The following is a 121,896-nucleotide window of genomic DNA, read 5'->3' as shown; positions in this document are numbered from 1 at the left end:
GGTTAGAAACTCCCACTGGAAGTGGCCCAGCCCTTTTTAGACATGTGAACAAAACACTGTTACAACTTTCTATATAGTCAAACATAAGCAGAAGAGAATACTTACTTCTTTTTCAAGGCTTAATGTAGGGATCTGAACAAAATGTCTGTGCAAAAGGCTACCAATGAGATTTTGATTGAACATAAGTAATGTATTCATTAAGAACTGTAGGTACTACTTTACTATCCAATTGGAACACAAGCTCTAGGAGTGTAGGGATTTTTGTTTCCCACTAATATAACCTCAGTGCCAGAACAGTACTTGGAGCAGAGCAAGCATTTAATACATATCTTTTTTGCGTGTATGAATGAATCCCATAGCTACATATGTAATAAGTTTTCTTTTATAAATCTCAGTGAGTTACTTTTTTTAGACAGTCACACAAGAAAATTTTACACTGTAAATGTTAATAATGATATTTAAAAATAACTTTTCAAGCCAAGATATTATTCTCACTTAAAATATATTTCTCTTCTATTGTAGCTCAGGATCTCCATTTTCTACTGTATCATGTTTTTAAGTGTTCCTAAAAATACCACAAGGTGGCATACAAAACCTCATAGAGACATTTCTGGAATTCTGTCAAAATTTTATTATAGACTTACAGAAAAACCACCCTGAAATCCAGGCAAGAGGGATTTGCTTGAGGGCTAGGATCTGTTCCACTCTAGCATATGTCTCTCCCTACAGGGTGAGAAGACGAAAGAGCCCAGGGACATGCCCCTCTTCACCTGGAGAACCCCTTCCAAGGCCTTCCTGGTCCGTCCCAGAAGGGCAGGTGAAGCTGGAGAGCACATACCAAAGGTCAGGACTACTCAAGTAGTGCATCTGCAGGAGCTAGGTGGGTTGTCCTTAGGAGAAGACGGCACTGGGACAGAGGGCTCTCTGAGTTCATCTCTCCCTGTTCTGCCACACATTAGTGCAGGGCTTGAGGAGTCCAAGAATTCTGGGAACCTTAAGAAGGCATGTTTGACAAGGTAGGAACAGTTTGTTAGTGTGATTTGTAACTTCTGATTATTTAGGTAAACGGTATGTGGACCTCCATTTTCACTGACAGAGCCCTGCAAACATTAGAGACAAGACTGCGTGTATACATAACTTGTTGATTGTTGTGTGTGTATATTTGCTTACTTATAATCTGTACTTGGAATTCCTACTTTAGAATCCCAAGATTTCAATAACAAAATCAGCAGCTTATTTGAATAGCTTGTATTGGCTATCAGGATTTAAAAATTACTCATCAAAATGGCCTACAATAGAATTTGTAAACAAAACTAAGTACAGCAGCTATTATATTTATCTGTCACTATTTCGGTTTTTCTCCTTCCAGGAATATAGGAGGACTGTACTTAACCTATCCTTTGGTGTTAGGTGTGGCTATGTGACATTTATTTTAAATTCTGGTTTAGACTCTTTATAATAATTTTATTGAGATGTAACTCTCATATCATAAAATTCACCCTTTTATAGTGCACAATTCAGTGGATTTTAGTATCTTCAGTTATACAACTAACATCACTAACTTTTGTACCATTGCCACCTGTACCCGTTAGCAGAGTATGACCAGATTTGACCACTGCAATTTGAGTAGGAAGGTTGTATATACCGTGACAGCAAGTCTTTTCCAGAGCTAGTGCTGCGTTCACCACCTTGTCCCCTTGCCACGGTGGCTGGTGTATTCCACAGGTGAGGCTCTATCAGCCTGCATCTTGAAGGATACAAATGGAACCAACCATTAAGAATGTGGCTAAGAAATAAAAGTTTCATTATGTTTAGTTACTAAGAGTCTACCATGATCCATGCACACAGGATAAAGATCTGTTTCATCAGAAACTACTTGAAGCGGAATTTTTTTACAGTGCTTAGAAATTGTAATTATAAAATGACTCATTACTAATCACCCCCTTATAATGAAAAAGAGGCTGATTTTGAATGAGATGACTATTGAAGGAAAGTTACTTCATTTGAGCTAAGGACACTTAACCAATTACATTTACCATAGAAGGTCCAATATGACTCCATCATGAACTTTGATCTGTTAATGGGAACATGACAGGTATCACTATTTGGGACAACTATGCTTTAAGGTTTCCTTCTAGAATCCTACCTGGAATTTACTTGGTCTATGGTATAAGATAAAGCTCCAGATTGGTATTTTTTTCCTCCAATCTTTTACCCTCTAGCCTATATTAAACATAATCTTTCTTCTTAAATGAGTAATTGCAGTATCTCAGGTCTCCATTTTCGGTATCCTATCACTATTCAGTATGGTTGATACATAAAATGTGAGATATTCTATAGATCTTAAGCTATGCTCTATTCATGAATAATGAATGCTACCAGCATAGCTTAGGTTCCCATTACTTATCATCACTGCAAAATCGTTATCAATGACGAATGCCCATTCTTTTCTTCTCTCTTCCTCTAACGTACTAGCTGCCAGATTAAACTCCCTAAAATGTAGTTCTGATCGTGACACTTCCCTATACAAAAACCTTCAACAGAGTCTCAGTTGGAGGAGCATTGGACTCTCTTCATTTGGGGTACTGAGTTTAATTAAGCCTTATGTTGTGTGTAGAGTTTACATTAAACAAAACAAAACAAAACAAGAAGTAAAAAACCAACTCAAAATCCAAATACAAACTTTAAAAAATCCTCAGAAAATTAAAAAAAAAAACAAAAGGTAGCTAGGTATTGTATTATTTTGCTAGGGCTGCCAAAACAAAGTACCACAAACTTGGTTGCTTATAAAAAAGGTTATTTATTGCCTTACCAGTTCTGGAAGCTACAAATCTGATATAAAGATGTTGACAGGGATGATTCCTTCTGAGGGCTGTAGGAAGAATCTCTTTCTATGCCTCTTCCTTAGTTCTAGGTGATTTAATGGTAATCTTTGGCATTCCTTGGCTTATAGAAGAATCACCCAAATCTCTGCCTTCTTCACATGGCACTATCCTTGAGTCTATGCCTAAACTCCTTCCTTTTATAAGGACATCAGTCATATTAGATTAAGACCTCATTCTACTGCAATATGACCTCATCTTAACTAATGTTTACATCTGCAATAACTCTATTTCCAAATGAAGTTACATTCTGAAGTACCAGAGTATAGGACTTCAACACAGGAATTTGGAGGTATACAACTCAATTCTTACCAGTATTCAAAGCCCTCCACTAGCTTTCCTACTTCCCTTTTCAGCTTTATTTTCCCATACCTTATTATGTCACCTTACACCTGAGGCACTGCAGACAACAAAAAGCTTTCTGTGAATCACTACAATACTTGTTCTGTCTGTTCATTTTTCTTCAATTCTTTTGGACCCTCTCATCACATCCTGTGTATTCTTCAAGGTCAAACTCAAATGATCCTTCTCATCCTTCTAAGCATAAACCCAAGATTTCTATCTAGAAATAACTTCTCTCTTTTTTGACTCCCTAGGTGTATTATTTGTACTTCTCTAATGGAATTTAGCATGTAATTTGTAACTTGTGTTATACATGGCTTATATTGGCCTATAATCCTTACCAGACTGTAAGCCTCTTATGAAGATAAGACACACATCTAACTCATCCTTTAATTTTCTCACAGTATTCTTCAAAGTGCTTTCTAACAAATATTTGTTGAATAAAGTTATAAATATCATAGAGCTTATAGTTTAAAACCTCTAATACTATCTTATCATTAGTATTTACTTAAGACTGGCAGAAAAAATTTTATTAATGGGTACTTTTGACTTTAGTATGTTTTATGGAAATACACAAATGTTTTCAAACCAATATATGGATTCAGATGCAAATTCTGGGCCTAAAAGGTGAAATTATCAATATCCTATAAGAGCCCATTAAACAACTCTAAATTCTTTCCTACAATATTATTTTTGAAAGTCCCAATGACACAGAAACAAACTTCACTTAATTCACTGTTACAGTTGAATAAATATTTATTAAGCCCATTCTAGGTAGTTCAAACTTGTTTTTTAAAGGGGAGAAATAATCCAAAAAAACCTGTAAACTGAAAACATGGTACCAACACCAGAGAAAGATCTGACAGTCTTGAGCTGGAATTTAGTTTCCCTCATAAGAAGCAATCATACTTTGCTTATTCTATTCTCATAAGAAAAAGTGGGTTTCATATATTATATGCTTCCTTTGCCTTTATATATATGTACTGACACTTAAACATGACACAAGTTTAGATAAATTAATAGTTATAAAATAAACCTTCAGGATTTAGTCATTCAGAGAATGGCAAGACACTTCTATACAACTTTTTTTAAGTGGAAAAGATAAAGATTCAAGGAGTTATACTTTTTAAACAATCACTTTACGTGAGTTTTGGTATTTACTAACTTAAGTACTCAAGGACTTGGTTTGAAGAGTCCAACAGACTGAAAGTCTGCTTTTCAAGAGTACTATGATCTTCTATCAATGGAGAGATTTTGGCATTTCTAAACTCTAACAGTTCACGATCTTTGCTTGATGTGAGTAATTCATTATCAACTACACCAATAGCTGCATCTTCTACCAGAATATTTGCTTGGTATGCTCCAACTGGAATTTCAGGCAATCCAATGTAGTCATGATCTGCCACGACTGAACCTTGTAAGAGATAAAGACTGTCTGAAAGAAGAAACATTGTAAGTTCACCTTTTAGAATTACAATTAAACATCATTTAAAAATTAAACAGTGTTAAATGAGGACGAAATCCCAAGTAATAAAAATTAACTATAAGATTAACTTCTGGTGGGTTCTCCTATCTGCTAAATAAATATACATGTCAAAGGGCGAATAAAATCATACATACATTTGACAGTTCATATATATAGAATTTGGGAAAGAGCAAAGATTTTAAAAGAGCCAACTTTTCCCATTCTCTTGATTTGTCTTTGGCAGGTATGTGTGATGTGGTAGAAGTGGCTGAAGATTATGGTGAAGATTACAAGCAAAGTTATAAAACTCTGCTTTTGATGATAGGCTTTACATAACTATTGCGAGGCACCTCTGAGTCAATTAATGGGATACTGAAAGATATTTAACAAATTAAATTGTTACATTTGTAACTTTGATCTTCAAATAATCCATATTAGAACAATAATGTCAAGTTGTTTATAATTAGGACAATAATATTGAGTTGTTTATAATATGAAATTTATTTATAAACTATGATGAAGTTCCTAGCATCAGGCTTATATGACAGTTACTAGTGTCAGACTGATACAATATAGGTAAGTAAGCAGACTTATATGTAAGTAGGCAGTTTAAAATGCTTAGCTTATTTGGGGCACTTGGGTAGCTCAATGGGTTAAAGCCTCTGCCTTCGGTTCAGGTCATGATCCCGGGGTTCTGGGATCGAGCCCTGCATCGGGTTTTCTGCTCGACAGGGAGCTTGCTTCCCTTCCTCTCTCTCTGCCTGCCTCTCTGCCTACTTGTGATCTCTCTCTGTCAAATAAATAAATAAAATCTTAAAAAAAAATGCTTAGCTAATTTAAGCCCAATGTTCAAAATGTTCATGAACTTTTCAGGTGGAGCTAAAATCATACCAAAAATACTGCCAAAGAATTCCCCTTGTCAGCATTCAGTTCTGTTTTGAGCAAACTTATCATTACTATCAGGAAAAAAAAAAAATGCTTCATAAGAATGTTAGACTGACAGCAAAACAGGAGCAACTATTAAAAAAAAGGTTAATGTATATAAAACGATTCCTCCCTACCTGATATTTTAATTTATTACAACAAGGAATTCTTCCACCATAGATGATTAACTTCCTGGACCCCGCCTTCTCTTTCTGGATTTTCTCCCCAAACATTAATGATTCTCTTTAAGATTTTAATAGCTTAAAGAACCCTCAAATTTTAGGTTCAAGAAATAGCAAGAGGAAGATTAATTGTCCATTAGATTAGAAGTCAAGGGAAGTTTCTCAGAGCAGATAAATTTCCTAATAAACCCAGGAACACAATCTTATTCTACCCATTCTCGTACTAGTATGCGAAAAGCTCAATGAACCTATTCCAATCCTGTAGATTTACACACTTAAGAACTTTTTATTTAAAAACTTAAAAAGGTCAAAGACATGCTGCTTTCTACCCAAAGATGGCCTAAGTGGACTTGGGGATGTATGGACATTTAGTTTTGCACATTTTGTTCTTCATTAGGCAGAGTATACTTGGAATTTTAGTTTTGAGAGATTTTCCAAGTCTTACCCCACCAATTCTTATTTATGCAAAAGTAGAAATTAGACTAAAAAAGATGTAAGATACACATACTATGATGAAAACAAAAGCGTGGATAAATAAAGAACTAAGATTTGTTTTGTTTCATGAAAGCAGACCATAACTGCAGTAGAGAGAATAATGGGCCCCAAAAGATGTTAATGTACTAAAACTCCCTGGAACCTGTAAATGCATTACCTTACATGACAAAGGAGAATTAGAGAAGTGATGGAATTAAGGTTGAGAGCCAGCTGACACGAAAGTAGGGAGATTATCCTGCATTATCCAGGTGGGCCCAAGGACAAGGGTCCTTAACTGTGGAACAGGGAAGAGAGAAGGCTGCAGTAACTGATGTGGGGAGGACTCAACCTGTTATTGCTGGCTTTGAAGACAGAGGCAAGAGACCACAAGCCAAGCAGTGTGGGCAGCCCCTAAAAGGTGGAAAAGGCAAGGAAATAGGTTCTTTTTGGGGCCTCCAAAGAGAACACAGCCCCAGCAATGCCTGATTTTAGCTCCTGATTTATTGGAATTCTAAGCTATAGAACTGTAGGATGTCTTAACCAATTAAATTTATGTTAATTTGCTATAGTATCAATAGGAGACTTATGAAATATGAAAACCATCTCAGAAACTGTGAAGGGCAATCAGTAGATGGAAATCTATAAAAACTCTTTGCCAAAACAAAACAATAAAACTGCTCAAAATCTATATTGGGTAGAATAATGAATCAGTAATATTTTCCTTTTCAGAACATTAAGATTGCAAAGAGATACAATAGTATGTCCTAAAACTTACTAAAATAATTAGTCTTAAAAAAGTACCTAGCATTGAACTGGACAAAATGACATATGCCTGCTTAAAATAGCAGAGAGAAATACTGTAGACCGAGTACTGAATGTGCTCCCTCTACATTATGTTCTAGATAAGAATGGATAAATAGTTGGCAACAGAAGCTTATCTGCTTTGGAGAGTGAGTCTTTAAACAGCTAAAGATATCCCAGCTGGTAGTAGCAATGACAAGTACAGACAGATAAATTCATAGTTCTTTTGGCTATACCACTTCCAAATTTATGTCAAATGAAAGAGTAGGATTTAAGACATTCAAAGGCATCTAGTTCGCTTTACATTCAGTTCAAAGACTCTTTAAAATCAGCTTTTGAGGTAAAGATTTTCAGGACAATAGGTGATACTGAAGAAAAAGACGGCAGAAATCATATTTATTTTGAATTTCTACAAAGAAAAGAAACACAAAATAAGGAACAAATCAAGAACCAGATTCCAGGATGGCCAGATCACACTTCCTTTGGTTAACAAGAAAAAACAATTTTACCCATCTCAGTTTCTTGTATGTACACTAGTACTAATATTGTAATTTCCTTTATACTACTGGAAGAAATATCTACATAGAATTCAAGCATGAGGGAAAAATTAGACTGCCTCTGTTTAGAAACTGTTCTACTCAATTGGATTCTGAAATATGCAGCAGTAGCAAAATGTTTGGCCTCCTTTCTGAGAAAGTCTTTGGCAAGAGCAAACTGCAAAATGTTGAAGCAGATCCTGATATAGCAACATTTAAAATGTAAATTTTGTATTAAGTAAGGAAGGCTAACACATTAGAAGGCAGTGAGTCCTGAATGCTGAGGTTAAGGAGAAAATCTTGCTAGAAAGGAAAGGATAACATGTATCTATATAATCTTTTTTTTTTTTTTTCCCCTGCTTAACTTACATAAGGCAGAAATCATAAAGGGCAGCTCAGTACTGAGAAGAAGTACAAGGAATGAAAGTGCTGATCTTCCAACAAAGAGAACACAGGTGCTATGAGGTTTCAGAATTACAACAGTCCAAGGTAAGTTTATTAATATAGAAAACAGGCTGTCACAAGGAGAAGGAAAGGTACTAAGAGTTTTTAACTTGAGAGTTTTCATACAGATCAGTACAGATCAGAAGCAAAGTTGAGCTATTTACTGAGCAACCCCCTTGAGGGGGGGCTTTATCCTAAAAAAATAAGGTAAGATTAAATACTGTTACTTTTCTTGTAATATTCACTTACGCCTATTAAATAACTCAGTTGTTTAAAAATGTACTAAATTCACCTTCCATTAATTGTTACTCATATTTAAGGGATATCAATGCTTTATTTTTCTTTATAGGAAAAATTAGCTGGCTGAGGTACCAATTCACTTCCTCTCAGCTAACTGCCCCAGAGAAACTCTAGGGAGAGGTTACCATAGGACAAAATAAAACAGTCTCCATTAAATGGGATTTAATCTGAAAGCCATAGCAAAATATAATTTGTCTCTTAATTTCTGAAAGAAAGGGTTAACAAAATCAGGATATCCTTCTGACTGTTCAAAACCAACATCTGGGGTCAAGTTCAACCTTGTTCAGGCTATCACCTCTTCTTAAAGCACCTTACAGCATTTTGGTTACACCCGACCTTACAGCCTCCCCTGCATCTATCATGACCTGACTATAGCATAACATATAAAAATTAATCACTTTTTAAAAAAAGTATATTTATCTCAAAACAGAATTCTGGATGGTATGTTTGGTTTTGGTAACATTTATCTTAGTTGATATTTTCTCATGTTAAACCGAGACACAAAGTGACAAAATATTGTGAAAGTGAAAATTAAGAAGACGTAATTCTTCCTTCTGTGAAACAGGTCTAGTGTCTCCTATGTGAACTATGGGTAAATGTGTGAAAAGTACACTAGAAGTCAGAATAAGATCTCTTACAACCCTGACAGTTTCAGAAGAGTTATTCTAATAAAAGAGAATACCTGAGATCTAAAACTATACCACATCTTATAAAAATGAGAAGGGAAAAGAAAACCTAACCAAGAGAAGGGGTTTGGGCTAGGTTGGGGGTGGATTCTTATATTATTTTTAACTTCCGTCCTCATTCACAGGAAGTAAAAATGTAAAGAATTGACAGATGCTTACCTTGTTCACTGGACTCTCTTATATAGGGCTTAAGATGAGACATTTTGATAGGTCTTTTAAGTCTAGTCCCAGTGTTGTCTCTCAGAACAGCACATCCACTTTCTGTAATATAGTCTATGACACAAGGACCAACCCATTCAGACTGGAACCGACCATCCTTCCACCAATTTTTCCTTTGTCTTAAAACTTCATGACCCACTTTCAAATGAAATGGATTTAATTGCTTTGGTTTCTTTTTAACAATGATCTTGCTTTTATTTAGTTCATCAGGATTGCTGTTCTCCAACTACAAGAGCAAAATAAAAGAGAAAACAAAGGGATGAAAGAGCTGTAGTTTCTTGAAGGTAAATGTAGATAACAACAAGATGGTCACTGCTAATACAAAGCAGGCATGAATCCCATTTATTTTATTTTAATTTTTAAAGATTTTGGTTATTTATTTGACAGAGACGAGTGAGAGAAGGAACACAAGCAAGGGGAGTGGGGGAGGGAGAAGCAGGTTCCCCACTGAACAGGGAGCCAATGCAGGGCTCGATCCCAGTTCCCTGGGATCATGACCTGAGCCGAAGGCAGCTGTTTAATGACTGAGCCACCCAGGCGCCCCACCATTTAATTCATAAAGTCAAATTTCAAAACCAGTATCATTACCCCAACTTTACAAAGAAGTTAAACAGACAGGTTAAGTAATCTGCCCAAATTAAACTGGAAAGCAACAAGACCAGGAATATGAATTCAGCTCTACTGGATTCCAAAGAATAAAGCTTTCCCATTACTGCCTCTCAAAATTTTATAGCTAATAAACATACTGCGTAATCAAGACAAAAGCAGAATTTAACAGAAAACAAAATCTGGCTTAATATATCATATGTATGCCATATGTGTGTGTGTGCATGCTGAAATTTTTAAAATTACTTCATGAATTTTTAGACTATAGAGTTTTCTATTAAATAGAATCACCTGTCTTGCTGAAGTTGTCTTATTCTCTGTTATTTTATCAGCTTCTTTAATTGCACCTTGAATTTTGGCAAACATACTTGTATCATCACCATCCACTTCATGAAGAGCATCTGAAGTCTCAGGCATATAAGGATTGCGATTAAACATTTGAAAATATGGTGTATTTTTAGGAGGCTCCTATTTTAAGGAAAACGGACAAGGATTTGTAATAAAATATTTAAGTAGCCAAACAACAGTCATAACTCAAAAGTACAGAATCATAAAAAGACACATACCAAGTGAGTTACATTGAACGCAAATGAAATGGCTGATAGGTGATCATCCCAGTTGTTTGGGTGGTCAGCACAGTGTTTAGAAAGAAATGCTTTGATTGTGCTAGGTGTACTTTCAGTCGGATTAATGGTTTGGGAGGTATGAGAAATTACAATTTGCTTTGTGCCGAATAATCCACACAGTTCAACATTGATCTGAAAAATATATAAAACAAAGTTGACTTTAAAATTCGTATTTTACTTTTCCCTTGACTGAATGGCTTCAAAACAATCTGAATCTTGCCATTTTCACTGAACCATACCCACTCTATATAAAAACATACATACTGTATTTAAAACAGCAGTTACCATTTAGTGAGTCCTTACCATCTACTGGTAAATACACTAGATGCTTTACATGACTGTCATTATACCTTACAACAATCACGAGTTCTCATTAACCCCCTTTTAAATATAAGAAGTTTTGGGAGGCTAAATTCCTTGCCAAACATACATGTACAGCAAGGAAATGGAAGTACAGAATTTAACACTAACTCTGAGTTCATATAACATTTTAATTCAGCAGACAATTTTTCAAACAAACACTATATCACAAATCTAGTTAATAGTTACGTGACTTTGGCAAGTAACTAAGCTTCTGTGTACTCAGTTTCCTCATCTGTAAAATGAGGAAAATCCTACCCAGGACCCTTTTGAGAATTATATGAGTACATGTTTGTAAAGTACCTAAAACAGTTATTGGCAAGGATTAAGCACTTTATAAATTGTAATGTTACTATTATTGTTGTGGATTTATTATCTGCAGAGCCTAAAAAAAAGTCAAAATGAGTTGAGAAAACTAACAATAAGCAGTAAAACAAGAGTAAAATAGTCTATTTTTCCTACCTTATGCCTCAGAGTATTTTTTCTTATTATTTTTTATTGGGTAAACTTTTGGTTAATAAACTTGTCTTTTAAAAGATTGTATTCTTGTTGCCTAATTGTAAGAAGACAAGTAGTACCACAGTAACAAAAGAGGTAAAGCTAGTAAACGCACCAAAACCAAAATCACATTTCCCATGCTTCCTTGTAAGGAAGGAATAGTCATGTGATATAGTTTTGGTAAAAAAGATGTAAGTGGGAAGTTATTGGGCTTTTAGAAGTTGTTGGGTAGATTCAGCTGCTACTAGGTATTTTTGTCTATTGTCCTCCCCATTCTTTCTGTCTGAAATACAGATTTTTGTGGCATGGCCTCTGGCAGCCATATTGTGATCCTAAGACTGAGTCACATCTCAAAGATGGTAGAAGAGAAAACTAGAAGCATGGGTTCCCAAAGACATTCAGGTTAGCCTTCCAACACTGGACCATCTGGTCTTCTTTTACTTTTTGGAGTTTATATATTAGGCACAAGAGGAGTTCTCTCACTTGCAGGTGATACATTTCCTAGCTGATATTTGTAATAATTTAGGCTACTTCCTTTTAATCTTCTTTTTTTTTTTTAAGATTCATTTATTTATTTGAGAGAAAGCATGAGTTGGAGGGGGGAGGAGGAGGAAGCAGAGGAAGAGGGAGAGAATCCCAAGCGGACTCCACGTTCTGAGTGCAGAAGCTGATACTGGACTAATCCTATGACTATGAGATCAAGACCTGAATGAAACCACAAGTGGGATGCTAAACTGACTGTGTCACCCAGGAACTCCTCCTTTTAATCTTTTAATTCAGGAGTAGTTAAAAAGATATCCTAGAAAAAAAAAAATCCTAGAGGGGCGCCTGGCTGGTTCAGGAGATTGAACATGCAACTCTTGATCTTTGGGCTGTAAATTCAAGCCCCACATTGGGTGTAGAGATTATTCAAAAATTAAATCCTTAAAAACAAAAGAGAGGGAGACAAATCTCAGAGAACTGGTGTCATTTGGGTCAGCCTCAATCTGAGGTCATAATCAGTGGTTTTAAATGACTGAGCTCTGGAAGAGGGTCAAACCACTTCTTAGTTTCAAGAGGCTGTTGCCTAAGAATGATCCAGTGAATTCATTTGTGGGATGCCAGCCCGATATCCTAACCCCAGAGCCTTTTTTCTCCCATCAAACCAGACATTCTATTAGTTGTTACAATTTTGGTTTTCCACAGACATATTTTTAAAATCAAAGAAGTAGATTTTCCTTTGGAAAGTGTATTTTCTTTCCTTCAGAGATTTACAAAAAGTTCATGCAGTTTATTGAAACATCTGTATTTCCATCCAATTGTGTGTGTAATACACACACACTGTATGCATCCACAGTGTAATATTCTAATCTTATTTCAACACTTGAGCAGTGTTTGGTATGTGTTTGCTGACAAAAGAAACCATTTCATTTTGTCACCATTATGCTAATATTTAAGCCAAAAAGAACACATTTTCTCAATCTTCAGTGATTTTTAGTTTTTTGCTATTAAACTTTACAAAAGAGGCTTATAAACATTTATTGCTACCTTTGTTAAAATTTCCAAAGACCTGGATTATCACATGACTTTAAACATAACCAGAAAAAGTGGTGACTCATAATAGCTTCATACAGTCATTATTTTTATGTCTGAGCACTTCATGCACTAAGGGTGAAGCTTTTCATTAGATATGGTGGAAGCAAATCAGTATTTCAAATCAGTTTCTTGATATTTTGAATTTAGGTGACCAATTTCCTATCATATTTGTTTTCATCTCATTAATATGTCTATAAAAGAACTAGTACCAGAGGTTAAGTAGAAGTGTCAGCTCCATCATTTTCTTATGGCTGACAGGTGATTGCATTATTGTATTATCTTGTTTTCACTGTAAGAAACTTAAGCCACCTGGCTATTCTATGAGGAGTAGTTTGGTGGAAACCAGATGATGTTCAGAAATGCAACTACTACTGAAAACAAAGAATGAGCTAGGAAACTAATGAAGACCTCTTACATGTTGTGGATTCTTATTCTTTTCTCAAGATAACTTTATATATCATGTGTGATATACAATCCTTTTTTTTTGTTTTTAAAGCCTTCTTTTTTTTGTTTTTAAAGATTTTATTTATTTAATAGAGAGATACACAGTGAGAGAAGGAAGACCAGCAGGAGGAATGGGAGAGGGAGAAGCAGGCTTCCCGCCAAGCAGGGAGCCCGATGTTGGGCTCAATCCCAGGACCCTGGGATCACGATCTGAGCCAAAGGCAAATGCTTATCGACTGAGCCACCCAGAAGCCCCCAATCATCTGCCTTCTTACATGTTGTGGATTCTTACTCTTTTCTCAAGATAACTTTATATAACATGTGTGATGTACAACCACCTGCCTTGTTGATCTGGGATGCTCTTAATCATCTATACATACCATTAGCAAAACTTCTTTTCTTTCTTATTTATTACGTATCTGAGAGAGAGAGAAGGAGTGCGCATACTCGCAGATGCATAGGAGCTGAAGGGATCAATAAAAAGAGGGACAAGGAGACTCCATGCTGACTGCAGAGCCAACATGGGGCTCAAATCCAGGATCCTGAGATCATGACCTGAGTGAAATTAAGAGCCAAACACTTAACCAACTGGACCACCCAGGGCTAGGAACGGGATTTGGGGTGGGTTTCCACCATTCCCTAATTGATATAGGTTGCTCACAGCATTTAAACTATACAAACAAGGGGTGCCTGCGTGGCTCAGTGGGTTAAGCCTTTGCCTTCGGCTCAGGTCATGATCTCAGCGTCCTGGGATTGAGCCCTGCATTGGGCTCTCTGCTCAGCAGGGAGCCTGCTTCCCCTTCTCTCTCTACCTGCCTCTCTGCCTGCTTGTCATCTCTCTCTGTCAAATAAATTAAAAAAAACAAAAAACGAAACAAAACAAAAAACTATACAAACAAGGTGGTTTATGCCAAACACCATTTTTCCTTTAGAATCTAGAATTTTGGTACGAGCCAGGCAGTGGGCACCTTCGTGACTAGCTACCAAAAAAAAAATCGTAGGCACTGAGGGGCACCTATGTGGCTGTTGGTTAAGCATCTGCCTTAGGCTCAGGTCATAATCTCGGGGTCCTGGGATTGAGCCCCACATTGGGTTCTCTGCTCAGTGAGGAGTCTGCTTTTCCATCTTACTCTCCCTCTGTACTCTCCCTCTCTCTCTTTCTCTCTCAAATAATAATTAAAAAAAAAAAAAAAACGATTAATCTTAAAAAAAAAAGTCCTAGGCACTGTGTCTCTAATGAGCTTCCCTGGTAGCACATTTTACATGTGCTTGCTTTAATTCCTTGTTGACAGAATTAAACATGTCTGGCTGTAATTTTTGTTTATATCAGTACTCTGTTTAATTATGAAAATTTTAAAATACGCCTTAAGTGTCATAGTCACTATTCCTTTTTTAGAATTTTCATATATATTCTTGCCTGTATATTCTTTCAAGTTTACTTTAATCTGTAAAAAGGTGAGAGCAAGAAATAAGCTCCCTCCTTATTAATGCTGATTAGAAATTAATTATATAAATTACTGTGATTTGGGAAAAATCAATACCTTTCAATACTGAATATTCTCATTCATAAACATGATATATTGTCAACTCTCCCTCTATATGTCAATCATATAATTTTTTTTTAACGATTTTATTTTTAAGTAATCTCTATGCCCCATATGGGTCTTGAACTTGCAACCCTGAGATCAGGAGTCATATGCTCTATCCACTGAGCCAGCCAGGGACCCCCAATCATGGAATTTTTAAGCTAGAAGTAAACAAGGATTATTTGGTCCAGTTTCTTCATTTTTAGTTTTAGGAAACCTAAAGACAGATTTATAATTATTTACTTGCACAATCAACATAAAAATCCTGGTCTCTTAACTGCCAGTCCAGCTACCTTTGTGCTATGCAATATTAAACTTCAATTATCTGTACCATTTTATATAAACTTACTAAGAACCCTATAATGCACAGGTGTGCGTGGCACTGAAAGTTTAGTAAAATATGCTCTTAGACCTAACTAATTATTTGTCTTACCTCATGAATGAACTCTTCTCTTTGGTCCATTATTATTTTCTGAGGCGGTCCATATAAGAAAAATATATTGATAATAGCTTTAGAAATTTCTGATGCTGAAACATCACAGAGAGGCAAAATCACAACCCATTTTGTGAACAAATCTGTCATGATTATAGTATAAACATGACTTCTGTTGCTTGCATGAAATGGGCCCATCAGATCAACAGTAACTATACTCCATGGATTTTCCACCTTCAGAAGGTGCTGTTTCGGTGCTAGAATAACTGTATTTTTTGCCACTTGGCAATGCTGACAGGCATATACCTATAAAACAGGCACACAATAAGTAAAAGGATATACAGATGTTTATATAGTCAACATAATAAAAGCAGTCTTATTAGGTATGAAGTTTTTATTAAAATGGCTAATAGTTACTTTCTGTTTTGAAGGAGAAACCGTTAGACGAATCTCAGAATAGAATAAAACCTTCTGTTCAGAATAATAAGCAAGTAATTACTTGCTATTACAATCCAGTGACTACTTTAAGGGGTCTTATTAACATAGAACATCACTCTAGTTTACATTCAACAAATATTTTTTATGTAAATATTAAAACAAATTTATTATATCAAATTTATTATATTTTTAAGTCAATATCTGAATATATAATAATTTCTATAAGCAAAAGATTTTTGATCTATTCCAATGGTATTTACTAAAACATAATTTTATTCAAAAAATACTTAGAGATGCCAGAAATTCCTCAAGGTCCCAGGAAAATAGAAAGAACAAAAGCAAAGCCCATGCTGCCATGGAGCTTTTAATGTGAGTGGGATGAGAACTGATTAACATATGGATGGTGCCAATGCTCAGCATATTTCGAGAATTCCACTTTGGAAACCACTTTCAGACCAACTTGTGAACAAAATTTTATAAACTCTCTTTGCATAGTTACTTTTAATCAGAAGTTTTATTGTCCAAATTATATACTAGCTTTCATCATAAGTAACCTCTATTTCTAAAAACCATATCCATTCTCAAATGATAAAGATCTGACAAAGATCAAAGAAATGTGTGGTAGGTTCTAAAAGCAAATACAAATATTGAGGTCTACCTGCACAGACAACAAACTGATATTACAAACAATATTTAAACGTTGCTTTAATTCTTTACACCTGAAGTGACAATCTTCTGATGTACTATTATAATTATTAAAAGGATCTCACATAGATACCAAGTCATATAGAGTACACTAGAAGGAGTAGGGATCAGATGACCTACCAGTAAAAACATCAGAATTCCTAGGGGAATATACTTTAAGAAGCTGAAGGTTGTAGTAAGTTATAAAGTTACAAAACTCAGACTAATGTCATCATTTTCACAACTTGATTTTGACTTTAGTTGGTTTTGGGTCTCTGCCATATTTGACATTTTCTACATCAAGATGAGATATGCACAAAAGATGACAGAACACACTGGACCTGACTTACAAACAGATTCTCCTTTTGAGAAGAGATTAAATGATGGCCATTAAAGAGATAATCATTTAGTCAAAGGAATTTCACCCCCATTTGAATTCTGCCAATATAAGAGTTCAATGATGAAAATCTGGTTCTAAATAATCTATCTTAATATGCTATTTTTCAAAATTTTAAATACTGTTTTAGTTCAAATTATGCTTTAGTGATTCTAAAGGAGAATTTGAAAACCTGATTTCTTTTTTTTTTTGAGGGGGGGTAGGGAGGGGAAGCGGGAGAGAGAGAATCTTAAGCAGGTTTCATTCCCAGTGCAGACCAGAGCCTGAAGTGGGGCTCTGTCTCACAACCCTGAGATCATGACCTCAGGTGAAATCAAGAGCCAGGCACCCTGAAGGAGAATTTTGATGGGAAATAAAACTCCTTTTAAATGTTTTTTGTACAAACACTACCCATAGAAAAAATACTTAACAAGCGGTAATCTCCAGAGTAAATCTGAAGCAATAATGAATTCTGGATATCTACTACAAAGATACTATTTAAAATATTCTTAATATGTAAGCCATACCCACTGTTTGACATCATTGGTCACAGAAGTCCAATAATAATTGGATTCCACTAGAGTAAGGGTTCTGGATATGCCATGATGAGCTCCAGTGTCATTTTCATGGCATTCTCTTAGGACTTTCTTTTTTTCTTCTTCTGAAACAATTACCAAACGGTTTTGTTTTCTGTCTTTTCCAACATAAAAGAGCTTTTTTTCTGGAATAAATCATAACAAAAAGATACTATTGCAATTTTTAGAGATCAATATAGTTTTAAGATAATCTAATCATGGCCTTATCATCAAACCACTATGGTTTTTAAAAATCTTTTTCCCTCTGAGATAGAATACTTATTTGTAATGATGCATACATACAACCTGAGAGGGTCTCAGCTGTTATGTTTGCTTGTTATATAAGAGGATCACTAGTTGCTATAATTTTGTAGCTATCCATACCAGTGGAGCTAGTTTGTTCACCAAAACATGTGATAACTACAGGAGTATGAAATTATCTTTTTATGGGAGTACTCAAACTGGAAAAATACTTGCAGGCACCCCTTAAAAATGGCATGAATTAGCAGATGAATTATGTATAGATAAGCAACTTCTAGAACAGAATTTTCCAAATCATATTTCAACATAACTTACATTTTTATAAGCAATCACACTGTTAAGTTTTTCTAGATTTGAACAGGAGGTGGGATGTGCAAAGCAGGAAAGCAAGAGAACCTTTATCCTTAAGATAGTTCTCTGCTTTCTTCTGGAGGGTACCTGAGAAGAATCCATAGCTGGAAAGCAATTGAGGTGGGGAAAGAATCCTCTCTCTCTCCAGGGTGAGTACATACTCCAGTATGAGCACATACTCCAAAATACAGCACTAAGTTACTAGTGTTTAATTAAGCATATGCTGAGTGAAACATTCCTTCCTTGAATTAGAAGGTAAGCAACCTAAGGGCAGGAACCTTATCTACCTTATTCATCCATGTATTATCCCTAAGGCCTAAAATGTGACTGACACACAGTAGGAACTTGGTAAACATTTGCTGCATGAATGTTTAAATAAATAAATGAATGAATGAATCATGACTTTACTAAGAGCTAAGAGGTGTACTTATGAAGTATAAAGGAGTTACAGGACTGGATATACACAGAGATATGAGGAAGTATTTATATATTATTTTAAAGTCCCCTGATTTTGTACCTAGAGGAAAAGCTTCCATTAATTAATAGCACCAACATTCATTTAGTCCTCTGGCAACCTAACTTCTGGCTTATTTCATTGCAAACGTCTCTTCCCTTTGAAGGAAGAGAAGAAGGAAAAATTACCATAATCTTTCAACATAAATTTCCTACTGCCTTTCAAATATTTAATCCATTCAGGGGGATTAGGTATCCAAAAATGAATGTGATCCTGAAAATATCTGATGGCAGAGGGACCACAGAAATAAATACAGTAAAAAGTCAATATTTTCATATCAGCATCAAATAAGCTCTTCATCAATAGTGACATAAGTGCTAGAAAATGCCATTAAAGTAGGAACTACCTGAGCATGAGATGTTAATTCAAATGAGTGTTTTTTAATTTTTTTTTTTTTTTTGCCATGGTTATCATTTTCTATGATTTAAAGTCCTTTTCATGCTTACTTGTATTCAGTTAGCTTCACTGGAATTTTTATTTTGCTTTTGACTGAGAGTCATCATCAACTGCGCTGGTAATTGTTAAGCAACAACCAGTTACTGCAGAAAATTCTCTGAATTCCACAAAGTACACATGGAAAATCATCTATATTAACTCTACACTTAAGATTTGGGGCATACATGTTACCTTTGTTTCTTTTCTTTTTCTTTCTTTCTTTTTTAGAGACAGAGAGAAAGAGAGTGTGTACGAGCGGGGGTGAGGTACCAGGGAGGGGGGAGACAGAGAGGGAGAAAGAATCTTAAAGAGGCTCCATACCCAGCACAGAGCCCCACACTGGGCTCCACCTCAGGACCCTGAGATCATGACCTGAGTCAAAATCAAGAGTTGGATGCTTAACCAACTCAGCCATCCAGGTGCCCCAGTGTTACCTTTGAAGATAAATTTTTTTGCTGCTCTTCTTATGCCACTTCTTTCACTTGGTAGTGTAGTTGGATGGTATTCACCAGTTCGTTTATAATATGCAATCTGTTTAAGATGAAGGTCACCATTTTTTCCACTACGGACCATGATGAACCTAGGTAAAGGTATTTAAAGATATAATTTGAATGGTAAGTTCATTCAGTTGCTATTTTGGTTCATGCTTCTGTCACATTTCTGCTTACATATGATTGAACATTCCCGGAATATTATCTGTGATGGAGATAAATATAGTACAGAAAAGGAACTGTGTGGTGTATACGAACTAAAATATTCAAAAGCTATTTTTGAGATACATCATAACACATTATCTTGTCTCCTTCCATGTGAAAAGAAATGCTGAAAATTTTCCACATACTGGGAAAAAACAAAGTAAATGATTACACTTCAAAAAGTTTTGCATAAAGTCTCTCACTACCATCAATCGAAATCTTAGTTACATAGAATGGTTCTGTTGTATGACATTTAAATACGTGATAGGTTATAAAGGGGAAAAATGGTTTCTTTCCCCCTTCTTTTTTTTTTTTTTTAAAGATTTTATTTGTTTATTTGACAGAGAGAAATCACAAGTAGATGGAGAGGCAGGCAGAGAGAGAGAGGGAAGCAGGCTCCCTGCCGAGCAGAGAGCCCGATGCGGGACTCGATCCCAGGACCCTGAGATCATGACCCGAGCCGAAGGCAGCGGCTTAACCCACTGAGCCACCCAGGCGCCCCTTTTTTCCCCCTTCTAAATATATTCATGGTCATTGCAAAATGCAAAAAAAAAAAAAAAAAAAGTCCACTCAGGTAATTTATGAAAAAGATCTATTTTGGAAATGTTTAAATGATAAATGACAGAGAAGATATTTAGTTATGCCAGATCTCATATACTCTTCTGAACTACATATAAGCTGCTTTTTCTTGAACAGAACTGATTTTTGGTCCTGTACATACTTTATCTATGTTATAAAGAAAACTCTGGCCGTACCAGCAAAAACAAAACAAAATAAAATTTGTCTATTTTAGACCATAAATTATATGGGAAACCATTAAGTTTAAAAAAAAAAAAAAAGCCCCTTTCAGATTTTTAGGTGAAAGAAACTATTCTATGCAGATTATTCTGTTTGCCACCACTCCCACCCTTCCAGATCAATCTTTTGGCCTTTCTTTCCCTGCTACTGTGCCCTAAGAGACTGACCCTTGGAAACCACACTTACAGTTTTCTGATTAGGCTTGCTCAGTGGGAGGTGCCAGGAGGCAAATCAGAATGCAGAAGCAGTCAGGATATTTATTTATTGGTTTAGACTGCAACCCTCTGCAACTACTGCTTCTGTAGAATAGCCCATCTTCCATGTTTCTAATTCTCACTGCAAGTCTATAACATCATTTCTTCTTTTCGCTAACGCAGGAGCACTAGTCTATCATCATGCCCTGCTGTTACTAATCTCAGGGTACCATGTGGATTTCTTTGACCCTGTTCTTTGGTCTTTTAAATAGGAGCTTCATTATATTTTCTTCAGATTTCCAGGAGAATGTATCTTCTGTTTCTTCCCCCCTTCCCCAGATTTTATTTATTTGACAGAGAGAGAGAGCGTGAGCATGCATGGGGGGGGGAGGGGGATGGGTAGGGAAGGAGAAGGAGAAGTAGGCTCCCTTGCCTAGCAGGGAGCCCAACATAGGGTTGGATCCCAGGAGCCTGGGAACATGACCTGAGCCCGGAATCATGACCTAAGGCAGACGCTTAAGGACTGAGCCACCCAGGTGCCCCATCCCCCATCTTCTGTTTCCTACTAGGACTATAACACAGAAGCTTAAAATTTTTAATTCTGAAAACAATACTGATATTTTCTGATTACTAGAAGATCTAGTGATGAGTGTACAAGAGAGTATTACTGCAGAAAGAATGTTAGAATAAAAAAGAATAGACTGCCCAGGAACCTATGGCTTTAACAGTCTATTAAGTCTCTTCTCCTATGATATAGTATATGATATAACCATCTTTTTGATCTTTTCATAACTTCACTGAGGATATCAGTACATTTATAATATCTCTTAGTCTTGGGTTAGCATAAAGTGTAACCTATTTTATGGTCTATATAAAGATTTCTTCAACATGACACAAAAAACCACTATTCTTAATTAGGAGGAAAAAATTATAACAAATTGTACTTCATCGAAATCACAACCCATTCAAGAGACATCTTTAAGGAAAGGAAAAGGTAATCCACAAACTGGCAGAAGATATCTTTAATATGTATATCTAACAAGGGACTCATACTCAGCATACATAAACAACTGCAAATCAAAAAGAAATGGATAAAAACCCAACTCAAAAAATAAAAGTAAAATCTTACATGGCACTTTAAAAAAGAAGATATCCAAATGGTTAACAAGCAAGTGAAAATGTGCTCAACATCACTACTCCAAAAGAAAATTAAGAAGTCATGATTTCTGTTAACTACACACTATCAAAAGGGGTAAAATTAAAAACATAGACAATGCCACCTATAAGAACAGGTAACAAATGAACACTTAGACATGATGGCAGTGCAAAACGCTACAGCTACCTTGGAAAAACTGAGTCTTCTAACTTGTCTACAGTAAGGACTTGACCAATCTACTTTTGAATTTATACCCCAGTGAAATGAATACATGACTATCAAAAGACGTGTAAGAAAATGTTCACAGACTTTTTGTAGTCAGAATAACCCCTAATTGGAAACAGTAAAGGCATGGAAAGATTTTACTATGTATATACTTAGCCCTTGTCCTGTGGCTCTGTCTTCAAATTCCATCATGCTCTAAATCTTAGTTCTTTTCAAACTCTCTTAGGTGAAGTACCATTCCCCCTGACCCCTACCACCCACTCCACCTGTCAAAGAAGACCTTGATGCCTTTACTTTAATGTCACCCTCACTACAGTTTTTCCCCTGCCAAATGATTCTGGCAAACTTCCACTGTTCATCAATTTTCATTTTAGGGAAACTGGTGAATCAAGTAGGGAATACAGACTATGCTGGCCTACCTATCCATTTGCCTGCCTGTCACTCTAGCTCTGTATTAAACCTCCTCAACTCTTAAACCAACAAGCAAAAATCATTTATCCTATTTTCAACTCCAGGGTACACTGACACAAGCTCTTCCATGTCCAAGGGAGAGAAAGAACTGCCCTGTCTCATTTTACTTCTTAAAGATTTTATCTTTAAGTAATCGCTACATCCAACATGGGACTCAAACCCACAACTCTCAGATCAAAAGTCACATGCTCTGCTCATAGAGCCAGCTAGGCATCCCTGCCATTTCTCATTTTAGATTAAATCATTAGGGTCTATATTGTATAAAATATATGACCACCCCCAAATTATGGTTTTCTATGAGTGGCTTTTGGAATCAACAATGTTCTAAATCATCTAAAACAGAACCTTGAAACATCCCATCCTAGCCAGCTTCTGAGCATGTTATCTGGAAGAAGACATGATTTATACAAATAAGATAAAATCCTTTAGTGCCTTCCTTTCAGAGATCAGTAAAGGTTGCAAAACCTGAAGGACCTTAAAAAGAAAAGGGAAGAAGCATTTTCAGGCCTATTAAAAAGCCTCCAGGAGCAAAACCAAACTCTCACACCTTATGAGAAAATACAGGTCCCATAACACAGAGGGATATGGGTAATTGTAACTGGTAGAAAAAAAAAAAAAACTGGCTATTGGACAACATGAATGTCTCCATAAACTACAGTGATATCCATTATTTTCCCCTTATACTTAAAAACTTCTACCTTTTAAGTTCCCCCAACTGTCCCCTACAATTCTCCAGGGTGTCTTAGTCCACTTGGGTTGCTCTAACAATATACCATAGACTGGGTGTCTTATTAACAACAAACATTTATTTTTCACAGTTCTAGAGGCTGAAAAGTCAAAGCACAAGCTGGCAGATTCAGTGTCTGGTAAAAGCTTGCTTCTTGCTTCATAGATTACATCTTTGCTTTGTCTTCACATAACAGAAGGTGCTGGGGAGCTCTCTGACATCACTTTTAAAAGAGCACTAATTCCAGGGTGTCTGGGGGCTCTGTCGGTTAAGTGCCAACTCTTGATCTCAGCTAAGGTCTTGATCTCAGGGCTATGAGTTCAAGCCTTGCACTGGGCTCTACACTAGGCATGGAGACTACTTAAAACAACAGCAGCAGCAGCAGCAGCAAAAATGAAAGGCACTAATTCCATTCTTGAGGGCTCCATCCTCATGACCTAATCACGTTTCAAACGCATCACCTCTTAATATTGTAACACTGGTGGTTAGGATTTCAACATACAGATTTGCAGGAGCCGGGGTATGGGGGAGAGAACACACATCCAGAAAATCTTTACTCTAATTACTCAATATAAGATAAAGCCCTTAGTACATTTAAGCATCTATGCTATTAGGATACTCCTGGCTGTCCTACCTAAAATACATGAGCAAAGATTCATGTTCAGAAAGTCTATTCACTAAAATTAATCTTTCCACTTTCAAACCCTTAACTTTTGAAGAACTGAAAATACATCAACATAGAACTTTTGCTCCTCAGAGCAAGCGCATAGTACAAAAGTTCAAGGAATAGAAGAAATCAATAAACAAAATTTTGAAAACTGAGTTCTCTGAGGTTTTTGGCTTTGTTGTTTGTTTGTTTGTTTGTTGTCAACATTAAGGTAGAGTGGACTCTTCTAATGGTGGAAGACATAAAAATCAGAAAATTTCCACATATTTTTGTATTTCAAAAGTGTGTTATATAAGGGTTGGCTGTCTTAGTAAAGAAAAGAACACTAAAGGGGTGATTATTTGACAGTTACCTTGAAACTTAAAAACTATTCATTGTCCTAAGCATATTTTTATCTTCCAAATGAATTATTAGACAGAGTAGACACTATTAAAGACTGCCCTTGGCCATCTCCACTGCTTACTGACAAAGTCTGAACTATTTAGCCAAGCCTCTACAACCTGGCACAAAACAAGCTCAGTTTCTCCTCTCGCCTTCTTTATATACCTTTGCCCACATCCCAACCACTCTCTGTACCTTGGTTTATGTCACCATTTCCCCTGTGAATGGTTTATCCTTCCAATTTTATCTGAGTAAATCTTTTTTTTTTTGTTCCTAAGATTTTATTTATTAGAGAGAGAGAAAAAAGCAGAATTCCCAGCTTGGGAAGCAAGAAGCCCAGCCTGGGCTTGATTCCAGGACTCAGCTATCATGACCTGAGTCCAGGGCAGATGCTTAACTAACTGAGCCACATAGGTGCCCCTACCTGATTAAGTCTTAACCATTTTTCAAAATAAATCTCTTAGCACCTCACTGAAGCAAGCCTTTCATGATGTCTGAATCTGAAGCGATCTCAACCTCTCCTGACCTTTCTACCACTGAAGAGCTTCTTATGTTTTACTCACTACTGCAGTTGTCAGGCCTTTCATCCACGTAACTTTTTATTTGTTCATTCATTTATCAAGTCCTTAAATCCTTATATGCACTAGGTTATGGGAATACAAAGCTAAAAAAAAACCAAAAACCTTTTGTTCTTTTATTTTTTTTTAAAGATTTATTTATTTATTTATTTGAGAGAGAGAGAGAGAGAGCGAGAGAGCGAGAGGAGAGAGAAGTTGAGCAGGAGCAGGAGGGAAGGGGCAGAGGGAGAGAATCTCAAGCAGAAACCACCACAGCACGAAGCTCATTGCAGGGGCTTGATCTCATGACTCTGAGATCATGACCAGAGCTGAAATGAAGAGTCAGATGCTTAATTAACTGCACCACCCAGGCGCCCCAAAAAACTTTTGTTCTTTTAAGGGCAATGTTAAGAAAGTGAAAAGAATAATAACAGCTGGAAGAAAATATTTGCAGTATACAAATATAATAAAAAACTTGTATTCAGAACTTATAAATAACTCTTATTTCTTTCAAGTTTTCATTTAAATTCTAGTTAGTTAACATATATGGTAAATTTGGTTTCAGGTGTAGAATTTAGTAGTTCATCACTACATAGAACACCCAGCGCTCATCACAAGTGCCCTCCTTAATACCCATCACCTACCCTCCTCCCTCCATCAACTCTCTGTTCTCTATAGTTAAAGAGTCTCTTACGGTTTGCTTCTCTCTCTTTTTTTTCTTTCCCTATGTTCATCTGTTTTGTTCTTAGATTCCACATATAAGTGAAATATGGTATTTGTCTTTCTCTGACTTATTTTGCCTTGTTTAAATCTCTAGCTCCATCCTCATCATGGCAAAGAAATTGTAAAGAATTCTTAAATCTCAATAAGGTACAAACAATCCAACTTAGAAAATGGGCAAAAGATGTGAACAGACCTTTCATCAAAGAAAATATGACTTGCGAATAAACACATGAAAATATGCTCAACACAATTAGACATTTAAAAAAACAAAAAGTGTTAAAATACTGCTATACATCTATCAAAAAGGCCAAAAAAGAAAAGAAAAGAAAAGGAAAAAAAGCTAACAATACTAAGTACTACCAAGGATACAGAACATCGCTGGTGAGAATACAAAATGTTACAAACATGCTGGAAAACAGTTTTAAGTCAAGAGAAATTAAAGTATATGACCATACAAATGTGTATGGGACTGTTTCTAGAAGCTTTATTCCTAACTGCTGAAATCTGAAGACAAACCAAATGTTCAGCAACTGGTGAGTGGATAAGTAAATCATGGTAGATCCATATGGTGAAATAATACTCAGCACTGATAATGAGCGAACTAAAAAGATACTTAATAGGGATAAATCTAAAAACCATAATGTTTTTATGCTAAATGAAAAAAGTCAGACACAAAAGGCTCCCTACTATATGCTATTATTTAAATGACATCTGAAAAAGCCAAAACTACGGGGGCAAGGAATAATTATTTTTAATTAAAGGAGAATTTTTGGGCGCCTGGGTGGCTCAGTGGGTTAAGCCTCTGCCTTCGGCTCAGGTCATGATCTCAGGGTCCTGGGATCAAGGCCCACATCAGGCTCTCTGCTCAGTGGGGAGCCTGCTTCCCCCCCCCCCCCCCGCCTACTTGTGACCTCTCTCTCTCTGTCAAATAAATAAATATTTTAAAAAAGGAGAATTTTTAATTAACTGCAAAGGCAATTTTTAAGAATTGCAAAACATTTATACAATGCTTTACTGTGATGATCCTCACAACATCCTATGAAGTAGGCACTAGCTGTATATCCACTTTATAGATAAGAAAATAGAGTTTCAGAGAGATTATCCAATTTGCTCAAAGCAACACAGTGAGTGGGGGCACTGACATCTGAGCCTTGTTTTCTGTTGTTTCAAATTTTGTTGGCTTTTTCTCCGCTATGCTAATAACATCATTACTGTCAATCTCAGATTTCATAATACTTGGTTCAGGCCTCTTCTAGTGAAGTTGTAAAATTATTTTGTAATTAATAATTCAGATTACATATAAAAAGTGACAGAAGTCTTATTCACTTTTTAAAAATTTTTTATTTTCATAAACATAGGGTATATTTTTATCCCCAGGGGTACAGGTCTGTGAATCGCCAGGTTTACACACTTCACAGCACTCACCATAACGTCTTATTAATTTTTGATGTTTATATCATTTCACATAGTTTGGGACACAGTGGACACTCACGTATTTGCGAATGAGCAAAGAATTATTTGCCACTCCTCATAGGAAAGATAGCAGTGAATTAAAAAAAAAGAGCACATGTTCCAAACGTAATTGTTATTGCACTTAGGAAAACACTACTTCTCTTACATATATATGGCAATATAAGTAGGGTGTGTCTACGAAGTCATGGCTTTCAGGAGTCAAAATTTGTGGTGTATGAGCTACCTAAGCTTCAGTAATCACATATGAAAAAAGAAAATAATACTTATTCCTCCTTTTTCATAAATATCAGGATCAGTGATATTAAGCACTTGCAAAGTCCCTTGCAAATGGTAATTCAACATATAATTATTGTTAGAGTATTTATTATCATTTATATCAAACTGTTCAAAATAATAGAAAACTCTTTTCTCAAAACCTCTATCTACATGGAAAAAGATTTTAAAATCTCGTTTTCACTAATGGTGATTAATGTTTTATGGTAATGTTTATGTTTTAATGCTAACAAGGAAAGCCAGAAGACTGAAGAGTTGCACACTTTGTAATAATTATAGTCTAATGTGGTTCACAAGCTTAAATACATAAGAAAAATCAGTTCACAAAAATGAAAATCATCTAAATAGGTTAAAATTTGCTAATATTTGGCATTAATATACAGAAATAATGCAGGCTTTAAGTTGTAAGAGTAGAACAAACATAAATCAAGTAGTTTCCCATATCCAAATATTAAACAAAAGTATCATTTACAAGGGAGAATTAGTGGTTTAATTTATAAAAATAAATATTAAGCCTTCTTTAAATAGCCCTTATTTTTAAGAATTTGTGTTAAATAAGTACTTGTGTATTAAAATATGTAGGGATGACAAGAGGAGGTGAAGGTGGCTGATTACAAGTTCTGATTTTGCAAGAGGAACTGTCAGGGTCAAATTTGGTTAAGCTTTAACGCTAGGTCCCTAAGACAACGTCAAATAAAATCAGTAAGTAGTTGCGTAAATATTTGTTACTTAATTCCTTTGGTTTTTATCTTGCGTATGCAAAAACTAAAGCAGTTAAGTATCACTTTAAGTAAGAACTGGACAAAACCCATCAAGGGCAACAACTTAAGTCTCCAAAGAGTTGTCACATGCATGTGTTCCAGCTTAAAAACTTAAATTTTGCAGTATTTCAACATATTCAACATACTGACTTGTGATCAGAGTTTTTACTTCTGATTTAGTCTAATCTTTGAGAAAAAGAGGAACACGATTTTTTTGGGTCAGGTCTAAGAATGGGAAAACTAATGACACCGGAACACTTGTAATCGGCTTCGCTTCAGCCTACAAGTTCGTTGAACCAACATGCCCTCACTTCCAGAAGCAGACCCACAAAAGTCACGCGGGATACATGAATTTCCATTTTGGAACACGATTTCTCTACTTTGGCCCAGAAACGCTCATTTGAGGAAAACTCACACTGAGGGTGGTGTTCTTTTCCTTTTAAACTACACTACCGGACTAGATTCTCCCCCGAACTCGGCGATTTTCCCCCGCCAAAGGAAATTTTAATTTGGGGGCACGAGGGCAATATTCCAGATCAAACGACAACGATGGTCAGGGCAAGTGGGGAGAATTCTCCAGAGTCCGCCAACTGCGGCAGGTCAACCTGCTCGCGGTCTCGGACGCTACTTTGACTATCGGAGAGCATTTCCAGCGCGTCTGAACGACTCGTTCATCAATTCTTAAGGGCAAGGTCCAGCTACACTTGGCCTGACCAGCCAAACGATCTAAAGCCAACCTCGGTCCCACAGACGAAGCACCACCCCACGCCCAACTCCAGAACTCGCCCCTTTTCAAGTCAGCTGGCGCGGGACACCGCAACGCCCAAGCAAGGCCCTCTCTCCCCAAGAGCGCCTGCGCAATCTCCGCGGTCAATTAAACCCTTCCTTAAACTAGTCGATGCAAGTGGTTTCGAAATTACTGTCAGGGGATGCCTCACTTAAAAAAAAAAAAACAAACAACAACAACAATACCTCTAACAAAGAATACCGGAACGACCACTCACCGAAAGTGGTCCTACACACAAACGACAGGATTTAAGCTTCCTCTCGCGACTTATCTGGTGCTGCCGGAAACGGAACTACCGTGCCTTTAAGAGGGGGTGTGCTTATGGGGGCCGGGCAGGCCGTTTGGCACTTGCCGGAAAGCGTTCCGCCCGGTGAGGTTTCTGTGTGAGACCCGAGGCGGGCAGGGAGAGGCGTGACCCACCGAGATAAGGGAGGTGGTGTAGTGCCTTGCAGTACCTCTGTGTGGCCCTACAGCTGCTACTGGAGTGAAAGACCTGCGTCCAAGCTAACAGCTGGAGTCCTTCGCGGACCGCTTGCCTTCTGTCTCTGGGATTAAAGGGGAAGCCGAAAGCTGGGAAGGGCGCGGCTCTCTTCTGCAGCTTGCGTGGCTGCTGCAGCGGTAGCAGGTGAGGACTCAGCCCTGAGGAGAACCGAGGTGCCGAGCTCGGTCACCCGAGGCCGCTGCTGGGCAGTTAGTTGCTTTGTCTTCTGCGCTTTGCGGAGCTTAGACACGCGCTCTTCCCAGGGGCGTGTGCCAGGGCGAAAGGCGGCGTGGGCGCGGAGGCGTGACCCTCCAGCCCCGAGGGTCTTTTCGCGTCTCATTTTTTCTCCTCCGCGGTTGCCTCGCTTCTGTATTCCTTGGGCTGGAGGGACCCGACATTTCTGAAGAAACCGAAGGAAACTGCCGAGCGGACTCCGTGGCTGGTACTCCAGGCTGTGGGCTCGCTCCTCCAGAGTAGGCAGCCTCGAGTCTGGGGACTGAGGTGGGTAGGGTAGCGACGGCTGTTTTGATTTCCCTCCCTCAGTCTTGACCCCTCTTCTCCTCGCCGCCCGCACCCCCCCACCCCCCACTTCAGAAGAACCGAAAGGCCCTCGCGTTGCAGCTTTTCCAGAGTAAAAACGGAGACGGCAGGTCACCGCCTCACCTGATCAGTTCGAGTGGGCTGCAGCTCGCGCGCTTCGAGGGAGAAGGACCGAGGGTGGGGACCTCAGGATCGCATGGACTAGGTTCTGGACGACTTCTGGGAGTTGGCGACCTTTGGATTCCTGTGGGTGATACTTGTTTTGCTTCAGTGTGCTGGAAGCCTTAGATGGGGGAAGTAGGAGGAAGCGTGGCTGGCTTTAGTACCCAGCATCTTTTTGCCTGGGATAGGGTATTGTTTTGCTATTGAAAAGACTTCAGTGAAAAATACAGTTTTTGTTTCAGGCGGTTGTCAGTAACTGAATTTTTTTTCTTTTCTTTTTTTTTTTTTCGATTTTATTTACTTATTTGACAGAGATCACAAGTAGGCAGAGAGGCAGGCAGAGAGAGGGAGAGATAGGGGGCAAGCAGGCTCCCTGCTGAGCAGAGAGCTCGTCGCACGGGACTCAGGGCTGGGATCAGGACCTGAGCCGAAGGCAGAGGCTCTAACCCAGTGAACCACCCATGCGCCCCAGTAACTGAATTCTTAATTGTGCCAAGTGCTTTACGTATTTTCTCATATACTTCTCTCAACAATTCCATGAGTTATATTAGAGTATTATTTTCACTTTACTGAGCTAGGTTCTGAGACTGAGAGAGGCCACTTAACTTGTCCTAACTAAAACCACTTTTGTTACTAGTAAACATTTAAACTTATTATTAAATGTGTATTAGAAACCACATTTATTAGATTCCATAATCTGTATTCTTAATTATACTATTTTTTATTTTTGGTGGGGAAGATTTTATTTATTTATCTGACAGATGGAGATCACAAGTAGGCAGAGAAGCAGGCAGAGAGAGAGGAGGAAGCAGGCTCCCTGCAGAGCAGAGAGCCCCATGTGGGGGGCTCGGTCCCAGGACCCTGGGACCATGACCCAAGCCAAAGGCAGAGGCCGCAACCCACTGAGCCACCCAGACACCCCTATCCTACTCTTGTCTTACCATTATGCTTCTTTGCTTCCAGTTTCTTCACTAATATTTTCAGTGGTTGAAAGTATTCATTAAAAAAAAGAAGATAGTTTTCCTTAAAAAAAAAAAAAAGAATTCAATATGCCTATTTATGTGTCTTATGAAATGATCTCTGTCCTCATGCAGCTTCCATATTGTGAGGCAGAAATAAATAGTTCAGAAACCAACTGCAGCATGGGTTTTTTTTGAAAAACGACGAAGCTAATGTGCAGAACCTTCAGAGTTGCATGGTCAGATCTTGCTGTTTTAGGTTTTAAACTCGTATGACTTTTGTGGTGGTTGTGGTGAGGTTATTACACTTAACAGTTGGTGGGACGTTTATTGATCACCCACATAAGTGCTCTGCACCAATTAAGTACTAGGAATATACAGATAAGGTCCTTGTTCTCTAAAAGCCCTGGCACAGCTACGTATACATAGTATTAGGGAACTACTAATTTCCTAAGTGGAAATCATAATTGGTTATATAGGAGGATGTCCTTATTTTTAGGAGATGCATACTGAAGTATATAGAAATGAAGTAAATTGATGTCTATAACTTTCAAATGATAGAGCAAGTATATGTGTATATAAATAGAAAGTAAATATGGTGAAATGTTAGCAATTGTTGGAATCTAGTGGTAAGTATATGAATGTATGTGTGTAGTGAATCATTCTCTCAACTTTTCAGAATATTTCAAATCTTTCACAATAAAAATTTGTGGAGGAAAAACCTTAACTCTAATGGAAACAGGTAATTGGGGAGATACATCTCAAATGCTGTGGATCATGAAAGATGGGAAAGATGCTGATGTGTATTTAGGGGTTGTCAGAAGCATGACAGTTGTCAGAAAAGCGTTTGTTGAAGACTTTGCAGTTGTTTATTCAAGGAGGAATTGGAACTTTCAGGGGCAATAGTGAATTATAAGTAGAAGGACAGACAGGCTCAGCAAAAAGATAGTGTATGAATGTTTGAAGAAGGAAAAAAAAAATCAATGTGAGGGTTTTGTGAAACTTGGCATGGGCTTTCTTGTATACACTTCTAAATGATGCTTGGCTGCCTTTGCCAGCATGCAGAAGCCTATTTAATAACCTATTATGTAGCTGCATTAATAGCGCCTTGGAACTGGAGCTACCATTTACAACAGTACTTGCATTGGAAACTGCTTTTAGGGTTTCAGGAAAATCAGGCTTTTCAAGAAAGGTGGGTTTATGAATACTAGGTATTACTGAGGCTTGATCAGTGGTATCATTTTAAGAATTAAGCAGCTTTGACTGTGGTAGATCTGTTAAAGAGAGGAGTGTTTTTTTTCAGGCAGTAGTGTTCGTGGTAGTCTCAAGCAGTGTGGTAAGACTGGAAAACATGTCATGAAGTCTCCAGTGTCAGCCGCAGCAGCAAAAAGGAGTTTCTGTGGCTTCATTACATGGGTGCTAAGTAGGTACCTTCTAAACTGAATTGTTTGTATTTGTTCTGAGCCAATTAAGATAGGTCAGGAATCTAGGTCTTAATTATAAGAGCCCGCAAGATAAATAAATAGCTAACATTTACTAAATGCTTACCTTGTGCTAAATGCCATTGTATCTTCATTTTCATTTAATTTGCATAATAATTAATGAGATTTATCCCATTTTACAGATGGTGGCTGGAGTTTCAGTAACTTAGTTAAGAACACAGAACTAAGGACAACTTAACTAAGTTAAGGACAGTTATCAGCAAAAGCTATCTACCCAATTTTGTCAAAGTCTAGAGCAGTGCGTCCCAATGTGTGATTTCCAGGCCAGCAGCATGAGCATCACCTTGGAATTTTTAGAGTATTGGGTCCTACTTTGAGACTTTTTTTTAGTTTAATATTTTAACAAGTCCTCTGGTGATTCTGATATGTGAAGTTTGAGAACCACTTCTTTGAGTGTGGATACTTAGTAGCATGGTAGTTTCCAATACAAAAATCAGAGTTGAGCAGTATTTGGTATTCATGAGCAAGTATTTTACTTTAATTTTTTAATCACCAACTGTTTCAAATTTTGTAACACTGTGAAATTTTAATTTAAAGTTTCATAAAGTGAAGCCTGGCTAGGTACTCTAGGGTTTTAATATTTAATAGGGAGTCACCAATTAAACTAGAATTAGATTTTTAGGAAAAAGAGTTTTGGGGTTAGTCTTTGTGGTTTTAACATATAATCCAGCTTCTAAGAATATTTGATCAAATAATTTACTATATTACCAATAAGCAAATGAATTATTTGATATATCGTTTCATCTTGGTAGGTTATTAGTTTTAATATGACTAAGGGAACAGTAATACAAACAGCTTTGGTAAAGATGTTTTGAGATATCACTGTTATATGAGAGTTTTTAAACTGATGTTCATAGGCTTCAGTTTATATAGAAAAGCTTGGATGTCAGTCATATAAAATTGTTTGCAGAATTTTTTACTCATGTATATGTTTTTCTGAGGAGAAGATCTATAGATTTTATTAGGCTAGCCAAGGAATTTCTGATTTTTAAAAGTTTAAGATCTGCTGTTATAATGAAATCTTGTTTTTATTCTAACTTTATTTTGTTGATTTTTTGAGATTAGAATGCAAAACGGTTTTGTTTCCTGAACTTTCTAGTTAGTCTTTTAAAAATTGTTTTAATCAAATTTCAGATTGATTTATAGATGCCAGTGGGTTTTAAACCCACATTACACTTTATGGTTTTTTTTTTGTTTTGTTTTTTCTCATTCTATTCAGGTATTCTTAAGTGCATTGCAGAGGTATTTAGCTTTTAATGGAATTTTGTTATAATTTGAATAATTTTCTCATTTGTTAGATATTTTTGGACTTGAAGAATTTAGTGTGTATTTTTGTTATTGTTACTTTGTTATTTTGTTACTATGCTTTTATTTATTTATTTATTTATTTATTTTTTTTTTTTTTTAAAGATTTTATTTATTTATTTGACAGAGAGAAATTACAAGTACACTGAGAGGCAGGCAGAGAGAGAGAGAGAAGGAAGCAGGCTCCCTGCTGAGCAGAGAGCCTGATGCGGGACTCGATCCCAGGACCCTGAGATCATGACCCGAGCCGAAGGCAGCAGCTTAACCCACTGAGCCACCCAGGCGCCCTACTATGCTTTTATTTTGAATCAGTTTGTCAAATTGCTGAAATGTAGATTATTGAAGATTAGAGCTTAATTTTTTATATTTTATGGAAGCAAATGTCATTTCATTTGAAGGTATGCATCAAGTTACTGATCAGGATTTTACAAGTGTCATTTAAATAAATATTTTTGAAGTACAGTCTCCAAAATTAATTTTTTTATTCCATTTTAGGTAGAAAGATTACTGCATCAACTCACTGAAGCAATAACCTCACTCTTTGTCTTTTAAACTTCATCAACAATGAAGCAATGATATCTGAGAACAGAAGAGCATTTGCCAACTAACTGTCATCACAATTCCAAGTGATTGTATAAGCAGAAACAAGCTGCGACAGAACTCTGTCTGCTAGTATAGAGAGAATGGTTTATTTAGAAGCAGTTTTAGTATAGTGCTTTATATCTGTATCAAATGAAATAAAAATGAGTGAGGCCCCCAGATTCTTTGTTGGGCCTGAAGATACAGAAATAAACTCAGGAAATTACCGACATTTCTTCCACCATGCAGATGAAGATGAGGAGGAAGAAGATGAGTCTGTAAGTTGTTTTTTTGGAGAAAGAAGACCAGTACAATATAGGCTTCTTGCTAATCAGTGTCAGGGTGAATTAATAGCATCTAAATTGTGAAGACATTTTTGCACATAGAAATTTGTTGGAAATCTTCTGCACTGAAAAAGCACATTATGTTTCACTAGTAACATTATTGAATCTGTGGTACGGCAAGAAATCCATTAGGGATCAGATTTCTAAGTTGCTTAATGATGCTAACTTTAGTGTCTTTCATGATATGTTCACTGATATGCCTAGCGTAACACAGGATTCAGTTGAAAACATGGCAAGGAGAAAATAATCAGGGCCATAAACCAAAAGGGTTTCTTGTATACAGAAGTACCTAAAAAGTACATGAAGATAAAGAAATAAGTTGAAGGAGATAATTTTAAAAGTACTAAAAACAGACTTAGCCAGCTTCTTTTAAGTTTGTCATGTTGTCAATAAAGTCGTGGTTGACCCAAGATAGCCTTATATATTAACTATTCAGGAGTCTGTACTGTGTGACTAGATGGAGAGCTACATCAAGTATCCAGAGAGGTGTATAGGAACATGAGTCTTGTTTTCTTTTTGATCTGATCTACGAGGATGTATAGCTGTACCAAATCTTTGGGAATAACATATATTTATTATGTTCATTTTACTATAGTTACATCGGCTCATATTTTTCTTTTTTTTGCCATTTTATTTTATTTTTAAACATATAATGTATTGTCTGTTCAGGGGTACATGTTTGTGATTCATCAGTCCTTACACAATTCACAGTGGTCACCATAGCACAGTTGAATACTATAGAGCCATAAAAAACACAAATCTTGCCATTTGCAATGACATGGATGAAACTACAGGGGATTATGCTAAGCAAAAATAAAGTCAGTCAGAGAAAGGACAAATTTCATATGATCTCATTGATATGAGGAATTCGAGAAGCAAGACAGAGGATCATAGGGGAAGGCAGGGAAAAATGAAATAAGTTGAAACCAGAGAGGGAGACAAACCATAAGAGACTCTTAATTTCAGGAAACAAACTGAGGACTGTTGGAGTGGAGGGGAGTAGGAGGGATGAGGGGATGGAGTGGTTGGGTGATGTGCTATGGTGAGAGCTCAACATTTTCTTACTTGTTTTTCCCTTTAGAAGTAGATTGCTTTACTGTGAAAACTGATTTAAGATACAACTTTACGTTTGTTTTTTCTTATATTTCCAGTTGAAAAGATAATTTTTTAAAGATTTATTTATTATTTGAGAGACAGAGAGAGAGATTGGTGGGGAGGGACAGAAGGAGAGTGAGGGAGATTCCCAAGCAGACTCCATGCTGAGTGCAGACACCAAAACAGGGCTTGATCTCAGGACTCTGACTGATACCAGGAGTATGTCTCTTAACCAACTGCACCATGCAGGCGCCCTCATAATTTTGTTTTCAAATCAAAACCCGTTATACTTTGTAAGAGTAGAAGAAAACCCAAAAGACAAAAATAGCTATTGGATGATTCTTAACATCCATTTTCATCAACCATTTTCACAGTGTTGTAACACATCTGAAATGCCAATGAGACTGTCATTCACTTAAAACCTATTCCACCCCCATCTTACCCCAGAAAAAAATGATTTTCAGGCTTCCCTTACCAGCAAAATATTTCGTCATCTAAAGTTGTTATGCAGAAATCCAATGAATAAAACATATTTTTTTCTGTCTGCCTTAAGCTAGAAAGTACTATTGACTCAGCCTCTGCTAGCCTACCCCTTTTCGCCTGAGTTCTTCTGAGTTCATCTGTGAACATCACTGACAGATCAAGTCCATTTCTTACAAATATTGTCTGTCCCTTATATCTAGAACTGTGCTAGTCTCTCCTCCCTTCTCCTTTTTATGTTTAAACAATATCAATTTTTTTTCACATATTATTCAATGTTGTACTATGCCTCTTCGCTCTTGTATGTATTTCTTCATCTCTGTAAAATGCCCCCCCCCTTTTTTAGATTTTATTTATTTGACAGAGAGATCACAAGCAGGCAGAGAGGCAGGCAGAGAAAGAGGGGGAAGCAGGCTCCCCACCGAGCAGAGAGCCCAATGTGGGGCTCGATCCCAGGACCTTGAGATCATGACCCCGAGCCAAAGGCAGAGGCCCAATCCACTGAGCCACCCAGCTGCCCCTGAAATGCCCTTTTCTGACGGGTACCTTATGAATTGTTTTTCATTCTTCAAAACCTTGCTCATATTCCCTATACATTCTTCCCCTTCTCCTTGTAGATTTGAATACTTCTTCCTCAGTACTTTTTTTTTTAAGATTTTATTATTATTATTATTTTAATTTTTTATAAACATATAATATATTTTTATCCCCAGGGGTACAGGTCTGTGAATCTCCAGGTTTACACACTTCACAGCACTCACCAAAGCACATACTCTCCCCAGTGTCCATAATCCCACCCCCTTCTCCCAACCCCCCTCCCCCCAGCAACCCTCATTTTGTTTTGTGAGATTAAGAGTCACTTATGGTTTGTCTCCCTCCCAATCCCATCTTGTTTCATTGATTCTTCTCTTACCCACTTAACCCCCCATGTTGCATCATCACTTCCTCATATCAGGGAGATCATATGACAGTTGTCTTTCTCCGCTTCACTTATTTCGCTAAGCATGATACGCTCTAGTTCCATCCACGTTTTCACAAATGGCAAGATTTCGTTTCTTTTGATGGCTGCATAGTATTCCATTGTGTTATTTTTTTTTTTTTAAGATTTTATTTACTTGAGAGAAAGAGCACACACAAGCAGGGGGAGGGGTGGAGGGAGAGGGAGAAGCAGACTTGCTGAGCCTGACATGGCGCTCTATTCTCGGACCCTCTGGGATTATGATCTGAGCCAAAGGCAGATGCTTAACCAACTGAGCCACCTGGGTGCCCTCACAGTACTATTTCTGTACCTTGACACATATACTTGTATTCCACATAGCATGAAGTACTACATTATTACTGTGATCTGTTCGATTCATAGCACTTTGAGGATAGGTAGTTTCTGCTTATCTAACTTTAGCATTTAGTGTAATTCTTAGACTATTGGTACTAATTAAATTGAGTTCACATTTATGTTGCATAGTTGACACTTTAGAGGAACTTGATTTGGTTCATTTGGCCTGCAGTTTGATAAAATAATTTGTTCCAGATCATTCTCCTATTTTTAAGATTAAAGAAAAGAATTTCAGAAAAATAAAATAAAAGTATGGATTTCATTTTAGACATTAAATCTATCAAAATAACTAAGATCTGGGGCGCCTGGGTAGCTCAGTGGGTTAAGCCTCTGCCTTTGGCTCAGGTCATGGTCTCAGGATCCTGGGATCGAGCCCCACATTGGGCTCTCTGCTCAGCGGGGAGCCTGTTTCCCCCTTTCTCTCTGCCTGCCTCTCTGCCTACTTGTGATCTCTCTCTCTAAATAAATAAATAAATAAATAAGATATGTTTTAAAGTTATTTTCATGCTTCCAAGGTTCTACCTAATAAAATCCTATAATTTTGCCTTAATAATGCAAGTTTATTTGTGCATTTTAACTTGGAAGTTTCTAGATCATTTTAATTAATGAATAGATAACTAAATAGATCTGTAATAAATAAAATTTAACTTAGTAGCCTTTTTATAAATTATAGAACAATAGGGAATGTTAGGTTGAGTGCTTTTTTTTACTGAAGTATAATCGACATAATAGTTTCATGTGTACAACATGGTGATTCTGCAATTATATACATTATGAAATGCTCATCATGATAAATATAGTCATCACCTGGCACCATACAAAGTTACTCTTATTGACTGTATTCCTTCTGCTATATTTTTCATCTCCACGATTTTATAACTAAAAGTCTGTACCTCTTAATCCCCTTCGCCATTTTTATCCATCCCACCTCCCCCCTTCCCTCTGGCAGCCACCAGTCTGTTTTCTGTATTTGAGTCTATTTGCTTTTTGTTGATGTTGTTTTGTTTTGGTTTTTAGATTTCACATGTTAAGTGAAATCATAGTGTATTTGTCATTCTGACCGACTTATTTCACTTAGCACAATACCCTGTAGGTCCATCCATGTTGTGAGTAACAAGATTTTTTTCTTTTTTATGGCTGACTAATATATATACTACACCTTCCTTATCCATTCATTTATTGAGGGACACTTAGATTGCTTCCATATCTTGGCTTTTGTGAATAAGGATGTAGTCAGCATATCTTTTTGAATTAGTGTTTTTGTTTTCTTGGTAATACCCAGAAGTAGAATTAATGGGTCACATGGCATTTTAATTAATTAAATTAATTAATAAATATTAATTTAATCAAGTATTTATTTAGCCAATAATGATTAATTATATACTATCACTATTAATTATTAAATTAATATTAATTATATAATAATAACAGGGACCTCCATACTATCTTCCACAGTGGCCATACCATTTTACATTCCCAGCAACAATACAGGATAGCGCTTGCTATTTTTTGTCTTTTTGATACTAGCTATTCTTACTGGTGTGAGGTGATAGATATCTCATTGTGGTTTTGATTTGCATTTTCCTGATGATTAGTGATTTTGAGCGTCTTTTCATGAATCTTTTTCCCATCTGTATGTCTTCCTGGGAGAACTGTCTGTTAAGGTCCTCTCTCCATTTTTTAATTGCATTATTGGATTTTTTTGGTATTGAGTTGTATGAGTTCTTCATATATTTTAAAAATTGACCCCTTAAAAAAATAAAAATAAATAAAAATTGACCCCTTAATGGATATATCATTTGCAAATATATTTTGTTGGTGGGGAATTACTCATTAGGAACATCATAAGCTATATAGAGGCTTTTAATCAGGAAAGAATTGAATAACGGTACATAAAAGTGGATGATCAAGGGGGTAAAACAGCAGATCCCAGGGAGATTAGGCTTTACAGTCAAATTCAATACCAGTTTAATCTCTAAATTTCATGAGTTAGAAGAGGGAATGAAGAAATCTAATTTTAGACATAAGAAGAATAGTAATTTAAATCTGATGTTACCCAATTTTATTTTTAGATATACAATAAGAGAAAGGTTAGTAAAACACTTTCGAGCTCAGATTACAATATTATGTGAAACATAAAATATGGAGGAGGGAAAACTAAAAAAAAAAACAAACAAACTGGGCACAGCTTTATTTATTTGATAAAACTCTTCATTACTTGAATGCAAAGATCTCAGAATGAATCTTGAGTCATTTTGTAAACCTCTGAGTTACTTAAAAGTATTTCTGTATCTTGGTTTTTTAATTTTTTTAGTTTTAGGACGAGCCGTGGCCTTTGAGCTGTAGCAAGGGCATTAGGAGATGAGCAATACCATTAAATAGGAATATTTAGTATGTAGATTGGAGTTCAAAGAACATTGACACCTCTGTTAGCAGTTTGGCTTTCTCCAAAATTTTCTTCCAAGTTGTTGACCAACTCCTATTCAAGCTCAAACTACAAAAACAGTTTAACACTTACAGCTTTGCAGTCAGAATATCTTATTTTAGGCAAAAGAATGTTTTATCCCACTCTCATTGGTCTTTTTACTTGGATTAGATAGGTTTTGGCCCTCATTTTTCCCTTCCTATTGTGGCAAAGGTAAATAAATACTAGAGATAGTTAAGGAAGGAGTATTTTTTAAGTTTAAAATCAGAACAAAAATAGTAACAATGTCCTGAAAGTGAAAGTTTTTCAGACTTTTGTATTATTTTTTATTATTTGTTATTTATTGTAACAAAAATGTAATTTAAAAAAATGCCTTTTTTGGTTAATGTATCATTTATATTGATTACATCCTATATCTACTTCTGAAAAGATTTAATATAGCTCTACTTTGGAGTTTGTATTAAGTCAACTTGATTTTTTGTTGTTGTTTTCTTTCTGTTTTAGCCACCAGAAAGACAGATTGTGGTTGGAATATGTTCCATGGCAAAGAAATCCAAATCCAAACCAATGAAGGAAATTCTTGAACGGATCTCCTTATTTAAATATATCACAGTAGTAGTATTTGAAGAAGATGTTATTTTGAATGAACCAGTAGAAAACTGGCCTTTATGTGATTGTCTTATTTCGTTCCATTCTAAAGGTATTAAAGAATGGGGTGGGAACTCCCTTTATCGTCTTATAATAAACCTAATACATATTAATTGTAGAATATTAGATAAAACAGGAGAATAAAATTAAATTCATCCATCTCACAGATCAGTGATGTTAACATTTTTATGTATTTCTTTTCAGGCATTTTTTTCTCTGTGCATTTTTCTAAACAAATTTACTGTGGTTGTGTATATGTAATTTTATATTTAAGTTTTTCATTAGTTATGTCAAGGAGTTTTTTTTTTTTTCCGCCTCTATTACATTCTTCAAAGACCTAATTTTTTTTTTAAGATTTTATTTATTTATTTGACAGACAAGGATCACAAGTAGGCAGAGAGGCAGTCAGAGAGAGAGAAAGGAGGAAGCAGGCTCCCTGCGGAGCAGAGAGCCTGATGCGGGGCTCGATCCCAGGACTCTGGGATCATGACCTGAGCCGAAGGCAGAGGCTTTAACCCACTGAACCACCCAGGCGCCCCAAAGACCTAATTTTTAACGACATCATAGGGTGTCATCATGAGATTGTCCTATGACATAGTTAATTATTATCCTAACAGTTAGTCTCCAGTTTTCACTATTAGAAATATGGTTGTTATGAACTCTTCTAATGCATATCTTTGTTGGAGCTACTCTAAGTTACTTAGAATAAATTCTCGGATTATTGGATATTTTTAGCCATATGCTTTTGCCATACAGAAAATGATCTATCTTTCCACATATACATATTCATATTTTATTTCTAAAGAGCTTAATATTTGAATTTTCAATTTTACTTGGTTTCTTCTATAAATGAAACAGAAGTATTAATTAAACTTAAGTATTACTTGATGGTAAATTATGCCTTCATAGTAAAACCCACAAATCAAAATTATTAGTGAATATTTGAAAATTTGTAACCCAAGAATCTGTGAATTAAGTGAATTTCTAAGAACTATAATTTAAAAGATGCATGCTCAGTTATAAATGTATTCATATTAAATCACCTTGTTACCAAAACACGTAATCTCCAGTTATGTTAAAGTTTTACTTTAGTTAGGTGTTCAAGAAATTTCTCCTTCAGCAAGAAGGAGATGGAACAGGGTTGAGATTTTTTGTGCTCCTATATCCTATAGATAAGCCAAGGCCCTGGTCTTTATAAATTGAAGTCCTTTACTTCAGAGAATTTTTAAATTGGCTTATCCTTCAGGGTAAGGTGGTCTTCCCTTACTACCACATGATTTTTCCTACCATTTTCCTACCTTTCCTATTTGTTTTTGTCTGTAAAAACTAGCTGCTATCTAAGGTCATATCCCATATGCTGTCTCTTGGTAAGGAAAAAGTTCCTCTTTAACAGCAGTAACAGAACCAGAAAACTGTTACAGCGGTTCCTATATGCTGAATTCGGTTAAGATGCTTTAAATCATAGACACTGAGCTATCCTGATGACAAGTGATGAATTCTTCTCAGAGTCTTTACAAAACGAGAAGGGTTTTTAGTTTGTGGAAGTCATTCTTGGTATAGAGTACTTTCATTAAATTTTAAAAACTAAGAGGAATTTAGGAATGTCTTTTTTAAACTGACCATAGTTGTTTGTTTAGTTTTGTTAACTTCAGTATGCCTTTGTACTTACTTCCCCTCCAACTGTTCTGATAATAGTACAAAATACAGTGTCTTCACAGTAATACTGTAGTACCCAACGTTAAATTCTAAAGTTATGCATGCTTAACTGATTTTTACGCTTTTCCATAGATAAGATATTCACTAAAATATTGTCACTTAAGGAATATTAAATATTTATTGGGCGCCTACTCTGTCAAGGACTATACTGTTTGATATATACTCCTTTATCGAGTTCCTCAAAAACTCTACTAGATAAGACTAGTATAATACCCATTTACAGCTGAGAATCAGGGGCTTAGCGATGTTAAATAAACTTACCCAGGATCACAAAGCTAATGAAAGATGGAGCCAGGATTTTGAACCCTGTTTTATTAGACTCTATGGTATACTGCCACAACATCTCTTTTTTTTTTTTTTTTTAAAAGATTTTATTTATTTATTTGACAGAGAGAGATCACAAGTAGGCAGAGAGGCAGGCAGAGAGAGAGAGAGGAGGAAGCAGACTCCCTGCTGAGCAGAGAGCCCGATGTGGTACTCGATCCCAGGACCCTGAGATCATGACCTGAGCCGAAGGCAGCGGCTTAACCCACTGAGCCACCCAGGCGCCCAACATCTCTTAATAATATATATTGATAGATAAAATTGGAGACTTTTAGTGTCAATACAGAGAGTGCAGTATAATTATTAAATGCTTTAGATTTTTTTTTGGACCTCTTACTATATCTGCTATTTGATTTGTTTTCCATGTAATTAGTAGTTTTATCAAAGTCTAGAAATTTTAGGGAGTTAATTTCTAATACCTTAACAGTGACCTAGTAGCAGCAAGTATGATTCTATGCATAAATTTTATATTTAGAGCATATCTATTGTATGTGAATTAACTTTTGTTTTTGCTATTTTTAAAGGTGCATAAGTTCTTTGAATAATTGGCAATTTCTATGTATAAATATCAAACTAAAGTGAGAAGAAGTTATATTTGTTTTCTTTTAAACACCAAGTGATTGTGATACACTTAATTATATTTAGATTTCTCTTTTGTATATGAAGTAATCTTAACTTGTTATTAGGTGACTTTGAATAATCAGGCATTGACTAACATGTCAGTGCTTTATATTTGGCTATATAGCCACTGGCTTGTTATGCCTTATCAATCAAATTAACTAGGAAAAAATAAGACTTATTATTAATATATGTCAAGTTTTATGTGTTTTTCCTTTGTATGGAAAGCAATTATATGCATAATTAAATTTACCTTTTATGGGAAGTGATACAGAATCAAATTGATATAGTTATAGATGTCAACTTATCTTGAGATTATACAGAATATGTTAATAATATGTGTTCTTAGGATTTCCACTGGACAAAGCAGTTGCCTATGCAAAACTCAGGAATCCATTTGTAATCAATGACTTGAATATGCAGTATCTCATACAAGATAGGTGAGTGATGGAGATGGCTGAATTAAGGGAAGGAAAAATAACATTTATTTAATGCCTACTGTAAGCTGACATCAGGTGTTTTCATATATATTAATTTGTGGTATCCTCTAAATAATACTTAGAAATAGGAAATTATACCTAGTTTTATAGATGAAGAAACTTGAGACTCAGGGAGATGAATAAATTTGCCCAGAGTCACAAGTAGTTCAGTCAATAGTGGAACAAGGACTTAAACTAGGTTTGTTTAATTTCCAGAGCCTACCGAACCATTGAAAATTTAGTTTCAATTTGAAATTATGAACAGTTTCTCTCTCATTTGACTAAAGATGAAATTAGGGTTGTACTCATTGAACTAGACTTTTTTTTTAATGGAATAGTCCAACTGTTTTGAAAAATATCTCATGATATATCTTAGCATTCATTTTACAGGCTAAAAGCATGGATTTCTAAGAAAAACTGTAGAATACAAATATATTTATTTATTTTGTTTGAGTGCTGTTTCACTCTGATGGCTACCATATAATTCCGCCAACATTTACTTTTCTTTTGTGTTAGGATTATTGTACGAGATTATATGTGTGAAAATGCATTATAAAGTTTAAGGCCCTATAGTTTTCTGGTTTTGTTTTTTTTTTTCTGTTCTTCCAAATAGTACAATATCTAACATTTTAAAACATTTTCCCTAGGTTTACATATTAATACATACTTCTTTGTTATAAATATATACATAAATATGTAAATGTATATTTACTTTAAGAAATTTGGAAAATAAAAGCAGAAAGAAAGGCATTTAACCCTACTACCGTCTATCCTATTTTTTCATGTGGAAAGCAATACATATATCCACTCACATTTTATACAATGAGGGTCACTTTTCTTTTAAAATACCATGAACATTTTCCCATGTCATTAAATATTCTTTGAGTATAAAGTTTTTAATAGATAATATGCTGTCATGTCATATCACAACTTTGCATTTAACCATTTCTTTTTATACATTTTTATTCTCACTTTGAAATATTAGTGTTTTAATATGTCACATAAAGTATTGTGCATACATTTTTGCTCTAATGAGGCTGAATATTTCCTTAGAAATGTTTAATATTTTTAAATGATTTATTTGTTTATTTAAAAAATAAGAAGACTGGATACCCATGCCTTTTTAATTAATACAATAGTAATAATGTACTCTTCAAATAGAGCAATAAAATTAAAAAAAATGTTTTCCTTTTTCTTCAGGAGAGAAGTATATAGTATTCTTCAAGCCGAAGGTATTTTACTTCCTCGTTATGCAATTTTGAACCGTGACCCAAATAATCCCAAAGGTAAGAATTATGAGATTTTGAGAAAGCTACCTTTTGTCATTCAACATACTTTTGAGTTATTTCCTTTCTAATTAAGTAGAAGGAATTCAGAGAACTCATACTATTCTATTTACTTTTTTTTTAATGAGCATTTTGCTCAGTTAAAGTGTGCCACTATAAGCTAAAAGGCCCGCTAATAATTTAAGAATTATACATCCTACTTTTCTTTGTTCTACATTTAACATATGGAATCATAAAGATTTTTGAATTACATGCTTAATAAATTTGTATTGATTACGGGTGATTGGTAATCAGGTGATTTATCTGTGGTTGTTGAATTCAGGATTAGAAACTTCATGCTAAGATACCATAATTTCTGATGACTGGGAATTCAGAAATATTACTACTTATTAATATCCTAAAGCACCCTTTGCTTCATTTTTCTGGTTATCTAAAACATAACATGTAAGTTATATGTAACATTCTAAAAAGCCAAGATAAATGTTTATCTGCTTTAAGAGTTAATATTCTGACAAGGGTATTTTGGGGAATTTTGTTGATTTTATTGTAGTTTAAAGCAACTTTTGTTAAAAAACTAGATATAGCATTTATTATCAGTAACAGGGAACTTCTCTTATTTCTAGAGCAAAAAATTAACTTCCTGATTGGTTTGCTTGCTTACTTTATATAGGTTACTTTAATAAGTTAAATAATTTCATGTTTTGTGGTATCTGTGATACAAATAATTCCATATAATTTTCAGAAGATGATAGCAATCTAGAAAGTTTTCTCAGTCTTTCTTGTTGGCATCATTTCATATCTAATATTGAATTCTGTGGGATGACAAGGTAAGATGTCAGGTTCATAAGATTTTGAAGAATAACTGTAGGTTTTAATGTCATATATCATAAATCTTGATGTATATTTTTTGTGTAAATATTATTTTAAAGATGATTTTTTTTTTTAGCAAGAGAGGTTGGGGAGGGGCAGTGTAGAGAATCTTGAAGCAGACTTCCTGCTGAGTGTGGAGCCAAGACTGAGCTCCATCTTCAGACCCATGAGATCATGACCTGAGCTGAAACCAAGAGTGGGACGCTTAACCAACTGAACCATCCAGGCACTTCCGCATGACTTTTTAATTAAAATAAAATCATACATTATCCACAGTTACTTTTCTTTGTAAACTCTATTCTAGTAAAAACTTAAACAATAATGTTAAATGTAGCTAATATACAATATGTAATTTTTCCTGCTGTTATGTTTGATTTTTAGAATGCAGTCTGATTGAAGGGGAAGATCATGTAGAAGTAAATGGTGAAGTTTTTCAAAAGCCATTTGTGGAAAAGCCAGTCAGTGCAGAGGATCACAATGTTTACATTTACTATCCCACATCTGCAGGTGGTGGAAGTCAAAGACTTTTTCGAAAGGTAAACCTTTGTTATCCTAAGGGATACTGTTACTCATACTTCATAGAAATTCTATTAAAAGTAACCAAGTATTCAGTAGAATTAAGATTAAATAAAAATGTACCATTCAGGTATAAATTCAAACATATCCTTCTTTGTTAGAAAAGCAAGATGTTACTTTAGTTATTTAATGTTGTTTATGCAAAATTTCTACATACAAAATACCAAGAAAATTACTTGATTTTCTTTCTATCTTCCATTTATGTATCTGGCATCTGAGAAATACAAGCAAAGATCAGTAGTTTGTAAGAAAAATGGCCTCCAAGATAGATAATTCATAGACACAAGTAATATCTATAACATTTACATTCATGAAAGTATGCTCAAATCTGTACCCATAATAAAATAAATGCAAATGAAGTCTAAAAGGTAATGACATTGAATTACTTTTTTGTTGACACAAAATCAAAAAGATCGAGATAGTTGCAAAACAGGCATAAGCCCAAATGTTGTTAGCAGAAATGTACATTAATATAGCCTTTATCCTCTTAGCAACATAATTTAACAGTGTATTAAGATCAAAGATGCCCGTATACTTATAAGCAATTATGGAAATACAAAGTAAAACACAGTGAAGTACTATTTTATATCCATTAGAGTGGCAAATATTAAGTTTAACAATACCAATTATAGATGAGGATGTGGAGCAGTGGGAGTTCACATACATTGCTAGAAGACTAAAAATTGTTAAAATAGTTCATAAAATATTTTAGATTTATCTTTGTAAGTTGAATATGAGCACCTAGTAATTCTATCACCTAGTAATTCTACTTGTAGTATGTACCTTAGAAATGCCCTTGCACCTGGGACACTTACAAGAATATTGAAAGCAATACTCTTCTACTGGCTAAAGCTTAGAAAACAACCTAAATATTCATTAATAAAATGATTGAATTATGGTGTACCTATACAGTGGAAAATTCTGTCGTGTAAAAAGTAAACAAAAGAGGGTTACATGCAAGAACATGGCTGAATCGTAGGAGCATTATTCTTACTGTTCGTTGTATTCTTATGCTACTTAATTTACACGTAAGTTACATTACAACAGAAAATAATGCACTGTCAACTCTATAGTAAGTGTTAAATATTTGTTCACCAATAAAAGTTTTTGGAAATGTCTAAGATGGAAATAGATGATTAAGAGGTTATATTATAAAAATGAGATGAATAGCTTAGCTTTTATATTTGTGGACATCTTTTGTTTCAGATTGGCAGTAGAAGTAGTGTTTATTCCCCAGAAAGCAATGTACGAAAAACAGGCTCATATATATATGAAGAGTTTATGCCCACAGATGGTACTGATGTAAAGGTAGGATTGATTACAATATATTTTAATTTTGCTTTTAGTTTATCAGTGATACAGAAAAAGGGATTACCCCAAGGATAGACTCTATTCTGGATCTCTTTCTTTTTATGACTAGGGATTCTTTATCTATTTTGTATTATGAATGCCTTTGGCAGTCTGAAACCCGTGGACCCTTGTTTTAGAATCATGTTTTTTGATGCCCAAAACAAGATTGCCAGGGAGACAAATTTTTTTGAAATGTAGTTATAAAAATATTTAAAAACCAACTTTGTGATACAATAATATGTGTGCTTCTTTAAAAGGACATTAAATAATAAAATATAGTGGGTTAAGGGTCTAATAGCCACTAGTTTCTAAGCACTGATTAGTGTAAATGATGCTCTGAGATCTGTGACAACTGTAGTGTAATATAACAATATGTTTGAAATTTCCTTGGGTGACAGATAAGGTCTTAATTGCTTTATCTTCAACTAATCTCTGTCTCATGAGAGTATCTTTTTTTCTAAGGTATAAACCTGATTGTGAACCTCTCCTTTAAAATTCTCTTATGGATTTTGTTGACTGTAGGGTAATAATCAAATTCATAAGGGTGGCATACAGAATATTTCCCAGTCTGTTCTATGAACCTTATTTCTTACTGTATAAATGGCACCAAATAACTTACTCTTACCTTAATACATCGTGCTTTTTAATGCTTCTGGCCTCTGTGTTTACTTAGGGTGCTGTTCCCTTTCTTTTCTGCCTTTCAGCATATGCTGCTCCTCACCACCACCATCACAATCTTTCTTTTGGCTATTACTTCCTTCTATAACGTTTCTATAATTATTTGTACTTCTCCTTTGGTTAAGCTAAAAAAAATTTGGGAAAGATCACATCCTATTCAACCTTGTGTTCCCTCATCTCGCTCAGAATAATCATTCTCTGTAGAGAACAGAACTTCATGTTACCAGTTTTGCCATGTAATTAATTATTTATAATCTTTTCCAGTGTGTTGAAAATTTTGGCATGTGAAATAGAAAGAAGTGTGAAAAGAACAGTCTGGAGACTGAAGTATTTTTTTATTGATTTTTTTTTCTTTTGATTTGTTGTCTTGCTTTTTAAAATTTAGTACATTTTATATAATATATACATTTTTAATGTATATATTTTAACATTTATTAAAGGTTTATACAGTGGGTCCAGATTATGCGCATGCTGAAGCTCGAAAATCTCCAGCACTTGATGGCAAGGTGGAACGAGACAGTGAGGGAAAAGAAGTTAGATACCCTGTAATTCTTAATGCACGAGAGAAATTAATTGCCTGGAAAGTCTGCCTTGCTTTTAAGGTAAGATGTTTTACAGGCCACATAGACCCTTGTAAAAGAAATTCTAATTTTCTCTCTTGAGTAAAAGAAATGTTACATGGGCATTTAATAGGAAAAATCAGCTCAGAAGATTAAAAATGATATATTTGAACTGTTTATATGCTTCTCAGGAGATTCTTGTAGTGCCATTAATAAAAATATACAGTAAATGAAGGCCTTTGTTTTTCTGTATTCTTTCTGTGTTATGTAAAAGGGAATTTTGCCTATTTGTTCAGAAATTAAAGTTTGATGGACTTAACTAAAGCAGTAGCATTAACCAGTGTTTAGAGGTATTGTTTAACATGGTAAAAACAACTGGTTAAAAGTACTGTTTACTCAGAATTGATAAATGATTGCTTTGTTGAATAAAAAAGGTCCTTAGCAGTCTTTCAGCTTTGGCAATACATCCTATAGCCCATTTATTGTATATGTTAAAATGTGTTTATGAAAGCAATATGAATACATTTCTTAAAGAAAACTTTTTATTTCTAGCATTTGACTAATTCCCTCAGTCTAGATCATTAGGCTTCCAATAATGTATGTTAAAGATATAAACAGAGGTAGTACAACCTGATCTTTTAAAGGATAAACTTTACCTTTTGAAGTCTTGTCTTGGGTATATAATGTAAAGACTAGTGTATTACTGGTTATTAAATAATCCTTTATGTCTTAATATATTGAAGTCACTTTTGTGAAACGAATATTTGTCTATAAATACATTTTAATAGCTTTATATAAATTGTTTTAATTTTGTAATACCAGGATTCCAAAAGACATGATTTAAAATCCCATTATACTGGTATGTGATAATTTGAATATAAGATGCAGAACATAGAAAATTTCAGAAGCCTGAGCAGGAGCCTTGCAACTGTTTCCTTCTCCCGAATAAAATAAATGTATTTCAGGTGCTCACAAGGATATAGTTGTCAGGGTGTAAAATATTCAGAGGGCAGAGCACCTGACTGGCTCAGTTGGTAGAGCCTGCAACTCTGGATTTCGGGGTTGGAGTTTGAACCCCCCATTGGGTGTAGAGATTGCTTAAAAATAAAATCTCATTAAAAAAAAAAAGATTCATAGGGGTAATTGGATGTTTCCTCTGGAACATATCTTCAAAACTGTTTTCCTTTATGCATTTTTGGATTAAAGCAGTAGAATTTCTACTATGACAAAATTTAACAAAGCCTTGAAAAACTGTTACTCTTGTTTTTTAATTAAATGTTACTTGAAGAACGTCTTACAATAGTATGTTATTTTTTGGCCTCTAATCTCTTATACATTTTGGTTTTATATTTATTTCATGGGGAAACTCAAATGGTCATATGGTATGTTTTATGTATTTTCAGAGTACTCAAGTTAGAGATGGGTAATTTCATTTATTACTTACTATGAAATCAACTAATAATCAGTAGTAAATTTTTAGGCATTTATAAAATTTGATACATTGTAAGACTGAAAAACTGAATCCTAATTCAAATGTAACTTTAAATATAATTTATTTTAAATAGCAAACAGTTTGTGGTTTTGATTTGTTACGGGCCAATGGACAGTCCTATGTCTGTGATGTCAATGGCTTCAGTTTTGTGAAAAATTCCATGAAGTATTATGATGATTGTGCAAAAATACTTGGGTAAGAATTTTTCTTTACATTTCTCCTCTTTACCTTTGTTACAGCTAATGCATACTAGCTATTCAGAAACGAAATAATTGCAAACATCAAATGATCAGGGTCCTGAAAGCACTCTATAATAAAAATCAGTGTTCATAAAATGACATTCCCCAAAGAACTACACCAAATCCTGAGTTATATTTCGGGTTATCAAAGGCGGAGTAATTTATGGCCAGTATAGATGATGGCTTAAAGATACTTTAACTTAAAGATTTAGAAGTGCTATGCAGTGATTTTTTTTCTTAAGATTTTTTTTTTTTTTTTAATTTGACAGAGAGATCACAAGTAGGCAGAGAGGCAGGCAGAGAGAGAGGGGGGGAGCGGGCTCCCCGCTGAGCAGAGAGTCCAATGCGGGGCTCAATCCCAGGACCCCGGGATCATGACCTGAGCTGAAGGCAGAGGCTTAACCCACTGAGCCACCCAGGTGCCCCATGCAGTGATTATTACAGCTAATTTATTAGGTTACTTTGTTTTGCAAGTTTTTGGTATATGATTACAGTTGAAAAGGTTTCATTTTCTTACTTGGAGTTCTAAAATGAATATTCATGAAATAAGTAACTGGAATAGAATAGAAATATTTGGAATTCAGAGTTCTTTTGAATGATACTGTTTTCTATCATTACATGTCACTTAAAGATAGTCGCAAGAGATTATCAAGTGAACCCAAAAGAAATTACTACATGTAGAAATGCGATTTTTATTTTCTTTGAACTATTTTCTTATACCTTGATTTAGAAGATTCACAAGACATATTTTTAAACCGTTTCAAAGTATATATGACAAAGGCTTAAGAAACTTACATTTTAAAATGTATTGTCATAATTATCATATGATCTCTCTGATATGAGGAATTTGAGAGGCAGGACAAGGGGGTCATGGGGGGAAGGGAGAGAAAAAAATGAAACACGATGGGACCAGGGAGGGAGACAAACCATAAGAGACTGTTAATTTCAGGAAACAAACTGAGGGTTGCTGGGGGGCGGGATAGGGTGGCTGGATTATGGACATTGGGGAGGATATGTGCTATGGTGAGTGCTGTGAATTTTTTAAGACTGATGACTCACAGACCTGTACCCCTGAAGCAAATAATACATTATATGTTAATAAAAATAAATTTAAAAAATGTATTGTCATAATTGGAGTCTGCTTTTATAATATATTTTAAAGATTGGAGAACTGACCCTTAAGGTGAAATTTGGGGGAGCTTACTAAATTTTAGCATGAATGCTGAATTGAAACAAAACAAAAAATGTTTTATAATTACTTAACATGTAATTATAAAATTATTGTTAACCCTATTAGTAAAATATAATGGATATTTGTTTAAAAAGAGACATGGTATTTAGAGTAATTTCAAAAGTGATTAACAGGTAAGAAAGGACCCTTGGGGCACCTGTGTGGCTCAGTTGTTGGAGCTTCCAATTCTTGGTTTTGGCCCAGGTCAGGTCTCAGGGTCCTAGGATTGAGCTCCATGTAGGGCTCCATGCTCAGTGGGGAGCCTGTTGGGGATTCTCTCCTCCCTCTGCCCCTTCCCCCTTCTTTCACAAACACTCTCTAAATAAATAAATAAAATCTAAAAAAAAAAAAAAAGAAACTACCTGTGGCCATAAAGAAGAGACAATCTTTGTTTTCAGAATTTATCTTTGAGTGGATGTAATGCAATTATAGTGATTTGACTCCAGTGTGATTTATACTTTGAAACTAATGTAAGTAATAAATAATTCCAATTTTTTTTTAAGATTTTATTTATTTGACAGAGAGATAGCAAAAGAGGGAACACAAGCAGTGGGAGTGGGAGAGGGAGAAGCAGGCTTCTCGCTGAGCAGAGAGCCCGAAGCGGGGCTCAATCCTAGTACCCTGAGATCATGACCTGAGCAGAAGGCAGACCCTTAATAATTGAGCCACCCAGGTGTCCAGTAATTCCAAATTTATAGCGTTTCTTCAGTGTGTTCTAATGTACCAGTTTAGAACTGCTTATATTTGTTTTAATCAGGATTGATACTTTGAGTTACTTTTTATGTGCTATAATCACAGAATCACTAGTTTGACCTTAACTTTTATGATTCTATATTCTGTATTATTAATCATTAAATACTGAGTTTTGTCTTAAAATGAACTAATTTCTAGTTTGTTTGTTTTTTTTTAATCAAAGCAATATTGTAATGAGAGAGCTTGCTCCGCAATTTCATATCCCCTGGTCAATACCCTTAGAAGCTGAAGATATCCCAATTGTACCAACTACATCTGGAACTATGTAAGTTTGAATATTTTCTTTTAGAAATTTGTGTCGTTTTGTATATCGGTCTCTGCTGTTACAATAGAGATTAAATTTCTGATGGTTATTGGACACTTTGCTGTGTATGTTTTCATATGATTCACTTGTCAGATGGAGAAATAGATTACATGCTTTTGCGGGGTCCACCTAGACTAAAAATCTTTTATATTGTTAAAAATAAAATTCTGTGGGGAAAAAATTCTGAAAAATGCTTAGATAGTTATACAACTATTGAATTAAGTCATAAAAATAAATGGGGTGCCAACAGGTATGTCACTTAAAGGTTCATAGTTGATGGTTTTACAACTTCTGAGTGTGTACAGAAAAAATATACAGGTATGTCTTGAAGTAAATTAATTAGACCAGTATTGCCAGAGTGTCTCATAACATTCTCCTAGTGAAAATTACTGCTTGAAACTCACCTGCTACTCAGGTGAGTTGACCAAATGCTTCATATTTACAGCTTAGACATTTACATTAGCATGTTAAAAATTGAGAAGTCCTGATTGGGTGGGGGGGACAAAAAAACATTTATAATGTTTTAAAACCAGTATTCTCAAACTATTTAGCATAACATTTTTTAGGTAACTTATTAAAATCCTGCAGGGTTGTATTCTGTGGCTTACAGTTCGGCACACGCTAAAGTATACCCTAGCGTTCTTTCTAAGACTGTGTTATCTTCTAGTAATTTGAGTTTGAATACCTGTTCTGTTCTTACAAGGGCAAAATAAATATAGTAGCTATAAAGTAAAGCATTATTTTGCTTTGATTTAATGAAATCTCAGTCCATAACGATCTATGCTACAGAACAAGTATTTCATGAAGTTCCAGGATTGCCATTCGTTTACTTTTATCCCAGTGTGAGCATAACCATCTCTAGAGAGGAAGCTAATAATATTACTCCCCCTCCAGCTTCTAAAAATCTTAAGATTGAATTTGATAAAATCATCTGGTTGTTACGAATACTGTTCTTCATAGGAAAGCTCTCAAATGTAAAAGGTAGCTCTAAACAAATAATGAGATGTATTAGTTTGAATTATTTAACAGAAAACTTTGTTAGAAAATTGAAAGCATTTTTTTTTTTAAATTTTAGGATGGAACTTAGATGTGTCATAGCTGTGATACGTCATGGGGATCGAACACCAAAACAAAAAATGAAAATGGAAGTGAGGCATCAAAAGTATGTTTTAGGAGGAATAATTTAAGATTTCTGATAGGTGATTAGCTGATTTGATTAACACATCTTATAGAAAATCTGTTTTCCCATTTCTTGGCCATTAATTTAAACTGCTAGATGCAGTGAAAATCCATGTAAAATAACTGTGTGTATCAGCATCTGAAAATTATTATGTTAATATCCATCAATCATCGTCCATCTGGTCTGACTTTTGTTTACTGCTGGAAAGGCGTAAACATCCTAAGGTATTCTGTTTAATCTTGGTTTGTTACTCTCTTCATTGGTTTCTATGAGTCTTTAATCTCTCAACCTTCTAGAAGAAAATTAGTAGAATGGAAGTTTATCTTATTTCTCTTCAGTATTTGATTTGGGAATAATAAAATTTGAAAACTTGAGCCAATAAATATGTGTTGAAACATTTTTAATATGTATGGGTATGCAATCACTTCAGAGAATGTAATACTTAGTATTGCAATCATATACTCAGTTTCCATCATGAGAAAACTTTAAAAAATAATCTAGTGATTGTGAGTTTGATGTGCTCAGGAGAATAGTAAAGTTTTATTGCCCAGGGTGGAGGAGCAACCTTCTATAGTGAAAGAGAACACACAATATTTGAAATCCATAGACCTGAGTCCCATATCTTCATTATAAGTGGTTTGTGTAACCACAAACCACTTATTATATGATATTAATACTAATTATTGCAAAGGACTAACTGTGCTGTCTTTTTTTTATAAGATTTTTTGATCTTTTTGAAAAGTGTGATGGATACAAATCGGGGAAATTAAAACTCAAAAAGCCAAAACAATTACAGGCAAGTGCATTTTATTTCTTGTTGGTTTTAAATTGCTAATGGCAATGTTACATAAAAATTCAGTTCTTTATTATTTTATAGGAAGTGCTGGACATTGCCCGACAACTTCTTATGGAGCTGGGGCAAAATAATGATTCTGAAATTGAAGAAAACAAGTCAAAACTTGAACAACTTAAGACTGTATTAGAAATGTGAGAATCTTTCTCAAACCCTTAACTTTGATAATTACTTGCTGTGTTCTTTTTTTAATGTATGAGTTTGTTAAATTTCCTTTACAGTTTAATCTTTTTGTAATTTATTGCTGAATCTGAAGAGAAATTAGTGAAGGTCTAGTGAGATTTTTATTTGTACCAGTGAGAAAATAGATGATTGTTTTGAAGGTTATTATTTTAGTTTTACTTTTCATTTTGATGAGAAGAATTTGGATATTTTATGAAGTACTACTTAGGATGAAAGCCAGATTGCTAACATGACCACTGATTAAATGTTGTTTAATTAAAAAACAATTTTGAGCTGTTTTAGTCAAGTGAAATTGATAACAACGGTATGCCTATTATAAGCTTTACATATTTGACCACTTAGAATTTTATTTCCTTTAGATACCCATACATTTATTTTTTTATATTTCTATACTTCTTCATCTCTTCAAAATTGTCTGAGTTTTGTAGAGAAACTCTTTTGTATTTTCATTTTTAATGTGATTAAAATGAGTATCTATTTTATGGAGATTTTCTGGTAGGATATGTTAGAGAATTCAGCAATTAATTACAAATAGAAAGGTACATTAATATGTATTTTTAGTTTTTCTCTAGGTGGGTTTAATTTTTCTTTAGGAGATTGCATTGAATACTTACTAAATGTTATTTGTTTTGCTTGTCGTTTGTTTTTCAGGTATGGCCATTTTTCTGGAATAAATCGTAAAGTCCAATTAACTTATCTCCCTCATGGTTGTCCTAAAACATCTAGTGAAGAAGAAGGTATATCACTATTAATGTCTATTGTGTTTTAATTATGTGTAGGGACTTAACTACTCATTTGACGACCTTCGGGCCCTCTTGAGTGTAATAATTTAGAGACTGACATGCTGAATAAAGGAAAAAATAAAGTAGAGTTTTGTTAACTTTCCCTCTTACTTTCCCTAACTATATTTTAAGTAAAGGATAGATTTTGTTCTTGATCCTTTAAGGATAGATTTTATTGTTTTGGAAACTGCTTCGGACTTCCTTTTTACTCTGGGATTGTTTCAGAAAGTTTATTTATGACTAGATGTTACTTAATGGATTCCTTTCTTCCTCTTTTGGTAAAAGAGGACAGAGTATACAGGAAGAAAGCTCAAAAAGTACAAGAAAACTATAAAAGTACATAATGAAAGTGTTTCTGATATAGCTGTTTTCCTCCACTGAAAAAGTCAGAATAAGCATTTAAAGAAGGTCAGTCTCTAAAAGTAGTCAGCATAAATCTCCATAAATTCATTTACCTTTTAAAAGAAAAATGGGCAGGGGTTAGAGAAGCCATTTCATAGAGGAGTATAGATGCCCAATAAAATAATGATAATAATAGTAGTAACTACTTTTGCGTATCACACTAGCAAAGTGTTTTCTTATTCTTTGTGAAATCGGTGATAAAGGATGTTAATGAGAAGTGTGAGTATATTTCAGTCTAATTGATTGGAGTATAAATTCACATAACTCTTTGAAAAGTTATTTGGCAGTATATATTAGAAACTTCAGAAAATGTCCATATGAATTGATCTTAATTCTGCTTAGAAGAATCTTAGGCACCTGGGTGGCTCGGTTGATTAAGCAACTGCCTTTGGCTCAACTCATGATTCCAGAGTGTCTGGATCCAGTCCTACATCGGGTTCCCAGCTCCACGGGGAGTCAGCTTCTCCCTCTGACCTTCTCCTGTCTCATGCTCTCTCTCTCAAATAAATAAATAAAATCTTGGGGGGAAAAAAAGAAGAATCGATCCCAAGGAAGTTGTTAGATATTTAGGGAAAGATTGATCTTTGGGAATATTCTCAATGTTATTATTTATAGTAGCATAAATTGAAGTAATGATTATCTTAAATGAAAGCACAAGTTTGATTATGTTGATCTTTAATAAATTTATTTTTAAAATTTGACATGTTGCTGTTTTGTCACACTTGTGATTAATAGCAGTACAGATTAATTTCTTTTATTTAATGTTTGTGATAAAAAACATTCAGTAAATAACTGAAAAAGTCTGTTAATTAATTTTCTTTCCATAAATTAATATTGGCCTGTGTAATAAACACAACTACTATCTAATCCCAAGACAAAGGTTGATTTCTATCACTTTTAATGAATCAACATTAAGTTTTTTAGCACTTCTATTGCTTATTTTTATTTTTAAAATTTATTTATTCTAATTAATTTATTTTTTTAAAGATTTTATTCATTTATTTGAGAGAGAGAGACAGAGAGAGAGACAGAGAAAAAGTGTAAGAGCCAGGGAGGTGGCAGAGGGAGAGGAAGAAGCAGGCTCTCCACTGAGCAGAGAGCCCAATGAGGGGCCTGGATCCCAGAACCCTGGGATCATGACCTGAGCTGAAGGCGGATGCCAAACTGACTGAGCCAACGAGGTGCCCCCTATTGCTTATTTTAAAATTATCTTTGTTTCTGTAGCCCAGTACAGATTTTAGGACATGATAAAGGGCAGATGAATTAAGTACAGAAACTCATTTGCTTGTGGAACTTCCCCTAATATCTGAGAAAAATCTATTGTACAATTCCAAATTTAAAAAGTTGCTCTTGGCTACATTTTATTATATATATCATTCATAAACTTAAATTATAATAAATTTTAGGTTTTCTCATCTCATGTCTTCCTAAAATTATGCAGATCATTAATTTCTCATGATAAAAATGTATACATCTTCACTTCAGGTAGCATTACCTTTTATGTGAGACTTTTGGTATAAAGACAAGATCTTGATCCTGTGGTCAGGGAGCTCTTAATCTAACATTGCTAGCACAACTAAATTAAATATATTGGGCAAATCTTATTGGTGTCCTGTCACTGTGATAGCAGGGAAGGTAGAAGCAATACTTCTTTCAGAAAACTAAGAGCCTTCTTCGTAAAGTATGGAAGAGATTTTGAAATTTGAGTAAGATTTTAACTGAAGGAGCAAAGAGTATTCCTGAAAGAAAGAAAAGCCTACAGATAGGTATATGTTCCAAGGAACAAGATAATTTAGATAAAAGTTTTATTTCACTGCAGAAGGGAGAACAAAGAAAAAATTAATCTTGTAATATGTCTCTTTAAAAGAAACAAACTTGACATTTGCCTCTATCTATTCACGTGTGTCTTAGACAGCCGAAGAGAAGAACCATCCTTACTTTTGGTTCTAAAATGGGGAGGAGAACTAACTCCTGCAGGCAGGGTCCAGGCTGAAGAACTTGGAAGAGCTTTCAGGTGTATGTATCCTGGAGGTCAAGGTAAATCTTGTCATTTCTTTAAGTTGGTTAAATCTGTGCATTATGTTTCCAAATCTTCACTTATTTTGTGATGTTACTAAATATTTGTAGAAATATAGTGAGACAAAAATATAGCTTAAGTGATTTGAGTATTTATTTTCAGGAGATTATGCAGGATTTCCTGGTTGTGGTTTACTTAGATTACATAGTACCTACCGACATGACCTCAAAATATATGCTTCTGATGAGGGACGAGTACAGATGACTGCAGCTGCTTTTGCAAAGGTATAAATGTTTTTTAGAATTACTAGGAATGTCATCTAGTATTACATTTTAAAAGATTTTTGCTAAGGCAATGTTTAAAAATTCTAAATTTGAAATTTCAAACTCATGCCCTGAAATGGTGATGGGCTATATTATTAACAGTTTATTTATTGCACATAGCTTATGCCTTGTGAAATTCAGCATGTAACAAAATAATTATTAAAATGCTTTCTATTAATTTGTATACTAATTTTAAAATCTGTATTGGCTTTATTCAATATATTTAGGGGCTCTTAGCTCTAGAAGGAGAGCTTACACCCATTCTTGTTCAGATGGTAAAAAGTGCAAATATGAATGGTCTTTTGGATAGTGACAGTGACTCTTTGAGCAGTTGTCAGCAACGTGTGAAGGCAAGACTTCATGAAATACTTCAGAAAGATAGAGATTTTACGGCTGAAGACTATGAAAAGGTGGGTCTAAACAAACTCTTTTACATTGTGAAATATCATGCATGTACAGAAAAGTATATAAAACATAAACTTACAGCCTGTTGTATTAGAAAGCAAATACTCATATAGCCACCATCCAGATACAGAAATAGAACATTGGGACACCTCTGACCCCTGTGTGCCCCTCCTCAATTGTAGCTCCTTCCCAATCTCCTAGAAATAATTACTATCCTTTCTTTCTTTCTTTTTATTTTTAATATTTTATTTATTTATTTGATAGAGAGATCACAGGTAGGCAGAGAGGCAGGCAGAAAGAGAGGAGGAAGGAGGCTCCCTGCTGAGCAGAGAGCCCAATGTGGGGCTCTGTCCCAGGACACTGGGATCATGACCTGAGCTGAAAGCAGAGGCTTCAACCCACTGAGCCATCTAGGTGCCCCCTATCCTTACTTTCTATTGCTCTTTTTTATAGTCTTCTCATATCAAGAAACTTATCTGGATAAGTATGTATCCCTAATTGCTATGGTCTCCGTTTTGGCCGTTTTCTAAGCTTCATACAATAGAGTAGGTTTTCTTTTATGTTTGGCTTCTTTTGCTCAATACCGTGTTTATGACGTTCATCCATATTTTTGAGAATTTCCACAGTTAACCAGTAGTCACTTCTATGTAGTATTTTATTTTAGGGATTGGCAAACTTTTTCTGTGAGAGACCAGATAGTAAATTTTAGGCTTTGTGGGTCACTTTGGTCTCTTGTTGCATATTCTTTTTGTTTTTTAACCCCCTTTAAAAAATGTAAAAACCATTCTTTGCTCATGGGCTATGCCATAGGCCACATTTGGCCTGTAGGCCGTAGTTTGATGACCCGTGTTCTATTCTATGAGTATACTATAACTTATATATACTTTGTATCATCGTTACAGTCTTGTGCTCTTACGATTAATACTGCTGAGCTTGTCATTGTGCATCTCCTAGTGCATATGAGCATACATTCTCTTGGTGTATTCTAAGACTGGAATTGTGACCCACCTTACGCTTCTGTTTCAATATTAGTAGATAATGTCAAACTGTTTTCCAAAGCCGTTATTGAGCCAATTTACGCTCCACCAGAAGTCCATGAAAATAATCATTATTCTACATAGTCTCTATTCTTGGTATTCTCAGACTGTTCAGTTTTGACCGTCCTGAAGGTGGATGTGTAATAGTAGCTCAGTGTGGTTTTAGTATCTTTTGACCGTTTAGCTATCCTTTCCTGAGGCCTTTTCTTCAAGTCACTTGTCCTTTTTTTCTGCTGCTTGTCTGCTTTATTCTTAGTGCGTGGTAGAAGTTCTTACGTTATTTTGAATATGAGCTCTTTTTTATATGTATTCTAAATCCTGCCACCTACTCTGAGCCTTTATGATGTCTTTCAGTAAGCAGAGGTTCTCATTTTTCATGAATTCCAAGTTTAATTTTTTCCTTTATGGTCAGTCCATTTTTTTAGTGTAGTCTACTATCTTTTTTTAAAATTATTGAGGTATAATGACACACATTGTTTCATTAGTATCAGGTATACAACACATAATTAGTTAATTAGTTGATTAGTGAATAGACGGACAAGAGTGTTTGTTGTGCCATGCCCGCCACAAGTGTAGCCACCATCTGTCACTGTACAACACTATTAAATTATCATTGACTATATTCCCTGTGCTCTGCCGTTTATCCTCATGACTTGCTCATTCAAAAACTGGATGCTGGTATCTCCCATTCCCCTTTGTGGTCAATGCATTTTAATGTATTGCTTCTAATATCTTTTTCTCATTGGAGGTCATAAAATAGTCTTATGTATGATCTTCTGTAAGCTTTACTGTTTTGCTCTTCACATTTATCTATAATCTGACTAAAATTGATGTTTCTTTGTGCTATAGGATGTCGAAATTGATTTTTACCCAGCTGTTTATACATCCCAGATATTTCAGTACCACATCCTGAAAGACTGTCCTTTCCCCTCTACTTTGTAGTACCATCTTTATAATATATATACATGATCTTTTTCTATACTATATTCTTCTATTGATCTCTCAAGTCCTACAAGGTCCCTTCTTCACGTTGGTTTGTTTTTTTTTTTTTTTTTTTGGCTTTTCTTACATTTCCATGTAAATTTAAAAATAACCTGTCAAAAATCCTGTTGCAGTATTGGATTACATGGATCACATCTGTAGTTTCTGAAAATGTATTTCTTTTAATACATTTTTAATGCTGTTGTAAATAGTACCTCTAAAAATTTTATTCTCTGTTGTTACGTAAAAATAGCTAATGTTGACTTTATATGCCTCAACCTTATTGAACTCATTTATTACTTTAATAATTTATTGGTAGATTTTTCTTTATCCTTTAAAAGCATATAGGGTTTTTTTCTTCCTTTCTGATTTTGTTTATTTATTTTGTTTTCTTATCTTCAGTAACTAGCTTAAAAGCAGTATTAAATAGAAGTGGTATATCTTGTCCATGTTCTCAAAGATACTTTTTAACACTTGTCCATTAAACATGTTTTCTATAGATTTTAAAAGAGCTATTCTTTCTCAAAATAAGGAAATTCCATTTTGTTCCTGTTTTGTTAAATGAAAAGTTGGTGAATTTTATCATAATTTCCTTTTTATCTCTTGTATTGTTTGATTTTGGGGAGATATCAAGCTATCTTGGTTCCTAGAATAAACTCAACTTTTATATGTATATGTGTATGTATGTATTTTGTTATTGTTGTTGTTAATATATATCCCTAGTTTGGGTTTTCTATTTTTGGGTAAGAGTTTTACATCTGTGTTCAAGTTAGACTGACCTTCACATTTTTGTTCTTATGTCTTGGTCTGCTTTCAATATCAGAATTATGTTAATCTCCTAAAATTTGTTAGGGTGTCCTATTTTGGGGAAAGAGTTTGTGTACATATCTTTAATTAAATATTTGGTAAAATTTACTAGTAAATCCTATGGAGATTTTCTTTGTGGGAAATCATGTAATCATTGTAATTATGGATTCCAGAGTACTTACTAATTTTTAGTTACTGTATTTTGTGTCAGTATTAAATTACATTCTTATAGAAGTTTATTTTTCATATCCTTTTTAAATTCTTTGTGATGTCTGCAGGATCTGTAGAGATGTCCTTTTCTGTTTCATAACATTGTACGGTCTTTTTTCTCTTGATCAGTTGGACTGGTTGATATACTTTACTAGTCCTTTCAAAGAAATATCTTTGATTTGTTGGTCCTCTTTATTATGTACTTGTTTTCCATTTGATTAATTTTTGTTTAATATTATATTCCTTCTATTTCTGTAAACTCATGTCACTAGCTGTGTGCTTATTAACTCATGAATGTTCGGTCTTTTCTAAAATACAGACTTTGGGCTATAAATTTCTCTTTTATCACTGCATGCATAAATTTTGAGATTTGTGTGGTTTAGGATATTTTCTAATTTCCTTTGATTTTTCTTCTTTGATCATAGATTATTCAGAGGGTTTTTTTGTTTGTTTTTCAAAATTTCCAAACCTATGGCATTTTGAGTTAAACTTTATACCATTTTAGTAAAAACAAGAATTCTTTCTGAATTTGTTGTTGTTGTTGTTGTTGTGTGTGAACATTTCCCTAACTGTGGATTTTCCTTGTCTTTGTAGTTTTCTTAATCTTTGCTTTATATATTTGATGACATGTTGTTGGACAGACACAAAGTTAGAAATGATACATCTCTACCAGTACTTTTTGCCTCAACATTTGAGGTTAACATAAGCAACAACAGTTTTTCCCCTCTTACTTGGTCTTGAATTGTGTATCTCTTTTATCTTTTCACTTTAAGTCTTTGTGAAATTATTTTTTTAAATTACGTTTTTAGATATATCTATTGTAATCTGCATATAGCTGGATTTTAAAAAATGTGTTATGAAAATATTTAGGGGATTTTTATTTACAGTATAAATTATTGGCAAATTTAGGTATGAATCCACTATATTTTCAAGGGCTTCACATTTATACTGCCTTAATTTTTCTCTCTTTGTTGAAATTGGTACTTTTTACTTACTTATTTCTGTTAGCTTAAAAATTATATTTGATTTTATATTTTGTTTTGTCATTACCCCAGAGATAACAGTAGGCTTCTATGACTTTTTTTTTTTTCTTTAAGATTTTATTTATTTATTTGACAGAGAGATCAAGTGTCGCTTGGTGTGGAGGGGCTTGAACTCAAGACCCTGAGATCAAGAACAGAGCTGAAATTGAGTTGGGGGCTTAACTGACTGAACCATCCAGGCGCCTCTCATTTGCCCTTTAAATTACCTTTTATTCTTTCGGAAGTCCATAGTTTCCATTTAAGACCATTTTCCCTCTGTCTGAACAACTATATTAATTCTGTTAGTATCAGTCTACTGGTGGTGAATTCTTTTCTGTTTGAAGATGTTTTTATTTCAACTTTACTATTTTTTTTTTTTTTTTAAAGGGAGGGTAAGGGAAGGGCAGAGGAAGAGGAAGAATCCTTAGCAGGCTCCATGCCCAGCAGCAGGGTCTGACATGAGTCTCAATCTCACAATCCTGAGATCATGACCTGAGCCGAAATCAAGAGTTGAATGCTTAACCAGCTGAGGCACCCAGGCACCCCTCAACTTGACTCTATAGGATATTTTCAGTGGGTATAGAGTTCCGGGATAACGTTTATTTTCTTTCATTGCACTGAAGATACTGTTAGACCATCTTGTAGCTTCTAGTATTTCCCTTAAGAAGTCAGTTGTTGATCTTACTGTTAGACCTTTGAAGATAATCTTTTAAAAAATTAATTAATTAGTTAATTTTTATTCTTCAGTAACTCCTTCTGGCCACTTTTAACATTTTTGCCTTTGATTTTCAGCAGTTATTCTGTTACATGTTTAGATGTAGATTGCTTTTTTTTTTTTTTAAGATTTTTAAAAAATTTTTATTTATTTGATAGACAGAGATCAGAGGTAGGCAAAGAGCAGGCAGAGCGAGAAGGAAAAGTAGGCTCCCAGCTGAGCAGAGAGCCGGATGTGGGGCTCAGCCCCAGGACCCTGAGATCATGAAGCTGGAGCTGAAGGCAGAGGCTTTAACCCACTGAGCCACCCAGGCGCCCCTAGATTGTGTTTTTTTTTTTTTTTTTTTTTTTAACTTATCCTGCTAGTAGTCGATTAGGATTCTTGTATCTATGGCTTCAGTTTTGGGAAGTTGTTTTTCTGGTTTTGATTTTTGTCTTTTAATGTAGCATTTCTTACCTTCTTCTGGGTCTCTAAATACATGTTTGTTAGAAATTTCTCTTCTCTTGTCCTTTAAAAAAAAGTTTTTTGTTTTTTTTTTTAATCCTTTGGTCTCTATGCTTTATTATGGATAAAATTTTCTCACCAGTCTTCCAATTTACTAAATCTGCCTTTGGCTGTATTTTATGTGCTTTTAATTTAACCAGCGTATTTTTCAATTCTAAAACTTCTTTTTGCTCTTTTAATATTGAATTTGTCATTTTTCAGTCATTTGCAGTTTTTTATTTTTAGTGTTTTGTTTTCTCTTTTTGAACACAGGAAGTTTCCTCATTTTTCAGGTGTTTAATTTTTTACTCTTTGTTTTCTTTCTTAATTCCAATACAGTTAACAGTGTTTTATTAGTTTCAGGTTTACAGTATAGAGAGTCAACCATTCTACACATTACTCAGTACTCCTCATGATTAAGTGTCGTCTTAGTCCCCATCACTGTTTCACCCATCTTCCACCTACCTTCCCTCTGGTAACCATCAATTTGTTCTCTTCAGTTAAGAGTGGTTGTTTTGGTTGTCCCTTTTTTCTTCATTTGTTTTGTTTCTTAAATTTCACATAGAAGTGAAATCATATGGTGTTTGTCTTTCTCTGACTTATTTCACTTAACACTATACTCCTTACATCTATCCATGTTGCAAATGGCAAGATCTTATTCTTTTTCATGTTGAATAATATTCCTGTGTGTGTGTGTGTGTTTGTACACACCATACCTTTATCTGGTCATCTATATGTATACGCTTGGACTGCTTCCATTATTTGGCTATTTTAAATAATGCTGTGGTAGACATAAGGTGCATGTATCTTTACAAATTAGTGTTTTCCTCATTTTTTAGTTTTTAATAAATCTAATACCTAGAGTCTCTTTGGTTCTGTTTCTGTTGTGTATTATGCTTATTGGCATTCATACTGTCCTGAGTTATCTTTTTTTTTTGGTGCCTGAGTATCTTGAGTAATGGATGCATATTTATTTGTGGAAATAAAGTTAGCTTAAGATTATATAATCATCTTCTTATATGGCTTTCTTAATTTGTTCCTACCATGTACCTGTCGGTACAACAATCTAGGATTGCCTTAATCCAATTTCAGAACAGGTCTTTCAGAGCCAATAGTTCACTTGAACCTGGTCTGCATTTTGTTCATGGATTGGTTTGCTTCTGATACGTCTTTACTTTTTCAAACCTTAAATATATAGTTTGCCAGAGTTCTACTTTTGGGAACACTGTACTTCACTTTGGTCCCCTTAACCTAATAAGACTATTAAACCTCTATTCCACCTCTGTGCTATCTATTCAGACTCAATAAATGTCTCTGGTACAAAAATAGACCTAAATGCCAGGATCATTCTCTGGATCTCTGACCTATGAGTTCTGCTGCCACAATTTCTTACGAAGTTAGCCCAGAATTCTTACTTTTCTTCAATGATTGGATTGATCCAAACTAACTAGTTTATAATAAAAAGAAGTGAAATTCAATTTACATACTTTAAAGAAACTTTCTTTTATCTTAATGATAAAATAACTTGCCATGCTAAATATCAAAACTGATTTGAAACTATGTTGTCACTAACGGATTTTGTTGACTTAGGAAAATCTCATCACGATAGCATTAGCATGGTCATTAAGAGGACAAGCTCTATAGCCAGACCACCTACTTTTTTTTCTCACTCTTTTTTTTTTTTTTTTTAAAGATTTATTTATTTATTTATTTATTTATTTGACAAACAGAGATCACAAGTAGGCAGAGAGGCAGGCGGGGGGGGCGGGGAGCAAGTTCCCCACCAAGCAGAGAGCCCGATGCGGGGCTCGATCCCAGGATCCTGGGATCATGACCCAAGCTGAAGGCAGAGACTAACCCACTGAGCCACCCAGGCTCCCATTTTTCTCTCACTCTTGACCTACTATTGGTTTGATCTTAAGCATGTCATGTAACCTCTGTTAAGAAACTCATCTGGAAAAAAGATAATGATAGTGATAGAGTCTTAGGGTTATTGCATGTAAATCTTGAATGGTTAAAACCATACTGAGTCAGCAATTTGTCACTGTAAGTTAGAATAAAATTTCATTGTAAGTTAGAGTACTTCTGCTAAATTTTTTCTTTGAGTAATATTATGATACCTGATCTTTACTATTTTTTTAACATAAAATTCCTAAATTTTTACTTCCTTCTTGATCTTATTACTATATTTTGGGGGTCATCTTAATTTATGATATAGAATTATTCTCCAGCTATTGGAAAATTTTGTGTATTATTCTCTTGGATAATTAGGCTTAACTAGATGTAAAATTTTTACTTTCTTCATTTGTAGCTTACTCCATCTGGAAGCATTTCTTTAATTAAATCAATGCATTTAATTAAAAATCCTGTGAAAACCTGTGACAAAGTTTATTCCTTGATACAAAGTTTGACTTCTCAAATCAGACATCGAATGGAAGATCCCAAATCATCAGGTAAATATTACGTATTCCTTGGGACATGAAACAAATGAAAATTATTATCCAGTTAAATAAACATTTTAAAACAAGATACATCAATCTTAAATTAAGCCTCATACTGTTCTAGGTCTGAGTGAACATACATCCAGCAAAAGAATAATAGCTAGGTTACAGTTTCTTTTCTCTATGATAACATGAAAAAGATAATAAAATACTATTATTTGATAAATCCCATAGAACTGTTAAAAAGTTAATGGGCAAGTAGGCAGCTTATCAGAAACAAACATGGGAAGATGATCTGGGCTCTAAATCTAATATTAGCTTTGTTATAACTTGAGCAATTTTGAAATCTAGAGTTCTTCCCGGTAAAAATAAATCCTTTGAACTGTTTAATTTCTAAGGTTCCTTTCTGCTAAAGAGTGTCTATTCTGTTGTTAGTTCTGTGAATCTAGTAAGAAAGAATGGTACTTAAAATTTAGAATTGTAAATAGTCTTAAAGAGGCCTGGTTATAATTGTTGTTCTTTTTCTTCTGATTATTGAAGTGTGTAACATGAAGTTCTTTTCTTTAACCCAAGTCCTAAGCCAATTATTTACTCTTTGAAAGTCTACAAAATAAATACTTGCAAATGGTATATAACTATGATAACATTCCCTACTTTCTTAATAGTTTTACCTCTGACACTAAAAGAAGTTTCTAATTATCAATTTTTAAAAGTTTCTAATTATCAGCTTTTTTAGTATATTCCCTTAATCTGATTCTAAGTTTAATAATACTAAATCTGTTATGTTGTTTTAGATATTCAGCTTTACCACAGTGAAACATTAGAGCTTATGCTACGTAGATGGTCCAAGTTGGAGAAAGACTTTAAGACTAAGAATGGAAGATACGACATTAGTAAAATCCCTGACATATATGACTGTATAAAATATGATGTCCAGCATAATGGTTCCTTGAAATTAGAAAATACAATGGAATTATACAGGCTTTCGAAAGCATTAGCAGATATTGTTATCCCTCAGGTAAGTAAATCTAGGAATCAGTTTTCTTAGAGTGTTCTTTAGATTCTTTTAAAAAATTTCTGTCACTGGAAAAAAGATAGTTGGTTTTTATCTCTCTATAAAATCCATAACTTTTAAAAGGAAAGTTAAGTAATTATGGACTTATATTTTAAGCTTTTTATTGTATTAAATCATTACTTGGTTTTCTAATAATTTAATTACAATGATAGTTTAATAGTTTAATTACTACTTATTATGCAATAAAAAAGTTTTCTTTTTTTTTTCAAAATACTTGCACATAATTAAATAGACTTGCAAAATTTACATGGGGCCACAACTACCTTTTTCTCCCACTCCCCATATACTTCCATATTACGTACTATATGCAAGTATTTTGAAAAAAAAAATATGTGCAAGTAGTTTGAAAAAAAAATTATTTTTTTTGAGAGAATGGGGGAGGGGCAGAGGGAGAGAGAATCTTAAGCAGGCTTCACACCCAATGCAGAGCTGGACATGGGGCTCCATCTCATGACCCTGAGATCATGACCCGAGCGAAAATCAAGAGTTTACGCTTAATTGCCACCCAGGTGCCCCTTGAAAAAATTATTTGAAGGTCAAGGTGTAAGTTATTATTGGAAGGGTGCAAGTCATGGGTCTTTTCATTTATAGGAGAATAAAAATAAAGGTGTAACCAGAATTCAAATAATTGAAATGTAATTAGGCAGAGAATCAAATTGATAAATAAAGAGGCAAATGACAAGACAAGTGAAATACAGAACATGATAAAGAAAAATGGTTCCAGATTCCCTGAGCTGAAATCCAGAGTCAGACCCCTGACTGAGTCACCCTGGTACTCCTAAATTCTTCTTAAATTTGGGACCTGTTTTCTACTCAATGACAAAAGATTATTTGGATATTATAAAGAAGAGATTGGAGTAGATCACATATTCTACCTATGAATCAAAGTTAAATAGAAGGAAAAAATGGGATACCTGAAAAATATGAAGATGCTGAACAGAAGTAGTAGCCTTACTTAAAAATATATGTGAAAATGGTTCAAATAGTATCAGTGTCCCTTAATTTTCACAGAAAGTTCAGGAAAAACTACAAACTTTGAAAACTGGGAATTCAGACAGTACACAACCTACCTATAATTATTTGTGTACCTGCTAAAGATTAGCTTATTCTTTCAGCCTGAGAGAACACTGCTTACTTGTTTGGTCAGATGTATAATATAGACAATCTTAAGTATATTGTATGATCCAGTGATGTGCAAAATGAATTCTTAAAAAAGAAGATAAAAATACGTCACATATCAAGAATATACTTTGGGCCTTTTAGGAAACTTAAAGTTTGACTTAGCAAACAAGGAATTGTTATCTGATGATCTGTTTTACTAAATGGAAGAGAGTTTTTATTCTGCAAAAGAGAAATTTAAGGGCACCTGGGTGGCTCAGTCTTTGAAGCATTCAGCTGTGGATTTAACTCAGGTCATGCCCTCAGGGTTCTGGGATCAAGTTCCGTGTTGGACTCTTGGATTCTTGGACTCTTGGATCCGTCAGTGGGGAGTTGGTTTGTCTCCTCCCCCTGCCCCTCCCTGCAGGCATAGGTACTCTCTCTCTCTCTTTGAAATAGATTTAAAAATCTTAAAAAAAAATGCAAAAGAGAAATTTAATTTTACAGAATAAAGAGTTTTATGACAGGTAAGATGCTTTAAGATTATCATCAGAGTGAACACACTAAATTCTGCATAACTCCGTTTTAGCTGCAATGTATAGACAGTCATTGAGCTAACACTGGTTTGATTATAACGAAGTTACTGAGTCAGAGCCATCTTTGTTTTGAAATTCAAGAAAGAAAGTTGATTCAAATTTTTATCAACTATGCCAAGAATGATTGCTGGCTTGTTTTGTTTTATTTTAAAATATTTTATTTATTCATTTAAGAGAAAGAGAGCACATGAGCAAGGGAGGAGAGGGAGAAGGAAAGAAAGAAACATACTCCCCACTAAGCAGGGACCCCAAGGTGGGGCTCAATCCTAGGACCCTGAGATCATGACCTGAGCTGAAGGCAGATGATTAACTGAATGAGCCACCCAGGCGCCCCGGAATGGTTGCTGTTGATTCTGCTAACCATATAAGTAGTTTGCACTGGAAGTTTTCATCCACTGGAAGTTTTGGATTGCTTTGACATTAGTCCAGGCTCAGTGCGTATTAGTTATACTCATTTCATCAGTGAAGATTATTTAAAAGTATGCTTTTTAACAGGTAAACTGTTAATATAAGGCAGTCTTAAATATTTAGGGTGGCTATATGCATTCTTCAGAGTAGGCTTTCAGTATATCTAAACTTAGCTCCTCGGTGGCTAACTACACAAGTGATTTGTTAGCATAATCATGTCTATTTTGTTACATGACTTATGTAACCTCGTGCCTCTCAGTTCTGTATACTAAACATTCTAGAATTTGGGCATGAAAGCCTGGTTTCTCAGAGTTGGGCTTAAAAAGATACTCAAGTGTTAGTAGGGTTTTAGATGTTAATTTCTCCTATGTATCTATGTATTTTAGGTGTATTGCTTAAATCACTGAAGAAACTTCTTACCATCTCCTTGTAGCTTAAATATTTATAACGAATTTTTCATAGTACTAAGAATCAGTAAAAATGAGAATGGGTTGGGGATTTGAAGCATCATATATATCTTTTAAAATAATTTGTCATGCTCAACTGTTCTCGGTCTTTATTACAGTAATTGTCTTCAGATGCAGGTAGGTTAGATCTCAGCAGTCTGAGAATTTACTTGAAGACATCTCCAAAATTTCTTTCTTGGATAAATTACTTATCCAAATCTTTGGATTCTTCAGATAACATTTTGCCTGTTTACAAGAATCTGTTTTATTTTTGGTAAATTTATAATTACATTTTGGAAAAGTTGTAACTTTGAAAGCAGAGGTTTTTTTTAAAATATGCTTTTCTGTAGTTCTGAGATTATAACTTGAGTAGAGGTCAGCTTTGGGTTTACCTCCCTAACTTTTTGATTTGATATTCCTTATTGTGGCAGAAACTTGGGATTTCTTCTTTTTTAATGGAGTATTGAATTCAGTCCAGTAAATATTATTTTGCTTTGTTAGCCTTCCTAAATCCACAACTATGGATGAAATGCATGCATTTCCAGTCACTTAACAAACTAAAAGTTATTAATGTATTTATGGTAATTATGATGAAACTGTAGTTTATAATGGAAAAAAATGAAAATTTTGTCTACTTATTTCTCAAGGAAATTAAGACTATTTCAAGCTTAGAGACTTGATTATTCAGTCAAATAACGTAGAATTTTGACTAGTTTAGAATATGCTAATTTAGATTGAGGATATCACTATCTGCAAGAAAGATGGGTATAGGCACTGGTATCCCTCAAAGTGTTATGCCTCTAAAAATGTATTTCTGTGCTTACATTGAATTGATTAATTCTTAAATGTACGCTGTGTGAATTATGTAATTCTAATCACAACTAAGCTTAAATATGCAGTTTATTGCTTTTATTTATTTTAAATTAAACTAATTTAATTATTATAAATATTTTTCTTTTGATAGAATTAACTTTCCACTTTTTAACTAGTCTCAATTTTCATCAAATAGAGGCCGTGTCTTAAAAATGATGCTTAAAAATAGTCATGATGTTATGGCAGCAGATAAGAACCTCTCAAGACTAAATTTGGTATTAAGGTTCTCTTAACTGGGATCACATTTATGAACGTTTGAAGACAATTTGTTTAGTTATTTATGGATTATGAAGTGGAGAGAATTGTTTATAATAGCATTTACTATATAAAGTCCATTGATACTCTCATTAAATATAACCACATAATAAGCTTTCAGATAGCCTCATCTGGTATTTTAATTAGTTCTATCTATGGCAGAAATGTTGTAATTACACGTGAGAACTGGGATATCTAACAATTAATTATTTGATCCTACTTGGTGGTGGCAGATGAACAAAACATGTATGTTGGTTAAAGGGGAAAATTTCTTTATTACAAAATTAATATGTTTGTGTAAAATTAGAAAATGTACAAGTCACTGTGATATTACCAACTAGAAAATGTACAAGTCACTGTGAAAACATTTTAATGTTTTAGAAAATTCTTAAAGGATTTTTCTCTTAAATTCATGAAGATACAATTTTTCTCATACATATAACAAACGTATTCTTTGCACAAATGGAACCAGAAAAAGCATACTCTTTTACTACCTGATTTTTTCCCCTTCACTTAGCACCAAGAACTTCTTTCCATATCATTAAAGCTATATGTACATCATTATTTCTAATGGGTAATGGTGTGATATTTATTTATTTGACCAATTTTTCGTATTTGGGAATCTGGACTCTTCATTTCTTTCATTCTCTTTTCACATGTCTTTACATATACTCAGGACTGTTTTTGTAGCTGCAGAAATCTTTCACTAGTTTTTTTTCCAGGTAAACACAGTGTGAAAGCATCTGTCTCTTCATACCTTGCTAACAACACAAAAAAATTTCACCTAATGGTTTTTAGTTCCAGTATTTTCCTTTTATTTACACTTACACAATTACATATATATCTTTTTTACATACTCTGTTCACAGTCATCTATATTGGCAAGACTGCTGAACCAACCAAATTTAAAGGGACCCAAGAAGTTTCTATTTTCATGGGCCTTCCATCTGTAATCAGTCAGCCTTTTCTTTACTTGACAGTTCTCAGTTTTATTATCCATATAGAGTTTTTGCTATTTGGGAAGTATCTGATAGCAGGAAGTAGTCTTTAAATTCAGGATATCTTAGAATAAACTTGGAGAGAGAGGGTATGCCTGTTTATTCCCACCTCCTCTCTGCACCCTCCTTTCTGTCTCTGTCCCTCCCTTTCCCACTTTCGGCTTTTCTTCCTCTCCCTCTTTTCCATCTACACACATATCACAGCTTTTTCTCTTTATACATCAGGTCATTTTCTAACCTGTTTCTTTGAACTGTAGTTTTTATTAGAATTATGATTATGTTTTCTTAACACTTCATATTGTAAAACCTCATTGTAAGTTTGATTAACTCATTATTGAAGTCATTAAATATAATTAAATTACATTTTTTGCTCACCACTTTCAAAGCATTAGCAAAAGGCTTTTAAGTGATTTGTTAGCCTTTTTAATCTTTGGCATTTGAATAAACAAAATCTCATGGTTTCATTTGTATTTCTTTTCATAGGTTTATTGACTGTTCTGTGCTCTAGTGTTTGTGTCCTTAGTCCATCTTTCTTTTAGGATTGTTTCTACATTTAAAACCTTATGATTGAGTCAAACTACTGTCAATTAAGATTACATTCATTCATTCATCCTCCCTTCTTCAGAAATTACTTGCTTTTTCCATTCTACCAAAAAAAAAGTCTTTCCAATTATACTTAGAAGTTTTAGGATGGTATACTTGCAGTTGCAAAAAATGTAAACTCAGAAATTTGTAATGTTCAAAAAAAGAAGCTTAATAAAGGTAGTTGTCTCTTACCTAGGATGTTTTAAATAAGCAGTGCATTTGCTAGAGTGCTTTGTCATTATACCCTTTTTCTAATAATGATATTATTTTCTGCTCAGGAATATGGTATAACTAAAGCTGAAAAACTGGAGATTGCCAAAGGCTACTGTACTCCTCTAGTTAGAAAAATTCGCTCAGACCTCCAGAGGACACAAGATGATGACACTGTAAATAAACTCCACCCCGTGTAAGAGACTGTTCTGGTATTGTAAATCTATAGGCACCTGCTTTTGCATACTTCAAATCTAATGTTCCTATGAAGAAATCAGGAATGTGTTACTTAGTGCACTGTGGAAATAAGGATTACTGAGGTATTGCTAACATTTAACTTCCAACCAAGGTTCTTTAGGGGTCCAAACTGAGGAAGAACTGAGATGAAAGGGGACATGTGTCATCTTTCATATGGGATCATCAGTGTGTACCCCATTCAGCAAGATAAATATCTGTGAGCTTCTTTAGGGTTATGACCTTTGTCAATCTTTTTTTTTTTTTTTTTAAAGATTTTTATTTATTTGATAGAGATTCAGTGAGAGAGGGAACACAGGCAGGGGGAGTGGGAGAGAGAGAAGCAGGCTTCCAACTGAGCCCGATGTGGGGCTCGATCCTAGGACCCCGGGATCATGACCTGAGCTGAAGGCAGATGCTTAGCAACTGAGCCACCCAGGTGTCCCCGACCTTTGTCATTCTTATTAGAGGAGCTAAAATGACCTACTTACAGTGAATTTGATTAATATTAATTTTTTTTTTAAGATTTTATTTATTTGACAGAGATCGCAAGTAGGCAGAGAGGCAGCAGAGAGAGAGAGAGAGAAGCAGGCTCCCTGCCAAGCAGAGAGCCCGAAGCAGAGCTCGATCCCAGGATCCTCAGACCATGATCTGGGCCAAAGGCAGAGGCTTTAACCCACTGAGCCACCCAGGCGCTCCAAACTAATAAGTCTTTTTTGACTAATTTCAGAGATCCCAGTTAGTTCTAGTTAATCTTCACATTAGAGGAATATCTAAAAAGATAACTCCTCAGTTGTGGTTGGAAGAGGGATAGATTTACTCATTATAGTTTTTTACTTCTAGTAAGATTAAATTCCATTACAAAATAATTTCAATACTTAATGTTTGACTAGATGGTTATGTTCTAACATTGTCTGCTACTAACTTTAGGTATTCCAGAGGTGTTCTGTCTCCTGAACGTCATGTCCGTACCAGGTTATATTTTACCAGTGAAAGTCATGTACATTCTTTGCTCTCTATTCTTCGCTATGGTGCCTTATGCAATGTAAGTAGAATAAGCTATTCCAATCTACCAAGTATGGTTCCTTGAACTCATAATCAAATCACTAGTACCAGTTTTTACTGTGCAATTTCAGTAATTGATCATTTGCCATCATTTGTCAAAGGTCTACTATACACCAAGCACTGTGCTAGATGTTGGGCATAAAGACATGTTCTCTTCCCTTTGGAGAAGTTTAAGCAAACAATTGCATAAAATATTTTAGGTAATGTTATAGACTGGTGGTAATTAGATAAAAAGAACCTGATGAATTTGAGTTATTTAGGGGGTAGAAAGAACTTAGTGTTTGTTTGGATATTGTGCTTCTCATCTCTAGTTAGTAGTGAGTCATACCAAAATTTGGCTTAATACAGCCACACTTACTTTTATCTCCCACAGTTTAAAGGATTGACTGTGATACACTTAGGCAGTTTCACTTTGGGTCTCTGATGAGGTTGCAGTTAGACAATGGCAGGGGCTTGAATCATCTTAAAAGATTTCCTCTCACATCTGTACTTGATGCTGTATGTCAGCTAGAACTTCAGCTGGGATTGTTGACTAGAATTCCTATATCTGACCTCTCTGTGTGACCTCCTGCTTCCTCAAAACATGGTGGCTGAGTTCTAAGATTGAGCTTCATAATGGAACAAGCATGTGCAAGACTTTCTTATGATCTAGCTTATGCAGTAACGTACTGTCACTTCTACTGACCTGAATTGGTTGAGGCAGTCATAGAGGTTCATCCAAATTCAAGGGTTGGGGAAATAGATCTACATTACTATATGCATGGAGTGTCACTGTCACATTGTAAGATGAGTACTTGGGATTAGATACATTTGGTGGTCATCTTTGGAAAATAGGATCCATCACAATCTGTCTGTTGAATACACAATCCATGTTTCTCCTATATACAAAATTCACTTAATCTCTCATACAATATTACCTGTCTTATTTTATTACATCATAAACTTGACATCCCAGGTTTCTTCATCTAAGTCAAGTCCAGATATAGATGGGGTTCCTTGGACACAACATTCGATCTTAATTCAAAGACCTATGAACTGAAGAGACCAATTATCTATCCTTCAAATATCCAACATACAGTGGTGGGTTAGGCATTAGGCATAAGATAACTGCTGTAGATAAACTTTTTAAAAGAGGATAGAACAGAAGGTGCATTGTAGTTACTGGTCACTGGTCCATAGCAATTTAGCGAATCTCCCCAGGTCCATGTTGCCCATTCTTTATTTAGGGCTCTGTCATACTGCCAGGAAGTTGCTTTCAGTGGCTCATGGCTTCATAATTATGGTTCTTGATTGCTTTATCTGGGTCCTCCTTCCTTTAAAATAAAAAGTAGCTCATGTTTGCAGTTGAGTAGTTTTCTTCAACCTGCTTCCTTCCCAGAGAAGTTTGGGGTTCCAAAGGTATGTTTATTTTTAGCTCAGGTGGTGTTATTTAAAAAAAACAAAACAAAATGGAATAATTTAGAATATATACTGTATTAAACACACCAAACCTAAAGATCTCTTAAGGATAAGCCCTTTCTACCTTGGGTTCCCTATGTGGTTACTAAGGATGGCACTCAGCAATCCTTATTGCTTAATACTGAGCATGTGGAGATACACTCCTAGGATCCCGAGAAACTGTGTTTCTTTGGAAGATCTGTGAAGCACCTCATTACAGCTTTTGGAGGTCTTAGCAAGTGTTTTTTATAATTGCACTATGTTATGGCAATCTTGTGTTCCTTTCTTCTCGAAAGTCTGTTAATTACAGCATCGTTTGGTACCTGAAAATGCTGTGAATGAGAAACAGTTTTATTTTTAGACCCAGCAAGCGTCTTTATAATTGACAATTTCCTTGTAGCTTATCTCTCTCCTAGTTTATCACAGGCAGTGAGAAGAATCTTGGTGACATGTTCAGCACTTGTCCTAAAAGTCTCCAAAACTAGTTCATTAGAAATACTTCTTATTTATTTTCCACTGTCTACAGGCTAGTGTTTTCTATACTTTATGCCACTACATAGCAGGAGTTCATTTTCCTGTAGCTTCCAGTAACATTTTTCTTACCATTATATAATCCCTCACCAACAACCTCCTCCAGCCTGTTAGGCTTTCACTAATGCTCTCGTCAGGACCCTTCCAGTGCTCACACGTATGGAGAGTGAGAAAGAAGAGAGAGTCAAGAAAGATTCCCGTATCTCTAATGTAGGTAATTTGGTAGATGACCCTACCATTCACTGATAAAAGTAACACTTGGGAGGAAGATCAGGTCTTCAGAAGGAAAAATAATGAGTTTAGGTTTAGACAGCTTGAGTATATTCGTATGTTAGGATAGAGGTTTGGGTTAAATATACAGAGTTAGGAAGCCAATATACAAATGATAGCTAAGGTGGTAGCTAGTAATAAGGTTCCCAGGGAGTTTGTATTTGAAATGATAAAACGACATTGTAGGGATTGGCAATGAAAGTGATAGTGTACAAAAGAGACTTAGAAATTTTAATATCTGGTTTCTCAGTACACCCAAACTATAGAATACCTAGAAAAAATTTCACTCTATTGTGTTTTATATAACAGAGATATATTTCCATCCATCTCTAAAATTGCAAAAAATAAGAATTTTCCTTCAGTTTTCTCTGTATGTATTGGTGTACACATCCGTACACATCTGTTAACAAAGTGGTTCTTAAAAGAAAATGTAGTTTTGTCTTATCTTTTTAATAAAGGGCATTTAGATATATAATGAAGATTGGTCAGTCTCTTTTTTAAAATGTTGTATTTATTTATTTATTTGACAAAGAGAGAGATCACATGTAGGCAGAGAGGCAGGTAGAGAGAGAGAGCAAGGAAGCAGGCTCCCTGCTGAGCAGAAAACCCGATGCAGGGCTCGATCCCAGGACCCTGAGATCATGACCTGAGCAGAAGGCAGAGGCTTTAACCCACTGGGCCACCCAGTCGCCCCTGTTAGTCTCTTGATTCTTAATTTTATCATTAGCCTTGATGAATAGTTAATATTAAAGTTATCCTAAAATTATTTCAGTTCTCTGTTCTCATCAAATTTTCTCATTCCTATGTTTTTCCCTCTTGTTTCAGTTTCTTTGTCCCATTAAGGAATAGCAAAGTGACATCCCTTGCATGCATATGTGCATTATTGAGCTTTAATAAAAGAAATTGTAGGAAAAAATGATACTTAATTAGCAAGTAAGGAACTTAATTTATCCAGTAGTAATGATGGAATTGTTTGTTTTGGGGGAGAAAAACTACTTCTCCTATGTGGTTCCTTTTTGACTCGTACACTTATTTAGAAGGTGGAAGAAGCATGGAAGATACAGGAGCCAGCAGAACAAGCCTGTGGAGCATTTTAGGGAGCAGTGGGATGAAATGGCAACAGATAGGGTTGGAGAGCCAGTGCCTTGATGATCCTAAGGGGATTGGGAAACCATTTTTAAGTAAATGGCTTTGGTTGCTGTGTGGACAGCAGATAGTCTGGAGTACATGTGAGAAAACCAGTTTGGAAGTTCTCTCACAGTGACCTGAAGAAAGGTATAACTTGGACTAGGGTAGTGGTAGTAGAATTAGAGCTTGTTGAGTATATATTGCATTCAGCTACATTTTTAAAACAGAAGCTGAACAGCTCCATCCTTTTAAAAATCTGCTTCCAGGATTTCAAAAAAATTATTTTTCATGTTAGTAAATACATGTAGGATCTTTAATATCATTATGATGTCCCATTTTCTAATATAAAAAATTAATTTATTTGAACTGTAATTCATTATTGCAGTTCATGTTACCTTTATAAGACCCTATAAGTGGTATCTTAAAACCTTGTTCAGTCTCTCCCCACTTGAAATTTTTTATTTTTTTCAGTGTGAACTGGGTAAAATCTAGCTCTCCATAATGGATTTTATTCAAAAGGTGTTTGTTAAGGAAACATGATTGTAAGTAAGATTTCAGGGAATGTATTTAATAAGACTTAATTTAAAAAAGATATTTTATAGATTCTTGCATGTTAATTGTGTTCAGGAAGATGCTACTAAATATTATTTAATTTCATATGTTCATTAGACTAGACCTAGGAGAATCTATAACTGAAACACTGAATTAGATATTATTAGATGGTGTTTTCATTAATAATATAGGATCACAAACTCTAATATATCTTTTTACCTACTGAAAATTTTTAGTATTAAATTTAAATCCATTATTTATAGTAACTCACATTTAGTGAAACTCAAATGCTATGCTAATATTCTCCCTTACCAATTTTGAAAAAAATGCAGATACATCTTTGCATATATTCCTACCGCAAATACACAAGCAGGCACGTGCAAACAAACACAGAATCAGTTTTTTCCTCCGGAATGTTGCTTAGGTTGGGAATAGCTTCCCTAATGGCTTTGCATTAGAGCATTTAGAGGTGTGGATATCCATTTATTAAAATGATGCTAAGTATACATGGAAGAATACAAATTATGTGATGTATATTTAACTTTACTTTTCTAGAAACTTCAAAAGGGGAATGCTTCCTCAGAGATGTGTAATGTCTAAATTCGAAAAGTAATACATGCTGGTTTGAGATTTTGTTGTTTTTTTTTTTTTAAATAAGTAATCAACATGTGGTCTTGTAAGTTTAGGCTTTTGTGTGTCAAATTTCATTTTTTAAAACAACAGAAATCTTCTGAAGTCCAAAATATTGTATACTCTTACTGTATGCAAAAAATTATTATATGCATTTATTTCTAAAGTTTATGACATATGAAATGCAGGAAAGTTTTCTGTGATGTAGACCCTGTTGCACATTGACTGTAGACTTTGTACTTTGAGTAGTTTTGCCTTTTCAGATAGAATTTTCTACTTCGAATGCTTGTAGTACATTTTCTCTAGGATTCCTTTCAGTTCTCATGCTATATGATTATATGTTTAAATACCAATGATTACCTAAATGAAGATGGAGGAGTGATGAAAGAGATGATAAGATTAATCAAACTTCTGCTGATTATTTTATTAATCACCTTCTGCTGATTATTTTAAATACCACTGCAGTATAATGAGGCATATTTACTGATAAGTGTGTATTACATATATTGACTATATAATACCGGGAAAAATAGCTCTACTCTTACAGGATAGTATTCTATTTATGAAGGGTGATTCCACACTTTGGGAGTTAAGTTTAACAACTCACTTCCCCTTACTAAGCCTCAAAATACAATGTGCTTTTGTATTTCAGAGATTTTTATTTTTACTTTCTAGAAGCTATTTAAAAAGTTACCATTAGACTTTCTATTACTGCTGATAAGAGATTCTTAAAATACTTTAGTTAAACATAAATAATTTATCAAGACTTAAGTATAGTTGAGTTATTTTGAAAGGTTGAGCATATACGTATTTACCTTGTTTGTGTGGTATCACTCAGGATTAAACAAACTACCATAATGAAAATAAAGTGACTTTCAAGTAAAGTGGTATGTGAAAAATGCTTTTATACCTTTTGTTCAGGAATCAAAGGATGAACAGTGGAAACGAGCTATGGATTACTTAAATGTTGTCAATGAACTCAATTATATGACTCAGATTGTGATCATGCTTTATGAAGATCCTAACAAGGTAACAAGAGTTCTTGATTTGTATGTTATTATCAGAGGTAAATAAGTAGCCTGTAGTTTTTCATTTTGGAAATGTTCTATAATATTTTTTAGGATCTTTCCTCGGAGGAACGCTTTCATGTTGAATTACATTTTAGTCCAGGAGCTAAAGGATGTGAAGAAGACAAAAATTTACCATCTGGCTATGGCTATAGACCAGCTTCAAGAGAGGTAATAAAGATGAAACTCGCAGTGTTTGGTTACTATAGTTCTAGATTTCCGTAAGAATTTCCTGTTAATATACTTCAATTCTTACCTCAACTACCAAGTTGCAAGATGATATAAATTTCTTTATGTATGATTTGGGCAGACAACATTTCTAAGCATACTAGACTTTTATATTTTATTTAGATTTTTTGTATTTTTAAGACCAGTATTTAGAATGCTTAACTATAGTTTTGGTTGTTGTATTACTTGAGGACTAGTGCATGGTAAACACTGTGCTAATGAGCACTTGGTACAAATTATTGTTGTTTTAATCCTTACACTAACCTTACAAAGTTAAATATGTATTCAATTTAAAACTTATCGCTAAATTATAATTCATATTGATAAATCATACACTTATGATTTAGCTTAATGATGTATTACAGAATGAACACAATTACAAAATAGCCAGGCAGGTTATATGTAGCGTATTATCGTCATTCCAGAAGACCCCTGTATGCCCCCCTCCCTATCCAACCTCTCTTTCTTCTCCTCAAAGATACCTACTGTTATCAACTTTAGCACCATGTTTGAATTATGCCTATGTTTGAACTTTTTATAAATCGCAAAATATATGCTTTTGCGGGAGTGTGAGTGGGTTTGGCTTCTTTCTTTCATTATGTCTATGAAATATATCCATTCTGTTCTTGATTTTTGTTGTCATGTAGGATTACATGACAATGTAATTACACATTACAATGCAATGTGTTCATCTCTTCTACTTTGATCATTTATTTGTTTCCAGGTTAAGCTATGAAGTTGCTTTCATGAACATTTTTGTACAAGTCTTTTGGTGAACATATGTACACATTTCTTTTGGATATACATCGAGGAGTAAAATTGCTAGGTCATAGGGTGTATATGTTCAAGTTTAGAAAATACAATCAAATAGTTTTCTAAAGATACTGCTATATCCTTGTCAGCACTTCATCTGGTCATTGTTTTTAATGTAGCTATTTTGAAGGCTATATAGTGATATCTTGTCATGGTTTAATTTTACATTATCCTCTGACCAGTAAGGATTAGCAATTTTTATATGTTTATTGGCCATTTGGATATGTTTTTTATGAAGAGCTACTGGCTTAGAACAGCATGATGTTGAATAGAAGTGTTGCTATTAAACACTTCACTCACAGTGCCCATGGGTGGCTCAGTCAGTTAAGCATCTGATTCTTGATTTCAGCTCAGGTCATGAACTTAAGGTTGTGAGAGTGAGCCCAAATCCAGCTCTAGGCTGGTTGTGGAGGCTGCTTAAGATTCTCTCTTTGTGATGGAGGCATCAGAAAGGATGAATACCCAACTTTTGTAGCAACATGGACGGGACTGGAAGAGATTATGCTGAGTGAAATAAGTCAAGCAGAGAGAGTCAATTATCATATGGTTTCACTTATTTGTGGAGCATAACAAATAGCATGGAGGACATGGGGACTTAGAGTGGAGAAGGGAGTTGGGGGAAATTGGAAGGGGAGGTGAACCATGAGAGACTATGGACTCTGAAAAACAATCTGAGGGTTTTGAAGGGACGGGGGGGTGGGAGGTTGGGGTACCAGGTGGTGGGTATTATAGAGGGCACGGATTGCATGGAGCACGGGGTGTGGTGCAAAAATAATGAATACTGTTATGCTGGAAATAAAATTAAAAAAAAAAAAAAAAAAAAAGATTCTCTCTTTGCCCCTCTCCCCCCAAAAAATAAAATAAAAAAATAAATACTTCTTTATTCTCAAGCTAAAGTAAAAAGTAATGTTCCAAAGAGAACTTTTTGGGATTTTGGTTGAGATTACATAAATTCTGCAGATCAATTTTGAGGGCAATAAACTTACAGTGGTAGATCCTCTAGTCCAAGGGGTTGATATAGCTCTGAATTTATTTAGCTGTTTTTGTATCTGTTTGGTAAAATTAAGGGTTTTTATGTCTTTTATCTTCTTTGTCACATTAATTCCTTGTTCTTTATATTTTTATGCTATCATACATGGTTTATTTAAATTTCATTTTTTTTGTTTTAGTGAATAGTGAATTTTAACTCAATTGTGTATGAAAATTTTATAACAGCCTTACTAACATGCTGTTATTAATTCTAATAATTTATCCATGATAATATATGTAAATATATATAATATATATAAAATAGATCATACATATTTTCTATAGATAGGATCATATCTATGAATGATGACAAATGTCCAATATGGTATTGAGTAGATTTAATAATGGTGGCCCCACACTAATATTTCAATGATTTATTAACTGTGATGATTGTTATCAAGATTTTAGATATCTCTTAACCAGTTAAAGAAGTTCTTTATTTCCTATACTCCTTAGTTTGATGATGGATTTTATGTACTTCTGTCTGATTTCTTTTGACTAATGTTAGGTTTGTGAGATTTGTTGAATGTAATTGTATTTAGTTTTAGTATGTTCATTGCTATTGCTTTAAAATGTGTTTTACTATATGTATGACTATGCCCCAAGTTACCCTTTCTATTATAGATAGATATTTGGTGTAAGTTGTTTTTAACTTGTTTATCTTTTATCTGGGACTCTATTTTATTCATCTGTGTCCTGGCGCATGGTACACACCCAGTAAATATTTAGTAAGTCATCATATGATTATTTATGCAGTCATCACATGTGTTGGGACTATTTGGAACATAATTTAAATGTTCTGAAATTTATAAATTAAAATGCTGTTTTAGTTTGTGCTTATACTGATGATATTCCTGTATAATAAAACTGATCTCTGTTCTTTATTACTGTTACTTATTATTATTTCTTACTTATGTTGACATTTGACGAAATATAATTAAACAGTTGGTTTTGTGTGGCACTTTGTATTGTCACTTATTGTTTAATTTTTCCACTGTGTATTTCTTAAAGTCAGGAACTCTGTCATCTGTCTTATGATACCCAGATTAATATTAGGCTGTTGTAAAAACTCAGTTAATATTGATTCATTTGAATCAGCAAGCTTACATATGTGCCTCAACTAACTTCACAGTTGGTGGTTGAATTTATCATAAGAGACTCTTGCTTTATCTGAATTTTTTATGTTGTATTCTTTGCTTATAGAATGAAGGCAGGAGATCTTTTAAAATTGATAATGATGATGAACCACATACTTCTAAAAAAGATGAGACTGATCGTGCTGTGATACTGTTCAAACCTATGGTATCAGAGCCAATTCATATACACAGGAAGTCTCCACTTCCAAGATCTAGGAAGATTCCTACAAATGAAGTAAGTATATGTGTCAGAGCATGTTTTTCATAAAACAAACTAACTATATTTTAATAAAACAGAAAAGAAAATACAGCTTTAATTACGGAGCTTGGGAACCTAACAGATTTTTAATTGTCAACTTTGCCTCTTTCTCTAATTAATATTTTAAAAATAGGCCGTTAAAAAAGAGAAAAAGCTTTAAGAATCTGGAGCTTTATGTATTATTTTCCTAACAAAGTTGAGTAGACATAGTAAAATAAGACCTTTCTAAAAACTCATCTATTTTTTTCTCCTGTCACGTTAGGTTATTCTAATAAAGAACTTTTTAAAAAGTCTGATTTAATAGGCAGAGAATAATTTTTGCCTGAAAGTAGAGAGGAGCTACCAGAAATGCCTTGACAACAACTGATTCCAATGACACTGTAAATTAAGTATGAAATTCTAAGTTGTTAGCCTGATTGCACAAATCAGTATAGGAATTTGCAAATGTGAGGAGATAGTTGAAAATGTTACCTTTTGTATTAAGGTCTATAATTAAATAAGGCTAATTCTTATGTTCTCTAATATAATGACATTTAAATAACTGCTAAAATAAGATTTAACAGGAAAGCTAAACAGTTGGAATGTAGCTTGTTAAGTAATTCTTTAACACCACTATGCATTTTTTATAATTCAAAAACCTTTATTTTGGGTTATCTGTATTTCCTATAGGCTGATTCTCCCAGCACTGATTGAGATTAGTGCTTATAAATGTTTTCTAAATGCTCAAGTGAAAGTACAGAGCAAGATTTTAAAATAGAAACCACCTTCATCTTTTAAGTTAGAAAAATATCTTTGTTGATCATGACATATGCCAAGTCATGAGAGTTAAATATAACATTTAACTAGCAGTTGGTGAGTAAGAACATAAATAACAACAAAACAGAACTATGCTCATTTCTGTTGCCCCAAATTATACAAAGAGAAGTGCTTTATGATTCTCAAATTTCAAATAAATATGTGGCCCAATTTGACAATTATGTATAGGAAAAACATCCATCAATAAGTAGATTGTGGTAATTTTATAATGGAAATTGTATCCTGCTTAGGGTTTCTATAGGGATTGTGATATTTTAAGTTAATTATTAAAGACAATGACTAAGAGCTGTAGAATTTGGGACTGTGTTCTAGTATAGCTTAATTTAAAAATAAGAAACCTGGGACTATGTTCAGGTATCTTTAATTTCAGAAAATTGGGAAGTGACATATTAATAGAACTTAAACATCTGTGTGAGGGCAGTGATTTTGATGTTGTTGAACAAAACAATCTGCACATTATTCAGATTGTTCAAAATTTTACCATTAAACCTTCTGTACTCCAGAAAGCTTGTAACACTGATAAAGCCAAATGTGTTGTGAGTCTTCATTTTGCAACACATTTGTATTTGTAAAATCTTCAACAGAATCACTGCCCTTTGTTAATCTTAAGACGCAGAACACATTTATAAACCTTTTTTCTCATAAATACTTAAATAATTGCTTTCAAGAGATTATTTCTATGCCATGCTAAACTTTTACTTCCATAAGGTAAATTATTCAAGTAAAACCTTGAAGACTTTTTCCAGCGTCCACCATCTCCATGGATATCAGAAGTTTGTACTTCCAAAAGACACACAGAGAAAAAGACTATTCTCTTCATTTTGTGCAAGTAGATTTTACTCTGTCCTCACTGTCTGAAACCTGAACATGCAAACATGTAAATGATGATGTTTGCTGCATGTTTTGCTTACTGAACTCTATAAATAATCTTTGGAGGGGGTAAACAAAATAGCTTGAAAGTGGAAACAAGTGCAATTTGAATCCATTTTACCTCTCTTTTTTAAAGTGTCTGGCAGATAGGTTTTCTTTTCTACATCATATACATTGAAATTTCTGTAACCCTTTGCACAATTCTTTAGTGCTTGGGCTAGAAGGTTATCCAGTATAGCACAGAATGTCTTGAATATTTAAAATTAAGCAGAATACTTTTATACTTTAAAAGTTGCTAAGACAGAAAATTGTTAAATCTTTCCAGTTTTAAGAGAAAAGAGACAACTATTAAGCAGTATAAATATTTCGTATATTGAAGATAAGGTAATTCCTATAATTGTTATCACATACAATTAGATTTCTAATTCTTTCCCATGAATTTCTCAAATATTTGAAATATTTGGCTCCCAAATTACTGTTTAATAGTTTTTTTTTTTAAAAATTGATAAATGCGAACAAACTGTATTTTTTTTTCTTTCTGATCATTTGGCTCTGTTGTATCTAACTTTGCATGCTCTGCTTTTTTTTTTTTTTTTTTTTCTTTGCCCCCTTTCTCACTTCCAGGAAGAGAGCCCCCTGAGTGTGTCTAGCCCAGAGGGTACTGGTACCTGGCTGCATTATACCAGTGGTGTGGGTACTGGGCGTCGAAGACGCAGATCAGGGGAACAAATCACTTCTTCCCCTGTCTCCCCCAAATCATTGGCTTTCACATCCAGTATTTTTGGCTCATGGCAACAGGTTTTTAAACTTTACTTCATTAAACATTTTCCTACCCGCATTCAGAGCAACAAATAGCTGTCTTTGAGGACATCTAATCCCTTATATTTAACATCAGAGTAAATCCTTCTGTATTTTAATTTTCCGTTCATTTAAAAATAAGCTTGTGATACCTGACAATATTTGAGAGAAAGAAACCTCTTACATTGCATGTGTTTAGGATTTTTATTGAGAGGATTTTAAATATCCAGGATTTAAAAATTAATCAATAAATTTTATATTCCTGGAACTTTAGTGTGTTAATAAAAAATTTTAAAAAGGAAAGAAATCTTCAAAACATTCAGAAACAAAATTATGTAATTTGATGGTAAGAAAATTTAATGACCTTCCCCCCCATAATTGAAAAATTAGATTCCATTTGGAATTTGCTGAGAGTATGAACATTTTTTAAACTATCAAAATTTACGTGGTCCTGTGTTAATTAGCAGAGTATACCTAATATTAATTATTCTCTCCCTCACTATTCCATTATCTGGAAGTATTCTAATATCCAGTGTGGGGTTTTTTTTGAGTTGTATAATATTTTAATGCTCTCTTTATATGAAGATGCAAATATAGGTACCCATTAGTAATATGGGCTGAAATAAAAGGACTTCAGAAGGACTTTCTGTGATGACATTTGGAAATTTAAAATAGTAGAATTTTCTTGCTTTTTTTTTTGCTTTAAGAATGGAAGGTCTGCTGTTATACATGACTTTCCCAAGAATTTCAGCAACTTCCTTTTGGAAATATAATGCATTTGATTATAGGAAAAGGGATTATGGTATCCATTAAGGCTGTGAATATTTAAAGGTTACTCTGATAAAGCCCGTGCATGGATCAGTAATTGTATGGTGACCTCAACAGTCTCTGTCTGTCTTTTCTTTTGTTTGTGATTGTTTTTCCCCCCTTCAAATACAGGAGCTGTGTAAGAGTGGGCATTTGGCTTCTTTTAAGAGTGAAATTATATCAATCTATTAATTGTTTCTTTTCATCTGTCTTGTTTCATACATGATATTTCATTCTGAATGCCTGCTTCGCACCACTTCATTGCAAGGACTTCATATGAAATGGACTCCCTTCAGAAGGGGATCTTGCATGATCTTTCATGTTTTATGTACTTCTACTAATATTTATCATACAGCTTATTAACCTTTGTCTGTCTGGAACAGGCTTCAAATGAAGTATGGACTTTTTAATTGATTTAACTGTTTTACCTCATTTATTTTGCTTTGCTTCTACAGGTTGTATCTGAAAATGCTAATTACCTGCGAACACCAAGAACTCTTGTGGAACAGAAGCAGAACCCTACTGTAGGTACGTGGTCTAAAGGGAAATTATATTCCAAACCTTCTTCAACTCCCTCTTTTGCACATATGTAAAATTTCAGTGATGAAAGCATGACCAAATGCTATGCTTTAGTTTTAATTTAACACATACTTATTAAAAAATATTGTACGACTCAAAGTATACAGTAAAGTTTCAATAGAATGAACGAGGAATAGCATTTAATTTGATTTATAACTATTTTGACTGTCTGCAGTGTGAACTACTTAGTCCAGTTGCCAATGCTAGTTTTTAATCTTGTATTCTATAAATCAAAGTCCCAAAATGTTTTAATTTAGGAATGAAACTTCATTTTTCCCAGTTGATAAAATTGTATATATGCTATTGCAAACAAAAAAGAAACTTCTACTAAAAAGAAAAAAAAAAAAGAAGCTTCTTTTCTGATTAAAAAAAAAAATTTTAAGTGGGGAGTGGTTTTTTTTTTTTTTAGATTATTTATTTATTTATTTATTTGACAGAGAGAAATCACAAGTAGATGGAGAGGCAGGCAGAGAGAGAGAGGGAAGCAGGCTCCCCGCTGAGCAGAGAGCCCGATGTGGGACTCAATCCCAGGACCCTGAGATCATGACCTGAGCCGAAGGCAGCGGCTTAACCCACTGAGCCACCCAGGTGCCCCCAAGTGGGGAGTGTTTTAAACCCTTTCTTGGTATATTGATTTTCCTTTTGATTATCTCCTAAGGAAAACCAAAGCAAAACTAATGTATAAGTGCAGTTGTTATTCATTATTGACCTATGGAACGTAACTAGTTCTTTGCAAATAGTGTTGCGAAGCAACATTGAAAAGGACCTTTCTAAACTTAACTAGTTTTAAGCTCATGGTTGGTAAACGATATGAGGTAATGGCATAGTATTTTCTCTATAAATAGTTGTCTAGGGGCGCCTGGGTGGCTCAGTGGGTTAAGCTGCTGCCTTCGGCTCAGGTCATGATCTCAGGGTCCTGGGATCGAGCCCCGCATCGGGCTCTCTGCTCAGTGGGGAGCCTGCTTCCTCCTCTCTCTCTCTGCCTGCCTCTCTGCCTACTTGTGATCTCTCTTTCTCTCTGTCAAACAAATAAATAAAAATCTTAAAAAAAAAAATAAAAAAAAATAAATAGTTGTCTAAATAGGTTTAATAAAGCATGAATAAGGTTCAACTTTTTATGTACTTTGATCTACATACTAAGTATATGAACTCTTTGTTGATGACTATTTACTTGAGGATCTTCTTTAGTTAATTACACACAGCTAATGTTGATGGCTTCTAATATTCCCACATTATCTTCCTTTATGTATCATAATGTATTTGATAGAAATTTTTTTAAACTTTACCAAGTGGTAAAAGTTTTCCTTGGGTATAAAGATTTTTGCTACAAATTAAACATCATTTTATACTGGCTATGTTTTATTTGCTAATAATGTGTTTCATGGGGTCTTATTAATTAAGATCTGAAGTCATTTAAGTATTAGAAACTTAAGGTGATTTAGGCCTGGATGACCTACAAGGAATTGTTCTCACATGGTCTTCTCACAGATTAGTAATTTGCTTTATTTTGTAACAGATACTGATGATTCTTAACTCAGGGGTATCAGAAAGGATTCTTCATTTATAGACATACATTAAAAAATACTGATCTGTTATGACTAGACTTGTGCTAGGAGAGGTTTTTTATATGAACTGCTCATGCAAACTGACAGAATCCCTTATCAACCTAAACTAATTCCTGTGGTAGTATTTTTAGTACTTTTAATATGTATATGTCTAGTTATGGTATAGGTATATTATTTTCCTCAAAGGCAACCTTTTACCCAGTGTTAAATACCTTTATTTGTACATACGATAAATGGTGGTGGTGATTATATTAAAGTTGACATTACAAGTGAATTGTGAGTCTGTTGAAGGCACTGCCAGATATGTGTGGTAAGAGCCATGTTATTGCATGCTGCATGAATTCCCATTGTGAATGGAAGAACACCCGTTGTGTATGTATTTTCTCTAACTCCCATCAGGGTCTCACTGTGCGGGCCTGTTTAGCACCTCGGTGCTCGGGGGTTCTTCAAGCGCACCTAACCTACAGGATTATGCTCGTACTCATCGTAAAAAGCTGACTTCTTCTGGCTGCATAGATGGTATGTGCACATATGCACACACAGATTCATATGCACACCCACGCACACACCCATAAACATACAGTACTTCTCAAAGGCAAGCCTAAGTCCACTGACTGATTCAACTGGAATCCTAGCTCCCTTTGATGACACCTAGCGCCTAAATGACAATCACTGCTTTCTTGTCCATAGCTTGGATCCGTGTTTCATCAGAATTAATTGTAGTTAGACACACAGTACTTATTCAATGACTAGTTTGTTGAAATGTGAAATTTAGAACTGCATCATATGTATTGGTCTTATGGACAGTAAGTAAGCCATATTATAAAGAATAAGTCTTTCTCTGATCTTTTAAACTTTTGTTCATTGTTATCCCTCATTTTACTTATTGACAGTGATCTAAATGAAATAAAGTAAACGGAACGTTTATAAGTAGAAGAAGATATTTTGGCAATACTTTTATAAAATAAACATAGGATGAGAATATTTTAGAATCCCTAGTTGGAGAGCCTCTCACTCTTGTTAAAATACCTTAAGTGTTAATATTCAGATTGTCTTTTGAGGCTCGTGGAAGCTCGTGCCTGTTAATAGGAACGTTTATTAGCCCTTTCAGGATTAGCTTTATTTAAAATGTTTTCTCATATATCCACAAATTTACTTAAGTCAGCAAAACATGGATTTACCAGAATTGCTGGCTCATCCCGCTTTTCATTCTTTTGTATATTTCATTAAACACTTTGCCTCTATCATCAAGCCATTTTACTTTTAACCAGTACCCTCTCTCATTCCCTTCTGCATGTTACCTAATTCTAACCTCCTTATATATTTGTTTTTTCTCTCTTTTTTTAAGTGTTCTTCTTTTGGTAGCTGTTATGAATTTCAGGTACCTGTTTTTCTCTTTCTCAGACGCCACACGCGGTTCTGCTGTTAAAAGGTTTTCTATCTCATTTGCTCGACACCCAACCAATGGTACGTTTTGCTTTTATTTTAAAAGATATTCCCCTGCTTCATCCTTTTTTATTTTTCTTTTATTTCAAACTGTGGGGTATACAGTATCATTCATTTCTTCATTCTTAATTTCAGTTGGCATATAATTCCAACTTACTCACCTGAAGCATTGATACTGTCTAGCTCCCCTTTTCAGCTGTAATTTACATAATCACTTAACATCACTCATCAAACTTTTAAATGACCACAATGATGATGAGTTTTAATACTAAATTAGCACCTAAAAATCCCTTCTAATTTCTCAAGTGATCAGTCTACACAAATTTTAAAAATACAATTAGTATTCTGTTTTCTTTTTAATTCTTAATCATTTTATTTTTTTTTCCTAATTTGTTTTCTGATCACGTGGTTGTTTTATTTAGTTACTTAAAGAAATACAGAGACACGCTTGTCAAATAGCCAAATGAGATGTGTCTTTGAAAAGTTCTTGGGAACTAGGAGATGCAGATTTCACTGTGTAACATCATTTATCTGTGGCTCTTTTTCTAAAGCAAAACTGTGTTTGGTCTGGAGCAGTCTGAAAACTTCATCTAGCCCTCACTTTGTTCTCATGTGGCAATATGGCAGTATGGTTTGCTATGGTGAAGCAACCAGTTTTGGCGTTTTTTGTTGTTGTTGTTGTTGTTGTTGTTGTTTTTTGGTACCACTGTTTTTTGCTAAAATTTGGAGAACTCACGATAGGAAGAAGACTAAGCTGAAAATCTAGAGATCTAATTCAATTAAATTAAATTTCTGAGGCTAACAATAAAGTGTTTCGTGCCCATTGTTGATAAACTGAATCCTTGCACTACTACTGCTTTCTTACACAGAGCTTGTTCTTCTGGGACAAAAGGGATTATTTACTGATCATTTTAAATAACTGAGGATCAAAGAATTTAAAGGAAAACATACAGATTTTTGCTTTTCTTCGGAGTGAAGTTGCTTTGGTCCCCTAGAAATTTTTTTTTTCTTTTTAACTGCAAATAAATCTTTCAAAAACTTCTATGAAACGAAAGGGTTAAACACAGCTTATAGTCACTCTCCCCTGTCTGGATCCTTTAACAACACACTTAAGTAACAGTGCACTTAAATACTTCCTGGAGGTGGAGTAAGAAGATCTCATCCTCAAACAAGAGAAAACTTGGCCTTAAAGCCTAATGTGCTTTCCATCCCTTGTAGCTCTTTAAATGCTACTTTCTGAAGAAAAAGATCCTTATTTGATACAGCTGCAGCTTCTAAGAACCTCTTAGAAGAAAAACCAAAGTCACAAGAAACACAGAAGTCACAAAATCCTAAGAAGAGACATTGCAGGTTTAAGACTGACTGTAGTTTTTGTGCGGACTGCTTATGTATTTATAGCCAGTATTGCAAGTTTTATTTATAGGAGGAATCTGTGTTTACTGAAGCTTTAAAAAAAGTTTGTGAAATTTAACAGAAACTAGAGTAACTTTATATTCCTTTGGCCGAGACTTTGGCTAAGACCCCCACATGTGGGTTTTCCACATGTGTGACTTAATGCATGTAAAATGCATTCTTTTCAACTCTAGAAATGTTTCTTTCGGGTTTTCAAGATTCTTTTTTTTTTCTTTTTAATACTGTGTTGTCTTATCTGTCCTATGAATTGTCATTTGACTCTTTCACTTTTTATTTCCCCTAACTTTTATGTTATTTCCATCCTAATACATATCATGGACTTACCCCTCCCTTCATCTTTAGTTCAAGGAACATGGTGAAACAAGTATCTTCTGACAGTGCTTTACCTTGTTTTCTGGGCCTCTGTGCAGAACACCTACACCTCTATAGGTGCTGGTCCGTTTCCTCTGTGGAATGTCTAGGCTCCAGTGGTATGTTTTCATAGCTTCTAAACATGACAGCAGGGTGGCTTTTTAAATTGCTGCGCTAACCCTTTCCTTGTGCATTAAATGCAAAGTTTACTAAAGATAAGTGGGGAAATATGTCACCAGAGGAACTTACTGTATTGTTATTTGCCTGTTAGGAAATCTAACAGGCAAATGCAAGGAAATAGTTGTTACAAAACATTCTGACTAGAGGAGAAAAAAAAATCACATCGTTAAGTTTCGTGTAATGCCAAGAAAGGGTTTGCGTGTATTTGCATGAATCCTGTACTTTAAAAAACATAATACTTGTGCAAACCTAATTTTTTTAGTGCTTAATTTAGGTGCTTTAACTGCTGTTACGGTATAGTTTCTCTTTTGTTTTGTTTTTGAGTATATGTAATGTTACGTCATGCTTTGGTTTGCACCTGAAAAATCAAACAAACCAGTTTTATAAACCTTTTTCTTATTTTCATAGGAAGACTCCATTCTCTTTCAACCATACTTTGCCTACTTCAGCCAAGACTTAAGCAGTTCTCGGGTCACTCTTTCCTCCCCAAATTAAGTAAACAATCAGCCAAGTAAAATGAGCACATGCCTATTGAAGCAGAGAGTTTTGCAGTCTATTTGAGTTTTATTTTTAATTTTTATTTAATCATATTAGCCTTTATAGAAAATCTTAATTTAAGTGTAAAAAGTATTTCCTTTGAAGGAAAATTAGTTCGAATTTTGCAAAGAATAGCTGCAGAAGGACCTATTATTTCAGTTGTATATGAAAGCAATTTTAAAAGCCATTCCGTTGAATAAAGTTTAAATGAACAGGCTATTCATATAAAAAGCAAATAACCTATATCCTATTTATTTAAAAAAAACTGTATTTAAGCATTTTTGTTTCACTGATGGTATTAATAATATATATGTGCATGATTTGTTTCATGGAATTTTTGTATTTCTGTGCCATTGTTGAATGCAAACATGTCTGTATTTTGTATTGCTTTTTACTTGGCTTGACTTTACTCAACTAGCAATTTCAACAATAGCATTATTGAGTTAATTCAAAAAGGTAGGTAAATGTTTTGAATTTTCATTTTCAGCATAAATGAATGAATGTTGTTTACAGGTCACACTAGAGAGTCGTTGGCCTTGGTATGACTAGAAAAGCTAATTTAAATCACTCTTCACAAGTAATTACAACATAATTATTCTTCAATAAGAGGTTAATTTTAGCATTCTGGCATCAGGGACACATTATGGCATCAACTTATTCACCTTTCAAGTAGACCTGAAATTTTAAAGTAAAAACTGAAACAATATAATGTTTTCTGCTTCTCCCCACCCCCAGGTTTTTTCCTTTAAGTATCATTCTTAAATTTTACCAAAATATAGAATGAAATTGTGTGCATGCTATACTGTGTGATTACATTTAAAATGAAATCTTTGTCACATCTTGTTCCAATCCCATATTGCATAGCATCTGGCGTCATGACTTCAGAGATCTGGTGTGTTTGCATGTGATAGATTGGAAAGACCTAACCTGCATAGTTCGAAGCAGTGGTTGTCTTCCTTATGTAATGATTTTTTAAATATCCAAATTTTTTTCTTTCTTTTTTTCAGGCTTTGAATTGTATTCCATGGTACCATCTATTTGTCCTCTAGAGACTCTTCACAATGCCCTGTCTTTAAAGCAGGTGGATGAATTTCTTGCTTCCATTGCTTCTCCATCAAGTGAAGTTCCAAGGAAGACCCCTGAAATTTGTAGGAAAATTATTTTATTATTATTATTATTATTATTATTATTTATCATTTTGTGGCAGTAGATACTATCTGAATATAAAAAGAAATATAATAACAAACTCAAGTAGTGGTAGTGAATAGAATTTTAGGAGAAAAGGGGGTATAGAGGAAGATTATTTGGAATTCTTTAGTGTAATTACTATGCAGTGTGGCGCTTTTCGTGACTCCTCCCAAAAATCTTTCTCCTTCCAGAAAGGAAAAAGAAAAAAAGCTAAGACCCAGCAATAGGGATGCCTGGGTGGCTCAGTGGGTTAAAGCCACTGCCTTCGGCTCAGGTCATGATCCCAGGATCTTGGGATCGAGCCCCGCATTGGGCTCTCTGCTCAGCAGGGAGCTTGCTTCCTTCTCTCTCTCTCTCTCTGCCTGCCTCTGCCTACTTGTGATCTCTCTCTGTCAAATAAATAAATAAATAAATCTTTAAAAAAAAAAAAAAAAAGACCCAGGAATAGAAGTCAACAGTATAGAGTCGTGGTCTTTTTTTTCTTTTTTTTTCATATCGTGTGTCATTTTATAATAAGCTTTTTAAAAAATTACAAAATATCATTTGTCATTAACCTACACAGGCACACATGCCCATCCCCACAACACCTTTGATAAGTAGTCATACTGACTGAGAAGGCACTCTGGACCTAAGAGAACAGATTAGGACGGAAGGGTTTTCAAGTTACATTCCTCAGAAAATATTCTGAAAATGTTCATTCATTGTATGAAGAAAAGGGATTCATGGCTCAGGAAGTTTTGGAAACTGTTTATTATGTTCCCCCTCCCTTTGGAGAGATAGAGTTATATTTGTGTAGAAATAGCTAAGATTCTTCTGTCAGGAAAGCTGTATACCTAGATTTTCCAAAACTTATTTTTTGAAAAAACACAATTTTGGTGACACATTCTTTAGCACTGTTGTAAGGGACATCATTTTGGGAAACCTGTAGAGCTACCTTTTTGGGTGTGAGAAGTCAGTTGACTGTTATCATTCTCAGCTCAATAGCATCCGTCAGCATGTTGGAACTTTAGGAAGCATACAGTTTGGGGAGAGCATGCTCTGCTCTGTTAAGAATCTTGCTGGGGTTAATCATATCTTTGGAAAGTCACAGTCTTTCAATGTATACTTTTCTCCTTTTCGTAAGTTGCATACTATAAATCTGTTTCTCTGAAGAATGAAGCTGGAGGGCTTGGAATGAAAGCTACTTTCACGTGTTGCTGGGTTCTCTTCTCTGGCTACCACACTGTATTATTCTAGAGAGTTCTGTTCACATTGTATTCTGTCGGAATGGTGCCCCTGCATTTCTGCAGTATAGTGGGCTTCCCTTTTCCTCCACTTCGGTAGTAGAGGTCAACATTGAATCATTAATGATAATGGAGAGATATCGGGGCATTCTAAAATACTTTTAGAAATGGTTTTAGGAAGTAGGTTTTTTTTTTTTTTTTTTTTAAAGATTTTATTTATTCATTTGACACAGAGAGATCACAAGTAGGCAGAGAGGCAGGCAGAGAGAGAGAGAGGAGGAAGCAGGCTCCCCGCGGAGCAGAAAACCCGATGCGGGACTCGATCCCAGGACCCTGATATCATGACCTGAGCCGAAGGCAGCGGCTTAACCCACTGAGCCACCCAGGCACCCTAGGAAGTAGGTTTTAATTTCAGAATTTTCATATGAATTATACAGATTCTGGGAACTAATAATACTGCAAATGAAATAACTTCTCCATGAAGTCAAAGTTAGGAAAACAAAGCATGTTCAGATGCCTTTCTTCTCTGTTAGGTGATAGAATGGACAGTGCTTTTCCTCAGACTGCATTAGAGAACCTGAATGAATTCTCATTTACCCTTTACCCTCTTTATACTTGATGTTTCACTTCCTCCCTGGGCTAAGGTTTTATGATCTTAAAATAGAGATGAAAGAAATATTCTGATTATTAAATTAGAACTTAGGATAGATATCAATGCTAGTTAGACTTTAGAAGATTTTCATTAAATGACTTAAGGAAAATAGCAATAATGACTTCTGGGTTTTTTTGGAAAGAGAATTGTGGAATATTTACAAAAGGATTATCTTTGAAGGTGCATTCATTTCTGTGATGCTGTTACATTATGTTGGCTTTATTTCTGGGGTTAGTGAATTCAGTTCATCAGAGTATATTATTGAGGTATATTAATGAAAAGAAGGATATCAAATTCCTTTTCCAGTTCAGATTAGCTCTTCTCTGAATCATGGATACAAGTTGTACCCCAACCTGTAGCTCTCTTAAAATTTCCTGCCATTGCTTACTAAGGGGACTAGAGGAGAACGTAAATACAGTTAACACAGTTCATAGAATTGGATAAACCTTAGAGTCCATCTGGTTCTTTGGTCTTCAGTCTGTATTCCCAAGAGCTTTTGGAAGTTCCATGAGGACGACGACGCTGAATGGTTAGGCCTTATGTCTTGCATGGCTGCTTCAACCAGAGTATCTCTTTTCATCCATTTTGTTTTAAGATTTCATTTGGGAAAAATTTACTGTTTAAAGAAAAAAACTTAGAATACCATTGAGGAAATCAAGCAGTTAGTGGTCAAGCAAGACTAAAACCCAGGTCTTCTAAAGTATATGGTTTTTTCATTCTTTTTGAATAGTAAAGAAAATAGATGCCAATTAAAAATTATCTGACTTTTTATTTTTTAATTTATTTTTTATTTATTTTCAGCATAACAGTATTCATTATTTTTTCACCACACCCAGTGCTCCATGCAATCCGTGCCCTCTCTAATACCCACGACCTGGTACCCCAACCTCCCACCCACCTGCCAATTCAAACCCCTCAGATTGTTTTTTAGAGTCCATAGTCTCTCCTGGTTCACCTCCCCTTCCAATTTCCCCTGACTAACTTTTTTTATTTAATATTTCATACTGTAATTGCAGAATTAATAATAATCACAGTACATTTACATTACTTATACTTAATTCCCTGAACTGTCAAGGAATTTGTATCATGATGTAGACTATATTGATTTTGTGCTGTTTATAATAAAGAAGCTGACATTGTTAATCCTCTGTCACTCAGAAAGTCTTTTTCCTCACTTAGGACAAATTTAATTCTGTGCTAACTAGTAGATAGCTTAAAATGGGACACTAACAATATCTGATGGGGAGGAGGTGTGGAAATGCTAATTGGATAAGTTAAAGAAGGAAGTTAACAGGATGAAAATATGCAAGCGGGAAAGAGCTTGGTAGCAATGTAGTGCCTTACATGGTACTTTAAGGATTTTTTCTTCATTTGTGTATTATGTCATTAATGACTACTTGGAGCTTCCACCAATGGGATTTATATTCATTCAGTGTAGATAGATATCAGCCATCTAAGGCACAGTTGGTGTTATTGGCTCACATATTTTTCAGAGACATGCTGTTTATTGCTATCAGGTCCTCCCCCCCCAAAAAATCACAAAAACAGGCAAATCTGTATTTTGTTAACTCTCCACCTCCTTTTGGTTGGGAACTCAGAATCTCATGCCAGTAGCTAACTGGTTCTGGCCTATCCTTCCCCAGAGAAGCTTATTCTTAAGAATTACCCCTACTTTTCCTTTTTACACCTCTTAATTGCCCCACCTTGCTTAGAAAGAAAAAAAAAATCTTTAAAATTCCCTTGCATTAAGATAAATCTCAATTAGGTAATAGAGTAAGACAATTTGATTTATTACTTATAATCATATTAATTTATTCTTAACCAGAATAGTTTAATAGACCATAGTGTTCATGAATTATCTATCCCTGAATCTCCACCTCATATTTTTAAGGGAAAACAATTTGGCACCCTGTCTTTTTTTTTTTTAATCAGGCAATAAAAGTGTCATAAGCTCTCCACCATCCCTTAAGAATCTGAGTTTCTGTCAGGGCAGGATAAAATTATGTCTTTTGCTCTATTCTTGTTGGCATACCTTTAAAGATTTTATTTATTTATTTGAGAGAGAGACAGTGAGAGAGAACGTGAGAGAGGAGTAGGTCAGAGGGAGAAGCGGACTCCCCATGGAGCTGGGAGCCCTATGTGGGACTTGATCCCAGCACTCTGGGACCATGACCGGAGCCGAAGGCAGCCGCCCAACCAACTGAGTCACCCAGACGCCCCATGGCATACCTTTAGTAAATACTCTTAAATGCTTATTATTTACAATAGAAACAAAACATCTATTTGGCTAAGAGCATGAGAGAACTTTTTATAGGAAAGATGATTTTCCTGAATTTACTCTCTAAACCTTACATTGTTTATTTTCTCCTGTAATGTATATTCATAAGTCCACTAAATACGTCATTAGAAACTTCTAAAATGTAAAGACTTGGCAGGAAATTACTGACTGCCATATCTGTTGTGTTTTTTCTTCTTTCAGCCTCTACAGCTTCACGTTCCAGTCCAGTAATGAGAAGAAAAATAACTTTAAATACTTATACGCCTGCAAAGATCCTCCCAACACCACCAGCTACCTTAAAGGGTACGAAAGCAAGCAGCAAGCCAGGTTAGGACTGCTTGTGAATTTATGGATTCTGTATAGCAATCAGAGGAGTAAAAATAGCTTGCTTTTTGGGGTTAAAATCTATTTTTACGAAAGATCATTACAATTCCTAGAGTTAAAAACTGTTATGGTAGTCCATTGATGTATTTGTATTTTTTTTCTCTTTTGGCTCTCCCACCCCTGTATCTGTTAATAAAAATTATTTCATACTTACATGTTTCTGCAAACTAACTTATGAACTCTTTTTGCTTTTCTTTTGAGTCTAGGCATTATTTTAGTCCTTTTATATGAAATTTTTTTGTCTTCCTTTACAGTGTCTTAATTTTCCATTCTCAGTCTAATGGTAAGAATACCAAATTCAACTATATTTTATCAACTTTTTTCTGTTTGTTTCCGTGTGTGTGTGTGTGTGTTTTTAAGATTTTATTTTTTTAAGTAATGTAATCATCCTGGGGCTTGAACTCACAACCCCAGGATCAAGAGTCATGCTCTACCAACTGAGCCAGCCAAGTGCCCCAACTTTCTTCTGTTTTTAGTTTTGGGCATATTTGATTGTGTGATTGATCCTTCCTGAAACTGTATCTTATTCTGACTTCCACAGTGTACTCTGTCTTGGTGCTCTTTACCTGTATCTGATTCTTCTACTCTTCTTGTTTGAGGGTCCTTCTTCCTACTTTCCTATACTAAATAAGGACATTCAGCTGTTCTTTTTTTTTTCTTAACCTATACTTCTTTTTCTTCAGAGAATTCTAGGCAGCTCTGAGTTTTTGACTGTATCCTCACTGAAATCTCTTAATTCTTTGCCTCATGGTAGTGCGCTCAAATATTCTTTTGGTTAACAGTTTGTGCTTGGGAGTGGGAGGAACCTAGATTAAAATCTCAACTCTACTACTTGTTAGTTATATGATCTTGGGTATGTTACTTAACTTCCCTGTCTTGGTTTCATAGTCATAACATCAAGGTAACAGTGCCTCTTAGTGGTTGTCAGAAATGAATCCAATAATATTATAAAGTACTTGACCTAGCAGTAAACACTCACTAAATGTTAGCTACTGTTATTGTTACAGTGTTGCAGACTGTTCTTTTCACTTCCCCCCAAATAAATCCCTGTGATACTCAGGTCATTTTTCTTCTTCTAAAATGTTCTCCCATTACTTCCCACTCTTGAAGACCCAATCCAGCCCCCTCCACTGGTGATATATTCATAGGATTACCAAAACAAGAGCTCTGATGACACTCTACTTCTGATTTGATATTTATACCTAATTATAGCTCTGTCAGATTATCAGACTTTAATAAGTTAAAGACAATATCTTAAATATATTTAAACTTAATACCTTCTAAATAATCAGAATATGCAGGTATAGACAACTGAAATCTTAAATATAATCTTAAATATAAAACTTAATATCTGAGTATCTTAAATATAAATTATGGTATATTCCATATGTAACTCAAAGCTAACACTTATATAGTTTTTTATTATGCAAAGAGCTTTTTTACTCTTATATTTATAAACATTGCCCATGGCCATGCCATTATGGATGAAAAGTTACAGAGAGGTTGTGACTTACTCCTGTTCACATAACTGTTAATTGGTAGACCTCGGACTTCAATACTCTTTGAATCATGGTACATTGTTGTTTTCTATATATTAGACACATAATAAATGCATTATTTCATAAGCATTTTTAAATAATGATGAAATGGTATTGTATTTGACTTTCCAAATATAAGCCACTAAAAGCCAATCTTGCATTTCTGGGATAAACCTTACTTGGTCATGATGAATAATTTATTTATATGTTGCTGAATTCAGTTTGACTTTGAGGATTTGGGCACCTGCATTTGTGAAAGATAGGGACTGGTCTTTAGTTGGGTTTTTTGTTTGTTTTCTTTCTTTTTGTAATGTCTTTTAGATTTTGGTATCAGGTTGATTCTGGCTTCATGAAATAATTTGGGTAGTATCTCTTCCTCTTTCTATTTTCTGAATGAGTATTTGTAAGATGGGTATTTCTTAAATTTTGATAGAATTAATTTTGTTTCATTTTAGTGATGGCTTTGATAACTTGCAGTTTTCAAAGAATTTGTTCATTTTATCTAAGTTGTCAACTTTCTTATTACTTTATTATCCTTTTAATGAATGTGGTAATAACTTCTATAATTCATGATACTGATAATTTGTGTTGTGGGTTTTTTTTTCTTTATTACCCTTACTAGGAAATTATCCATTCTGTCGGTGTTTTCAAAGAGCTAGATTTTAGCTGTTTGTTATATATTTTATTGATTTCCACTCTTTAATATTTTCTTCCTTCCTTCTACTTATTTTATATTTATTTTCTATTTCTAGTTTCTAAATCACTTTTTGTGAGACATTTCTTCTCTTACTATATAAACATTTAAAGCTGTAAATTACCCTCTTTTAGCTACACCTCACAAAAGTTAAATTTTATTTTCATTCTCATTCAGTTAAAAATATTTTCTAATTTACATTGTGATTTATTCTTTGAGTCATGGAGTATTTAGAAACATATTGGTTAATTTCTAAATATTTGGGGGGTGGGGATTTGATCTTATTACTAATTCCTTGTTTCATTGCATTGCAATTACAAAACATACGCTGTTTTGTAACATACACGGATTGCAGTCTTTTATTTATTTTTTTTTTTTTATTTTTTTTTTTAAAGATTTTATTTATTTATTTGACAGAGAGAGAGGCAGGCAGAGAGAGAGAGAGAGAGGGAAGCAGGCTCCCTGCTGAGCAGAGAGCCCGATATGGGACTCGATCCCAGGACCCTGAGATCATGACCTGAGCCGAAGGCAGCGGCTTAACCCGCTGAGCCACCCAGGCGCCCCGGATTGCAGTCTTTTAAATGTGAAACTTTTTTATGGCTTACCATTTGGACTTGGTACATCTTAAATGTATCAAGAGCACTAGAAAAGAAATTTTATTCCATAGTTCAGTAATGTAATGTTCTATCAGTACCCATTAGGTCAGAATTGCTGATAATCATATTCAGATCTTCTGTGTCTTTACCATTTTGAGGGGTGGTAACAAGTGCATAGAAGAAAAGTTTCCTCACTGTTTTATCAGTTGCTTAGAGAGCAGTTTTCACTCAACTGTGGAATTGTCTATTTCTGCCTTTAATTCAGTCAGTTTTTATTCTGTGCTTTGAAGCTTTTTTATTATGTACGTATATATTTGATATGACTTCCTAATGTATTGACTCATTTCTCATCATGGAATTTCCCTCTGATTCCTAGTAATGGTTTGTCTTCAAGTTTATTTAATCTGTTGTGAATTTTGCTACTTCACATTTCTCATGCTTACTGTATGCATGAAGTATTTTTATAAATAGTCTGTGTCTTCATTTTTTTTTTTAGTAGAACTTTTTTATTCAGAAAATAAAACCCAAAAAAACCAAAAATGTTTTCCAACCATATACAGGAGAGGTTTGTGGTGGGGGGATGTCTGTCCATCTAGCCCCAGCCCCCAGCCCATGTGGTTTTGGCAGCAATAAGGGGTGTGGGGTAATGGCCCCCAAAATAAAAATGGTGTTATCTTATCTCTGGGAAGGAGAGGGGTGCAAAAGCCGTGGGGAGTGGTGGGGGGCAAGGACAGATGAGGTCAGTACTGGGAATGCCGCAGGTGGGAGGCCACTTCCATAGGATTTCTTGTTGATCATACCACCATGGACACCTTCTTTGCCCATCAGCAGGACTAGCGTCTTGGCAGTCATGGTGACAGTGATTTGAAAGTGGGGGTTCCACTGGTGCTCTTGGTACGAAGATCCATGGTAAATTCCCCGTCCTGCAGCAGTGAGTCCCGGATAACAGAACAATTCTGGCCTCTAGGTGTTAGTCAGTTCACGAAAAAACTTGACCAGTCTTTGCCAACCCAGGACACCAACCTCAGCTGGCATGATGCTGATGAAGGTTTTCCCAGGGACAGCGGCCCAGATGGAGGGCAAGTCCTTATAGGCCACGATGGCAGCGTCCTGACAGATCCCGTCCGCCATGAGGTTGTAGATGTAGGTGTTCTACCCGGCCATGGTGCTGCTGCTGGGGCTGCTCTGGGTGCTCTGCTGGGGTCCATGTGGGCCCCTGAGCCTCCGGCTGGCATGCAGGGGGAGGCAGAGAGCTCAGGGCGCGCTGCGGTCCGGACCTCGGCTCTGCTCTCTGCTGTGTGTCCTTGTATTTAAGAAATTATTTTGTTGTTGTTGTAGGCAACATACACTTGGCTTTTTAAAAAAAACCCATTCTAACAATATAGTTGAAGTGTTTATAACTCATTAACATTGTAATTATTGATATGGTTGGGTTAGATCTACTATTTTATTATATTTTCTGTTTGTATATTCTGATTGTTATTCTTTTATTCTTTTTTGCCTTGTTTTGTATTAATTTAGTATTTTTTAGTATTTTAGTTTAACTTACCTATTACCTTTTTAACTTTATCTTTTTGAATTATTCTTTTATTGGCAGCTATAAATACACATCTCTCACTTTTCATGGTCTACTTAGAGATAATTTTATACTCAAAATGTGGGAAGCGTTGCAACTATAGGTTTGTTTACCTTCCTGTCCTCCCATCCTTAACACACAAGTTATCGATGTGTGTTACGTCCACATGTATTATAAAGGCTATAATATAGTGTTGGAATATTTGTTTTAAGTAGTCATATATGTATTTTAAAGAAATTAAGAAGAGAAAAAAAGTCTTTTATTTATCCACTGATTTAGCCATATCAGTTTTTTTTTTTAAATTTTATTTATTTGTCTGACAGAGATTATAAGCAGGCAGAGAGGCAGGCAGATAGAGAGAGAAGGAAGCAGGCTCCCCGCTGAGCAGAGAGCCCGTTGCGGGACTCGATCCCAGGACCCTGGAACCATGACCCGAGCCGAAGGTAGTGGCTTTTACCCACTGAGCCACCCAGGTGCCCCAGCCATAGCAGTTTTTATTCCATTTTCCAAGTCTTTGTTTCCATCTGGTTTTGCTTTCAACCTGAATCTTTTTAGCATTTCTTATACTGCAGATCTGTTTCTGTATTTGAAAAAGTCTTTATTTCACCTTTATTCCTGGAAAGTAGTTTGGCTGGATAGACACTTCTAGGAAGAAAGATTTTTGTTTGTTCATTTGTTGTTGTTACTGTTTTCAGCATTTAAAAGGTGGTGTTCCAATTTTCTGGTTCCCGTTGTTTCTGATAAGAAGTATTTGCTAATTTGAATTGTTCCAGTGTATGCTGTGGATTAATGAATTATTTTTTTTCTTCCTGCTTTGAGTATTTTCCCTTTATCTTTGACAAAGTCTCAACAGTTTGACTATGGCAAGCCTGCCCAGGACTTTTTTTTTTTTTTTTTTTTTTTTAGTAATTTGGATTGATGTTCACTTTTCCCTCTCCATTCTGCTGTTAACCTATCTAGTAGATCATTATTTCAGATATTTACTTATTCTTAAGTTTTAGACAATTTTTGATTCTTATAATTTTTTTCTCTTTGTAGATTTCCTATATTCCTATATTCTTATTCATTATAAGCAATTTTTTCCTTTGTTCTTGAGTATAGTTAAAGTGCTTGCTTTAAAATTTTTGCGTAACTGATCTGGCTGATCTTGGGATTGGTCTCTATCAATTTATCCATTCTCAAGAAGAAAGGTGTTTTCCTGTTTTTTCATACATCGAGTAATTTCGGATTGTGTCCTAGACATTATGAATGAGATGTTGTGTAAACTCCAGACTGTTATTTTTGTTATGTTTCTCACATCGCTTCTCGGCCTTTGGCTAAGATCAAGTGTTGTTATGTTTCTCACAAGACTATTGAGTTGTTTGGGTTCTTGTAAAGCAAAGAGTTAACCTTGACGGAACTCAGATTGAAAACTGTGTCCCTTGAAGTCATTGGCAGCTCACATTTCACTTCATTTCTTTTAGCCTCAGCTGGACTTCTTGGAGCTTACCCTGCTCATGCCATAAATATGATCAGGGTTTGGGCGCCTGGGTGGCTCAGTGGGTTAAGCCGCTGCCTTCGGCTCAGGTCATGATCTCAGAGTCCTGGGATCGAGGCCCGCATCAGGCTCTCTGCTCAGCAGGGAGCCTGTTTCCTCCTCTCTCTCTGCCTGCCTCTCTGCCTGCTTGTGATCTCTCTCTGTCAAATAAATAAAAAAAATTAAAAAAAAAAAAAAAGAAATGTTAAGTTTAAAAAAAAAAATATGATCAGGGTTTATACAAAAAATGGGGGGCTTTCCCTTTCTGGGATCACCCACCTGACTTCCAGCAGCTGTAGTTGTTCCAATATTTATCTTCTGGTTCTTAATGCTAAGAATGAGTTTTATGTTGGAGTTTTAGTCATTGCACATGGTTCAGACTAGATACTCTGGATACTGTCCTTAAGCCAAAAGCTTTTTTTTCTTTTCTTTTCTTTTCTTTCTTTCTTTCTTATTTTTCTTTCTTTCTTATTTTTTTTTCCTTTCTTTTTTTTTTTTTTTTTTGAGAGCGACAGCTTGTGAGCCATGAGCGAGGGGCTGGGCACAGGAGGTGAGGGGTGGCTGGGAGGGTGGGGAACAGAGGGGCAAAAGGAGAGGGAGAGAGAGAATCCCAAGCAGGCTCCACACCCAGACCAGAGCCCAACGTGGTCACAACCTTGAGATCACTACCTGAGCTGAAATCAAGAGTCAGGCACTCAACTGACTGAGGCACCCAAGCACCCCATTGTTTTTAAGGCCAGAAGCTTTTTCAAAAATGTATGTGTGTTGGGGGGACTCAGCATGGGTTTCCTTCGTCCAAGTGTTGATTTTTTCCATGGTATGCCTGCTTTTGTTTACTTTGCAGTGTCTTCAAATAGTTGTTTTTCATATTTTATCTTGAGTTTATACTTGTTATCTGCAGAAGAATTGGTGTGGCAGAAGCTTCCCATCTGGACCAGAAGTATAATCTGGCTTAGAATAATTTTTTAGTAACTCATTAGGGCTTGATTTTCATTTGGATATAGAAGGATGAATTCTAAATCAAGAATGTCTATAGTTTTCTAACCTTCAGATTTCTATTTTTTTTTAAGAGTTTATTTATTTGACAAAGAGCACACAAGCAGGGGGAGGGGAGGGAGAAGCGGGCTTCCCACTGAGCAGGGAGGTCTCTGAGATCATGACCTGAACTCGAATCAGATGCTTAACCAACTGAGCCACCCAGGCACTCTATCTTCAGGCTTTTTAAATAGTGATGACATAAAAGATAGATTAGAAAGTAGATGTTTTTAGGGATATGATAAGTTTTAAACATACTAAGTTTATGTTTCCTGTCAGTTACCTATACAGAGATTTCTATTGAGATATACAAGATATACAAATCTTAAAGGAAGGGAAAAGATCTGGGACTGGAGTGTACATTTGAAGATCGTTAGCACAATAGATGGTAGTTAAAAATAATGAATAAGGGCACCTGGGTGGCTCAGTGGGTTAAGCCACTGCCTTCGGCTCAGGTCATGATCTCAGGGTCCTGGGATCGAGTCCCGCATCGGGCACTCTGCTCAGCAGGGAGCCTGCTTCCTCCCCTCTCTCTCGCTGCCTGCCTCTATGCCTACTTGTGATCTCTCTCTGTCAAATAAATAAATAAAATCTTTTAAAAAAATGATGAATAAATTAGTTTTCTAGGAAGAATGTAGAGTGAAAAGAGAAATTTTTTGTGAACATGGCCCATTGAAATTACTTTTTTGTATTAGTGTTGAATTCTAAAAAGTTAAAAGGTTAAAGATGCTCTATTGAATGTTTATAATGTTTCATTTACATCACAATTATAAAGTAATTATTTTATTACGTAGCAGTATTATTTGAACATGAATTCTTGTGAAAATCTAAGCAATAGTTTTCTTTTTTTGTATAGCTACCAGCGGACCTTCTAATGCAGTTGTTCCTAATACCTCATCTCGAAAAAAGAATATAACTAACAAAACAGAAATGCATGAACACAAAAAGACCACTGGGAAAAAGAAATGAAATCTTAGCAGAAGCTGGAACTCCTTAAATATATAAAAGTCATATGTTCAATAGAAAAGGACACATAATAAACCTTGACTGAAAACTGTCAAAGCAAGTAGCTTATGTTTCTCTTATACATCTCTGAATTCATTTTAGAATATGTTAAATCTAGAGAATTCTTTGTATATATTCAGGTAAGGAACTTTTCTCATGGTCTTGAAATGTTTAAGACAATGTTTATTAACATTTTATGATACCAAAAGTTATAGCGATGTAGGTCTGTCATTCTTAATGTTTTGTTTACGGTGTACCTTTGGTAAAGACAAGGACAGAAAAGCCTAGATAGCTTGTACCAGTGTCCCACCAATAATGCTGTTTACTGAAGAATCTGTGAGGTGACCTCTATATCCACTTTCATTTTCATGGGATTTTATCTTAGCTGTGAAAACCTGTAGCTTGGGTTAGAATTTGACAGTCAGGATTACTGATGCAGATTTTTTTAAGTTTATTTCCAAAGAGATTTCATTGACCATTTAGATTAGAAACCTTTTCCCCCAATTGTTAGAATTACATATATGCTGCAATATTTAATAACTGGAGTATTAACATATGGGTTATTTTTTCAATCTGTGCTTTGAGTTTTTTTTATTGTATGTTATTTAAAATATTACATATATAGCTGGAATAACTACACCTTTATGCACATAAATTTCTTATATTAATTTGTAGAAAATATTTTCTTTATATATTTCCTTACCATAAGGTGCTTTTGCTCATCAGGAAAATTTTGCTTCATATGTTGGGAAGAAAGACATCTTTAGGTTTTTTTTTTTAAGAGATACAGTTGACAAGTTTATAAATGTCACACCTATTTTCAGAGTTCTTTTTAGATCTAAGGAAATCAGTTCAAAAATGGGTATCATCAATGTGCGAAAAATGTCTGAATTCTGTAGTTGGTAGATATTATCTATAGCACCTCTTTTTAGCATTTCTACTCTTATCTCTAGTGTATCAGTTGGTCTCACTAAGAAAGCTTAAAGATAGAACATTTGAAATAAATGCTCTTTTCAAATGATTAGATTTTGAAAGGAAATTGAGATCATTGTTTTGTGATTTCATCTATGATGTGAAAAAATATTATCCTTGGTGCTTTCTCCCCCCTAATGCACAAATAATTATAAACCACTTGAAATGACTTAAACTATAAACCAAACAGTACAACCTGATAAGAATTCCTTGCATTGCCAGTCAGGTCACTTAAATTGCTAAAGCTTTAGTTTGAAGCTTATGTTCAGGAAATTACTGAATTCTCATATGAACACATCTATTAAAATTTTTCAGGAGACTCTCCTAACTCTAGATCATCATCTAAGAATTGACTTTTAGAAAATAAGCATATTATGGTTAGTTTTAAAAGTACCAGATACAGGAGTCACAAATATATATAATTAAACAAGTTTATATACTTCACTTGAATGTAATTGTATTATGTGGAGACATGTCTTGTAAACAGTTGAATGTACCTAAGCTTTCTGTATGTGAAAATGTTAATGTGCTCAGTGTGGGAGTAAGAAACTCCTTTTATTTTTTAAGTGGAACTGAATTAAAATATTTTATTTCCAGTATCAGAGTGACTTAAATGACAAATTATTTTTTATTCCTATTCTTTATCTTTCCTTTTAGCTTTCAAAATAGAAGTAAATGAAGAAAACTATTATTAAACAATGCTATCTTAGTTGTGAAATAAAACTTGCTGTTGGCCGGGGCGCCTGGGTAGCTCAGTGGGTTAAAGCCTCTGCCTTGGGCTCAGGTCATGATCCCAGGGTCCTGGGATCGAGCCCCGCATTGGGCTCTCTGCTCAGCGGGGAGCCTGCTTCCTCCTCTCTCTCTCTCTGCCTGCTTCTCTGCCTATTTGTGATCTATCTGTCAAATAAATAAAAATCTCTGCGGGAAAAAAAAAAAAAAAAAAACTTGCTGTTGGCCATACACATTGCAATATATTTCCTAGAAATTAACTAGAAAAGTTCAGCATAGCTCACTTTTTCCATTTTTATACAAGAACTGTGATTTGACTGTAGTCACTAAACTCAGTAATATTTTTGTATAGACTGGACAGTCTTATTTCAAAGAATCTTTTAATCCTTTTCTAAAACAACAAAAAGGCTTATACATAAGACCAAGAAATTATAGTTACCACTATTTAGTGGAAGTTTGACTGAACCATCTGTTTCTCAAATGATTCTGTCCCTGGAAGGTATATTTTTCGTTTGTTTTAAATACTGGAAGATACTGCTTGCAGCCTAATCCTCCACCTGGCAAAGAGATGAGAAGGCGCTGCCTGAGGAACTGTCCAGCCATTCTGGGGTATTGATCTTAGAGTACGTTACTCATTCTTCCCATCCTTAACCATACATCTGAACTCAGACTTAACTTTGCCTTTGAAGTTGTGCTGGTGGCTTTTGCTGCCCTGGTTGTATTGAGGTCTCATAGTCCAGCCTCAATGGGAAATATTCGCGGGGGTGGGGGGGCGGCGGGCAGGCGTGTTTCACCAACCTCAGGTTAAGGAGCAAAATGTGCTGAACAGCTGTTCTCATGTTTCCTTTGAGCAGGAAATGGAGGCAGAAGAAAAATAGTAAAGAGACAGAGAACTTGTGACAGTGTGCTTAGTATATACATGGAGCAAAAGGGAATAGATGGCCATGGAGAGAGACAAGTTAAACGTACACTTCTTCAAGAAATACTTCATTAAAACTCTTGAGACAAGACAAAAGTCTGTTTCGAACAGTACTACCCAGATTTCCCTCCAGGTTTTCTGGCTCTGCTCTGCATGTCCACTATTACCTAGTTTCATGCCAGTTTGAACTAAGATCTTACCTTTTTGTCTGGTGTTCATCCTTGATGAAAAGTCCTCAGTATTTCCTTTTGCGCTTATCAAAGTTTGCTTTCCGTATAGTGTTCATTAATATTACATCATTTTATCCTTGACTTACCTGGACAGTGTAGACTGCCTGTATTCTTCTTAGTCAAGTGCGGATCATTTCTGCGATGGTTCAGCACCTCCCTCTCTAGCCTCTCTCCAGTTTTCATAAACTGTACCTAGAGCTGTCACCACTAGCAGCTTCTCACCCCGGGGAACAATTTTTCTATTTCTTCTGAAGGAGTCACTTGTCATAAGGAGTCCAAGTAGAAACAGCTCTCCCTTTGTACAGAATAATGGGTACCACTCAATTGCCTTGTGACGTTTTCTTTACATGGGTCAATTGTTTTGAAGGTCTACTCTATATTCAGAAAATGGAGAACTATATAAGATCTATTATTTTATATGTAAATGATATTTTGATTAAATATATCATTTAGATTTTCTGTAACCTTTTCGTTTGGTCCATGTGCTTAGGCATAACTTGAGACAAAGGTAAATGAAAGTTTTCACTTAGGGGTTTTCTCCTTTTATGGTCAGTTTTAATTTTTTTTCTCTGTTGTATGTGGCTGTGTTTTCCATTGCATATGAATTCAGGACTGCTAGATTTCCAATGTGGGTATAACCTTTATCATTACAACAAAATCTTTTGTTGTTGTTACTGTTTCCCTGGGTGCTTTTGTCCTGTAATTTAAAATGTCTGATATTAATATTATGACTGATGTTTTAATTTAGCTTGCATTTGCTTGATTATATCCCTTTATTCATCCCTGTATTTTTTGTATTTTTGTCAGTTTTTTCAAGTTTTTAAAAATAGTATATGGTGAGTTTTGCTTTGTGATTCAATTTTAGGATTCCTCTTATTTCATATATTAGTGTAGTCTATTCATATGTAATATACCTTTGCTTTTAGGTTAATGCTTTCTATTTTTATTGCTTTTGTTATTTTGTTTATCTTTTTGTAAAAGAATACTTTTCACTCCAAGTAAGAAAAACTCCAGTTGAAACTTAAAATCATAAGGAAATTTAGAGCACATTTCTGCAAGTCCGCAGGTGGGAGTTGGGTTCCAGCCACAGTCTTCTCAGTCCATACTGTCTTCAAGGACCCACCTTCTCTCCCTCACTCCTATAGCACTGTACAAGCTTTATCCCAAAGGTGTTTTCCCTCATGTTCACAAAACGGCTTCCCATGGCAGTTAGGGTTTTATGCTCCCTTGTTCATGCCTAACACAATAAAAATTGAAGAAAATTCTCTCTTACCCATGGAATAGTATGTCTTTCATTTCCATGTGATTGGGCCAACTTATTTGGTCATCTATCCGTTCCTGGATGAATAACATTCTCCAGGAGATTTCTATGGGCTTGTTGGCTCTGAAGCTGGTGATAGGGTCAAGTTCCCCCAAAAGCCTCAGCATTGTAGATAGTTTGGACCAGTTAATGCTTTATTGTGAAAGGCTGTTCTGTTCCTAGTCAGTGTTTAGCAATATTCCTATGCTAGGCTGCAGGAGTTGAGGTAGTCAGTTAATACAATGAGCCAAAATGAAAATAATGATCAAGTCTCTGTTTACTTACTGTGATAATATAAGCAAGAGGCCCAAAAGAAAAGTAGTACTGGCTCTTCACTGTTCTTCCTTCCCTCCTGCCCCACCCCCCACTGAGTGGCACTGGGCAGGGATCAATCACATGATGTGCAGTGTGGATGGAGGAAATAGTCTCACTGCTGAGGAGCACTGAGCAGAAGATTCCTGCCTTTTTATGAACCCAGGGACAGGGAGGGGAGAGAAGGAAAGGCTAGAAGTGGAAAAAACAGGAGAAGTGTATCTTGGTCAAGACCTCTCCCCAGGAAGAAGGTCTCAGTGGAGACGCCCGAACATTGTCATAGCCAAGGTCCCCCTGAGAAGGAGGCCTCTGGATGGAGGTGCCAGGGCTGGGAAGGCAGATATGAATATGAGCATGGTGGCCATTGGTGGCCCGAGTCCTTGACTACAGCTCCCTTCAAAGACTGTGTGGGGAGGACAGCTTTCTGTCATAAAGCCCATGAAAAGGCTTTTGTAATTGCCTGTGATAAGGCCTGAAAGATCATACATAGGATTTTGGCCTGAAGCTGTTCTCCTGGTCTCTAAACTAAATGCCAGTAACTTCCCCTAAAAGAGAGTCAAAAAATGTCTCTAGATATTGTCAAAATGTCCCCTGGAGAAGCAGAATCACTCTGGGTTAAGAATTCCTCCTTTGAGCACATGATTATGTGAAGAAAGGATGGACATATGACCAAAATTTGGATTCTGTTAGGGATGAGGGGTGGAGGGATGAATAAAGGATAAGTAATCAACAATATACATTGTACACTGCATTATGTATCATCCATATTTGCTCTGGTTTCCTTTGTTCCCCTAGTGGTTTTCTTCTTAACTGTAATTTGATTTATGTATTTCATTTTTTAGATGCTGTTGACTCCCTGCTATGAACAATGTCCAATTAGTATACTTTTTTTCTGCCTTCCCTCTAGAGCAGTTTTAGTTGGCTCTATTATTTCTTTGGTTTTCCTTGTGTTTAGCTTTATGCCTATAAATATTTTATGGCTTTATTACATGCTTATCAATTTAAATGCCACATTTTGAACCCCTGACTAATCAAGATGAAACCATTTCTACCTTATCCCCTTTTGTCCCTCTCTCAGTTTCACTTCTCCCTTTTGTATTTCCTCTGGTATGGCATTTGTTTTGGGATGGCTTTTTCGCTTTTCCATTTCTTTCCTGAACTCTTACAAACTCCTATTGCATTTCCTTCTGTTGTGTTGCCATGTGGTATCTCTAGATGAACTTCTGGTTTCCTTAAGTTGAATTACGACAGTATATTTGGTCATATATTTCAGTAGATCAATTTTTTTTCTGATGAATAGTTTTCTCTACAATTTTTTAAAAAGATTTTATTTATTTATTTGAGAGAGAGTGAAAATGAGAGTGAACACAAGTAGGATCAAGGGCAGAGGGAGAAGAGACTCCCCACTGAGCAGGAAGCCCAATGTGGGACTCGATCCTGGAACTCAGGGACTCAATTCTCGGACTCCTGGCTCACAACCTGAGCTGAAGGCAGACGCTTAACTGCCTGAGCCACCCAGGCACCCCTGTATCAACAATGGTTTTACCTGCTATTATTTCTTCTGTTCCTGTCCTTTTCTTGGAGTGTTTGTGCGAGTAACAGGCAGGTTCATTTTCATTCATCACTCATCTTGAAATAAGTTTCTTTCTAGCTCACCTATTTGGTATACACCCATATCGTGGGTAATGCAGCATTTTGAACAAACAGCTCTTCCTGGGTATTCAGGAAGCTACTTACGACAGGACTGTGGCTCTGCAAGAGCTGTTTTAGCCTTTTATTCTCTCCAGCAAACAATAACTGACAACTGCAGAGCTACTCCCTCTTGGAGTCTCTTTCCTCCACTCTTGGCTCATCCACAGACAGCTTCTTGTAAGTGACATGTCTGTATCTCCTCCTTTGGCTTTGCCTCAATCGCTACTCTGTGGTCCCAGGCTGTATCCAGAAAACCCCTCATTGCTGATTCCCACCGCATTTCCATTGTCTCAGACAAGAAATTGGTTTTGCCCCTCAGATAATGTCCACTATTTTGGAGTCTTTTTGTCTGATGATTTTGAGGTCTGGAGTAGAGACATCCTCTCCAGGCATCTTCCTGATGATCTCTCTTCATTTGACAGCTTGTTTCGTCGGTTGTATCTGAAGTTACAACTGTTTTCCTGTTTTGTTGAAGACAGTTTATATCTCTGTTTTATATTTGGGGATAATCATTTTTATTGAGAAATGATTTCTCCATTTTCAAACGAGGAATCACTTCTTTTTTGGTTACTATCCTTTGACAAGAAGGAAGAGGAGGAGGAAGAAGTCAAGGAGAAGCTCCTGTTTTATAACACAGTTAATATTTTTTTAAAGATTTTATTTATTCATTTGACAGAGACACAGTGAGACAGGGAACATAAGCAGGGGAAGTGAGAGAGGGAGAAGCAGGCTTCCCGCTAAGCAGGGAGCCTGATGTGGGGCTCGATCCCAGGACTCTGAGATCATAACCTGAGCCGAAGTCAGATGCTTAATGACTGAGCTCCTAGGTGCCCCAAAACAGTTAATATTTTTAAATGAAGTTAGTAATGCCAGTTTTGCCTTAAGTCCAATATTGTCAGTATCAAATGAAATAGTAATTTTGGTAAACTGCAACAGGAAGAACAAATTTGAAGGATTATTTGTGTTCTTTTGTTGTAACAGAGTTGTGTATAGTCCAAATGTCAACCAGGGCTCTGTTTTCAATTGCATTTCAGCATTTTTGCAGTCAAAGATGTTCTAGACAGTTCCCAATACTCTTTTATGGTTGCTTTTGTTGCCACGGGAACAGCCTGCCTAGTAACAATCTGACCAAAAAAAAAAAAAAAAAAAAGGTTATTTTAGCATCTTTTTCATTTATAAAATCTTTAAAATAAGACAATAGGTTCCATCTTAAAGCAGGGTTTGGGTGAAAAAAAAACCAACCCACAGTATTTAACAAAACAAAATGAAGTCTGCCTTTTCACCCATCCATCTCTTGTCACTTGTGGTTTGAAGGAATGACACAATTGGGTGACCCTGGTGAGATAATGGATGTATGGTTTAGGCACCCATTTTAAAGCCCTTACAAGGATGTATCTCAATGAAGAAAGTGGGCTACTTATTTATCATGCTATGTAACGTGCTTCATGAGTGCTTGATATATAAAGGATAATTTTTTTTAAAAGGAAAAAACCAATATGCTTTCTGAAAGTATTTTGCTACTTTAAAAAACTAGATTTTTCTCAAACTAGTCAATAGAACAGAATTCTTAGTGTTAAAGGTGGATGGATGGATAGATGGGAAGTGAAGGGAAAAGAAAATAAAGGAAAGGTGAGGCAGAGAGAAGGAAAGAACATAAGATCTACTATTGTGTTGTCAAAACATTGCTGATATAAAGAAATAGGAAGCCAGGTAATCAAAGACTGTTTCACTATATGTAGAAAGAAATTTGTCCAATAGGAAAAATGAGACCTGGGAGTCCCAAATGTTATAATTTACAATACTTTGTATAACTGATTCTTCTTTGTTCATTTGGAAACCTTTCTGAAAGTTTCTAATATACCACATCTACCTCCTTTTTGAACACTAATTTAGGTAGATAGTGTAACTAAAATAAGTGTTAGTGGTACTGATATCCATTACTACTCCTTCTTGCTTCCCAGTGGCTCTTTCAAGGAATTTACTGTTAATGCAATTGATGTTACAAAGTTTGTAATTATAATTTTAGAATTATCTACTCGAGAATATTTACTAACTTTGGTTTATTACCCAGAGTGCACTTAGATCTAGATATTGCTTAGTATTGTAAATGCAAACTGTATTTTATATTAGCCTAAACAGTATGGAATATAGTTAGAGAAATGTTTTTGTGGCAAGAAAAAGAAAAAAATTATACCTAGTATATTGGTAATGTAGTATAATAGATTGTGTAAAAGCAGATGACTAATAGGAAATCTTTGAGTATACATAATATGTTCTATATTTCTGCTGCCTGTGCATTATTGCCTTGTTTGCTTGTTTTAATGAACATCTGTAGTTATTCTGTAAAACATTAATCTGGGTTCTCAGCTCTCTTTACAGTCTCTGACCTGATTCTAAGAAAGTTCTTGACCTTGTTACTTTCTGCCCTCTATTCTGACCAATGTTGCAATGATGAATAAGTATCTTTCTTCCTGTTTGAGAAACAGCAGACCTGATATCATTTTATCATAACATGATTATAACTCATTTTAACAACAACAAAAAATTATCCCTAAAAACTAGTTACCCCATAGGAATCAGATGATCTCTGGGTTGGGCCAGAAGGCTACTACATAAGCAGGAGAATTGGTTGCTAAGTAAGGAGTGGGAATTTGGGAGGAATTTATCTGCTCAGAGCATACCTACTTGCTAGATACAGTGTCTGAAGTGTCAACAGTGGGGATCATATGGGGAAAATCATTAAGAAAGCTCAATGAACTCCCTGCCAAACACATAGATAGCCTCTTTTAAAATGCAAATACCCTTGGAAGGCTTACATCATTAATCTGGCCATTAACCCCGTAATCTATCAACTGCTTTTCTCACAGTCATCTGAGAAAGGCATTCCTTCACCAAATGTGTGCTGGATGCTGATTATAAACCCATTACTGTGCTAAGCCCTGGTGTTATGAAAAGACCTGTTAGCATTCTTCGAGAAGTTTACTGTCTTTTGGGGACCAAGTGCTTTAAAGCTATCACAGAGACCATGGCAAAATGAATAATTAAAAATTCTGGATAAAATACTTACTTTGGAAATGCGTGTAACAGCTCAAAAACAAGAAACTAAACCAAAAGGTATTGGAAACAAAAGGAAGCAGTGGCTAAATCAAGCTTGAAGTCTTTTTGTCTAAGAGATTCAAAGGGTACCTCAATCCTTGATTTTTCAGGGATAATTTATTTTATCAGTGTGAGCTGTATAGCTAAGGGTACTCTTGAAGAAGTATGATAGGGATTGAGGTGGCAGACTATTTGCACGGCGAGTTGCTGGAGCTGGGCTCCGTTCATAGAAGGAAAGCAGGAAAGACTCCATACTGTGTGAACCAGAATTGTAAAATCTTACACCTACTCATTGTGTGGAAAAGTCTTGTAAGTCCACAGAAAGAAGCAAATGCCGAAACACATCACTGGGATACTTTCACAGTCCAGGGCACACACAGGGAACTCCCCACAAAAGAAAATCACACTGAAAAAGGAGCTCGCCATTAAAAAACAACTTGCAAATCCCATGAGAACACCACAGCAGACATTTGGCATCCTAGGAGAATTTTGATCTGAGGAAGCAGGTGGTGGTGAGTTATTGTGGCATGAAAGGATCAGAATAAGGTTGGGGCGGGAAGAGATTGCGCGTAGAGGAAGATTGAAAAGGCGAACAAGGACGACTTCATAAATGTGCCTAGGGTGGTGTTGAGTGAGAAGCTCTAATTTAGGAGGCTTAAAGAATTTTGTTGACATTGGAGTCTAAACTACTGGAGACAGGGATGGTTTCCATGTTAATACAGTCTCAGAGTGAGTGCTCTGAACTGGTCGTCTGTAAATTGTAAGAGCTTTTCAAAACAAGGGATGTCAAGCTAATATGAAGTTCAAAAAAACTTAAGTCATTTTTATTCCATCAGCCTGGTAAGACTGTTGTCATTTTGTCATGGTCTCTTCCAGTTACTGTTCTTAGATATCTTTACATACATCTAATTATTGTGCCACAAACAGAAAATGTTGTTTTTCCTAGGTTCTTTACTCCATAGCATGACATTTTCCCATGACCCATAGTATTTATCATGGTCATAACTATCAACTTTAAAATTCTATCATTTCATTTAAAATGTTTTATAAGTTTTATTAAATTAATATGTTTATATTAGATCAAGTTACTAAAATGAAACAAAAGGGCTTCACTTTTCTTCTTTTTTTTTTTTTTGACCTCTACCCATCGCTACCCCAAGCTTATTTTCTAAATGCATCTCCTTACGTGTTTTCCAGCTCTTTCTTCAGAGATTGACCTCTACATTTCTATATAATAATCTTACACAACTGTGTTTTGATGTATCCATTTTAGATATTATCTATTGACTTCTTGTTACGGTAAGTAAGAATTTAACTTTCTAAATTCTGCTTTTCCTTTCTATTCTCTAATAAGGTTGTTAAATCATTAATCAGGGCCTACAGTATGAGTGGGTGTATAAATATTGCTTATTGCTGAGCCAAGTAGTATGCTCTGATTGTTCCCTTTCTTGTAAAATACTTGTTTCTTCTTGAAACTTTCATCGGTTTCCATTCAGTGGCTGTATTGTGACTTCTTTAAATTCTCCAATGAATATGTAAAGTGGAGTTCAATATTATTTTCAACAACCAGGTAACTACTTAGTTCCATGTTCTGCCCTTGAATAGCTTCTTCTTGTTTCTTGTCAGTAGGATGACTTTAGAAGTTGGACACACAAAACTAGACCCCTCCCCCCACAAAAGTGACAGATACTCAGAAGTCAATCCAATGACATCTTACCATACCTAACAGTTGTGTGGTTCTACCAGTCAGGAAAAATTTGAAGTGAAGGAAAGATTCATGAAGTTCAGTATTTTTTTCTTTTTTTAAAAAGATTTTATTTATTTATCTGAGAGAGAGAGAGAGAAAGTGAGAGAGATCATGAGCTGGGAGAAGGTCAGAAGGAGAGCAGACTCCCCACGGAGCTGGGAGCCCAATGAGGGACTTGATCCCAGGACTCTGGGACCATGACCTGAGCCAAAGGCAGTTGCTTAATCAACTGAGCCACCCAGGCACCCCATGAAGTTCAGTTTTTAAAGTTACACAGGGGGATATTTATACTTGAAGAAGGGCCAACGAAATTCAAAATCTAATCAAGTCACATAGCCAGTCATATAAAGGTGACCAACTTAAAGACTTCTTTGAGTAGACAGAAAAATTAGGTGACGTGTATTTACAGGCTAAGAGATGCAGGCTACGTAAAGGCCTCTTCTTCCTTAAGGTCATAGCATACTTAGTACAGCAGCAATATACTGTGCTCTGTAAGTCCCATCAAAGTTGAAGGCAAGAAACCCAACCCAGGCTAGTCCAAGGTCTTCTTGGAATAGAAAGAAACCTTGGACATGCTAACAAGGTGGCCACATAAATGGGATGAGAACTTCAATATTTTGTGGGTGGGTAAGAGTTTTTTCCTTAGCGGGAAAGAACTATTTTTTTTTTAATTTTTAAAATTTATTTTCAGCGTAACAGTACGTTGGGAAGACTTCAAATTAAGTAGAGGAGTAGTTAAGGAATCAAACTTAATGATTTTTTTGTGTTAAAGAATCCCGGCAGTTTTGAGGTTTATGTAATTGTAGCATTTAAGAAAACCTGGTTAATGGCAGTTAACAAATCAGCCTTGTGATTCGAACTTTAAGGGGTGTAATTGATTTAACTTGATTTTAAGTTGAAATCTAACTTACCAAATCTATAAGAATTTATAAATTCTTGGAATATTTGTCACACACTTGAAGTATTTAAAATGCAATTTAAAAAGCCTACACAAGTGTCATGAACGAAGCTACTCAATGGGACTGAATATTAATAAAAGGATCCCTCAAAAGTGATTAAAATTTACAAAATTTATGAATACCATACTGTTATCTTTTTTTTCCCATACTGTTATCTTTAAGTCAACTTAAATGCTTAAAGTCAACTTTGAGTTTATAAGTTTATTAAATTGAGCATTTTCAAAACCAAAGTGCTCTCTGCAAAATCTTTTTTGTACTCCCAGGCTGCCCTTTAATGGCATTACAGAACTCAGATTGACAGAGTGCCCTGCTCTGTGCGTCATTCTGGGCCCCTTCTCCTCTGCTTTCTTGTGTCAGCTTTCTGTTTCCCACATTTCACCCGTGTCCTCCCCTGAATCACGTGGTCACAAAGTCACACTCAGAGAAGCATTTGGCATTCTCCTAGGGAGGAGAAAGGGTGACTATAGAGGGCTGGGTGAGAAGCAGATGTTGAGAAAAGTACTGGTGTCTGCACACAGCCTTTCCCCCAAGCCCCATGCCATCCTTGTCTTCCTCTGAACCATATGCCCCCAGCCCTTCCGGGCTTCCTGGATTGACTGGTTTGCTTCACTTTCGTGTCCCCATCTGCAGTGCCTTGCAGTTGCCTCTGCCCTTTACACCCAGTAATACAATGTGGTGTGCTTTCTACTTTCCATAAATCTGTTGGCACCTCTCATCTGATGTTCTTGTCATTTGTACTCGCTTTATGGTTTGTTATTTTCTAATCTCTCCTTTCTTGTCATTTTAGAGTGGTTGGGGGAAGGAAACTTAGATACATTTCAACAGTTCAACTTTCATTAAGAGGAAATCTCATTTTCACAATAGGTAAAAAGTCTATTAGATCATCTACCATAAAGTGTTTAAATGTTTGTTATTATAGAGACCTTAAATTCCTTTTTTGTTTTCCAATCAGCTTTTTTTTTCCTGATAAATTATTCCCTTGCAATGAATTACGAGAGGTGGAATTATGGGCTGGAAAATTAGAAAGTGATACAATGTGGGTTAGTAGAAATGTGTGGATTTTGATATACAGTTCAACTCCTAATTCCACTCATTCCTATCTGTGTGATAAGCAATTTACTTTTTTGATCCACCCGAGCCTCAGTACCCAAAATTCAGATTAAGACAGAATCTTCATTCCAAAAATCAAAATACTCTGCAAAGTAAATAAAGTAAATAAAAATTTAAAATAACTAAATATGGCTTAAAAAATAGAAGGTAAAGTAGTCTCCTTGGTGTTAATATCCTGCTACATAACCTCCTTAACAAATTTAATTCCATGATTTACCATTTTCCTTTCTTAAGAAATCTCTAGGTTTGACAATTTCTATGCATCAAATCACTTCTAAGTTTTATCAAACTGTCCACATGCTCCAGGCTTTCTAGGGCAGGCGTCTGACGGTTGAACAGTTTTTTGCACCCAATTAGAGCTTGGCAAATGGTATTATAATAAAAAACAAGTTCTTTTCTCTAATAGCGTTTTGCAATTCATATAAAAAGTTATTATACCTTCCTGGAATCTTGCCAGCTTTTAGAAATTGACTAAGTACGATCAGGAGGATACTTTCTTTGCCTCATTGTCCTACTTGCATTACTAGGAAATTGATTGCCCACACTGCACAGAATAGATTTGTAGCTTTTCTGTTTCTGTTTTCACTTTGAAGAGAATAGTTTACTACAGAATTTTTTCAAATTGAAGCCTGCCCCGTTCTTGGTTCTTACTTTATTCTTCTCAGACTACAGATGAGACATTTAATATTTCCCTGAGTATACGTTCCACTTTCAACCAACACCTTTATTAAAAAGAAAAGCACAAGTGAAATCAGAGTAAATGGGGGTAGTCATTAGAACATCAGAATGGATTCTTTTTTTTTTTTTTTTTAAGATTTTATTTATTTACTTGAAAGACAGAGATCACAAGTAGGCAGAGAGGCAGGTAGAGAGGAGGAAGCAGGCTCCCTGCTGAGCAGAGAGCCTGATATGGGGCTCGATCCCAGGACCCTGAGATCATGACCTGAGCCGAAGGTAGAGGCTTTAACCCACTGAGCCACCCAGGCACCTCCATCAGAATGGATTTTAAAATCACTTACATATTTCTGAATGTTTCACATATGGCCAGAACTAAAATACATAATTTTAAGAATGCTAAGTCTATATATTATTCACATGATTTAAAGAGAGCAGAAGTTCTAGTCAAGTAACTCAACTACAGTCCTTTCATTTGAACGAGACATATTCTTTTCAACTTCATCATGAATTATTTTGCCAAGTTCTTTAAAGAGCCTGGGGAGGTGAGCAGAACATGTATGATTATTCTTACTTGATAGGTAAGGAAATTGACATCCAGAAAGTTTGCCAGAGGAAACACAGTGGGCCAGTGACATAGCTGGAAAAGGGATTCAAGTGCCCCAACTCCTGGGCATTTTCGTCTCCCCGAACCATCTCCTGATGACCAGCTCTCTCACTGTGTAGTACTTGCACTTGCTAACCTTGCTCTGTGGCTGAAGTTCTTAGGGAATATCATTTGGTGTTTGTAATTCATTATGCAGTTACTGAAAAAATGTTTTTCACATCAGAAGCATTTGCACAGAAATTCTGGTATCTTGACAGGGTTTCAGGAGTCTTTATTTAAGAAATAAAGCTCAATCTTCTCTTTTATTTATTCAGCCTCTACCTCAACTCTGACCACTGTGTGGTTACAGGAAGAGAATGGGTGAAAACCTGGGAGATCTGTCTGTCTCAGCACTGACCTCCATGACTGCGTCTCCTGGTCACCCTCCTCTAACCTCCGTTGCTTCATAGGTAAAACTCAGGATGATATCTACTACTGCTTCCCCAAGCTTTTTGTGATAAGCAA

At 35.1% G+C, this 121,896-nt stretch overlaps 2 protein-coding genes and 1 pseudogene across 23 annotated transcripts; 1 reads left to right on the top strand and 2 right to left on the bottom strand.

The window, feature by feature from the left end:
* Window positions 1–513: 513 nt before the first annotated feature.
* Window positions 514–29,217, bottom strand: GIN1 (gypsy retrotransposon integrase 1). Of its 5 annotated transcripts, none has more exons than XM_032335630.1 (8): window positions 29,123–29,217; window positions 19,452–19,597; window positions 17,409–17,602; window positions 15,384–15,689; window positions 10,428–10,619; window positions 10,153–10,329; window positions 9,196–9,481; window positions 514–993 (listed from the first exon to the last, which is right to left on the bottom strand). In XM_032335630.1, exons 2-8 carry the CDS (start codon window positions 19,588–19,590, stop codon window positions 956–958), a joined length of 1,332 nt encoding a protein of 443 aa, XP_032191521.1. In that variant the 5' UTR covers window positions 19,591–19,597; window positions 29,123–29,217; the 3' UTR covers window positions 514–955. The 5 variants fall into 5 exon arrangements, with proteins under 5 accessions (XP_032191521.1, XP_032191519.1, XP_032191520.1 ...); XM_032335628.1 differs by lacking the exon at window positions 514–993 and adding an exon at window positions 3,467–4,659 and having other exon boundaries at window positions 29,123–29,216; XM_032335629.1 differs by lacking the exon at window positions 514–993 and adding an exon at window positions 3,467–4,659 and having other exon boundaries at window positions 29,091–29,175.
* Window positions 29,218–29,417: 200 nt separating this feature from the next.
* On the top strand, window positions 29,418–108,618 carry PPIP5K2 (diphosphoinositol pentakisphosphate kinase 2). 18 transcript variants are annotated; one of them, XM_032335609.1, is made up of 33 exons: window positions 29,441–29,530; window positions 32,351–32,470; window positions 34,350–34,711; window positions 40,615–40,810; window positions 43,766–43,856; window positions 45,096–45,181; window positions 46,433–46,587; window positions 47,834–47,935; window positions 49,096–49,257; window positions 50,781–50,902; window positions 53,094–53,195; window positions 54,310–54,396; window positions 55,135–55,210; window positions 55,292–55,401; window positions 56,102–56,187; window positions 58,546–58,671; window positions 58,814–58,935; window positions 59,202–59,384; window positions 66,946–67,087; window positions 67,870–68,093; window positions 73,687–73,814; window positions 74,783–74,897; window positions 80,387–80,494; window positions 80,587–80,703; window positions 83,806–83,973; window positions 85,522–85,638; window positions 86,308–86,481; window positions 87,744–87,816; window positions 89,832–89,951; window positions 90,837–90,899; window positions 94,367–94,507; window positions 98,902–99,027; window positions 106,896–108,618. In XM_032335609.1, exons 3-33 carry the CDS (start codon window positions 34,598–34,600, stop codon window positions 107,006–107,008), a joined length of 3,849 nt encoding a protein of 1,282 aa, XP_032191500.1. In that variant the 5' UTR covers window positions 29,441–29,530; window positions 32,351–32,470; window positions 34,350–34,597; the 3' UTR covers window positions 107,009–108,618. The 18 variants fall into 18 exon arrangements, with proteins under 18 accessions (XP_032191503.1, XP_032191499.1, XP_032191506.1 ...); XM_032335611.1 differs by lacking the exon at window positions 29,441–29,530 and adding an exon at window positions 30,030–30,172; XM_032335612.1 differs by lacking the exon at window positions 32,351–32,470 and having other exon boundaries at window positions 29,418–29,530; window positions 58,817–58,935.
* On the bottom strand, window positions 102,488–103,076 carry LOC116586080 (annotated as a pseudogene).
* Window positions 108,619–121,896: the final 13,278 nt, after the last annotated feature.

This window comes from Mustela erminea, chromosome 3 (genome assembly GCF_009829155.1).
Source record: "Mustela erminea isolate mMusErm1 chromosome 3, mMusErm1.Pri, whole genome shotgun sequence".
Lineage (NCBI taxonomy): Eukaryota > Metazoa > Chordata > Mammalia > Carnivora > Mustelidae > Mustela > Mustela erminea.
This window is presented reverse-complemented; position numbering and strand designations above follow the sequence as displayed.

What these genes read in the sequence shown, in the direction of transcription:
- PPIP5K2 (XM_032335608.1), top strand. Translation starts at nt 34,598, where the DNA reads ATGAGTGAGGCCCCCAGATTCTTTGTTGGGCCTGAAGATACAGAAATA. An exon ending in ATGGAAGTGAGGCATCAAAA is followed by an intron (nt 54,397 to 55,134) that starts GTATGTTTTAGG and finishes TTTTTTTATAAG; the next exon opens with ATTTTTTGATCTTTTTGAAA. An exon ending in TTTTTGGCTCATGGCAACAG is followed by an intron (nt 86,482 to 87,743) that starts GTTTTTAAACTT and finishes TTGCTTCTACAG; the next exon opens with GTTGTATCTGAAAATGCTAA.
- GIN1 (XM_032335628.1), bottom strand. Translation starts at nt 19,590, where the DNA reads ATGGTCCGTAGTGGAAAAAATGGTGACCTTCATCTTAAACAGATTGCA. An exon ending in CCAATGATGTCAAACAGTGG is followed by an intron (nt 15,690 to 17,408) that starts GTATGGCTTACA and finishes CCTGTTTTATAG; the next exon opens with GTATATGCCTGTCAGCATTG. An exon ending in AGACAACTTCAGCAAGACAG is followed by an intron (nt 9,482 to 10,152) that starts GTGATTCTATTT and finishes TTGCTCTTGTAG; the next exon opens with TTGGAGAACAGCAATCCTGA.